The 144,179-nt window shown below is 32.8% G+C and overlaps 7 protein-coding genes across 7 annotated transcripts; 1 reads left to right on the forward strand and 6 right to left on the reverse strand.

The window, feature by feature from the left end:
• Positions 1-1,068: 1,068 nt before the first annotated feature.
• Mys45A (SDA1 domain containing protein Mys45A) lies at positions 1,069-3,217 on the reverse strand. The gene has a single exon (XM_067269432.1). It carries the CDS (start codon positions 3,169-3,171, stop codon positions 1,117-1,119), a length of 2,055 nt encoding a protein of 684 aa, XP_067125533.1. The 5' UTR covers positions 3,172-3,217; the 3' UTR covers positions 1,069-1,116.
• A 2,143-nt stretch (positions 3,218-5,360) lies between these two features.
• Aladin (aladin WD repeat nucleoporin) lies at positions 5,361-52,327 on the forward strand. The gene is made up of 16 exons (XM_067269433.1): positions 5,361-5,510; positions 10,300-10,421; positions 12,121-12,245; positions 12,435-12,499; positions 14,543-14,634; positions 15,276-15,322; positions 17,684-17,842; positions 20,978-21,061; positions 27,280-27,394; positions 30,655-30,779; positions 34,532-34,780; positions 36,807-36,874; positions 36,943-37,006; positions 40,735-40,819; positions 46,360-46,523; positions 52,111-52,327. The coding sequence occupies exons 2-16, from the start codon at positions 10,302-10,304 to the stop codon at positions 52,115-52,117; spliced, it is 1,569 nt and encodes a 522-aa protein (XP_067125534.1). The 5' UTR covers positions 5,361-5,510; positions 10,300-10,301; the 3' UTR covers positions 52,118-52,327.
• A 2,639-nt stretch (positions 52,328-54,966) lies between these two features.
• AQP (aquaporin) lies at positions 54,967-69,767 on the reverse strand. The gene is made up of 7 exons (XM_067269451.1): positions 69,609-69,767; positions 68,437-68,613; positions 68,163-68,364; positions 65,172-65,253; positions 64,322-64,460; positions 55,223-55,446; positions 54,967-55,116 (listed from the first exon to the last, which is right to left on the reverse strand). Exons 2-6 carry the CDS (start codon positions 68,606-68,608, stop codon positions 55,265-55,267), a joined length of 777 nt encoding a protein of 258 aa, XP_067125552.1. The 5' UTR covers positions 68,609-68,613; positions 69,609-69,767; the 3' UTR covers positions 54,967-55,116; positions 55,223-55,264.
• Positions 69,768-73,257: 3,490 nt separating this feature from the next.
• Positions 73,258-82,929, reverse strand: LOC136974547 (bestrophin-2a-like). The gene is made up of 10 exons (XM_067269452.1): positions 82,558-82,929; positions 81,603-81,737; positions 80,941-81,107; positions 79,162-79,319; positions 79,010-79,087; positions 78,784-78,939; positions 78,634-78,714; positions 75,804-75,955; positions 75,456-75,728; positions 73,258-74,294 (listed from the first exon to the last, which is right to left on the reverse strand). Exons 1-10 carry the CDS (start codon positions 82,734-82,736, stop codon positions 73,403-73,405), a joined length of 2,271 nt encoding a protein of 756 aa, XP_067125553.1. The 5' UTR covers positions 82,737-82,929; the 3' UTR covers positions 73,258-73,402.
• A 189-nt stretch (positions 82,930-83,118) lies between these two features.
• On the reverse strand, positions 83,119-87,620 carry LOC136974564 (uncharacterized). Its single transcript, XM_067269478.1, has 4 exons — positions 87,496-87,620; positions 83,587-83,778; positions 83,397-83,513; positions 83,119-83,325 (listed from the first exon to the last, which is right to left on the reverse strand). The coding sequence occupies exons 1-4, from the start codon at positions 87,550-87,552 to the stop codon at positions 83,206-83,208; spliced, it is 486 nt and encodes a 161-aa protein (XP_067125579.1). The 5' UTR covers positions 87,553-87,620; the 3' UTR covers positions 83,119-83,205.
• A 14,156-nt stretch (positions 87,621-101,776) lies between these two features.
• Positions 101,777-106,213, reverse strand: LOC136974571 (uncharacterized). The gene is made up of 4 exons (XM_067269485.1): positions 105,817-106,213; positions 105,525-105,656; positions 105,326-105,463; positions 101,777-101,835 (listed from the first exon to the last, which is right to left on the reverse strand). Exons 1-4 carry the CDS (start codon positions 106,211-106,213, stop codon positions 101,777-101,779), a joined length of 726 nt encoding a protein of 241 aa, XP_067125586.1.
• Positions 106,214-128,078: 21,865 nt separating this feature from the next.
• Positions 128,079-129,368, reverse strand: LOC136974572 (uncharacterized). Its single transcript, XM_067269486.1, has one exon. The coding sequence runs from the start codon at positions 129,366-129,368 to the stop codon at positions 128,079-128,081; it is 1,290 nt and encodes a 429-aa protein (XP_067125587.1).
• Positions 129,369-144,179: the final 14,811 nt, after the last annotated feature.

A 144,179-nucleotide genomic window follows, 5' to 3' on the forward strand; every position in this document is an offset into this window, starting at 1 on the left:
CTAAATGATTATATATTACCAGCCACATGCTGAAGCTCACAGCACAAAATTCCTATTTATCTGTAGATACTGATTGACAATAATGTTTTGTATTTTACATCGTGGGACATGGTAATTCTGATCATATTACAACTGATAGCAATAAATATCCATGGTTTACAATAAGCAGATTCTATTGTACTTCCAGAAAAATTTTATTCTATACAAATCATATAAAATTTAGAAAATATCTTAATGATTCAGTATTTACAGTTTCAGTCTAGTACAGGGGTGGCAAACCTGTGGCATGTAAGACAAATCATCTGGTGCACAATGTATCATATGATTTCTGTCTTTTTCAATCATCCTTTCTGTTTATCACCTGATCATCTTTTTTTCAATCAAATTTTTTTACATTTATTCGAATTAAAGCGCATTTGTTTAATTTCTTTAAATATCATTATTTGAAGTCTAATACATTGGCATGCATTAACATCTTTAAAGCTAAATATGCTTACAATATGGCACGTGGACTCAAAAAGGTTTGCCATCCCTGGTCTAGTGTAAAGGTAGATAAAAATTATGATCTGGAACTATAAATTTTTACAAAATTCAAGATTAAAGTAAATCCATAAACTATTTTTGCATATCAAATATTTCCATCACATATTTTAATGAAAATATTTCTTATTGAACTTTCACAAATCCAAATACTTTTGGGTTTTCAAATGCTAACCTACCAATATATCCTTCAACTGTAATTTGAAATAACTAAACATTTTCATGTATTAACATCATTTCTACTCTATACTTTCTTTGTAAATTGTTTTTAAGCTATTTACTTATTCTAATCCAGTTTACAATTCTGTTTGTCTACAGAAGTGGATATTGTGTGTTCTGTAGTTTGTACTGTAGCTTTATCATACCTTGAGTTTTAAAACATGATTTTATATACAACTTTTTATATTTTTGAATTTCACCTGAAAACATTTGGGACTTTTGTAATTTTAATATACTAAATTTCAAAATTTTATTTTTGTTACGGAATGCTATTGTTAATACTTTAAAAAGAAAATTATCATAAGTCAATTTATTATTATGCAATTTTATTCAAATGAATATTTACAATAATCTATATTATTTTAATTTTTGCCTTTTTAACAATGCTTTTCTTAATGCCATTTGTTTTTCTCTGAAAGAACGTTTAGATTTTTGTTTTGCTTTGTATTTTATCATCATGAAGGCCTTATTTTTCTTCACTTCTTTCTGTGTTTTACTACAGGAAGGACTTTTCTTCTTTTTCTTTGTAAATTTCTCTCTTCCCTCTCTTCCTGCTAATACTGTAGCTAATCTAGATTCTTTATCATGTTTTCTTCTTTTATAAATTTTCTCGATATTTTCTAATTTTACTAATTCTGTCGGTTTACTTTCATCAAATTTAAAGTCCGATTTTCTTTTCACTCCTTTATTTTTAGATTTTAATGGTTGCAAATGTTTAGCTATTTGCACTGCTTTTAGCTTTTGAAATTCTTCTTGACTTAAAATTCGAGATTGAGATATGCATGCTGCTTTTTGTATTGTTTCTTCTGGATTATTTTCTTCTATATCTACACAATTATCTTCCTCATTTTCATCAGATGAATGATGTACATCTACCCAACCTTCACTATCTTCACTTCCACTATCAACAACTTTTTCACCATCACCATCATCATCATCATCATCCTCTTCCTCCTCTTCTATATTTAAAGTTTCTGCACCATCCAAGTAGTCTTTTGCAACTAATTCACCATATTCTTTAGGTTTTAAATCTTTTGATGCTTCAGTAGGTTTTCCTCTATCTTTTCTTCCTAAAAGCTGAGGATTAATTGTCCTAAACAGCTGAATCAAAGAACGAGCTGCCATCATTACACTTTTATTCTTATATGATTTGTACTGAGCAAGATCCTGTAACAAATCTTCATTCATTGCTAAAGGACATCTTACACATATTTCTCTAATACCATTTAATCCAACAGCCATAACTTCACTACAATTCCGTTCAGTGACAAAGTTATTGGCTATTGTTTTCAGAATAGGTTCTATAATATCAGGTGGTATTAATTCATGAGCTGACTGAGCTGTATATACTAGAATTTTTGTTACATCTCTTTGATGCGGCTGAAGAAATTTTTGTAAGAACGGATAAAAATTAAAAAGAAATAACTGGTGTGTTCCAATAAGTCGAGATATCATATTAATGACCATCAACTTTACTTCATATTTCTCCATCATGCATTCTAGGTTTTTATATAATTTTTCTGCCATTCCTTGAGGATCATTTATTAAATGGACTGCAGAAAAATTAAATGTAGGTGGCTTCTTACTATTTTTATGCTTCTTTATAAGCTTTTTGGTATGTTCTAATAACTTTTTCCTTTTTCTGGTTTTTTTATTAACTTTGTTTGATGTTACAACATCTCTTACATTTATTTCTTCTTCTGAATTACTATCATCATCATCATCATCATCTTTTTCGTCTGATCCCAGAAAGAATTTCAATGCTGTAACTAAAATTTTTGTTACTTTTGAGAAACAAGCTGTGGCTATAACATTAACAGTTTTAGCATCGTTCCATATATTTTTACGATAAAGTTCTATCATTATATCCAGTGACATCTTAACAGCTACATTGTTTTTGTCCTTTAACATGCCATACATAAAATTTTGTAAGGTTATATTCAGCCTCATGTTTCGATGCTTTGCATTTAAATTTTTGATATCTTGAATGATGTGATTTTTCAAATACTTTCGTAGAAGTTTACTTTGACATTTTAGTAACTCAAAAAATAATTCCAATAAATCTGTGGGTGCTAATAAGTTTTTGTTTCTTATAAGTACGAGGGCTCGACAAAATATCAAGCGCATTTCGGGATTTAAAACCATAGAATATTTACGAAGAATCTCTATTAATTTTTGTGGATAATCAGATAAATCTACAGGATAACAATGGCAAATATGAGCTAAAAACATCACCTGATCTTCCAAATCCTTGTTATAATCAGCAGGTTTCAGTTGAAATACTTCCAATGACGATTGAAAGTATTTATACTGTCGCAAAAACTCATCTTTATAAGATGTAGGATCTCTTTTTACGAGATTTTGCAGCTGAAGAATGTTATTTGGAAGCCGATTGTTTTGTCTCTGCTTCATTTTTTAGCTTCAAAACAAAACTTCGTCACTTCGTTCACGTGTAAGACATATTTAAAGTACAGTGTTGCCATTTGAATGAATTTTTCGGTCGCGTTAATAGTCCAAAAATAAATATACCTTACAGAAACTATTAAATTTATAAAAATACCAAAATTTAATATTATAAAATAAAGGTATATATAATTGTAGGTTAAAATAAATAAATAAAAATTTGGAATAAATAAATAAATAGAAATTTTTTACATCAATAGAAATATTGATATAAAAAATTAAAACATTATGACAATTTAGAAGACAGCCTAAATTTTTTTCTTAGGATGTTTTTTTTTATTTTGATAAAGATAAGCTTGGCGTTTCAAAAGCGAGATGTAGGAAAGAATAATGAAAATCTTGTGGGTACCGCTTCGAAATCTCTACCAAAGAAAATCTCATAAGAAAAAAACATTTGACTAATCTAAATTATCATAACTATTTACTTTGCGCAATTTTTTTACATCTCCGATGATTTTGTTTGAATATGTTTGTTTGGTTTTTGGTTAATGATTGCTTTATTACACAAAGACCTTTTTTTTAACTTTTTCCGCCCTGTGGGCACTAAGAGGGCCTCTTTTTTAGAACGCCCAATATGGGTTCGGCCAGGCCCACAATGGGGCGACCGGGTGGTGAGGGACGGGGTCCGACATATCCGAACGGACCACCCCCGAAAAATTCCTGGGGATTATTCGACCCGTTCGGATTCGATCTCGGGTCCCCCAGAGCGGTAGGCTGCCACCTTGACCGCTCGGCCATCCGGCCTACTACACAAAGACCTAAGACGATGATGTATACAATTCGGTCTTCTTCTTCTTCTTAGCACTGGTTTCATATGGAGATACAGTTCGGTCGTCGGTCGGCGAACGCTTTAAATACGCCGTTAGTAAAATCGTTATAAAAAGTTTTAATTTGCATAAATTTGAGCTTTTGTTATTATGGAAACATTTTGAATGGAAATTATTTGTTTTCATGCAATTTTATTTTCTACAAGCGTAAAACTAAGCGATAAAAGTAAAAGAGCCTTGTGGGAAATCCCGTGAGCTTTGACTTATCGACAAGGATGTTTCGCCAGCAACCCACTGAAAACGAGGGAGGTTTAAGTTTAAAATTTGAGCTTTCTAGACTCAGTAGTTTTTCTCTACAAGCCTCTGCAGTGCCGGATGATGAAAAGAAGAAAATACAGTTTTTTTTTTCGAATTTTGCACGTTCTGATTGCTTATATTTAACCCTTTTTATAGAAAAACCCGAAATTTTGCACACTATTTAAGAAACAAATTTAAAGTACAGTGGATATGTTTGTTTGCTGTGCTGTGAAGTTTACTTTGACATTTTAGTAAAGGTATATATAATTGTAGGTTAAAGTAAAATTAAAAAAATATAAGTTAAAATGTAAAGTAAAATTCTTTGCATTTTACTTTGCATTATGGAATAAATTTCAACATCTTTCGAACGCAAAATTGGTCCCCGAAAATCGGAAACTTTGATTCTTGTATATATAGTCATTCATTAATCCTTTCGCTCTGTGGACAATAATAGGGCTTTTCTTCGGAAGCCCATGGGTTTGATCAGACCTACAATGGGACGGACGAGTAGTGAGGGACGCGGATACAACACATCCGAACGACCATCTCTGAAAAATTCCTGGGAATTTTCGACAGTCCAAATTCGATCCCGCGTCCTCCAGAGTGGTAAACTGCTTTCTTAATCACTCGGCCATTCGGTCGTCTATATATATTTTTATAATTAATTTTATTCTTATTCCATTTTTACAAAGTTTTTACTTTGAATCTAGTGCAATTTTTAATAGTAAATTCTCTTTTGAGTTACATGTAATCATAATGTGACGTTTCTGACAATTTATCAAATTTTCCTATGTTCTTTGTAACTTTCGGAAATTTATTGACTATGATTGCCCGCAATGGGATTGTAAAAATTACCTCTTTGTGCCCACAAAGCAGAAAGAGCAAAAATAATAAATAAAAAAAAAAGCTTGCCGTTCTAGAGTATCTGTATTTTACTTTACATTGTTGTATAAATTTAAATTTTTTAAAATAAAATCAACGAGGTTTAAAAAAATATATATATTTCAAATTTAAATCTGAACAATATTTCATATTTATGAAACCATTGTAAACGAAGTTGGCGCTGCTGTAGGAATAAAAATGGCGCTTTCTTTGAAGTTCCTCGTTGCAGTTATGAATTACTATTCTGTATAAACAGAAAAGGAAATTTAATTAATATTGCATTCGAGTAAATAATTTCGTGTTTATTTTTGTATCAGAATTGAATGAATTTGATATAACCAGGTATTAAAAGCTTGAAAAGTAAATCAAAATATTACATTTCACGGGCTGATTATAATTTAAAATTCTGATTTAAATGAATTAATTGGACTTTGCTATCGCTCAAGTTTATTATTATTACTACTGCTCAATCCTAAAATAATTGTCACATTTACCATGTTTTCCTTTGAATTTAGCAATATTTAATTATTCAAGATATTTATTATTGTAGCAACATCATATACTAACAAATAGAACCAAAACTATTGAATGTGTTTAATTACAGTTTTTGTTAAGGTTATGAATAAGTAATACGAGACATTTTCAGAAAATGCATCCACAGTTGTTCTACATTAGCACAAGAAATAGCAACAATGGCTGAAATTTTAAGGAAAAGAAATTTAAACTGGATGTGACTGCAATGCTCAAAGGGTACAAATGCAGCTCTGAATGAGGTGGTTGGGACCTTATCGGAGTTGTAGACCGTGCCCATAGGAGTAAAAGTCAAACAAACCGATGGTCGTTTGCAAGATATAAAATTTACCCCCCGGTTGCTTGTAAAAAACACGTAATAGACTTAGTAGAGTGCACAGTGTGACTCCAATCACACTCCAGAGGTAGTTGGGCAGTGGCATTTCTTGCGTTTTATGAGCTTTTAGTCATTTCTGATGAAGATAAAACCAGTTTGTTTTTAGCATTGTTTTGAGCAATAGTTCTAATTTTTTTTTTCACTTAAATTTTACCCTGTTTATCTTAATAATGACTTGTTTTATTCAACTGTAATATACATTTTCTATCCAAGGACAGTATTGTAATTGTCTCAAATTTTTACTTTGTTATTTTCCTGCCTGTCTTAATGTAACATGAGAATATGTACACATTTTTTGAGGATCTTCAAAATTCCACATAGGTTGATGTTGCAAAGGGTCACACATAGACCATTGGTTCCTTTGACTTTTTTACTCCTATGGGCATGGTCTTCAGCTGTAATAAGATCCAAACTTCCTCATTCAGAGCTTCATTTGTACTGCTTAGGTAGCAATCTGTAACTTTGCTACAATGTTCTGAAAATGAAGTGAAGTGACCATAATTGCAATGTCAAAACAATTTCAAGTTTATTCTCAAACAATTCCAATGAACGCTTAAATATTGACTAAATTATTTCATTGTTGTTGAAAATAATTGTTTATTTTATTATGAATAAAAGTAACTTATTTTCTTTGAGTTTATGTTTTATTTGGCATAAAGTAAGAAATGTGACAGCTATTTTGGGACAGAGGGAGTGTTATTATTAAGTTCAAATTTTTGACAGAAATAATATATCTAGGAATTTTGCCAATTATATTTTTTTAAACTAATATACACCCACAACTACCATAAATGATCGGGCTAAATTTAGATATAATGATTATAAATTAGAAATGAATTTGGCACTGGAGTGTGGTGATAGGTGCCATCTCATATTAAAATTAATTATTATATTTAATTGATTAATTTTTGATTGAACTGGAAGAAAAGAATAGGCCCGAAGCGGGACTCGAACCCACAACTCCCGCTTACCATGCAGACGTGTTGCCAGTTTTTTTAAACTATATAAGTATTATAGTACAAACACTGTAAGACTGAAATAAAGTATGTCATAAAAATGCAAACCTATCAACCTTATAAATGAAATTCCAGCATAGTTTAATGCAGATAAAATACAAATGCTTTTGATCTACATAGGATATCTTCAGAAAATCTTTTATTTATTTGAGCATTTTCAAATAATTTTAAAATGTTCCTTTCCTTACATTCCATTTTGGAACACATTTAATCTTCTTTGGTTGCCACATTTATGAGGGTTTTGAATGAAAACCCGGTTATCAACTGCCATAAATGATCATGTGACTACACTGGTTGACTACTGGCATAGTACAATCAGTGATCAACTACTAATGCACTCCAGTTTTCCAGTGTCTGTTATTCCAGGGTATTTAATATTTAAATGTCAAGCCAATCAAAATCATTCATAAAATTAGAAAATAACAAAATTATAATTCATGGTTTTAAAATTATTGCATATGTCAAAGCATAAAAATGTCACCAGCATAAAGCCGAGTCCAAAACGCCAAATACATAAGTGTATGGACAAAGCACTCTCTGATACTCTTTCTGATATTAGAGTCCAAAAAATGTCTGTCAGAGCTGCATGCAAACAATATAATGTACCAAAAACAATGGTGATAGACCATCTGAAAGACCATAGACCATATTCCAGAAGACAGACCTAGACAAATGGGAGTCCCAATAGTTTTGACTACTGCAGAAGAAAAAAAGATGGTTGAGTGGATAATCAAGTTAGCGAGAGCTTAATTTGTGATCAAAAAATCAGACTTGTTGAATACAGTGGCAGCAATTGTAAAAGCTGAGAAGAGGGTTTAAGGACTCCATTTAAGGACTGCTGTCCTGGTAAAAAAAATAGTATAAGTCATTTATGAAATGCCACCCAGAATTGACAGAGAAGACAGCAGAAAGCATGAATGTTGCAAGACTGGTAATCACTAAAAGAGCCTAAGAAAATGGTTTGCTTATCATCTACAATTTTTAACAGAAGAAAATGAACTGGACATTCTGACAGATCCAGCGAGAATCATGAATGGAAATGAGACTAGCTTTAGCCTTTACCCCAAAATAGGAAGGGTTATCGCTCCTCGGGGATAGAAGAATGCATATGATGTAAAGACGGAATGAGAAGCAATTAATTACTGTGCTGGTTTTCTCAGCTGATGGTTGTGTCATCACTCCATGGTGGTTTTTCCATACATCACACCACCAAAAGAAGTTGTCATGAGCATGCCAAAAGATTGTTCCTTGGTCGATTCAAAACTGGTTGGATGAAAAGTGAGAATTCTATGAATATATTGTTAATGGTGTAGACAAGTGGTAAACTGCTCAGAAAACAAAATGGCTGGTGCTGCTTTTAATTGATGGATATTGTAGCCATTTAACATTTGAGTTTGGTGAAGAATGTCAGAAGAAAAGGATCATTCTTTATGCTCTGCCCGAAATACTATCTGTATCATACAACTGCAGATGTGAGTGTCTTTAAGCCACTGAAGACAGGATGGATGCAGACATTGTGGAACTGGCAGCAGAAACTAGAATATGTACAAAAGCTTGTACAAAGGCAACATTTTGCCCTCTATTAGCTGATGCTCTAAAGACTGTAACTCCTCTTATTATTTGCAGTGGTTTTAGAAAGTGTGGGTTATTTGTTTCAAAAATGTATCCAAAATACTTGAGAAAATCTTGAACATTTAAACAAAATTGCTGACAAGTGTAGTAGACCTACCAGCCATATAACTATTTCTTTCACAAAATAAGATTGTGAACTGGTTGAAAAAATCTTAACAACACTTCAGCCATCTCTGGAGATTCATAGCATCAACATGAATGCTTTAATGCAAACAGTATGAAATGCTGCAAGACAATTTGAAAAACCAACAGAATTTAGAACCTGATCAAGTATATATTCCTCAAATAGTGACAATGTCTATGAGAATACATTTGACATGGGCCCACTTTCCAATGATGACTGTGTTCTTAATATTTATACTGTCAACTTGGAATCCTAGAACTTGAAAATACCAATCATACTACTGTTACTCATGACACTACATATGTGTTCTCCAAATCAAACACTCTTTACAACAGGCTTTCTTTGCAGCATATATCAACAACTGACAACTCATCACTGTATCTCAATTCATCGGCTGTAGGTGGTGATTACACAAGTGACAACCCACAGGCTTCTGAAATGTAGACACAGGTTTAATCCAGCCCAAATCTTAAGAAACATCTACACTAGTATTTAGTAATCAAACTTCTCCAAATCCTGCAATTCCATCAAGTTCTGAAAATTCTGAAACAAATCAATCTGATTCAAATCTATCTCCAGCAATTCCATATAAATTATTGCATGAAAACATGTCTCCTGGTTTTCTTTATTATTCCTTTTGGCCACAACCAATTGTTACAAAAATGAAACATAAATGGAAAGAACCAAGTGCTATTGTTTCAAAGTCATGGAGAGAGTTCATATTAGAAAAGGAGAGTAAAAACAAGCAAAATAAGAGAGAACAAAAGGAGGAAAATGGAAAGACTGAAGAAAAAAGCTGCAAAATCTTTTAGGAAATGTAGTAGCGGAGGAGGAAATGTAGAAAAGTTCTGAGAAACAAAAGTGTGCAAGTTGTGCTGAGGATTTAGATAGTGACACAGAAGTGGATGAACTAAAAAATGTCTAATTATTACAGCAGGTAGTACCATTTGAAATGTTCACCAGTAGTGGGAATCTCTTATAATGTTGCTGAAATGATGCAGCTCATATGATGATTGTATAACAAATAAATCATAATTCGCATAAGTGTTCAAGTGAATTATCTTTATTATCCAATTGAATGTATACAGATAAACACTGCAGTTTACTTATGTGGTCAACAATTGGATCATCGTTGGTTGGACTTGGGAATTTCCTGGTCAACGACTGGGTGAAAAGCCCATGTCATTAATTTATTTCGTTTTATATTAATGTAAACAAAAGTGAAATAAAAAATGCTTTTTCATAATAGCATAGAACAAACTTTATTTTCACATATAAATTTTGCTTTTCGTGTTACTAAACATTGTAATAAAAAATATCAAAGTCCAAAACAGTGTTAAACAATCGACTACTGATACCATTATTGTATATAATTAACTATTCTTTATTCTTTATTTTCTTTCTATAATTAAATATCAAAACTATATTAATGCAATGTTTTTTTATTTATAGAAATGTGTACTTTATCAAATTTTCCTATACCACCATTGTCTGGGGAAATAACATTAGGTGAATTTGAAGGTCAGTTAATATCAGGATCTTCTTCCTTAGATATTAGATGTTTCAAGAATGTGGTAAGTGATTAATATTAAGATTGTAAATAATTCACAAAGAAATAAACTTTTACTATACGTTTTATTTTATAAAAATAATTGAATTTATTTTTAAATTAAATTTTATTCTAAGATGTAACAAAATATTAGATAAATGCTATTTCAAATTAAAACTATCATGAATTTGGTACAATTGAATCTCTATGAGGCAGTTAATCAAAACTCTTATCAAAACTGTAGACTATGGTTATAGGAGTAAAGAGTCAAAGGAATATTCTAGTTTTTTTTCAGCTTTCACTAAAAGTTAAAGTACAGAATAGTCATTGTATGCTAATTTTACTATTTGTGTTATATGTGTTTGTTGTTGTTATGTCTGAAACTTTTAGATATTTTAATATTTTGAGTTTATTATTTATACTTGTTTGTAATTTTACAGGGTGTTCACTTTAACATTTATCCAAGTACAAAAGAGACTTTTCCTGCATTGCATGATAATATGTATAGCCTATGGTATTAGTTTCACTGTGATGTTTACAGTGAAATAAATAATTTATTTAAAAAGAAATATGTAAATCATGCAGAAGTTCCACTGCACTATGTAAATTTTCTAAAATGCAGACTAAAAGTGCAATTTTCACAAAGCATGTGACAATAAAATAAAGTTTACACATTAAAATTAGTATCAACAAGAATTTCTAATTAAACAAAAACATTTTTGACTTAAGTTTATAGGTCTTCATCTGTTATGCAATTGAAAAAGGAATATTTTGAATGAGTGGAATATTTGAAAACAAATACTTATAAAATTTAAATACAATGTAATATTAATAACAAAATATAGAAAATAATAAGTAATTACAAACAATTATAGAAAATAATAAGTAATTACAAACAATTATATATACAATTATTAATAAATAACTAAAATAAGAAATTAATGAATGTAAATGAAAGAGCAAGGGCATTTTAGATTTCATAGAAAGACTTCCATACAGTAGACATTAAGCCTAGCCTGTATCATGATAATTGATAGAAATTTTTTGCTTGCTTTATAAATCTTCAAAGTCTCCAAATGACCAAGTGGATGTAGGACTTCAGCTGGTCTGATGATTCTAGCATAGGTCAATGATGTTATTGATGACTGATGCTTTAATGTAAGCATGTATGTAGGCACTACCAAATGCAACTTGCCATATAGAATTAAGGAACATCAATATACTATCAACAGGAATCCTGGAATCTGATTATTATAATCATGGATAATGTTATCAATTGGCTATTGTTTTCATAATCAGTCATTCCCAACACACACTGTATAAAATTAGTTAAAAATAATTCTCTTATTATAATCAAACTCTGGCTATTGTTATCGTTGTGATAATTACCTTTAGGGAGAAATGATAAGAATTCTTAGAAAATTCATACTAAATGGATCTTTTGTTTGAAACTTACTTTTAACTGAAATATATCTTTTATCTTTAAAAATAGCTCATAGCCATTACTTATAAAAGGTAATGGGTATGAGCTATAGCTAATGGCTATGAAATATACATTTTATCTTTATATCAACAATCAGAAAGCTCATTTATGCATATCAAAACTGATTAAAGTCTAATCTAACTAACAGTTATACTTTTGAAACACCACAGCTGTTAATCATAATTACATATTTATTAGTTTGGTTTAACTAAAATTATGCTTTTTTAAATTTTATTTTTAGATTGCATCTTATCCAAATATTGATGTAAGTTCTGATATACTCCGTCCACATGTAAGCAGAGAAAGTGCTAGGAATGCTTTTATAGAAGTATCAAGTACTACTTATAAAAAAATAATAAATTCATGGTAAACTTACAAATATTTTTACATTGTTATAACATAATATCTATTAAAAGCATAAGTTCATATACATGTATGATATGTAAGTATGATGTTAATTCTGTTCCAAAAGCTTTTATCAAAATGTATATTATTAACAGTTAAAATATTAATATTAAGATATATATTATAATATATAATTATTTTTTCTTCTAGGAATGAAAGTGGAGTTTTAGGTGTTTTAAAAGAACTTTCTAGGAATGAAGTAAAAGAAAATTTTGGTTTGTTTAGTTTCAAACAGTTTTACTTTGAAATTATTTTGATTAAAATTTTTTCTTTTCTCGAATAGTCGGTTTTAGAATTGTTGAAGCACTTCATTTACATTTATTAATTTTACTTTCTTGGATGTTATGTATATAACATGGGAAAGTATTGTAATCATGTTAAATTTGATCCTTCAGGTTTTTTGCAAATCTTGATGTTTTGAGATTCCAAACCCAAGAAAGTAAAATAAAAAAAGAGAAAAAATTTCCAGAATTTATGTATTTGTTGGCATTTATTTCACTAGAGAGGTTGCAGCCGAAGTTTTCAACATGAAAACATGTATGTTAGACATTCAGTGCTGCCATCCTGAAAGCCTAGAAGTTTGACAAACATCAAGCATGATTCCAGTGACATTCCAAATGCCGTTGTCAAACTTCTAGGCCTACAGGATGGCAGTGCTGAACGTCTGATATACATGTTTTTGCATTGAAAATGCCGACCACAGCGTCTCTATTATCTCTGGATGGGTTAAAGATTAAGAAACAAAATTTGACTATGTAACTTGTGTATAAGAAGCATTGATACTATGAAATTTTGGTGATTAAAGGTTTAGGGAATGGGGTGGTAGAGGGGGGTCATCTGTCATATCTTAGTAGGACTGAGCTGAATGAAAATTTTATTCATTATTTGTTATCATATAATTTGGTGATATAATATATTAATGTAAATTATAAAAATGTTATAAATTATAATAAATGTAAAATAAAAAAATTGAACCGAAGGGAGGGTATAGTGGTAAATTAATTAATATTGTTGCTAACTCATTATTTTTACTGTATAATGTGACTTGTTAAGTTTATATTTAATAATTAAATTGTTAAACTTTATAATTGCTTGTTTATTTGATACTTTTTCACAACATTATTGGCATTTATAATTTTAAATACTCAACTCTACCCTCCAAATTAAGCCTTTTGTCTTTTTATAATAATTAAGAACAAGACTCAATATAACTGGACAGACCATCTCTGAAAAATTCCTGGAGTTTTTCAACCCACCTAGATTTGTTTCTTGATCCCAGGTGACTGAGGCAGTTAAGGCTGATGCCTTAACTGCCTCAGTCACCTGGGATCAAGAAACACTGTTTAATAATAATTATTGCCTGTAATTATTGCCATCTGACTGGCAATAATTATTATTAAACACTTTTAGTCATTCAAGAATTTCATTGTTTATATAATTTGTTTTATCATGTTTTTTAAATTTTTACAAACTAATATACAGGGTCTTTCAAAAAGAATGCTACCATTTTAAATTAATGTAATTATGTTATTATCCAAGAACATTGTAATACACATTAAAACTTTGGAAAACTGTCCAAGTTTTATATTTGTCCATTACAATTTCTCAATGCATGCAACCTTCTCTCATGTGGCATGCATCCTAGTGATATTGAAATTCTTCCTACACTCACTACAGCATATTTGTTGTCACTCCTCTTACAGCAGCCACAATTCTATAGCTCCTGCAGATTACACATGTTGAATGATGAGTGATTCTGACTGCAGACTGCAGGACACAAAACACCTTCTCTGTTGCAGAGTCATCATTTTCATTTATGGCACTTTCTAGTGGTAGGAGATGACAAGATGTTTGAATGCAGACAGGAGACGAAACTTGGACAGTTATGGTATTGATTGGTGTACATTGCCTAATTCTCAGATAATATTTAACATAATTACAGCAATTTAAAATGGTAGCATTTATTTTGGAAGACTTTGTATTATTGCAGAGTTGTATATCAAATACTATTATTATGTCATGTGAAGTACATATCTGTGATATTAAATTTAGCATTTCCTTTCCTTGCAAACATTTTATTAATATACATGGTTTACTTTATAGATATTTAAAAAAAAAAACCTTTTAGTACAATGCTTATATGTAGTCAATTGTATTTTATTTATATTTTTAAATATTTAGTGTTAATTTTAAACTGAATATTTGAAAAAAATAGTTAAAATTTTGCCAATGAAAAAAGTTTTTTTTATTTATTTTAGTGTATCATTGGATTGGGAAGGCTGCAAATTCTTTACTTACAACATATAACTGGTTCCAAATATTGAAGGCTTCTATTTTTCCTCATCTCAGGGTAATTAAACATTTTATTATTAAGGCCAGGCTGACACTTAATTTTTAACTGAGAATAAAATGTCCACTGATAATCTTAGTAGTAATATTTCTATGATATCATTTAAAGTAACCTGAGTTTGATGTGTAAAGCAAGATGCAAAGATCTGTTTTGTGTAAATGCTTCAGTGTTAAGGTGTTGCTGCTGTTATTACTAAGATATTAGGAATTATGAAAATAAATATTGGTTTTTGTTTTCATTTATTGTTTGTTATGGCCAAAAATGACTATTTTTTAAATATTGGTTAGTTTTAGATTTTGTTTTGTAAATATGTATCTCAAAATAACTGCTACATGTTATGACTATTTCTTCAGCACAATATAAACAGATTGAAAAAAGTTTGTCTGAAGTAATTTACAATGCATCTGGAAGGAGCATGTGGAGTTACTGGCACAAAATCTGCTAAGAGATGCAAAACTAGTTAAAATACATGTAAAAATTTTAAATGCATATTCTAATTCTAATATATATTGAAATTTTTCAATGAAAATTTGTAGAAGCCTGAAAGATATTTATATTTATTTACTTTTTGCAATGATTAGTAGTTTACTGTAAAGCTAAGTTTAATCTTTTTAAAAATAATATATAATTTTCTTTTTAAGTTATCCAGTGAAGATATGAATGCTGAATATTCAGAAGCTAATGATTGGTTAGTTATTGTTTTTATTTGTAAATAATATTAAACAAGATTAAATTTTAAAATAAAGTACTAAAACACTATAATATGAAGACTGCTTTTGTAATTTAATCACAATTAAATATTTTTTGAGACCTTTTTATTTGTCATTTGATTGCAATACCAAAAATTGTAATGGTGCTATTTGAACATTTGAAGTAGAGTTTGTTACTGAAACTTGTATTTTAAGCCATAAAATGTCTCAAAATATAATCTGTAATTTAAAAAAAACTTTGATATATATAATATAGAAATACAAACAGACAGGACTCCTTAATATTATAGTGTATTCAGTATTAGTATTTCCTTTAATGGAGTTGTATAGATCTGAACAGATTAAATTTTATTTGATATAATTAATACAAGGATGGATCAATAAATAACCAGTCATGCTGTTGCTTTTAGCTGCTTATTTATTCATCTACCCTTATATTTTTGAAATATTGATGTCTAAAATTAAAATTTTTAAATATTATTTTTTAAACCTAAATACAGAATAACAAAGAAGTTACTATACACTTAAATTATATATATTTTTAATATAAGTGGAAGAGTTTTGATTACTTTATAAAATACACTTAATAAAGTTTATTTAAAGTTTGTATATATTTATACAAATCATATAGCTAAGGAACATCATATTTTAATATTATTACTTAATACAGTGAGTGATTTGTTAACAAACAATTCAGACTGCAAACAAATTGGATAACGAACACTTTATGATTTTTATGTTTGGACAACAAACACCTCACAGAACAAACACAAGAAGAAGTGACATAAAACAGTGAATACTGATTGGTCTTCCCTTGTCTCTAGGTGACAATTCAAAACCTTCCGGAGCTTGGGAGATGTCGCCATCAATGCTCAATTCAATATCGATCGGATAGCATTCCTCCGAACTTTGAAATTCTCCCTTATAATTTGAGTCTTTTGTTTACCTTTCTGACAAAGAATAGTTTTTATAGTCTTCTTGAGTCTGTTGGGCAGGCACTTGTTAAGTTTTGTGTCAGTTTTTAATTTTGAAAGGTGCAAGTTTAATTGTGTCATCAGATATTCATTAATGGTTTAACACCAATTTTAAATTTCATCCGGGCCTCACATTTACATAATTTTTTTTGTGCGCTAGTTGATTTCTGTTCTCTGAATTTTTGAAAGTGCTTTTTTGAACTTTTTATTTAAAAAAGAAACTAATAATATGGAACCTAAAAAGAGTGGAGTTTCAAGAACTGTGCTCACCACAGAAACCAAGAAAGAGATAATAGACAAGGTAGATAGTGGGCAGATGTCTGATGTTGCCAGGCAGTGTGGCTTGAACAGGTCTACTGTAGGCACAATCTTAGCTAAGAAAGATATAATCAAGAAGACTCAAGCAGCTAAAGGAGTAATAAAATTACATCTGGGAAATAAAGAACATTGAAGAGCTCATAATGGAACCTGAAACTGATCTGACAACAGAAGAACTCTGAGAACTCTTAAATGAATAAGATCAAGAAACTCCGCAAGATATGATTTCTTCAGAAAAAGAGGAAGACGAAAGAGGATCAATGCCGACATCTACTATTGAAGATCTTTTCAATAAGTGAGAGGATGTCAGAACAACAGTCATCCAAATAGCATCCAAACCAGATTAATGTTAATAGGCTTGGGGATCTCTATGACAACAGTGCTATTATTTAGTTCCAAAAAGTCCTGAAGAAGAGAGAAAAGCAGTCGACATTGGACAGATTCTTTAACTCCCACAAATGGAAAAAACATGACTAATAAAAATGCAAGACTGTGTACATATGTATTTTTATTATTACATATAAATAAATGTAGTAAGAAAGTATATAATTTTTTTTATTTTTTGGTGTCTCCAGAACAAATTAATCAAATTCCCATAAAAACCTTATGGTAAATCAATAATTGATTAATGAACAATTTGGGTAGCGAACACGGTCTTGGAATGGATTATGTTCATTAACCAATCGCCCACTCACTGTAATATTAAGCTAGGTTCACACTGTCATACAAATCACTACAAATGAAAACTAACAAAGAGAAATGCTGATTGCTTTACACTACATAATATTGAGTTACAATGTGATTAGTCGAAATGATTTTGTTTACAATTACCAGTTTTAAGAAAAAAGTTAGTTGAACAAATTGAAGTTCAGTAAAGGTTAAGATACTTTCCACTTTTAACAAACTGAATGAACTGGTTGAACAGTTACTAAAAGGGCACAAACTAGCAGTTTGTATGTCAATATTAAACTTATTATTATTACAATATGAATATTGTTATTTTAGAATAAAACATACATGATAATTTTAATATGTATTTTTAAATAGGAATACTGGTATTGTGAGAGTGTTAGTTTGGCATCCTCAAACTATGAAATGTGCAGTTGCTCTTAGAGATGATTCAATTAGAATATTTACTTCAAATAATAAAATGATTCCAGTTTTAAAACATAGATTGCAAAAAGAAGTTACTTCAATGGCATGGAAGTAAGTATAATTTTTTATTTCTAATAATAAATTTTTATTCAAAATTTATTGTAGGAAATGATAGATTACACTGTTCTGCAAAAAATATTCTGCTCCCATCAAACATTTTCACTTATTTTTATAGTTTCAATGGTGCTGAATCCAAATCTGACATCAGAATTGGCCTAATATCTACCACTTTTGAGAGAAATGAGGTTTTGAAGGAAACATTTTTTGTTCAAAATATATTTATTGGCTGCACACATTGCTGATTGGCTTATTAGATATAAATAAATTTATGTTAATTAATCCTTTTTCATAATTCTATACATTTAAAAACTGAAACAACTAATGATATGTTTTTCCTTTTATATTCTTCTGAAGTCTCTCGCTTTAGAGTCCAGCAGTAATCCACTAACATGTTCTCATTCCATCTTCCACTATACACTTTTCCCATTTGAGAGTCTGATGGAACCTTTCTCCATGTTCATCAGAAACAGCTCCTAGGTTGGCAAGAAAAAATCTAAATGGGAATGCAGGAAAGGTTGACCCATTGCAACCCAGTGTTTAGTAGTACATTACCAACTCCTCCACAATTTCCTCATAGTTGTTAGCTCATACATTCCCAAAAAAATTCTTGCACACATTTTGGAATGTTTTTCACACTGTTCTTTCTGTGTGAAACACATTGAACTGACACATTCAAAAATGTGTTAAGTTTATTCTTGAAACTAGGATCCTTTAAAAGCTATTTTACTTGGGAACCAATAAAAATTTGCTCTTTTACTTTTGCATCATTCAGATGACAAAACTTTTGCTTCAGGTCAACAAAGCCTTCTTCTCTGTCCTTATCTTTCACAAAGATTTTCATCAAACTGAGTTTGATGTGAAGAGGAGGTACGAGGATTTTAGTTTTCTCCACCAGAGCAGGAAAAGCAATATTCTTCTGACCTTGTATGTTTGCTGTGCAATCAGGCCACATTTTTAACAAGTAGTGACTGGTTGTTGCTTGACTGTTTCATTCACATAAAAAAACATCAGAATTCAGTTTATCTTCCTTGAAGACCTGTTAACACATTATATAGTTTTCTAGTTTTATATTTTATTCAAATAATAGTAACGGAAAGTTTGTCTAAGAGGCATTTTTCTGCAAAAAGTGGTACTTTTTTAAAAAACTGTAATAGAAGATTTTGGACTTCAGATTCATATCACATTAACTGCCACCTGTAATATGATATTTTGCATTTTATCAGGCTAACTGTAATATGATATTTTCCATATTTTCAGGCCACAATGAGAATGATATTTGATATTTAATATTTTATTATGATATAAATAGAAGGGTCATTATATAACAGTCGGTAGAGTGAAGATAGAAAAAATATATCAACAATGACCGGCTGTCGTATGGCCTCAAACCAGAGACTATAAGACCACGGGATATTTAAAATTAATTACTTTATATGTAACAAAAGAGAATTATTAAACTAGTTTTCGACATTTTTTCCTTTTTTTAACTATTCACTATTAAAAAAACACTATCAGATATAAAATAGCTTTTTATTAAAAAAAAAACTATGACCGCCGGCCATTAGACCACTTCATGAGGTCATACGACGGCCAGCGGTCGGACCAACTTTATAGATATTATTTATTGAATTTTCTAATGACAGCTGTATAATTTGATGAACTAGTATAAGTCTCTTTAATCCGAAATAATCTTTAACGGTAGACTATCCCACAGCCTTTACAAGTTATGAACTCCTTTATTGTTTTTCTACAGATACAAAAACAATAAAGGAGTTCATAACCTGTAAAGGCTGTGGGATAGTCTACCGTTAAAGATTATTTCGGATTAAAGAGACTTATACTAGTTCATCAGATATTATTTACTTTATTTCTAATAAAAGAGAATAATTAAAGTAGTTTTCAATATTTTTTTCCTTGTTTTAACTATTCACTATTAAAAAAAAACACTATTAGATGAATTGGTTCGACAGTCGGCAGTCAGAAACCAACTTCATAGATGTCCGCGAGAGGCCACCACTAGGATGTAAAATGTCTTATGAAGCCAGGATATTTAACCTTGAGTGAAACTACATTGGTTATATGACGACAGGCCATCGGTTGGCTCTGTGCAGCCCTGACTAGTACGACAGCCGGCGTGTCAGATGGCAGTTAACGTAATATTCATCACACTAAAATACATTTAAAAAATTACATTTTCATTCATGGAAAGATTTTGATGCAGAACAGTGTTATTTTCTGATAAGAAAACTTGTTTAAAAAATTCTTTTCATGATGTAAATAGTTTTTAATTTCTGAAATAATTATAAAAGAAACACATTTTAGTTTAAATCAAAAATATGAAATTGAGATTGGAAATATTTTGAAATTTAGTTTTTCTTTTTATAATAATAATAATATTATTATTTTAATAACAATAATAAATATATTATTATTATTATTGTTATTAAAAAAAGTAGAATATGAAAAGAATTACTTAGAGTCAGTTGTTACAAGTCTTGTTAGAGTGATTGCACTTATTGTTCTATAAATAAAGATACAATGTGAATGAAACAATGAGACAAATAAAATGGAAATTGGGACCTATGGCCATCTAATTGGAGTATTTTCTTACTTTTTTTTTTTTTAAACTTTTTTTGCCTTGTAGGCACTAAGAAGGCCTTTTTAACAAGCCAATTATGAGTTTGGCCAAATCCACAGTGAGAGTGACTGGGTGGTGAGGGATGAGGCCTGATGTGTACAGACAGGCCACCTCTAAAAATTCCTGGGTTTCTCAATTTTTCTCAACCCTTCTGGCTTCAATTCTGGGTTCCACAGAATGGCGATCTGACACCTTAACTGTCAACCATTCAGCCAAATTGGAGTATGTAGGAATTTCAACCTTTTGTGATTATAATATTTTGTTTTCATAAATATCTATTAAGACTCACTGTATGGAATATTTTATTTTCTGAATGACAAAGAGATATAAAAGAAAACAGCTCATTGTATCAAAAATTCTTATAAAGTGAATACTTATAAATAATGATCACACTTTAAATTTTATCATTTTTTTCTTTTAAAAAAAAAATGTAAGTGATTATTTTAATATGTTTTAATAACTAATAATTTTATTTTGTAATTTTTAAGACCTTATTATTCTTCTATTCTTGCTGTTGCTTGTAATATGGGTGTTTTAGTATGGCAAATTGATCCAACTTCTTTAGTAACAAGGTAAATAATTTTTACTTTATTTTAATGAAATTATTTTAAATATGTTTATGAATTTTGAATAGTTGATTATTTATATATTTTGCTATTATTATATCATATACATTTCTTTAAATATTAAAAAAAAATGTACATAAGCTAGAATATGGCATGTTTTCAGCAATATATTTTCATTAAATTAGGTATTTCAAATCAATATCTTTCATTTTTTTCCAGTGATAGGTTTATTCAAAATATGAACAAACAAATGTTTTCAGTTTGTTTTATAAACCTGTTTCAGGTTTAGCTTTTGAAACATACAAAGTTTTGAAATTATACAAAGGAATGTTTATATGCACTTTATGATGTTTTAATGTTTAAAATTTGAAATATTCCAACTCTACAATTCTGTGTCTTTTTAAAAATTAAAGAATATGTATATTTTAAATTCTTGTAGGCAGGCCTGGCCCACAAGTTGATTGTGATTGACCGGTTCACCACTGCATCATTTTTGGTCAATCACTGATAATATGGCTTGTTAAGATGCAAAAAACACTTGTAATTTTAATAGGAATAGTAAATCATATTTTTCACAGAGAAATTTTTAACTATTTGCTATGGGTTGGTAATACTGTGTTCTATGAGATGGGTGGCAAGAAGTGTCCTTTGTGTCAATGTCATTGCTAGCCAGGTATGTTGTTTCTTTAAAAAATGTTTTATTATACCAAAAATAGTTTAGTTCACTGCAAAATGACTGTGCTGAAGAGAAGCAGAATGTATAATTTGTATGACAGAAAGAAATGTGATTTTTTTTGTTGTGAAAAATACTTGGTATTATTTAAATTATGTTTTAGTGTCTTTACCAAAATGATATAACCTGGAACATTAATTACTGTATAATACATAAATACAACTATGTTTTGCAGAATAATTTTATTAGGATGGCTTATTAAGCTTTTATGAAACAAAAATGTGGAGATCATTGGTGCTTTTGACTCTTGAAAGTTGATCAAACCCTACTATGAAGTTGGCTAGTCATGCCACAGGGAAAAGTCATACTTAACACTGGATCATGCACCTGTATGAAATAACATAAAAATATATAAAATCAATCACAGATTATTAAGGTGTCCTACATTTAATATTATGATATTTTAATAATTTGAATGTTTTCTATGTATAAAACTGGCCCTTGCTTGTTGAGGGTTCTCTAAGAATGACCTTCAAGAATTAGAAAGGGAATCAGTCTTTATAATTGATGTATTTATTTTTTAATGTTGCTTTGTAGATTTCTCATGTTTCAAGAATTCTAAAATGTTGATCATCCAATACTGGTGTCGTTAAATTAGCTTTGTTTAGCACCATGGACACCCTAGGTTTCATGGTACTAAACAATATTTATAAAATAAACCAAAAACATTTGTTCATATTCTGAATAAACCAATCACTGGAAAAGTGTAAGAGATATTGATTTGAAGTTCTTTGTTTCAGCTTTATTTTTTGTATGTTAAATAAGTTATCTGAATTAGAGTTTTAACATTCCTTCTATTGAATGTAATATGATTAACTTTAACTGAATATTTGATTAAACATATTGGATTAAAAATACTTTACAAAATTGTTGTAAACTTTATTTGAAAATAAAGCTAAAATATAAGACTAGCTTTAATATGTGGTGATAATCTGGAGCACACTAAAACCTTTGATGGCAATGACCTTTAATTTGAAGCTTCTAAAAAAAGTCAGTGTTAAAATGTCCCAAACACAATACTTGAAAATATTTGCATATTAAGAAAGTGATAAATGTTGATTTTTGTGAAACCGTGTTGTATTATTCTTCGAAGTATCAAACACAAATCCGTGTTAATAACAACCACTTGGCTTTTTTCCACCTTTATTTAGTTGATACGGTACACGTTTCGGGCCTTATGCCCCTCATCAGTCAACAGTTCCTCCCCCAGTATGGCACTTGTACACGGTAAGTTTGGACATTACAAACTCGAGGATAAAAGTTATAAAATTCTTTTACATTTTGTTGTTCTCTTGTACTTCTTAGTAGATGGTTAATACACAGTACATTTTCAAAGGTCGTTCGAGCACTTTTGGCTCGTTTATGTTGAGACAGAAATTTTCCTGGATTCTGTCTCAACATAAACGAGCCAAAAGTGCTCGAACGACCTTTGAAAATGTACTGTGTATTAACCATCTACTAAGAAGTACAAGAGAACAACAAAATGTAAAAGAATTTTATAACTTTTATCCTCGAGTTTGTAATGTCCAAACTTACCGTGTACAAGTGCCATACTGGGGGAGGAACTGTTGACTGATGAGGGGCATAAGGCCCGAAACGTGTACCATATCAACTAAATAAAGGTGGAAAAAAGCCAAGTGGTTGTTATTAACACGGATTTGTGTTTGATACTTCAAAGTGATAAATATAAAGGTTGCCTTAATAGTTCTAACTGAGACCAGGCACAAAACAAGATCAAGGGTTGTTTTTTGAACATTTTAACACTGACTTTTATTTTTCCAGCTACTTTGTATATAACACAGAAAAATATTGTAATTATGTTGTATTTTACTCTGGAGGTTTTGTGTGAGATACATGATTTTTAGGGATATTAAAATCCATTTTTTAGAAAATGTTTAAATAATATCTGTCGCGATCATTAGAAAAAACATCACATCAGATACAGATGAATGACATTCTCTGTAAACAAATGGATGGGAATTTTAACAGTCACTTGCAAAATGATAACAACTTATCGTGAAAGGAGAGCAAAGTAAGCAACTCCGTTACGTCAACGCAAGTCATCACTGAACTCACACCTGCAAAAGCAACCTTCGTATTCTAAACAACTGATGATCACATGACCAGGTTTCCACACAAATAACATGAAAGGACGAGATGCTGGGAGTTCAGGGCATTTGTCATAAAGAAGAGAGGCCACTATGAAAAGTTATACTTTTCACAGTGGCCACTCTAGTCTCCCGGACTTCCATCGAACAGACCCGATCTAGTCTCAGGAGAAGACACCAGTTGGAAGACATTCGTCGGCTACGAATTTTCCATATAAGAGAACGAACGTCACATTGACCAACAACTAATATTTGAGGTATTAGTAGATATTTGTAAACTCTCCACAATCGAGAAATTGGGCATGTCCCACGTGGCATAGGAACTAGATTAGTTGCCGCCTTGTGAGATTTTATATTTAATCGCATTTAATCGCCTACCGTATCATCTTTATGTATATCATAGATTTAGAATATATTAAACTGTTTTGTTATTTGTTAAACTATCTACCTGTCTCAATCAAGCTAAGGACACCTATCAACTTACCCACCATGCTTCCCATTCGATTTAAAGACCCTCCTATGTTAAAGCCATCCACAGACCCCGTGAGCAGACTGTTGCCAAATAAGTGGCATACAGGGACCCCCCCTATAGCCCCTGGTTTTTCACATTTGCAAATCTTGACATTTTGTGACCCTCTGAACCTGGAAAAGTCAAAAAGTGAGAGAAAAAATTGTGTGTGTGTGTGTGTGTGTGCAGGATGGATAAAGATTAAGAAACAAAGTTTGGCACAATAACTTGTATATATGGGGCATTGATGCTATTAAATTTTGGTGGTTAAAGATTGAGGAAGTGTGGAGATAGAGGAGGTCATGTGTCATTATTTTGAGTGGGATCAGACAAAAATTTTAGTTGTTAGTATTTACAAGTTTTTTAAAATAACTTGTGTCTACTCTCAAAATTAAGTTTTTGTCGTTTTATAATTATTAATTATATAAAAGTTATGTTTTAATAACATTTCATAACAGATGATACCACAGACAACTTTTTAACTTTGAGCTAGTGTCATAGCATTTTTTTACCAGCAATGCAACTCATTGCTGATTTTTTAAATAATGCTGAATAGCCTCAAATGAAAGGTTAACACTGTCAAAGATTTAGTATGTTCCTGATTTTCAGCTTCATTATGACTAGTCTTGTGTTTTGAAATTTTATTTTCAAATAAATTTTAAAAGATTTGTTTTTGCCTATTGGAAAGTTTTAGTGTTTAAAAATAAAATATTAGTTAATGGGTATTAAAATGTTAATGTTATACTTGTTAACTAAATGAAATAAAAGCAAACTTTCAGAAGAAATTATAGAAAACATTTTGATAACTACAGGACTTAGGGAAGGAGATGCTCTCTCTCCACCAAGTTGTTTAATCTAATGCTTGAAAAAGTTATTTGTAAATTGCAGCAAAATGACAAAGGAGTGGAACTGAATGATCTCCATCAAGCATTGGCATATGTGGATGATGTTTGCCTGATAAGTGCAACTGACAAAAACCTAATTGAAAATGCATCACTATTAATCTTAGAAGCAGCAAGGGTGGGCCTGAAAGTTAATGAATTAAAAAGTATCTGCTACTGTCAAGAGGACATCAAAGTGAGGTTGCTTACAACTTTCTGGTTGGGAAGTACACATTCAAGAGGGTCAGTGACTTCACTTATCCAGGATCCATTGTGGACTATAACAACTCCATTACAGCAGAAATTTACTCAAGGCTCCATAAGGCTTAACGCATCTTACTATAGCTTGCCAAAAGTACTACAATCTAAACAAGTTTCCAGAAAGATAAAGTTAAGATTGCATAAAACTATTATCTGATCAGTGCTGTTCTACAGCTGTGAAACATGGCCTGTACATAGTCACCAAACACAAATTGCAAATGTTTGAAAACAAAGTTCTCAAGATCTTTGGACTCGTGTGGGATAGTAGAACTGGAACTTTGAGAAAGATGTACAGTGAGGAACTACATTGCAAAGTTGATGACTATGACATCATACAAACTATAGCCAAGAGAAGCACCAGATGGGCAGGACATGTAGCCTGCACTGACACGAATTGACATGTATACAAAGTGCTGACCTGGGAGCCTTGGTAAACGATCTGTTGGACGCCCTTCAGTGCAATTGAAAGATGGATTGGAAAGGGATCTACAAAGAATGGGTGTATTGCCTGGGTGGATGCAAGAAGCACAAGATGGAAAAATGGAAGGAGATTGTCATGGCAGTTAATGGCCCAAGAGGCTTAAATAACCATTGAATGAATGATAGTGGCTGAATGAATAGGCAAATGCTGCTATTCATATGTTATGCAATTTATAATGTATCTTTATTATAGTTTAAATATATAAATAAATTATAAATACTAAGAAGGCATATGATAAGAATTTCTAAATATTATCAAATTAAATAGTTTTCAGAATGTGAAGGATTTTCATAAAGATTTTAAGAAGGTTTTTCAGTGGAAACTGCATCTTCATGCTTTGATTTAAAATTTTATTAAAAATAAAATTTTTAATCAAATATAGTAAATTTTCTTACAACTTTTTTAAGATCATAGTAAATATTGTATTATTAATTAACTTTGATTCGATACTTCTCACTTTTTGATCAGTATCTGATTGCAGTATAAGTCAAGTTATTACAGTAGATATACTGCTACAGGGTGTCCAAAAAATTACTGTGCAATGGAAAAGGTTTAAGTAAAGTTTTAATAAAATATGAGTTTTATATACAATATTGCTGTTTTTCCTACAGCAAAATGCTGGAAATGTATCCCAATGATCCCAAAATCCAAAGGAATGAGGTCCAGAGACCTAGAAGGCTGGACTCCACTAGAGATTATGTGATCAGCTAAGAAATCTTCCAAAAACTGGAATGTTTGAGAACAGGCAGTAATGACGTCTGTTACAAAGTGGAAACTCAGGTCATACAACTTATGGGTTTCTGGGTCTATTATTCAATTTCATACATGTAACATTAATGTCATTACAAATTTTTCATTGTACAGTACAGTAATTTTTCAGACAGTATGTAGTATTAACTTTATACAATTAGTTATATAGTAAAATCCATTTTCTATATAAAACTTTTAAGATATAAATGCAAGAACAGAACTAAACAATTTTATATATCAACTCAGAAAAATGTGTTCCTAATTTGAAGTCATTAGTGTAAATTATTTAATTATTAAACTGTTAATAAACAGCAATTCTGCCAACATTAGAGAGAAATTTTTCTAATCATCGGTGCTTTTTTAATTAAGTATAGGCAAATAAAAGTCTTTATTTTCTTATATTTTAACTTTTATAATTTTCTACTATTTTATGTACTATTATAGTTTGAATTTTATCAAGAAAATTATTGATTTAATATCTATTTCTTTTATTTTCATAAAGGCCATCATCTAGCTGTGTTACATTTCTAAAACAAAAGGGTCCGGTAACCTGTGTATCTTGGCATCCTGATGGTTCTTTTCTTGTCTCGTCGTCCGCTGCTGATAGCAAACTGCATGTATGAAAAAATATTCAAATATATCTACCCTTAATTTTTTAAATTCTATTAAATATTATATTGTTAAATGATAGAAATAGCATCTACTAGAAGATGGAATTAAGTAGCAATGCTTTCTGTTACATAATAGTTCCAACACTGCAAAAAGTTATACTCTGTTGAAGTATAATTAGAGTAACCAAAATAATGATTTTTACTAACTGTGAGGAACACATTAATTATAGAGAAAATATGTTATATATAGAAAATACAGGGTTTTCTAAAGTGATTGCTACCATTTTAAATTACTGTAATTATGTTAATTATTACTCAAGAAGTATGTGATATACAGCAATCAATAGAGTAACTGTCCAATTTCATCTCCCATCTGCATTCAAATGTCTTGTTGTCTACTACCTCTAAGAGATGCGGTAAATGAAAATGGTAATTCCACAACAGAGATGGGATTTTGTGGGGTGCAAACTCTGAATTGTTTTGTGTTCTCCTGGAACTGTTGATATCACCAAAGAACACTTGTCTACATGGTGAATCACTTTTAAAGTGTCTGCAAAATTTGTGTTTCACAATGTTAAGTGATTCCAACTTTGTAACTGCATACTATTCTTACTACATACTATTCATTCTTCAATTATTTCCAAAATGTTTTTTAAAAAGTTATATAAATATATAATTATTTCTGCTTTTAATTTAAATTATAAAATTTTATATTAGCAAAATATATGTACAGTGTAATAATCATTAATCCAACCATTTGCTAGTTCAACACATCCAGTAAGTAGATACTAGTCAATTCTTGATTATTAGCAGCACTGTTGCCAAGTCACAGACAAGCTTTCCACCAGTTCAAACTCCAGTTTTCAATAAAGTTAAACATTTTCTCATTAAATGTGGCATGATATTGAGCCTGAGCTTGAACACTTGAGCTTGTGCATGATGTTAAAGATTGTTAACTTGTCTTAGCCTGCTTGCAAAAGGTGAAGTATCTTATAACATAACACTGTATCAATATAAAAATCAATTATTCAATATTTTCCACCAAAAATACTGTACTTTTCACTAAAATTTCTCATGATTGCTTCAATTTCTCCTTAAATTTAGTGGGAATCCACCAACTTGGCAACATTGATTACCAGTGATGGTAATAAAGTTGAATGACAAATGACAGAAATGATTGACGATTAATTTGAAAACTCTAAAATACAGTAAAATATTGTTTTCCTTTCATATTTTCTTGCTATTCTCTATATGTTTTCTATTAATACAGTGTAGTAATATTATATAAATAAACAAATATTTTTCTTTCTGAAAAATTAAACCATTGAATTCACCTTACTTTCAATAATCCAGCATTCTCCATAATCTGACACTGGTCCCATTCTGTTAAATTACTGAGATTATACAGTGTGTTTCTACTAGGGCTGGAAAGTTTGCATTCTTTTTTTGCTAACTTCAACACCAATAACAACTGCTTAGTATTTATATATATTATCTACCATTTCATTGCTGACATTAATCCATTAGGCTAATTTGCTATTTAGCAATACACTGGTTGTCTAATAATAATTAAAGAATTGTGGCTATGGGTTTTTACTTAATTCTAAGAACAAAAATTTACAATGATCCATATATAGAAATAACCCTGCCAAATTTCAAAAGTTTAGATTCATCCAGTCCTGCTGAGATATAATGCAAAATAGGTGACAACAAGCACACATACAGAATTAAATTTATAAAATTTATCTGTTCTATATATATACAGTAGACCCCCCCTATAACATGGTAGATATGTTCTGTGTTATATGAATCCGTGTTGTACGAGTCCCTTAAATATATGAGCCAATCACAGCCCGGCATGTGTGCAGTTTAGGGGCTATGGCTGTTTGAAAGGTTTTCTTCCATAAAAATAATCGATTTTAGAATAATTTGACTCAACATTTCCAAATCACGAATAATTTTTTTGGGAATAATCCATATAAATTATGCTATAAACAAAAAATTGTTGGATTACTTACCGAGTGTGCACTGTTCGACGATGCCATTGCCTAAGCTTGTTTTCGTCGTGGAGCGACTCATCGAATGGCGGATGCGTTTCCTGATAAGTTATTCTTTCTGCGAAGAATTCGCTGAACTTTGGAGACATCATTAATAGAAATATAATTTTTATGGCCATTTGAATAATACTGTAAATGTTTTTTTTCACAAGAACTGTATAAAAATTTATCAATACTTTCCCGCCTAAACTCTCCATATATACGCCTGCGCTGGACAGCAGCAAGTAGTTCGGCTGCTTGTCCATTATTGGTCCAGAATCGACCAATCCTGTCTCGACACGAGTCGGTGATGACGTTTTACCATGTTATATGAGTCTCTTTTAGCGTGTTATACGAACCCGATTGCAATTTTTTCGCCGTGTTATAGGAAACCGTGTTATATGAACCCGTGTTATAGGAGGGTCTACTGTATATAATATTTAAAATTATCAGAACACATTTTTTTGTCACAAAAGAAAAATAAAGAAATAGCAGCATGAGGAATTGATGAATCATCACAAAATTTTTTGATAAGTGAGTGAATCCTTTGGATGAGTGAGCAAAGTTTCCTAGCAACATTATAATTTTTTAATTTGTTTGATAATTTGAAAATACTAGAACTTATTTTAGAATAAAGATAGTTTATGAATATCTTAAAGTTAGTGATGGCATCATATCAAAAGCAGTGGTGGATGGAGACATTGTTCCCCCTTTCACCCCTGCCCACCAATCATGACGTGATTCTGCACTACTGATTGCCATTTTCTCAGTTGGTCTCTTTTTATATATGCAGTATACTCTTGCTAATCCAATTCTTAATAATTCGGCCTCTCAATAATCCAGCATATTCCAGTGTAATCACCTATGCACTTTGTTTCCATGAAAGTGTTAGTCACGTCAAGCATCCTGTTTCTCTGTTTAGTCTGGTTTCATTTCTGTCTATAATATTGCATGTTGATGTACCATATTATTTTTCTCAAATGCCTTAATAAAGAATCAGTATTGAAGGGTGACAGGTCACATTGTTCATTGCTTTTCTAGGCAGACTTTAAGCCTATAAACACTTAGTAGTCTGGTGCACTCACTATTCTGACACTCTTCTGTGCAAGGAATGGTCATATTAGTAAGATGCATTAATTCATGATATAAATTTTTTCATCATGATAAAATTATGATGAAAAATTTTTTGAATGTAAATTTATGTTTTATTAAAAATATTTATGATAATAGGTATGGAATGTAGCCATGGAAACTAAAACTTCTGTTCAGCGAATGGGTGGTGGAGGTGTTACGCTTTTAAAGTGGTCTATGGATGGTAAAAGACTGTTTACAGCAACTCCATCTTCATTATTTAGGTAAATAATAATAATTTATTTACATTGTTATTAAACATTTTAATCAGAAGGTATATTGTAACTGAATATCTTTGAAAGACTTTTTTGTCAGTGATTACAGTCAAACCTGTTTTTATGCGGGGGATAGGGACCATATAAAAGAAAATGCATTAAAAAAAATCATGCAAAACTTCACGAGTGGCTATAAAAAATAGTTTTCGCAACACAATTAAAAAAATATTTTTTTTTATGCGGTGAATAGGGATCGCATAAAAAAAGTCTCACGTAGAAAATAACTCGAAACCTGTACGAAATAACTAGGAATTGCTTTTTTAACTCCTTGGGCCTTTTTCTGCAACACCTAATGGGGAAAAAAATCCTCTAAGAATTTTAATTTTTATATTAATAAATTATTTCCACTTAAATACGAATCTAACATTAAAAAGTTAAAAATAATCGTTAAATAATGATTTTATTTGATAAATATAGCTGCAGGAAGTGTTATTTCATTTAACAAAGCATGAAATTTCACACCTGCAGTCTAAAGCTGGAGGGGAGCTAACTTACCGCATCTGTTCAAATATAACATAATATTTATGGTTTTTATGCTATTAAAATAAGAGGGGACCGAAATAAACGTATGAGAAAAAAATTTTACTGAATAAAAAATGAAAAAACCTGCTGATGTCATAGAAAACAACCAATAGAGTTTTTAAAAATTTTACAGAAGTCAATTATGTTCCAATTTGATTGAAATTTTCATATACTGCACAAAAAAAAAATCGCACAAAACAAATCGCACAAATAAAAATTGCACAGAAAGAGACTGCACAAAAACAGGTTTGATTGTATATCATATGAAATGATAAACATGTAAGATTTAAATACAGTATTGTATATAAGATGAAATTAGATCTTGCTTGCTATTTAAATTTTATATACAGGTTTAATTTAATATATGGTATTTTAGCTCACCTGTATCACGTTTTTCTTGAAAACCATTTGTTATAGAAGGTTGGGAAAAATTTTTTTTTTATAGTCGAAACACATATGAAGAATTGATTAGTTACTACAGTGTACACAATATAAATTTTACCCCTGTGTCCCCTGTGTACATGCTCTAACGTTTCTTGTGTACACGGAGCAGGGGACGTTACTACTAACAGTCACAAGCAAGGGGGTGGTAATCCAAAAAGTTTGAGAAGCACTGATCTACATCAACAAATATACTTTTACATTATATTGTTATTAACTTTCTGCTGTTTGTTACTAATTTCCAATCTTGTAATTTAATTTCTTAAGTGTTTGTATATTTTTGAAAAAATATTTGTTCATATTAAATTGTCTATTATATTTGCTGTTTTCATTGTAACAGAATTGCCTTGTTTAAATGTGCACTGTAACACATCAAAACTAAATGCACATCAAAACAGTGCTTATATGCTTAATTTAAATAGTGTTTTGGACACATATACATGTACTGTACATTATATGTGTATGTAAAGGCCTATATTTGGTGTATATTTCCAAGCCAAAGTTTGTTGCCAGTCCAATGCTGAATAAGGAAATTCTGGGCTGTGAAAAACAAAATCCAAGAAAGGAAGAAAGAGTAAGACAAACATTATGGATTCATGAAAAAATAATTCTAAAAGTGAAAGGTTGTTGATGGAGGTTATTAGTATCATTGGAGGTATGGTACAAGAGCATTGAGCTTGATAGGGATTAGAAAGAAGGCTGACACTTCATTGAACGTTAGAGCAGGTGGAAACAGTTCTTGAATATTAGTCATCTGTTATTGGAAAGTGACAACAGGTATTTTTGGCACATTCTAGTCAAGAAACAGATTGATGGCATTCTCCAAAAGTTATCATCCCTGCAGTTAGTCAACACCAATTCCTCTTACCTCTCAGACATGCATTTTCTTTATGAGCTCTCCTAAGAAGGAACAGTCCTGTCTGCTTGTATAAAGTAGTCATGAGAAACCTGCAGCCACAAGATCCTAATATGCAACCCTGGAACTTTGGCTACATAATTTTATTTTATTTTCTTGTTTCTGTCTTTTACATTATGAAACCTTTATTATGCTGATATTTGTCACTTAGAACATTCAAAGTAAACTTGAGTAGGAAAAGATAAGACTAAGCCATATTACTAGTTTGTTTATCATTAGCATTTATTTTAGTGGTTATGGACATTTTTTTCTTATGTGTATTAGTGGTTATGAAGTTGCAGGCTTAAAGTCTGCAACTTCATAACCACTAATACACGTAAGAAAAAATGTGTGGAGGCCACCAGAAAGCCTATGAAATTCCTTTGCAGCTCTCTTCCAAAGAAGAATGCACTGCTGTAGAGAGTACTCCTATATTGTGAATATTTTGTATAAATATTTAAAAATAAACTCATAAGTGTCTTAAACTTAACTTTTCTGTAGAGTCATTGTGTTATCATTATCAGGTGATGGATCAATATACTTTGAAAACACATCACTATATAAAGAATGTGTTATCACAATGTGATAAAGTGACTTTTTAAAAATTCAGTTATAAAACATAAGACTAGTGAGACCTTGCATCATTTTTCTTCTAACATACCAGTCATGCAACTTATTTTCCAGGGAAAAATAAGTTGCATGACTGGTGTGTTGGAAGTCTGAGGACAGATTAAGAAAATTTAATCCAAAATGCTTTGCTGTTTATAATTGAAAAGAATAAAATAGCTGTGTTTTTTTGAAAAATCTCGGTTTCTGATTTAATATGGATATTGGAAGAAAAAAGACATGAGGTCTCATTAGTCTTATGTTTTATAACAGAAGTTTTAATTAAATTTTATTTGTTTTTATTTATTTTAAGTTTTTATTAATTTTTTAAAAATGTTTTTTAAATAAACAAAGTAACTTTTTGTTTAAATGTATGTTTGAGATTTGGAAAAATTGTTTTATTCTTTTGTTTGTTTGTTTTACTTAGTGCAATAAAATGCTAAGTTCCAAATTTTAGCCTTCTTTTTGTCCTGTGAGATCTTTAATAAAATCAAAATGTTTTCTTCACTGAGGGCTGTATTTATTTACAAACTACTTAAAGCTTGAGAAGCAAACATTTACAAAACAGCTCAGCATTACAAGGAAGCCAAACTTACATAATCCCTCAAATTTTCAAGCACATATGGCAACCATCTTTATCATCTTTATCCCTTTTTAATTGAACAGAATGTGGAATGTACTCATTTTGAGTCTGCTCTACAACTTTACAATTGGAACTATAATTCTATCTATACAATAGGAGCTGAGATAATTTTAGTCCCTTTTTTTTGGGGGGGTAGCAAGAAATTCACTGATGCAATGAGTAAATTTCTTGCTATCTCAAATCAATGAATAGCTCATGCTTGATAACATAGGAAAGCAAGCAACATTTACATGAGTTCTTTCTGAGCCATCAGTCTGGGTTGCTGTTTAGGAGACACCCTGTATACATGTAGATTACATATATATAAATTATCTACATATTTCTTTATATAAACATATATATTATATGCATGCATATAAAGATATATATTCATTATTTATAAATTTACATTTTTGTACATTGAAAAATTTTGTTTAATATAAATAAAACATCATACCATTTATCAAAACATCACATATTTTTACCAAATGTATCTGTAAATGCTTTGAATTAAAAGTTTTATCATCCATTTATATGTTTAAAAATATATTTATCTAGGTACTGTACATATTTTTTTAATTTTGTGAAATATTTTGTATTTTGGTTTATTATTAGAGTTTGGGAAACAGCACAGAACTGGACTTGTGAGAAATGGACTAATTTGGTTGGGCACTGTAAAGCAGCTTGTTGGAGTCCAGATGGAAGTATTTTATTATTTGCTACCCTAGATGAACCAGTAATATATTTTTTGAATTTTCCTTCATCAAAATCACTTGAAAAATATGATGATTTAAGTTCAAAATCTGCCATTCCTGTCATTGATTTAACACAAATTTTAGTTAATACTGGTAATGATGAAATCAGGTAATTTAATTTTTTGTTTGATTTTTATATTTTAATAAGAGATATTTTTAAATAAAATTATTTTTACATTTTATGTATTTGTATATATTGGGAATGTAGCCACAAGAGGCAGTGTTTTTTCACTAATGCTCTTCCATTTCTTGCTCACTGTCATTCTCCACTGCCACTCTTACTGCTTGAGATTTATTTAAAAGTAAACAGCATTAAATAAGTCTCAAGCAATTGACCACTGGCTGAAACAGAAAACAGGCACATTAGACTCAAATACTAGGCTAAATCCCATCAGCCATATTGGTTACCCACACACAAAAATTTTTGGTCATATCCCTGATATATATGAAAATATTGTATCAATTTATTAAAACAAAATAAATTTAATTACAAGAGTGTCCAAAAAGTTACTTTGCAGTGAGAAATCAGACATTCTGTTTTTGGGCTACAGGTTTTGGAAGACTTCTTTGCCAATTGCATAATCTCCCATAGAATCTGCCCTGCTAGGTCTCTCTCCAGAATTCCCAATTTTAGATTTTGAGGACAATTCCAGCATTTGCTATAGGTGAAACTGTAATGTTCTATGTAAAACTTTACTTTTATTAAAACTTTACTGTACCCCAAAAATGTACACCAATTGATAGTGTAACTGTCCAAGTCTTATCTCCCATCAGCATTTAAACATCTTTTTGTTTACTGCCTCTAGGAAGCATTGTAAACAAAATGGTGATTCCTCAGCAGGGAAGATATTTTGTGTCCTGCAGTTTGCAAAGTGAGAATCATTTATCATTTTGTAACATGAATAATCTGCAGGAGCTGTAGAATATGGCTGCTATGGGAGGAGTAACAACAGATACGCTGTAGAAGACAAGAGGAATTTGAGTATTGGTTGGATGTGTGCTGTATGACACAAAGTGTATGTTTTGAGAAATTGTAATGGGTAAATGAAACTTGGATGGTTTTCCAATGTTTTAATGTACATTACAACATTCTTAGATAATATCTAAGAATGTATATGTATATATATGTTATGGACAAAGTGATTAATTGGGCATTTTTCATAATGCCCGGTCATTATGAATAATGATCAAAAAGGGTGCGCAGTGTGATAAATATTGATTAATTTATTAAATTGACCGGTCATTATGAATACCGCTATCACCTAGTCGGGCAAAGTGATAATAATACATTGAGGAGTGATCATCCAACATACACTAGCCAATTGGCACTCTGAGTTGCGTGTGCGTATCGCGTTTAGTACCAAATTTTAAATTGTGCGACATTTTAATTTGATTAAAAAAACTCCACTTATTTCATTTAGAAATGTTTATTTTTTGTGAATTATTTCAAAGTATTTTAAAAAGAACGTGTAATCTTTTAAAACTAAGTATGATTAACTATATTAATTAAATGGTAAAATTTTACCTATGTTTACCATCATGGTGGTGGTTGCGACTATTTGTGCTCCTGACAGATTCCTCCGGAGGGGAGCCACCAATTGTTTAATGTCACTAGATACATACTAGATATTGATACGTGTGTTCAAGAACTACTGTGAATAAATAACTAGTGATGTTAAACAATCAGCAGCAGGCTGGCAGCTCCCCTCCGGGAGGAATCCATCGAGAGCACAAACAGTTGCGACCACCGCCAAATTTGGTACTAAATGCAATACGCACATGCAACTCAGATTCGAGTGCTGACTAGCTAGCGTATGTCAGATGATCACTCCTTAATATATTATGATCACTTTGCCCGACTAGATGATAGCAGTATTCATAATGACTGGTCATTTCAATAAATTACTGAAATTTATTACAATGCCCGATTTTGTTGGTCATTATTCATAATGCTCATATTAATCACTTTGTCCATAACATATACACATGTATATGTATATATACATATACATATATAATGTATATATGTATATATATACTTGTATATGCCAAACTAATTTTGATTGTTAAAATTATATTAAAACATTTTTAATTATTCCAACTTCCAATATTTGTTTACAATTTTTTTGTAATAGGATTGGAGGTCGCATTCAAAATATGATATGGGACAAGACAGGTGAAAGACTAGCTGTTTCTTTCAAAGGTAAATACTGTATATTAAATATACTTTATATAATATGCCAATTTTTCTTCATTAATTATACATTTCAGATAATTCTGAACTGATTGCAATATTCAGAACAAAGGTTAAGCCGATATTGGAAATTCATCCACTGTAAGTACAATGGAAAACTTATTTTTATTATTATTTAAGACAGTTACATGTAAATTGTATTCATAGTTTCAAACAAGCATTTTTTAAAAAAAGAATTTTATAAATTTTTAAAATTTAAATTCAAAATTCATTTAAATAAACTTGATGATATGAATAAATCTGATGAAATTTTTTCCCTACTATCATTAGCAGATATTACTGAAACTAGTTCACCTTATTGAGAACTGATTATATTATTTGTAGATTTTTCATATTTTAATTGTTTGTAGATTTATTTAAATTTTGAGTGCATTGGATAGCTTCTGGACATTGTATACTAAACTGTGCTTGAAAAATCACATTTTATAGTTAAACAATTTTGGACCAGTGAGAAGGGAGGCTGGAGGTACAAGGCAACTACACTTGTGAATAGCATACTGTTTTGAAAACATGCTGCTTTTTTCAAAATTGATGTGGTTTTTTTGCATTCTTCAGTGCCACAATTTGAAGCAGTTAAGCTTGAAAATGCCCTGCTGATTGAGAATGATTGTTCCATACCAATTATTATTTATTCAACAAAATTACAAGCACTTCCTTGTGACAATAATGGCCATCCCCATATAACAAATGTATAACAATCCTCACTAAAATACAACAAGCATAAAAAATGATATACAAATGATAAAAATAAATAAATCATATAAAAATACAAAATTATCCCCGAAAGTATAAAATTTTTTTACAGTGTGATTTAAAGCTAGTAAAATTGAGATATAGTTTATCTTCTGTTGCTTTAGCAGAATTGTGATAATGGAAAAAAAAAAAAAAAAACTATTTTATTGTAACAATAAGGTGACAGAAGGAATTATAAATACATGAAAGCTGATGTGTGTTGACGGAAGATATATGATGGGGAGAAAGTAGACTCTTAAAATATTTATAATTAAAAATATAGTCAAAATAGTTTGATGCATTTGTGAGATCCTGTCGCATGTTTTTTTGTAAAATTTTAACAAAAATTTGTGTTGAAGGGGACCTTTGACGCAATGAGTCCCTTCCCCCCTCTCATCGATGTGAGAAAGTTTGAAATAATGGTATAACAACTGATTATTAACCTGAGAGGGTTGACGTTTAAACAAGTTCATGGGGAGAATTTACAAACAATCAAAGGAAAGAGTAAACTATCTGCCTGAGGTAGACTAATTACTTCTTATCATCCTAGCCCATCCTGTCGATAACATTCAGTGTGTCATCACTACAAACAAATGGTCACCTGATCAAATTGCCACCCCTGATGGAGATATAATGGCTGAGCTACTGATGTTTGAGGCAATCAGTACCTAAGGAGTATCTTTGACTAGTGCAAGTGACTCCCAGACTGTGTCCTTGGCTCCCCGGATATTCGCCTCCCAGAGGGTCTTTCTCCTGATTGTTGACATCGAATCCTCAAACCTGATCTACGAATGACCCAACAACTTTTTATAACCGGATCTAGAAATGTCAAGTTGGAATGATACAAGTTACCATATGTTGGGATTATATGTGTAAACTCTCTCTCTCTCAATTAGAAGTAGATAGAGTGGGAACAGTTTCCCTCAAACCTCGCAAGAGCCGTGTTTACACTTAGCAGGTAGTTATATATTGTAATCTAGGTTTTAGATATATATTAAACTTATTATTTAGTTAACATGTCAACCTGTCTTTCTCGGAGTAACAGACACCCTTTAGACTTATCTGCAACTTCCCCACTTGATTTATAGCCCTCCTATTCAAAACAGCTATCCAGTGACACTTGAGCGGTCTTTGCCAGACTGTTGCCAAGCAAAGAGGGGTGTAAATCAGTAAATCAATCCCCGGCTTTTCACACATTTAAAACAATCAGGTAAGCCTAAACAGAACTGTGTGTCTTTAGGAGAGTTAGTAAATGGTAAATGCAATAGCTTGTTAAGAAGAATGAAAATCTTACCATTTTCATTGTTGAGTTTAATTAAAAGAGAGTGTGAGGCAGATGCCCAAACTGGCAACACATAATCTATGATTGACTGGTGTGAATTATTTTTGTTTTAATGGTAACATTTATTTACGAAAGCAGGGAGTGCCCATGGGCTTACCTCTCTCAGTTATGTTAGCTGAATTAGTCATGATGATCATAGAGTTTAGAAGTCTTACATTCTCATTTACCATACAATCAGTATCTTCTCTATTTGTGGTATGTTGATGAAGTACTTCTGGCATTGGATGTTTCTGATGAAGAGTTGCTAAGCTTTATTCAATCATTGTCTGCCATTTTCCCAACTATTGCATTTACTGAGGGGGAGAAGGATGCAAGGATTGCTTTTATTTTAATCTGCCTGTACACTGATCTCCAGTGGGCTTTTTTCTGTATTTTGTAAATTTAATAACTGCCTTATATCATTCCTTCTACAGCTTTCCAATCTTTCCAGTAAAATTCAGTCATTATGGCACTCATATTCAGGGCTTTTTTATACACTCTTTCACCTAGTTGTTTGTGGACAAGGAGTTTTCCCTCATTAAATTAGTAGTCTGCAGGGCTGGATATTCCCCAGCCAAGTTTATCCATCTTGCTCAACAGTGTCAAAGGCATATTGTCTCCATAATCCATGTTATATCTTAAGAAGGAATTGGGTTTTGTGATATTGCTTTCTGTATCTGGATCCACTCTTATTCTGGGGCTGAGTTTCAAAAAAAACATGATTATATAATATATTGCCACTAGCACCCAGCCCACATTGTGCAGGAATCTTTGCAATGATAGAGACAGTGTCACAGTTCTTGAAAAACCTGGGGTTTATGCTGTTCCCTTACAAAATTCACTAACTGGGTCGAAGCTTCTGTCTATTGGGAAGACTACCAGACTGATTTGCCTTCATCTTGCAAAGCATTATGAGGATGTGGTGATTAATAGACAACAGAGTTGGCTAAAAAGTAATAGTGGGTAAGTTTTGATCCACTTTGGTTGCAAACTTTGTTTCTAAGATGTGGGGATTGAAGAATACTATTTATCTGGGAATCTCTTTTTATTGCATCAATATCACTCTGTAACTCCCTAAGCTTGACACCCAGAGTTGTGGACAGCACTATTTAAGCTTCTAAAATTTTATCTTGTATATTTTGTGATAAAAAGCAACTCATTTCATTAATGGCACTTATATGTTTTAATTTACTTTTATATTTCTTTGGTTCAGCATAATTTTATTGGATTTATTTCATTGTGTATCCTAGTCTTTCAAAATTTTGTAATTTTATGTGTTTCAATTACATTCCATGCTTGTGGGCAAGGAATAACTTTGAAAAATGTTCTTTATGTTTACTGTTAATGTTTTAATTTTCAAAACAGAATTTTGTTCTTTGTGTGAATTCTGCTGCCTGAAGAGGAAAGTTACTTTTATATACTGTTGAAAGTACTCATTTAAATTAATTTTTTCTGTAACACTGATAACAGTTGTGTTGTTAATTCTGTAAAGATCATTCCATAAGTAACAACCTGATGATAGCCTTTAAAAAGGGCTGGAAACATTGGTTAGAATTTAATTAAGGATTTTTGAAGTTATTAAGGTGTGTGCTGATTTTTAAAGTTATTGGACATGCTTATGTTAGAATTTATTCTAAATAGTTGTGTTCTGTTTTTCTTAAATTGTTACTTTCTAACATATTAATAAATTAAATTTATTAAATAATAAATTTTATTATTAAAAGTATTAATAAATTACTTGAAAAAATTTTTTTAGTGGTTTTGTACGTGGTTTGCCAACTGAATCTGTGCAATTAATGACTTTCCATGATCATTTTCATCAAGGTGCTCTCTTAACAGTTGTATGTATTAGAGTTATTTAAATTTATTTTATAGAATAATCAGTAATGAAATCTTTTATTTAGCTTATTAAATACAATTATTTCTAATTTAAATTACAGCATACACTTTTTAAATCTTAAAGTTACATATTTACATATTAAAAATTATATGGAACAGAAAAGTTTCTTCTTAATATAAATATTTTTATAGTTGAATTTTTCTAAACTTGTATTCTCATTAATGTTTGTAAATATTAATTGATGAATATACACTGGTGGAAATTGAAAGTGTTACTTACACCCAGATGGAATTGGTGGAAATTCGCGAAACTTGGTAAACATGTACAGGGGCATACCCAGGAGAAATGAACACAAAATGAAATGAATTACGCAAAGTTTTATTGCTGTTTGTTACATGTTTCAGTAAGTGGTATGCCCACCTTGAGCATGGATACACTCTTGGATCCTTGCAGGCATTGAATCAATAAGTGCTTGAATGTCTTGTTGGGGTATATCTCTCCATGCCTGCACAACTTGTGCAGTCAGTTGTTGTACAGTGCGCGCTGGATGGCTATGAGATGTAATCCGTCTACCCATGGCATCCCATACATGCTCTATAGGGGATAAGTCTGGAGACCGGGCGGGCCAATCCATGATTGTGACACTTTGCAAGGCCTGTCTTGTGATGGCAGCAGCATGAGGACGGGCATTATCTTGTTGGAAGATACCGTTTTGGATGGTGTTCATGAAAGGTATGACTACTGGATGGATCACCCTGTCCACATACTGGCAGGCGGTCATTGTGCCTTCAACAACCACCAACTTGGTCCTGCTGTCGTAACTGATTGCCCCCCAAACCATGACACCAGGAGTTGGACCTGAGTGGCACTCTGAAATCACAGCAGGGTGGGCTCTTTCTCCAGCATGCCGGCGGACATGTCGCCGACTATCACGTTGGCCTAAACAGAATCGGGATTCATCACTAAACACAACTATGCCATTCATGTGTCCAATTTCATCAGCCGTTGTTGGCGATGAAATCTGGTTAAGGGAACACATTGCATGGGGGACCGAGATCTCAGCTCAGCATCAAGCAATCAGTTTACAATTGTTTGTGGGGTGACTCTGGCAGTAACTACTGCTCGGATCTGTACTGCCGTCGCCCATCTGTCAGCAACTGCCATCCGCACAATATGGCGGTCTTCACATGACGTCGTCCTTCTGCGTGGACCTGTGCCAGATCTACAAGTACTGGACTTTTCCTGCATCCACCTTGTGACCACTTTTTGTACTGACATTGCACTGTGGCCAGTCCTTCGGGCGATTTCACGATATGATGCTCCATTTCCGACATGCCGATTATCCAACCTCTTTCAAAGTCAGACATTTGGGTGTACGGAGTTCTCACTCGTCGATATGGCATAACTGGTCACCAACAACCTGTGGACCAAAAAAAGTCATGTTCCATAACACAGTTCACAACTTTATAAACTAAACACTATAGCAATTTTGCATAACAAATGTCTCCATAATGTCCATACCACTGTATGTACTTCATTTAATTTTTGATCATTCAATAGCCTTTAAAAAGAGAGTCTTTTGCCCCAATTTCATATGTCTTCGACATTACTGGGTGGGTGTAACACTTTCAATTTCCGCCAGTGTAGTAAACTGTAATATTTGAGTAAAAATGTATAACAGTAACAAATATGGTTTGCTAGTCATAATTTTTTTTTCTTGGATTTCATGAACAAATAGAATTTGAACTAACTTATAAAAATTTATTATATAATAATTTTTATATATTTTTTACTGTAGTTTTGATTTTGTATTGTTTTGTCATTTTTGTTAATGTGTATACTTGCTGTGTTTCCAATTGCTTAGCTGTCTGTTTTGATATAGAACTTATTTGTCAGGAATTTTTGTCCTTTCCTTACTTGGGAACTATGGTTTTTTTCTCTTCCTTGATTTGTTGTAAACTAAACCAATTAGTGCTTTTTCACACACTGTGTTCCTCTCCTTTCTTATCTAACCAGCTCACCTCTGAGCTTCCTTTCTTTGTTTTGCTGTTAAAACTTTTGCAAATAAAAAGTGAACTGATTCTGTATGATTCTCAGTTTGATCAGATAGCTGAGTGTTAAAATGTCAGCTTACTACTACAGAAACAAATCTGGATAGGATGGAAAACCTCAAAAGTTTTTTGGAAGTGATCTGTCCTAGATGTGTTGGGTTCAGTACCTGCCTATCCCATTGTGGGCCTTGCTGAACTTGTAATGAGCTTGATTGAAAAGACCCTCTTTAGTGCCCTTATAATAAAGTGTAATTATATTGAGAGTCATATTGTTTCTTGAATAATAATGAAGTTACTGGATTTATTACATTAATAGTTGCACCTAATTCCCAAAGAATAGAAGTAATAATTGCCCCCTAATAGTAAGTGTTCTAATAAATGGTGCAGTTGCAAGCTTAAAAAAGTTGTAGACAGCATGTTGTTTATAATAATAAATACAGTATATATGGCAATATATTCTTTTCAGAATTTATTTATCAAAAATAAATATTAAAAAATTAAATATAACTTGTTTTAAAAGATATAACTTTGGCCAAATGGTTTGTGGTAAGATGTCAGTCTGTTATTGCAAAAGTTTGGATTTAAATTTGATTGAGACCCAAATAATTTATCACAGGTGGTATGTATTAGATGTTCTTCATCTCTTAATCATGCAGTTTGACTTTGTGTATGTTTCAATAATGGAAATGTGATTTTTGTCACAGCCCGATGTCAAAACATCCACTAAAAAGGTAGAAATTCCATTGAAGAGAAATTTTTATAGGCCAGAACAGTGCAATAGAATGGGATCACACATTGGTATATGTGTTTGGTATAGGCTCATTGCTCAATAAAACCAGTTATTGAGCAAAAGTGAAACTCTTACACAATCTTCAGGTTGTTGCCAAATTTGGTGAAAGTCCATGAATTAGGTATCCATGCTGAGAGAGTTCATCAGAAAGAGATGGAAAGTTCTGAATCCAAAGAATAGTAAATGATGGTCATTTCATTGAAGATAGGCACAACCACATACAGTTTGATGAGCAGGAGAGAAGTCAGTGGTGATGAGGAGTATGGCAATAGCACATGATTAATCCAAGGAGCATGGCGGGTTAGAAAGAAATGGATCAAAAGGGAATTCCCAATGTCCTTGGGACACAATTCTTTAAAAGATTTATTTCTCAATCATACATCTTGATTGGTCTTAGTCTGTTGTCCTCACTTCCTGACTGGTCCTCATCTTTTTTCAGTGGGGTAATTTCAGACTGATTCAGGCCATAGGTAAGATCAATGTCAATTTCCAATTCCAGTCAGAGATGTTTACTAATCTTGGTACTTATGTTGTTCAAATCAAGAATTGTGTATTTCTTTTTGATAGTTATTATTTCAAGATGTCAGTTATTTGAAATTCCAATGGCAAACGATATATTAAAAAATGCAGATTATTTTTATTTTAGATTATTTGTTTTGGGGAGAGATTTTTAGGATTTCATAATACACTATTTGGGGAGAGATTTTCAGTGAGGGTTGGGACCATGTCCCATGCCTCACTGAAAATCTCTCCCCAAATAGTGTATTATGGGATCCCAGACCACATCTCAGATCCCATAATACACTATATTCTTGCATTGACAAATCAGTTATGAAAGATAGAACTACAAACAAAACCTGACTATCAAAATATAAATAAATTATAAAAGTTTTTTTTTAATATAGGAATTTGTAAATTAAAAATAAAAATGATTTTTTTAATACTAATTTTTATGTTTTGAAATGATACTATTGAAACATGTATTTCAATAAGAAAATTCTGCATTCTTCTGGTTGAAACACAATGTAATAATTTCTCTTAGTATTTTGAGTACATGCAAAATGATATTAACAAAGAAGAAGAAAAGCAATACAAATCAATTCTTAACTCTAATTAGAAACTCTACAATTTTCTTGTATCTAAATTCTTTCTTATATTATCTGAATATTCAAAGAAAAATATAAATGCATTATAGATACTTCATAAAAATTAATGTGAGCAGCTGGGGGGCCAGGGGTTGATCTCAACTGACTGCTTACTCGGCATGGGTCATTAATCTGCTCTCAAAGTCAAAGGATGGCTTAATTTAATGTTGGAGACAAGAAAATCGTAAGATCTTCATCTCAGTCAGGACCTGACACCAGATAGGGATGAAATTCATGCCCTATCACATGTTTAAAATATTATTAAAAAGGAGGGCTTAAAATTTAGCGAGTGGGAGTGCATAGGTAAATTGATAGGAGTCCGTTGAGAAAACTAGAGTCAAGTCCAATTAACAACTAACAAATACTTTAATTAATAAACAACAAGAATACAAATGGACTAACTGATTAGAATCTAACTATGATTCAACCTTAAAGTTAAATCCCTAATTGTGAGATTGAGAGAGAGTTTACACAAAATACTGATTATAATACCTCCATATTATTGACTTGAAAACCTTCTGTCCCTTAGGCAGAAGTTACTTGTATGAGGAACTATGGCACTCAGTTCAAAATAGATGAGGATACTGGACGAGGGGCTGATGTGCCCAGAGTTTGGCACGTATCCTGTATTTATATTAATATTATTTTTCTCCTCCAATAGAGATTAAGAATTAAGCTCATCTGACTGGCTGTCATGATGAGTCTTTTTGGTTTAGTCAGCCCTTTAGTCATGGGAGATAAAGATCTCTCTCTCAGGAACCAACTGTCAACACAGGAAACATTTGTTCCTTGTTCTCTTTGATTTGTAGCTTTGATAAAAATTTCAAATTATTACATTTAATTTTAAAAGATTTTCTATTAATTCCTAGAATGTTTTATCTCAAAATATTCAGAATTTCACATTAATAAAACAATCATTTTCATTTTAAAAAGTATGTTTAATATTAGTTTTTGTTATATAGATTCTTATTATAAGAAATGTTAACATCAAAAAATTGGATGTCAAATCAAGATATGTTAAACTTAGGAGCCTGTAGCAGTTTCTACCCCTATAAAATTAATATTAATTAACTATTATTATTATTATTATTATTTAATAATAATAAATAATTAAATTATTACTAAATTATTATTTTTACTAACAGAAAATGAAATGTTTAAGACGAATTTTTAGCAATAAAGAAACATTTTACATATTTTATTTGATGAAACAAAGATAAATCACTGTCAAGAGGCAGAAGCTTACTCTGCTCTTACATAGACAGTAGTGGTTGAAGTTCTGCAATAAGATAACAAAGCTTGCATTAGATTTATGAAATTCATAAATGGGACAGTGACATTTATTTTTGTTCATACAGTGGATAGTAAACAAACAAACTTAAAGAATTTTGTAAAATAATTTATTTCTTTAATAAACAACAGAGTAAAATTATTTTGTCTGTGAATTAACTTTAATTGTATGTATTTTGAATTTTGATATAACAAACTTTCTTTGTACTTTTAATATTATTATTTATGTACATGAAACTTGCATAATTTATATTTGTATTTTCAGTGTTGGAGTAGTGGAAGAATAGTCAATATACCATTTCTCTATGTATCTGTTGATTTAGACTTAATAAACAAAGTTCCAGAATATGAGAAAAATCTTTCAACAAATGAAATTGGTTTAATGCAAAGAAAACATACACTTTACTCTTCTTCATCATTAGAAAATGAGTAAGTTTTATTTATTTATTTTTATTATAAACAGTTGTATATAAAATATTTACTCAATTAAGTGAAAGGATTTATAGTTACAGTTATTGATAGAAACAAATCATTAAGTTTTTTTAATTGATTATTATTAACAAATGAGTTTTCATTTTTTAAAGAATGTGTTATATTCAAAAACAAATATACAGGGTGTCCCTCAAACATCTGAGTTTTAAACTGTTTTGTGAAATCCTTTTGCTTAGATATGTGAAAAAAATATGTTGGAGAATGTTGATCAATACTTGAAATTTAACATGTGTACACTCAAAAGGGCCATTGCTGTCGCAATATGGTAATCTGGACCTTCACTGCCAAATGATCTAGATTGTTTGGGCTCTATTTCCTGGTCCACCTGATAACTCAACATCATCTCTTTAAACTACTTTTTTTTGTGGGCATGTCAAGGATTGCATGTATGCTATTGTGAGATACGTGGGGGCTATAGGGGGTACCCTATCAACTACTTAATTGGCACAGGTTAAAATCCGACCTTGGAGTAGTCAGATGGCTTTAGGAGAGCAAAAAGTGAGTGGGGAGGTCGTTCTTTTTGATGAATAAGACAGGTGGACAAATTTAACAATTAACAAAAGGAAGTTTATAACTAACCTTACAATAAATATAACTAAACTTAAGATTAGATGTGGTTAATTGAGGTTACATATACACTCCTATGGAGTGGATTGGCAAAAGTTTCTATCAGCTTGCGTGCTGAGTTTACAAGAATTTATAGCTACCTCAATATTTGTTGCTCAAATTAAATGACGTTCGTACAAGTGGAGAGAAAGGAATTCGGAGAGGATTGGCAATTGTATGGCGGGTCTTCTTTCTGTTGACTTGCATGGGCTGGGAAGTCTGTGGAGGTCTGCTGAAATTGGCACCCAGTCTTCGATTACTCTGAGCACTAATTAATTTATTCACCTTCCTTTGGACTTCATATGGGATGACTGTGCCCAGAACTTTGGTGTCTCCACCTTTTATGTCTGGTGCCTGGAAAAATGATCATGTGATCAACTATTGACATGTTGAAGGTTAATTCCCAGGTGCGAGCATAGGTTTCATCTGTTGACTTTGATGATGTTTGATTGCAGCTGTCTTTCTTTCACAATGAGATGTTTTCTTTTTGATATCTTGTTAAAATTCCTCTCCATTTGTTTATAGAGAACGTCATTCGATCTGTTCTAGTGCGATGTTTTTTTCTAACAATCGTGTTAAGAAATTAAATTACAAAATTGTAATTTTGTGCAAAATTCGCTCATTCCTCCACTCAGGCCCATAGATAGGCCCGCCAGCTCACATTATAAAAGTGCCAGACATTAGAGTCCTTGCATAGAAGAATTGCAGATGCAATGAACAGCGTGACTCCTAGCATGATGGCTTGGACATGGGCCAAAATCAAGTACAAACTGGATATTGTACATGCCACATCATGAGCATATTTGGAAATGTACTGATTTAATGTAATAACTAACTTTTTCAGATGAACTTTCTATTATCAAAGTCTATACTACTATATTTGCATTTCCTTTCCCAAAATTAATCCACAAAACTAGGAATGTTTGAGAGGAACACCCTGTATTTATATAGAATTTTTATCATCATAGAAATAATTAAATTGTATCAATAGATTACAATTATTAAATTGTAATCTATTGATACAATTTAATAATTGTATCAATAGATTAATCTATTACAATGCCACCCACTGAAATTGAAATTTGAGTTTAAGGTATGTTTATTTTTATACAAAAGGAAAATGAAAAATATGCCCGAATTAAATTACTGTGATAGCTTTAAAGGGAAAGAATAATTACTGTCTGCTTTTCAAATGCTAGACTGTTAAAAACAAAACTGCAAAAGTGTAAATTCTACAGTCTACTTAATATGTCTGCTATAGTTGCAGAATTAGTATTTATTTGTGCAATGTTGTTCATAATATTTTAATATACAGGGTGTCCAAAAAGTTGCTGCGCAGTGAGAAATTTGTAGTGATATTAAAGTTGTATGTATGACATTGCATGTGAGACCTATAAATTGTATAACCTGAGTTTCCACATTGTGGTAGATGTCATTACTGTTTGTTCTTAGATGTTCTGGTTTTGGGCTACAGTTTTTGGAAGACTTCTTTGACAATTGCATGTTCTTCTATGGAATTTGCCTCTAGGTGCAGATTCTGTGTGAGATTATGCAATTGGATTGGGACCTCTACAGAACAGTTCCAGCATTTGCTGTGGGAGAAACTACAATGTTCAAAGTTTAAAAGTTTTGAAGTTTTACATTTGAAACTCATTTTTCGAATGTAAAACTTCACTTTATTAAAACTTTACTTAAAACTTTTCCACTGCACAGTAACTTTTCAGACACTCTGTAGATAGCTAACATTTTTAAAAATAGTATTTACATATATTTACATAATAGTATTATTAAAAATAGTATTTACAGCATTTTCTATATAAACCAGTTAAAAGCATGAATTTTAATTAAAAAATGAAAACCTGAGAAATAATAATAATAATACCTTAAAATGACCTTTTGTCTTTTTCCAAAAACATGCCTTCTTTTATTTGTTAGTCTTTATCACACAACTAGGTGCACAGGTAGACACTAGGCTTCTTTTACATCACTCTTTATTCTGCAATATCTTAGATGCCGATATGCGTTTCAGACATATGCCCCTCATCTGTCAGCTACAGAATAGAATTTAAACATATATCAATCATATTACAAATTTACTATAATAGTTATTTAAAAACATACTTTTATCTTACAGACATTTAGCATAGTAGTGCAAACTATTATACATACTTTTAAAACATACATATATACATCATTAAAATTATCTTGACTTAGTTCACTAAATAGCACCCAACATTTGCCGTTACTACGGGATTTTTTCTTAATCAATAATAAGTTTGGACCACTATACTAAATGTCTGTAAGATAAAGGTACATTTGTAAATTATTATTATAGTAAATTTGTAATATGATTGTTATATGTTTAAATTCTAATCTGTAGCTGACAGATGAGGGGTGTATGCCCAAAACATGTATCAGTGTCTAAGATATTGCAGAATAAAAAGTGATGTAAAAAAAAGCCCAGTGTCTACCTGTGTGCCTAGTTGTGTGATAGACTAACCTTAAAATGACTTTTCTTTTCAATATAAATACAAATGTAGGATGAAGTTACCATCATCATTATTATTGGCAATCTATTTCTGAAAGCAAACTTTGAACTATTATATAATTCAAAATTTATTTTCAGAAAAAGTAACATAGTGACAACATATGGTACTTAAACATGGCATTCCTTAATAATCATAATAGACAATTGGATGGCCAAGATGGTTAAGGCTCTGGGGACCCAGGATCAAATCCATGCAAACAGCTTCCCAAAAAGTTTTCATGGGCAGTCTGTCCCAGATATGTTGGGCCTCATCTCTTGCCTTCTAATTGTCATGGTGTGGACCTGGCTAGACTCAAGCTAGGTAAGGTGTGGAAAAAAAAAGCTCTCTTAGTGCCCACAGGATGGAAACAGCCTAAAAATAAAAAATATGTATATATATATATACATTATAATTGTAATTATATACATTATATACATGTAATTATATACATTATAATTGTAACACAATTTACATAGATCTTAAAAAACAGTCTTCTATATATCTCTTTGTGTATTGTGTCCCAATGGATCCCTTTCTACTAGTGTCTCTTAAGTCCCAGTAGAGCCTTTGGGTAGTTTCTAAATTCAGCAGTGCTGCAGCAGTTGTAGAAAGCTTAAAGCAAAATTGTTGCTAATAAGATTGCTGCATCACACTGCGTGTAAAGCAAGCATCCAGTTTGAGAGTGTAATTTACTGCTGTCTTGAAAGGTGCTTTTTTTACTTCAAGATGGTTGTGCTCATGGATGGACTCAGGAAGATTGATAATTTTTGATTATTATGTTATTTGGTGGACTACGAACTCAAGATTGAGTTTTAAAGTAAACACTTGGCTTTATTTCCATCTCCATTTAGTTGATACGTGCCATTTGCACGTATCAACTAAATGGAGATGGAAATAAAGCCAAGTGTTTACTTTAAAACTCAATCTTGAGTTCATAGTCCAACAAATTCATCAAACAGGGTTTCAAAGACAACATATTATGTCATTTTTTAATCTGTTAAATAATAAAAAATAAATACATAAGAATTTAAATGCTTGTTTGATGACTACTCTTGTTGAGCTTAATCTAGCATTAAAATACTTTTGCATTCTAGTTAAATGTAATTATCTTTCATCAAAGAACACAGGCATAAGAGTACATTTACAACTATTAACATTAAATAATTCATCCAACAGTGAGATTATAGCAAACTGTACAGATACCATGTTGTTTCATCAATTGCTGTAGCATTTGGTGTTGTCAAATTACTACATGGATGTGTGCAACTTCCACTTCAGCACTGCTGAATTTAGCAACAGGCAGCTTGCTTGACCAGTTTTTCCAGTTTTACTGCAGGCAATGTTTAATTGTCATAAACAGAAGAATGTACAGTAGTGAACCGAAAATCGGAATCAATTGGGGACTGGGGTTGTTCAGATTAGGGATTTGTTCCGATTACGGTTTATGTACGAAAAAATATATTAACCTGTCCGATGTTCAAATTTTTCTCCGTTGTGTGTCGTTTCGTGTTGAATTTTCGTCGATTTTAAGCCTAACGAAAATTTTTATAATAATAATCGAGGCTATCGTATCGTTAAAAATTATTTCTGCATTTTGTACAAACAAAATAAATATATTGGAGAATATAAAAACATGAAAATTATACTTTAGAAGTAAATTTAGTATCAAAAACGTTCGATTCAGCACGACACAGTCCGACTGAAAATCGTGCCGATTACCGGCGATTCTGATTACCGGGGTGCCGATTTACGAGTCTCTACTGTATTTGCAATTTGAGCAGGGCATATTAAACAGTAGGGCATGTATAAATATAAATATATAAAATATAAACACCATTTTAAATATTTTAGTTAATTTTATGTTCAATGTATTAATGTAAAAATGAAGCAGAAATCAAAATACAAGCAGATGGCATCATACTAATTTCAAAGACCTTCCCTAACCACCACCAAGCATTTGAACTGAACTAAGTTTAAATACTAGTAGCTGAAATAACATATAAGCTTGAATTCTAGAAAATATGTCATGAAAGTAGTTTTTCCCTCTCAACTCTCAGTCGTAGAGGCATTAAGATGATCTTTTTAGCAAGCCTATTATGGGCTCAGCCAGTACCACAATAGGCAGCCGGCTGTGAGGGATAGAGACCTGGCATAACCATACAGACCATCCCCTGAAAAATTTCTTGGTTTATTTTGTGTGTCCAGATTCAAGCCTGGGCCCCCCACAGCAGTAGGCTGCCACCTTGACTGCTTGGCTGCCTAGCCATCCATGAAATTAGTTACCATTACTGCAAATATCTTAATAATACATTTTTTTTTTAAATTTATTAGATTTATATTAGCTTTTATTTATTGATGATATGTTTTTATAATATATTGTATTTTTAAAGTTACTGAAGTGTGTTAATGTTGCTACCAAACACTTAAAATGGATATCAATGGAACAGTTTAATTCAGAAGATTGAACAACAATTAGTACTACATAATGTATTAAGACTGAAAAATTTTTGAATTGGTCATAATGTATTTATAACTGTTTTACCAATAGTTTTATTAATTTTTTTAAAATTAAATACAATTTTAAATAAATCCTTCTATAAAATAAAATTTATCAATTTACTTGTAATTTTTTTTATTGTAATAAAGATTTATTAATTAATAATAAATTCTAGTATCTAAATTTATTAATAACAAAGATAATTTCATTGAAAATTACAGAAGAAATGAGTTTATAATTCAATTCTGTTAAATAGTTTTAAATAAATTCATATTAGTTTTCTGTTTGAAACATTTGAATTAAGTATTTTAAGTATATTAAGTGGTGGACACTAACAATTTTCAGCTTTGATTAAAATGATATAAGTAATTCACCACCGAACCTCCTTTGAAGTACCTTCTAAACAATTTTCCAGTAGCTTATTATTTTGATAACGACTAACGTTTTTCGATCCTCAGCTGGATATTCTTCAGGTTGAACATAAACGTTGTTTTAAAAAAATGTTTTGTTAATTGAAGGTGTTTGCAGGCTAAATTAGCTGTGTGTTGTCATTGTTACTGAAATATTTTGTATTAACATCATTTTATGCCATCTGTGAAAAGTAAATTTTGTGTAGATTGACAGTTTTTTTAATATTAAATGATTCTAGTAGAGAATACAAGGTACCCCTACAATGGGTTGATTATTTTAACACATTTAGCTAAGAACTGGAAAACTTTTTTTACATATATTGTATATGAAATTTTTGTTCTGTAGGAACAACAAGATATTTTTAGTATTTAAATGAACTTTTTGGTAGTATTTATACAGTAAAGTAGTAGTATTTTAATCTATAAGTAAAATTCTAAGTAAATAAATAATATAATGCTCTCAGAATACTAAAGAAAGAATTTGCTTTCAGATTTGCAGTCAGAATTCATGGTAGTTACGTTTGGAATTGATTGCATTCTTTTATCTTTTGGCCCATTTTTGCACATATCTACAGTTCCATAAATCAAGAATAATTAATTAGTAATCATTTTACTTTAAAAATTTCCTTTCTGATAAACTTCTGATTGACTTCATGTGAAATTTGAATACAGACATTAGTGTATATTCCAGAACTAATTACAAACTGGATCCAAATAAACGAATTTTGTTTATTTATAATGGAACTTTATATTATTGTAATGTTTTGCGTTATTTCCATGCTACAGGGTGGCCCACGTAAAAGGTTTGAAAGTTTGTGCCGAATACCCAGAAATTCACTTGTTCATGGAGAGTATCAAACTGCCCAATGTAACCTGACTCAGATTGCCCCCTCTTTTCAGTTACTGTGCTGTTGTCAAGGCCAGATTTAGATGAAAAGAGGCCCTAGGCTATTCCACTTATGAGGCCCTTTCACCTCCCATTTTTAAGTTTGTTTATTAGTCATATGCGTAGAATTTCTCCTTATTTTCGGTTCAGTGTTTTAGTGTTCACTGTTTTTAGAATAGTGTAATTTTAATTTTGCTAACAATTTGAATGTAAGCCCCTCTTGATCTTGAGGCCCTAGGCTGAAGCTTAGTTAGCCTATAGGAAAATCCGGCCCTGGCTGTTGTACACGGTAAAACAGTGGTCCCCAACCCTATGCCCGCGGGCACCATGGCGCCCACCAATCGTTTTACGTGTGCCCGCCACTGTGCGACCACGATAAAAATAAAAATATTTCGGTTTTTAATAAAATGCTATGTAAAAGTTTTTTCACTTTGAATGATTAACCATTCAAAAGTAGAAATGGCGTCCAACACAGATGAAAGCACAAAGCGAAATGCAACTGATCTCTTTTTCCCCTCCGCCAAATCTGCACCAATTCAATTTCCCATACGTGAAATGAAGTAAAACGGTCCGTTCTGAATACCGTAAAATCAAAGTAGGGAAACGTGTACGGCCCATAACTTCGAGTGACCTAGAAATTTCAGCAGTCGTTAACTAACTAGAAAAAAAAAAAAAAAAAGGTCGACAGCCATCTGTGTGTCAGAAGTAATCTCCGCCACGATATCTCTCGCACCATCTAGAAATATTCCTGGGTGACACCACGATATCCGCATCGGGTGTCACCCATGCTAATGTCACATTATATAAGATTTGTTTAGGAGCAACTTATTTAAATGGGGCCCCAATTTAAATTTTGTCTAGATGCCCGCTAGAGGCTTAATCCGGCGCTGTTAACTATGTCCAAATATAAATTCACCTTGAAAAAATACATGGTGCCCGTCGTCCAGCCGGTATTCTGGAATGTGCTCTTAGGTACAAAAAGGTTGGGGACCCCTGTGGTAAAACATCATGATAGAACAGCGGATGGAAAAAATTCAATAATGCAGGTAGTCATTCAGTTTTACATTGGTTCATTTGAGGAAATGCCTGATGAGTTCCATGAACAAGCAACTGACAACCCTATAATTCTTTGGCTTCCTGCCAAAAGAATTGTGGGGCCCTGGTATGTCGAGATTCTGACTGGATGGTGAAGGCCGTTATGGCACCAGTCTACCATTTTGGGAATCAGGAATCTAATCCATGTGGAGAACCCAGAACCCCAGGAATATTTTGTGGGCAGCCTCCCAGGCACATCAGATACCATCCCTAACCACCCGCCCCCCATTATGGGTTCGGCCAGGGTGTGGGGTGATGAAACGATGAGCCTGGAAGAAAAACCCCATTACTGCCCATGGTACAAAGATTCAAAAATAGAAACAAAAAATAACGAAATATAAAATTTTGATATTCTTAATTTAAAATTTTTATTAATACAGAAAATATTATTATTATACAATTTTATTACCAATGTTTTTCAGCATTTTATTGGTAGAAGGAAGACATTGAATTTTCAATAAATAAATGAAACAATATAGTTTTCAAAATACTGTTTCTTGAAGGCATACTGAAAAATTTAAAAAAAAATTAAATCAATATTTGTATTTAAAAAATGTAACATTTTATAAAATACAGTACAAATGAAAGATTTTTTTTTTGTTTTAATTACTAACCAACTTCTCGAATTTTTTAGTAATTTCTTTATTGTCCTTAAATTAATCGAACTTATATTTTCTTCTTCTTTCGAGAAAAGTGTGAATATATCTCCCAACACATCCTCCTAATAAAGCTCCTAACCAATAGACTATAAAATGTTCAAAGTGGGTATTACCAGAACATCCAAATGTTAATGCCGATGCTAAAATGGGATTGAAGAAGCCACCTGTAGTATTGAGAGCTGAAATAAAATATTTTATAATTAGCGTTTTCCTTACTGTACATTTCACGAAAATATCCATCAAAGAATTATAAATAATAATAATAATAGGCTAATCAAATGAATGTATAGGCCTAATTGCATCTCAGTTTCTAAGTTACCAGACTATTGTTTTGTTACTTCCTACGTCATTTAATGATTAAATGAAATATTTTAATAATTGATTTAATTATTTCATTGCAATTTCTTGTACTAAGCTCGGGGAGTAACATAACTCTCTTCGCCCCATAATTCAGTCAGGCCCACAATTTGCGTAAACTGAAATTTTGGAAAAATCGAAAGAAATACAGTACAGTACAGCAAGCTTTACTATTACTAATTGAATTTTGATCGTAATTATAAATGTAAATTTTTTTAAATATTATATAATCACATTGCACTAAATTTATACATTAAGAAAATACCGACAGTATAAAAAATGTAATGTAACTATTCCTATTATTTTACGTCTCTGCGTTTGTAGCGACGGGTATGAACATGCATGTATGACGTGTACATACATGAGCAATTTACAAGTTCCAACTTGATGTGTACGTGCTCTTTGTAATTTGATCTCCTTCTATAATATTCGTTGTGAGAGCATGTTTGAACATGCATGTGGATGCGTTTGAACAAGTCGTGTTGTCACTAGTATAAAAGAGGCGCACCACTTCAGTTACGTTTCGAATGCGAAGCGTACGTCTGTGCTTTTATTTTAGTGTGCAGAACAGGCTGTTTGCTAAACTATGCGATGAAATGGGCGAAAGTAAAAAAACTCTTCCATACAGAAGTTAGATGGTTATCGCGAGGGAAAATGTTAAATACGTTTTGGCTTGCTCGTCGACATGAATATGGAAATTTAGTCACAGAAGCATTGAAAATATCTCTTTCGCCACGTCTTACCTCTGTGAAAAGGGTTTTTCATCTATGGTTGAGCTAAAAACTAAATACAGGAATCGTCTTTTTATCAGTCGAAAACAATTTGCTTTTGTGTGTTTCTAACGTAGATTCACGTGTGGAGAAAATTTTAAATGAAAAACAAATGCAACCATCACATTAATTTCTTTTCTTTACATGTGTAAAATTACATTGTAAGTAAAATGTTTAGTTTATAATAAATAATTTTTTCTCATAAAATGATTTCATTATTGTTTCGCGACCCCTTTATTATCACCGCGACCCCCAGGTTGAGAAACGCTGATCTACAGGAAATCAAATATGGCTTACATAATAATAAGTCTAATTTTTTGCTAGTCATTGGCCGAGTGGCTAAAACCACTGGTTGCAAGTTCTAGCACTGAGCAACGAGTTGACCAAGTAGGGTTTCCCAGGTTTTTATGAAGTGTCTAAAAGTTTAATTTTGAAAATGACCCAGATGGAGGTAAAATCAATTCATCAATGCTCGTCATTTGCTAGAAAAAAGAAGAGAGAGCCAGTTTGGCTTTCTCTTCTCTTTTTCTACTCTGAAGAAATTGTGGGTGCCGGGAGGCGGCCGATTTCTCGTTCCTCCTTTTTGTCGGCTAACAGGTCCGTGAGACCTGCCCACGTCAAGATGGCGGTTCGGAGGAGTTACGCGTTACGCGAGTGGATGCGAGTGGAGGAAGTGAATGGGTTCGACGGTAGAGCGGCGGATGACGACATTCGAATAAAGGACATTACAACGGATAAAACAATAACATAGATTTATTAAAGCTACCAAATTCCACGCACGACGACACCATCCCAGCGATGAAACGGAACCAAAAAGGGAACAGGAGGAAGCAGAAGAGAAGGAGAGACGGAAATTACAAATCCGGAAAAGGGGAGCGGGGGGGGGGCAAGCCGCCACCTGGTTATGACTAGCCTTCATTCCCTGCGCTCAGGGGATGACGGTAGACTAGTCGTCGGTGAAACGAACCGAGGGATGCGACTACGATTTCGACTGGGCCGCGGCATCACCCATGGCTGTTCGGGGACCGGGCCGCGGCTACGTAGCGCGTATGGGGGCGTACTCTCTGGTTCCTCAGTTTCCGATTGTTCGCGTTCTGAGTCCTCGTGCTCGGTGTCCTCTTCACTTTCCCTTTCTACTATTTCTCCCGAAGGGGGTTGAGTAGGGATAGAGGTTAAGATAAATTCGTCCCACGGGTCGAGATACGGGGATGGATCAAGCTCAGTGGGTGCGGTCAAGGTTGTGAGCTGATCATTATTTTGCGTTTGCCGCAGGTGGACTTCCTCGCGGGCGGTTGTTGGTTTGATTCGATCCGCGTGGACATGCATCTTACGTTTGGTTTCTAAATGTTCAATTTTAAAGTTTACCGGACCGAGAGCTTCGATAATTCGATAGGGTCCAGACCATCGCGGTGCTAATTTCTGCTTTAACCCTCTTGGCGTAACGACTTCCTTTAATAGAACCCTGTCTCCCACCTTATAACAGGGAGGTTTATTTTGTCGCCGGTGTCGTTCTTGTCGAGCTTCGGCGGCCTGTTCGGCCACCTGTTGAGCTGTTTGATGTGCTAATTTCATCCGTTGTTGTAATTCTGAGGCAAAATTGTCATCTATATCATAACGCACTTCCACCGGCTTAGTAACTATATCAAACGGATAGGTAGGGTCTCTACCATACAAAAGGAAGAATGGGCTCTCATTCATAGAAGCGTGAACCGAGGTGTTGTACGCGAAGAGAGCGTAAGGTATCCACTCATCCCAATCGTGTTGATCTCTGGCTACATAATGTGCTAAAATATCAATTAATGTTTTGTTAAATCTTTCCACAACGCCATTACTGGCGGGATGATAGGCGGTGGTGAGGAGCCTGTTTATGTTCAGAAGCTTGCATACTTCGGTAAACATTTTCGAAATCAGATTCGGAGCTCGGTCCGTCAGTAAGTGCGTCGGCGTCGAGTGACGTAATATAATATTGGTAACGAAGGCTTTCGCGATCGTCTTACTACTAACATCCGGTAGTGGAATAGCCTCAGCATACCGGGTAAAGTGATCGACGAAGACTAAGATATATTTATTCCCCGTAGTGGTGCGCGGGAGTGGTCCAACAATATCCATAGCGGTACGTTCAAAGACGTGTGAAAGGGGAGCAAATAATTGTAATTCGGCTTGGGCTCTGCGTCCGCGCCGACGATGTTTCGCGCAGCTTAGACAGCTTTGACAATAATTTCGTATCTCCTTGGTCATTTCTGGCCAATAAAACGACTTAGCTATTTTAGAACGCATCTTAAGTTCTCCCAGATGTCCAGCGATGGGATTATCATGGAAGGTATATAGGAGATAATCCTTAAGAGCGGCTGGGACAACAATTTGTTCCCACCAGTCGGACTGTCCTTTATTGGTGCCTTTGTGGCATAGGGCGCCTTCTTCATTGAGATAGAATTCATCTAAGGTAAGGCCGTTCCAATTTCCTGAGATTGCTCCGCTTTGCAATTGTTGGATAAGGGGTTTCCACCGCGTATCTCCTTGTTGCGCCTTCGCGATTTGCGTCAGGGAAAATATAGGTTCTACCTCCTGGATTTGCCGAATAGGGATACGGCTAAGAGCATCTGCATTTTTATGCGACTCTCCAGCTTTGTGAACCACGTCAAAATCGAATTCTTGGAGGAAGATAATCCATCGTGATAGCCGCGAATTGGTAGTTGAGTCCTTACAGTCTAATAACCAACGCAGAGGTCGATGATCTGTGAGTATCGTAAATTTTCGTCCATATAAGTAAGGTTTGAAATATCTCACAGCCCAAACCGTAGCTAAACACTCCTTCTCAGTCGTGCTGTAATTAAGTTCGGGTTTTCTCAGTAATCGACTTGCATAAGCAATCGGTTTCTCGGTGCCATTTTCCTCTTGGGATAATATGGCTCCTAAGGCAACATTTGAAGCATCTGTAGCAAGGATAAAAGGCTTCGAAAAGTCCGGTGATTTTAATAATGGAGTGGAGGTTAGAATTTGCTTTAGCGTCTCGAAACTTTCTTGTTGAGCCGGGCCCCATTCGAAAGAGGCATCTTTCTTCAATAAATCCGTTAAGGGTTTTGCAATTTTTGCATACTTGTCCACATGTCGACGATAATAACCAGTTAATCCTAAAAAGGATCGAATTTCTCGCTCATTTTCGGGCCTAGGGAAGTCTAAGACGCACTTTACCTTATCGCTATCTGGTTTTATACCCTGTTCAGAAATTTCATGGCCTAAAAATTTTATTTGCCTCTGCAGGAAATGACATTTTTTTGGTTTTAGCTTAATTCCGGCTTCGCCTAATCGTTGGAATATTTGTTCCAAGCGTTTGAGGTGAGTAGGGAAGTCGGGACTGAAAGTCAAGATGTCGTCCATGTAGACGAGGCATGTCTTTCCCTTCAGACCATGCAGGACGAAGTCCATGGTTCTTTCAAAGGCTGCAGGTGAGTTACGGAGCCCCATGGGGCACCTGTTCCATTGATAGTGCCCATCAGGTGTGGAGAAGGCTGTTTTCTCCTTATCACATACACTCAATTGCCAAAATCCTGAGACTGTGTCCATGGTGGAGAAATATTTTGCTTGGCCCATCAAGCTAAGGGATTCCTGCACTAAGGGCAGTGGATATGGATCTACTTTAGTGATTTTGTTTAACTTGCGGTAATCTATTACTAATCTCAAACCGCCTAGTTTTTTCTTAACGAGAAGCGCTGCTGAACTCCAGGGTGATGTAGAATGTTCGATGATGTTATTCGCTAAAAGTCCATCGATTATTTCATTTAATTGCTGCCGTTGCGCATATGGAATTCGATAAGGGGGGGAGTACACGGGCGCCGCATCGCCGGTATCAATTTTATGTTGCACAATATCACAATACCCCAAATCGTAATCATTAACGGCAAAAACGTGTCGATATTTATATAATAAGGCTAAAAGCTCTTGGTGTTCATCTTCCGGGATATCGGTCCAATCAAATAATTGGTTAAATTCGGCCTCTGATAATTGTGCCGTTTCTCCTTCTCGGATAGTCCCGACCGGGTCTATTTCCTGGACCGCCTCGAAATACGTGCCTACTTTTTCTCCTTTCTTTAACGTTATCGTTTGGTGGGTCGAATTGCGGAGACGGATGGGTACTTGTCCCTTTTTGTTGGGCGTGACCAATACATCGGCTCCGAATATTCCTTCCTGGGCAAGGGGAAGTGTCTCAATTACTCCCATTTTATTACTTGTGCGACGTCCTCGGATGGTCGCGCTTACGATATTATCCGTCATGGGGGGGAGTCGGCACGGTTCTATTAAGACTACCTCCTTTCCTTCTTCTCCGTTTACCTGTCCTTGTGATCCCTTTTTAGATCTTATAGCCGCAGTTACCTGGGCCTTTTCCCTCGATTTATTCCGACTTCCCTGGACCTGTCGGTTACGCGTTGTCGTTTCGTCGGGTAGTTCCGTCCCCGACTCGTCTCCGGACATCGTGGAGTTTAATAACGTTACTACCGTAACAGGAGGTATAATCAATTCTCCTTTCTTTAAGTTGATAAGAAAGCCCTTATCAGCGATCATATCCCTTCCAATAATGCCGTCGCAAGGATATGTAACGTCTATATCCACTAGACAACACGCAAAGGGGAACTGCAGGTCGCCGATTTCGAAGGTAGGGTTCGCAATACCGTAAGTTTGAATGATATGACCGGTAGCGCTTCGTAAATCGGTCTCTTTATGGTGATCGATGTGTATCCTTTCCTTCATTGTTTTGGCAAAAGCTTTAGACAAGAGGGATACCTTAGCTCCAGTGTCTATCTGCACAATGGCCGGGCTTCCTCCTATATAACATTCAAAGGTAGCTTCGCTTCGAATATCGGGATAAGTAATAGCAGTGACCGCTTGAGCCTGTGGTTTCCCGGTGTGCGGTTTTCGCTTTTTGTCCTTTTCGGGAGTGTATTCGGCACGAGAGGGTCGTCGCCGGTTATTATACGGGGATCGCTGGCCCTGGACGCTTCGTACTTTTCCTCTCCACCTGTTGGGTTTCTCCTCTCTAGCACGACCCCGATAGCTCTCGCGCCTTCTTGGGGCCTCCGCATGCTCGACGTCGCTTTGCGTACGCATAGGAGCATCGCTAGGATTGTTCTCTCGGCGATCGGAGGGATTCCGGTTCCGATAGGGTTGATTATTCGGTCGATTGGACATACGACTAGTGTTACCGGCGCGGTAGCCTCCTCGTTGGGAAGGCGGATTATTCCGATTACCTCGATTATCTCCCCAATTATTTCGCCTCTCTGGAGGGATTCTAACATTACCGGTCGCGGAGGTTCGGGTTAACCCTTCCACTCTGGCTTGCAGTTCTTGCATAGCCGACGTCAATTGAGCTATCGGATCCTGTGAGGGGGGGTCGGTCACTCGCTCGCCGTCCCGGACTGTTCGTAATATTCCCCGCGGATGGGAGGTGAGCTGTTCGATCGTCTCCTCACTGATCGCGGCTTTGAGCGCCTCATCGAAGGTCTCAGCCTCGCGACTCATTACTCGTCTACGGATCCTTATATCTATTCCGTTAAGAAATTGCGCCTTTAACCGTTCATCTAACTCCTTTCTTTGAATGCGCTGAATAATAGCGGCTTCTGCGGCGTCGGCTCCGGGCTCCGGCGTGATCTCGATTTCCATCGCGAGCGCTTGAAGTCGGGCGGCGTACGTTTGTACGTCCTCGTCCCGTTTTTGGACGCAGGTATAAAATTTACTAAGCCTAAACGAATAAGGTTCCCTTTCGAACCGCGCGATCATTAAGCGCTTGAACTCGTCAAATTCGTCGACCTCTTTAATTCTTCTATCCTTCCGTACGAATTCCCGAGCTATCCCGGTGAGTTTGAGCTTGGCTACGGCCAGCATTTGGGCCTTTGACCATGCCGCGACTTTCGTTACGTCCGCTAACGAGTCAAAAAAATCCGTAACTCGGAGACCTCCCGTTTCTCCGGAAAATACGGGCAGGAGTGGAATGATTCCGCCCAACCCTCCTAGGGTGAGGGGGTTTGGATTCGGATTCGCTTGAGCTGGCCCTACCGCGGGTTGTGGATTGCCCTCCATTTTTTTTTGCGATAGGTTTAATTAGCTTAGGAAGACAGACTAGGAACAGTATCGGAAGTAGTTCTATGACTTAGGTCCCTACTTCGACTGGAATGGTCCCTTTTATTCGAATATGATCCTTTCCGCTCTATCGATATTTCGAAGGAGTCGAACCCCACTCCTGAAAAACCAATTTGTGGGTGCCGGGAGGCGGCCGATTTCTCGTTCCTCCTTTTTGTCGGCTAACAGGTCCGTGAGACCTGCCCACGTCAAGATGGCGGTTCGGAGGAGTTACGCGTTACGCGAGTGGATGCGAGTGGAGGAAGTGAATGGATTCGACGGTAGAGCGGCGGATGACGACATTCGAATAAAGGACATTACAACGGATAAAACAATAACATAGATTTATTAAAGCTAACTTGACAATTACAGATACGGCGAGCGTCGGTCGCCTGAGTTCGTATTCGCGGAGGGAGAGTTTACAAAACTTCGGGTCATACCTCGGGATCCGGGTCGATCTTCACAGCCGATACGATTTCGTGGATTTCCGGCGGTTCCCCTCGACTTTTTGGCCGCACGCGCACAGGCTAAGAGATAAACGTAACCGACCCCCCTTTTCTCCGTCGTCGCCCTTTTATTCTCTCGGTCACGAGTTCCAGGTTCGCCAACCCGCGTTTTTCGACTCTTGTTCCTCCTGATTCATTTTTTCTATCTTTTGACTCATATCCCTTTTCCTTCTACTCGCGCGGAAAGGGATGTATCATTACCGGCTAAATTCCGGTGGGTTCGAATTTTCACAAAATTGCTGTCGATTATTCCAAGCCATGTTGATCAAATGCTTGGAGAGTGACTACAATAACCATGTTTCAGAAAATGGCGATGAAGATGATTTCTAATCTTTGAAAACGTCTTCCAGCTAATATACGATACAAAAATGGCTGACCGAAAACAATATCTTGCTTTTTTGTTATTGTGTTTTCATTGTGACAAAACATATTGCCTTGACCATTTTACTGGTGAAAATCACCCAAATTTCATTTCTAAATCAAAACTATGGTTAAAAGAACAATCGTGAGACAAAATTATATAAACTGTGGTCCAGTCGCCCAAATGTTCATTCCTTGCTGATGGTCGCTTGGGGCGCGGCACTTGGCTGATCGAGAGCCCAAGTACTCATTAGCACTTGGTTCCCCAATCAGCAAAGGATGAGCGCCACACATTGCTCAAAGTCGGATTGCATGGGTATAAAGCTAAAAGGAAACCGCTGCTGTCGATAGTTCAGAGAAATGAATTTTAGTCTGTACTACAGATTACCGCCAAGGGTCTCCTCTAACAGTGGGAAAAAGTACTTTTTTAGTGACCGGTCGACGTTCCCAATTGCGGCTAATTCCACTTCTGTCTGTGTTAGAAGATACTCGGGAGAAGAGTTCAAGCCACAGTGTACAATACAGCCCATACAATAAGCACCCAACGCCAATAATAGTGCGGTCGTGTATGGCTGCAAACGGCGTTGGGAGGCTGCAGATCGTTCAAGAGATGATAAATGACCCGAAATACCGCGAAGTACTAAACAAGAATGCAATTGTGTTCAAGATTTGTTTCTCGTTGGGGACTTCATGGATTACAATGCTCCCTGCCATCGATCAAAATTTGTGAGGAAGTGGTTCCAGGAGGACAACTGGATTGGCCAACCCAGTCTCCGGATTTAAATCCTATTGAGAATTCGTGGCAAAAAGTGCCCACCAAAATGTTCGGAATACATCCCACCAACAAGAGGAACACGGTTTGGAACATTAATTAGCACTTACTATAACGTGATTTCGGTTGAACTACTCAAAGAATCATCATGATATAAGATTAAAGTAGCTACACTTACCCCACAGAACTAATGCTACGGTTGTTGTTGAATTGGCTACAGCTGACGTTAGTGGAGTCCAGTGAACAGATTCTAGGGCAACTACTCGACTAATGGCTGTGATATATCCTTCGATCCAAGCACCCCAAAGTAATGGTACCTAATGATAAAAATATTTATTAGATACGGTTCTTTAAAATTGTAAATCACTTTATTATTGTAGAGATATCCCTACATATCTCATAATAATATACAGTAAAACCTGAGTAAACCGGAATCGCGCGGTAACGAATATTTTTTCCGGTTTGGCAGGTTTCGCGTTTTGAACAGTTTTTAAATATAAAAAATCGGTCCATTTAGACAGGTTTCCTCTTCGTCTAGGTTCCGTTTTGGACAGGTTTTACTGTACAAAATTTTCTTAAATTTTTACGTTAATTAAGCTTATAAAATTCTATAAAATTTTAAGTGTCGTCTGCATTTTAGTACAGTACTGCATTTCTTTCGATTTTTCCAAAATTTCAGTTTATGCAAATTGTATTCGATTTCAAGTTCAAGATCTGTTGTATTGTATTTACGCATTTCTCTGGTAATAATCTATGTAATATATGATAAGTAAAATTTTAAATTAAAAACATCACTTGTAATGCAATTCGGAAAACAGTTTAAAAATTAAAAAAATTAATTATAATTTGCGTAAACTATTTTCAGAAACAACAAAGTTCTGGCTTGAGGCAGGCATATAGAACATAGACGATGGTGGAAGAACGTAGATAAGAAAGGTCCAGAGTTAACTGACAACTTTCCGTATTATTTTATGTACTGTACATAACTATGAATGTACATAAAAATATTTAGTAATTATTTTAATTACCTGTAGACCCGCCTGACACTTTGCAGTGTGAAGTACTTCATGTTCTGGTACCATATGAAAAGACCAAACATATTTTATGTATCTGAAAAAGAAATAATTTAAAATAGTTAACTAATATTAAATTTTATGAAATGAAATTAATTACCATTTCTAAGAATAAAGGATATTTATAACAAAAAATACTTTTTAAGTTCTATACAGCGAGTTACAATTACTTCAATTATGTATAGGCCCAACTCGCTAGAATAGATGTGAAAGATGGAAACATTTCGAACCTATAATAAATAGGGTTCGGGATCGATTTCAAATCCGTATCTTCCATAGCGATGGGCTGGCATCTTATCTCGCAACACCTGACCCACTAAAAGCGGAATAAAGCCAATTATTATCATAATTTACAAATGAGATTGCAATAGAACGTTCTTATCCTATTCTCATGGCGTCCTCCTTATAGGTGGGTTGTAGAAGACGAACCGAGAAACTCCATATCTTGAATTTTAATTTTGCGAATTTCACTTATAATTTGTCTTAGCATCATTCCATTTCACTCTTATCATTTTGAATTTTTTTTTATAAAGTTTATTACTTAGCCGAACTTTCTCGAATAACATCTCTAGCGAAAGCTGTCTTTCTTATTATATGATTAGGTCTTTTAAAATTCCTATTCTAGAAGAAACTTCCGCATTTTGTGATCTTTTCGGTCCCTCTACGAATGATCCTCTCGTGTGGCACTACAGAAAAATGGAAATAGAATTCTTAATGGTACAGTACGTCAGGCAGTCGGTAAGGTATACAGAGAATTGATAGCTCGTATTAAATATTCAAGCTTATTCGTATTTTTTATGGAATTTTTATTGAAGACCGATCGTCAGATTGAACGAAGACCGATTGTTTTCCTAATTCCTAGCTCACCAGTAGCCGATTGTATAAAACCACTAAACGCTAGCAGCCAGCTGCTAGCCTGTTGGTCAGATGCGAACCCGCGACCAGTTGGTTGTGAGTTCGCGCATGAACAACGGCCGGTCGTGTGGCATTTTCGGGTTTTCTTTACTGTCTCACAACTAAATAAGTGACAGTTTCCCATAGAAAGTCTTCCTGGGAGGTATCCCCTGGTAGATCAACGTGTTACGTTGTCATATTCTATTAATTAATTTAAACCAAATTAAACCAAAAATTCTATAAAAAATTTATGAAATTTACATTACCTGATTGCATTTTTTAATTTTTAATATTTTCATCAATTACACGTAAAGTATAAATAAATTGGCCTACAAACATTGGCCGTTGTTCTGAAGTTTGACTATATATATATATTTTAATGAAAAAGAAAATCCAGCAACGAGTTGCTTAACTTTCTCAACATTTAAAACTGCGTGTGTGGCGACATCTGTTATGATATTTTATTACTTTTATATTTTTAATTATTATAAAATGGCAAAAACGTTAATTTTGAGGGTTTTATAAAAAAATTTTAAATTCTAATAACGAGTAAAATCGTCATCAAGTCCGATCCTACTCGAGATACGACACACGACTCCCCTTTATCTCACCACCCCTCGACCTTTAACCACCAAAATTTAATAGCATAAATTCCTCTAATACACAAACCTCCCTGAAAAATTTCAGAAATTTTCGACAAGAAGCACAGGAGTTATTAAGCTTGAAAGTAGGTGAACAAAACCGCGTTCCCCACACACACTAACATCCATACATATAGAAAAAACCGCGAATTTTTTTTCATTTCAAAACATTTCAATGTCCTCTGAGTCTAAAACTAAAAATCTGGAGGGGGTCATTTTTTGACTGATTGTCATACTTTTCCTCTGTTATATATATATAACAGAGCCGGAAAAGTAATAAATGGTATTTTAATAATGGCGTTACTTAGTCTGCTCCATGTAAAATATGGAATAGCTTTTATGCAATATACAACGTAAAGTGTAAATCAAGATACAAGGAAGAGAAAACTTAGTAAATATAATTATTTATGTCGTGGTGATCGTAATAAAACTACCCCTTTTCAACGTCGTCCAGAAAGATATTCAGTAGTCCAAATTAAACCAAACATTTCGAGACATGCGGAAGACATTTCTTAAAAAATCATACCAAACTCGCCACTTGGGCATTTTTGGCTCTGCAAGCAACAAAAATTTTATTTGTACAAGATACTCGTGTTGTAAAGAGACCTTACCGATGCATAGAGAGATATTAAATCTTTTAAGATTAAAATTTTAATTTATAATGAGTTTAAATTTTAAAATTTTAGCAATACAGTATTTTATATATCTTTAATTAAACTGTAAAATTAAGTTTTTTTTAAATTATAACATGTACAAAACCTTAAAAAATAATTATTTATACTAAATCCAAAGTGAATTAGGTCAAGATATTTTTGTAATTTATTTTAATGAGATTAATTTGCATATTTTAAATTTCGAAACTAAACTGATATATGATATTATTTTTTTATTTAAAAAGTATAAAAACAGGACTGTACTAGAATATTTTTGAAATAAGTAAATATTTTAATATTGTCCACGGATCTTAATATATAATTCTATGAATTAATATTTTAGGGCCGAGTTTACTTGAAAGTTATAATATTTTATAGGTTAAGAGTTAAAATAGAAAGTGTTTTTTAAACATTTTTGAACCAAGTACCTACTGTTAAACGACTTTTGGCTTTTTGCCCTTGCCAATTGAGTCATAAGTTATTGCTTTATTATCGCATATCGTATTCACAAACCCTCATATATTTTGACGTTTTCCGCTCTCAATAAGAGGCCATTTTTTATATCAGTCGTGGATTTCTTCCAGCCCTGTAATGAGGGAAATCACGCGGTGAGAGACGAGGGCAACACTAAAAAATACCTGTAGTTGCTTGCTCGGATTTGACGTGAGGTCAACCTACCGCGGTGGAGTAGGTTGATTTTAATAAATATATCTTTATTTCATTTTGGTCTTGATGGTTCGTATATATAATATAATTACCCGGCAGTAGCAATGGCTCCTAATACTTGTCCGGTTATCTTTTTAAAAATATCTCCTTTAGTTGATTGTGCTGGAAAAATGAAATCTTCGATTGGACCGCAAGGACACGCTTCTGCATCATCGAATACTTGACTCCACCACATGCAAAGCATGAACAATGCCAGACCTAAACCGATCATTCCATGTATTTCGTATACGACTCCTATTAAATAACAATATTATTAATATATTTATTACTTTTTTATATTATTATATTAATACATAATAAACTTACCTAATTCTGCACAATCGCTGCATAATTCTAAAGTTGAAATAATTTCTGAAAACAGTAATTTCCACGAACAAGGCACGAAACGAAATGTAAGCAAGCGTAAACTCTTGAATAAAAGTGTATTACATAAGAGTACAGCGTAGGGAATTGCCACCTCCGGTAAAGGCAAATGCATTTTTTCTACATAAATAAAATAATTAATATAAATCGTCTAGAATTGCAAATATTATTTAAAACAAAATTATATTTGTAACTGTTCCGAATTGGAGGGGCCGAGATTTGATTATATAAATATAACTGTCGTGTTTTGACAGCCAAGTAGTGACGTCACAACCGTGATGTCATCATTGTGTGTCGAAATATTTTTAACACAATATGGATTTCTCTCATTAAACGAAGAAATTTGTTTGTTGGCCAAAACATTTTTTTTTTTGGCAATTTTCCTATATTTTGCGATTTATAATCGGGTAAAGTTTGTAAAATATATTTCAGAATAAATAAATAATTCTATTTAAATTAATTACATTTATGTATAATTAAATATAAATATTTTAAAAGTAAATATTATTATTTATTTAATTGGATTTATGCAGGGAGTCTCGACACAGAGATGCTCGTCGAAAAGATATTGAGGACGTTGCTAAACTTGGAAAATAAAAAAGTTTTCTAGCGCTTTGATTTTGTGCCAAGGGCACTCAGTCCAGATTTTAACATAAGATAAATCGATTTTATAAAATTATTTCGATAGTATTTTATATAATACGACCTCAATTATTGTTAAATGAGGTAATAAAAACGATTAATAAGGAAGTGGTAAAGGTTGCAAACGTTCAAATGTTAGTCGATTTATTAATCTTGTTGAAGTAACAATAGAAAAAAATATATTGTTTTTAAAATTTAAACCCGTTTGTACTCGAACCTGATTAATATAAACATTGCAGAGGTTTGTTTTATGAATTTTGGAGTTAAAAATATCCGGGATTTGTGATCTTCGGACCGAGACTACAAATCCAATTCATTGTATCTAACGTTTTATAAAAATATCAATCTCCATTTATAAATTTAATTAATAAATAATCTTATTTTTCTTTCATAGAATAATTAATATTTAATATTGTATTGTATAATATTGTAATTAATATTATATATATGAAATGAATCTGTTAGAAACTTACCTAGACCTGAAGAGTGTAGCTATTCTCCCTGTTTAACGTGTTGCTTCAACGAGTTGGTTATTTCCGGAATTAAAAAAAGAAATTTCGAATTATTTTTAGAGTCATCCAGGACCTAGAATGAAAAGTTTAAGCCCACTAGCAGCTGGTATAGTCTATTTATCTAGTTAAACTTTGAATCTTTTATCTAAATATAAATCATGATCCTTAACACTCGTTGTTATCTCGTTAAAATTTTATTTATCAATTCAAAGTTTATAATATAATATAAAGTACACTTATTGGATATATTCTAAAAAATTAAACGTCAATGAAATTATTATCTTTGGCTTAATCGTCATTCTATCAACCTACTAAAGACAATTAAGAGTACAAAATAATTATCATATTTGTTTCTTATCAACTTGCAACATTATATCAATATTTGGTGTATTCATGTTTAAAAGTATGCTTTAAAATTATTTAAACTATTTCCTATTATAAAAGTGGAAAGTAATGTAAAAAATTCCTTAATAATTCCTTAAAGAAATTAATATATTTAAAGTCGAATTTGCAAATAAGCTAAACAAGCTTCAGCTTAGAGCCTCGCGTTATGAGGGCCTTACATTTTCACGTGTATCATTATTTATGGAGGGGAAGAGCCTCTCACATATTACAGCTTAAGGACACAACAACTCTAAGTCAAGCCTTGATGTTATTATTATTATTATTTAATAAAGATTCCGTTTAGTCCTAAATAGGGTCCAATTTCCTACCTGGGAGGTCTAATCTATTCTTTATTCATATTCTTTATTTAATATCAGAGGACATCATTAAGGAGAAGATCGAGGTAACACTGAACTTCGTGTTCCATTAAAACTATATTATTATTATTATTTATGAAATTAAGAGTTTAAATGTTATTATCTTCTGTTATAAAATTTTCTTACACAGTTTATATCAGTGGTTTTTATGTTCTAAAAAGGGACATAGCACTCGGCCCTGAACAACATTCTTACTTCAGCGCGCAAAAACAGATTTATATTGAGCTTCCATGGATATTCAAATTTTTAAAAGAAGCATATTAAATGATCTTGACTTGTAAGTTAACATTTGTACGACTTGGTCTTGTATAAGTTTTAACGTTGCAGGCAATATTTTTGAAATTAGGGATTCTCTATACAATGTTTAGATATAATATTTGGGTTTCTGTCATTGCAAAGGTAACGAGTGAAGTTCAAAATGCAAATTACGTCTTGTCTGCGTTGTAAATTGCGAATTTACGATAAAGTTTGTCCAATCATAGTTTCAGCAAGTCCGTCTCTTTTATAATTTAGCGGAACACCGGTTAAGAACCACTGGTTTATATATAAACAGTAGTCATATGGGAAACTAGCCTGTGTATAGGTGTTAAACACGTGAAGAAAACCCGTAAACCATCTTGTGCCCAACTGTTGATGAGGTGCGAACCCACAACCAACTACCAGTGTTCAGTGGTTTTATCCATTTAGCCACTGGTGGGCGGGTCGGCAGAAAAAAAGACTGTTTTATTCCGAGATAGTTTCTTAAATCTCTGAACTTTGGGAGTTTTTCCTTTTATTTCGGATTTTCACTCTGTACAAAGCATCCCTCACTCATGCTGCCCTATTACTGTGGGCCTACTCGTAATGGGTATAATTTTGGACAGCTGTCAGGAGTTGACGGTTAGTATCAATAAGCTTGCTGACATAATTATGATTGGATTATTCTATGAAATTTGGTAAATAAATATTAAATCGTACTTACTTAACCTTATAATAATTTGTGCTGAATGAAGGCAACTCCAATCACGTGTACAGAGGGTTTATCTCTCTTAGAAAAAGAATGGCTGATAATAATAATAAGTAGTCTTATTATTATTATTATTATTAATAAATAAATAGTCTTATTCTTGATTTATCTTACAGTAAGACCCCGCTTAACGCGGGGGATACTTTCCTAGATGACAAAGCGCTAAACGAAACAGCGTTAACGAGGTCATTTTAACGTAGAGTAAATAGGGAAAGGTGAAAACGCGACCAAAAATAAACAAATTTTACTTTAATTTTAAGTTATTTTTATATTAATTTGCATAATAATATATGTTAAATAACACATAAACATATGCACACAGAAATGTAAAGTTCATTTTTCGTGATGAAAGTCCTGGCTCTTATGAAATTCTTGTTTTTTGCGATAAAGTCGTGTAGTTTCATTTGTCGCTTTTGTTTTCAGAATCTCTATTTTCCAGTTCTATATGAATTCCTTGTTCTGCCAGTTCTTGAAGGTCGTCGTTGGTAAGACTCTCACCAGAAACCTGCAGTAACTCCTCAAAATCCTGCTCGTTTACATCTAGTCCTTCTGTATCGATTAGGTTGACCAAATTGTCAACCTAACGATACAGCGATAGGCTCTTCTCGTTGAGAATTCTTGGATACCTTCAGCCATAACTTCTTCCATACTTCGTTGATGCAGTTACCAGTTAATTCTTGCCAAGCGAAGTCGATATTGCCTATTGCATCCATGATGTTATATTTTTTTTCCCAAAATTCCACCAAACAACATAGATTTAAGGGAAGTACGGCACTACAATGAATTGCCACCTTTTACTGATTGGTTTGTGTTCGGGAATAATCGTATTATATACGAATCGATGAAATGCCGCAACAATTTCAATCAGCGTAAATTTTGAGCTGTTATTTAGGCTTCGAGCAGGCCGCGTTATATCGAATCAGCGTTAATGGAGGCAGCGTTAAGCGGGGTCTTACTGTATTTTATTTGTAATATTGCCCACCAGTGATCAAGCGGATAAAATAAGCGAATATGATTGTTGGGCGTGGATTCGCGCTTCATCAACGGACTAGCCACGTGGGATTTTCCGAGTTTTCTTCGCCTAAATAGGAACCAATTTCTTATAGAAAATCTACCTTTTTGCAGATAGCGCACGTATTGAGTTGCTATATCCCATCAATCTAATTTAAAGCAATATTATTAAGAACGGAATATTTGCAATTTTTTAATATTGCGCGTCAACAAATCAATCGTTTAATATGATGTATTATTATACTTCTATTTCCATTTGAACCACTCAAAATGTGCTTTTATTTCAGCGTTAAATTAATCTGGTGTCAACATGAAGAGCTCGCTTGTCGCTATGAAGTATTCACTTTTGAATCCATGCCAGACCCTTATGTTTTATGGATAGTTTGACAGAAATTTTTTCTTATGCTAGCTGCGATCATGACTTACACTCGCCTCGAATCGGTGGTTAGGTCGATGCCCTATCGCTGTTATGCGCTGCCATTTTGAGGAAATCAATCTGAAATTCAATTCTTTGAAAAGTTGATAAATAAAAGAAATTTGATTTGGCATCGAAATTTTCCTTTCGTGAAAACAATGCTCTTTTGATGCTTCAAGACTTTAAGTTGAAGCATCCAGGTGAACAAATCAGTGAACAAATCCTTACTATTAGCAACCTGCTACTTAGATGAAGCCAATAGTTTGGATCATACCATTGCCAAGCATTGATGTTGCATGAAGGCATGCATACTCTTCCTACAAGAACGAATAAAGTAATTCTGTAAAATTTATTTTTTCAACACGAGAATATTTGCAAAAAATTGCAAAATTATCGAACAACCATCTATTCGTTTAATAAAAAATATTTTATTTTTAAACATTTTTAAAATAATTTACTTGAACTAAATAAATACATCATTCCCCACTGATGGAAAACTATCGAAAGTACTTATTTCTTTCGAAGCGGTAATTACAGAACTTTATCAAAAGATTTAATTGTCTCAAGATTTTGGATCGGGTTCTTTATCTTTAGTCGATTTTGCTTTTTCGGGACAAAGCGTTTCTGATGAATACGTCACTAAATCAATATCAGGTATGGATACACTTTCTCCACCTTTGAAACTATAATCCTGCATCTGCCCATCTCCCCAACCCTTAATTAAAGCTTCGTCTTCGGGATCCTCAAAAATGAACACTGAATCGGTAACATTTGGCATGCTCTGAGAGTACATCCACGTTTGTTCTGGAATATCTTCTGGTTTATATTGTTCACTGGGTTCAATTTCTTCGGCAGAGGTTTCATCATCATATTCTTTCAAAGTATCGTCGTCATTTTTCAGGGGGCTCTGTGTATGAATAAGGACATCTATATCCTGAGAACCGGATAAAGTGATGTTAGGATGAATTGGAGGTAGCATTTCGGATGGTAGCGATGGCCGTTGAGTGACGGATTGAATAGTGGGGATGTCGTCTAATCGAGACGCTCGACGGAAATTAAACAACGAAGCAGAGTCTTGTTGATAATGGTAATCTGGCATATCATCACACACCGAACCTCTTGGCAAATTGCATAAAGATATTCCCTCTTGAGTCGGCCTAGCTTCTGGACTGAACGCTGTCCATTTATATTTAGTCGGATGACTTTTTTGTGGAGCAGTACACGCTTTCTTTGCTCTTTGAAATAGCTTTGTCATTCTTCCTTGATTTGGCGTTGTTTTAGAAGGCTGAGCTAAGATTCTAGCACTTTTCGGTTTGCCAATTGCACTCGGATAAAGTGATTTTTCGAGAGCCGATCTCATATGTTTGTCAGCTAATGATCCATAAGAAATCATGGATTCTTTATCCATTTGATCAGGCGATGCCACAATTTCTGTAGGGCGTGAACCACCATAGCTGTAAAGTAATAAAATTTTATAAATGAATCAGGATTAATTATTATAAAATTCGTTTAAAATTTCATTTTATATTAGTTTAATAATTGAATCAACAAAAGGTGATGCTACAAAAACAATCTTTTTTACAGCAATATACGTGTAAGAAATGCAAAATTCATAAAATTACTTTTAAGTAAAAGAACAATATAAGTATATGATTTTATATAATCTATTTTTCTTATTGTAAATAATATCTTAAAAACCATATTTTAAAAAATCAGATAAGATTGGTTGAATATTTTATTTATTTTCATGTGTTTTAATACTAATCTCATACTAAGATGAAACTAATTAACAGGTAAAAAAAATTCAAATAACAGCGTAATTGGTCCAAAAAAATAATCGAATATCTTTGATATCCGATAAAAAAAACAGTAAAAGTTTATGAGTAATGAATGATTGCAATTAACTTTTTTAGATTACGTAACGATTTTTCGTTTGGTATCAGAATAAATTTTGTGTTTTTGGAATTATTTTTCGTAACAAAAAGTATTCTGGACCGCCGAGAGGAAAGTGAAGCGAGTACAAATTACTTGGGGCAGAAGGAATCCCATAAATGGTAACAATCTGTACAAATTCCCAACAGTGGTCGAATGGATAAAATCACTAAACACTGGTTAGTTATGGGTTCTCTCCTTACCAACTGGCTGGCCACGTAGGTTTTTCCGGGTTTCCTTCACCTGTCTAACAGTTAAATAGGGCCATTTTCCTATAGAAAGTCTTCCTGGGAGGTATTACCCGTTGGAGAAGGTGACCCATGTGTCGCGTTATTGTATTCCATCAAAGCAAACTAAACGTCACTTGATATTTCATAAATTCGAAAGTTTTAAATGAAATAAAAATGAATTTTAATACACTCATCTATTGTAATTTATTTGTATTATGTATTTTGTTAAAATTTCCGTTATAGGACTACATATTGAAAAAGACTATAAAATGATGAATCGAGGTGTCCAGTCTGTCTCTCGACACAAGAGCAAACTGTATTTAAAGTTATGAATATCGTCAATGATGCGTTGTTTTTTCACTGTAAGGGGGCAATATTACGTGAAATGGACAACAAAAAGGAAACAAACAACACGAGGGAGAGAAAATGTCGGGGGAGAATTATAAATCTTACCCCCTGATACCTGGTGTAGTCTTGTCAAGTTGTTTGGATCCAACCATTCTATTTATGGAATAATTAGAAGCTTTCCAGTTTTCGACACCACTTTCTAACGAATTACTGTCGATGTTTAATTGACTGGCACTCATTCGATTATGGAATTTTCCGCCAACAATTGTCCAAGTAGAAGCCCTGCGATTAGTCAGGCCAAATTGTTCTGCAAATTTATCTTCATCTTCTTCTTCTGGAATGTCCGGTAATACAAGATTCTGCTGTTCTTCTGGAACGCTGAAATACAAGTGAAGAAATTAATTATAAAATAATATTAATTATTATCTATTGTTGTTCTATACAAATACTAACTGCATTTTTGCCACAGAACCTCTATAAGTCTTCTTCTTATACGAAACTGATGCTGCTGTGTAAGGAAGTTTGATATCTAATTCATCAAAGTAATTGTCTTTGATTAAAGGGGGCGGAATTCCATTCAGCGTATCTATTCCAAGATATGACACCTATAAAATATTAAAAATTAAGCAAAACGTTACATAGAAATGGTCCTATCGATCTTATATGCACTCGTTAACGGTTCAAAATGTTGTAAAAAGTTGACTTTAATGATTGGTTTGGATTGTTAGAATAACACAACGCAAAACATGAGCAACGTGGGAGGCATCACCCTTGGCAGATCGCCAAGGAGAAGGTCTCCCGAGATCTTCTACGGGAAATTCTCCTATTTAGGTATTACACATGTGAAAGAAACTCGAAAAATTCCACTTAGCCAGCCCGTTGGTCAGGCGTGAACCCGCGATCAACTACTAATGGTTTTGTTCACTCTGCCATTGGTTAGCCTTAGTTCAGAATAATCTACAATACCTACTGCGGACAGACTTTTCGAGTACCCTGCATAACAATTCAAGCTTTGGTATAACAACACATCGTATACAATACTGTTTCACTTAGGCCTATATTTACATGATTGTTTAATGTAAAATTTTAATACAATCGATTTTGAAACAAATTTTATATTTTTAAATAATTTAAGAAGTTATTAAAGATAGGTCAAGACTAAATTCAAAACAGTGAAATAAAATTAAAAGTTGTAAAATAATCTCTTATTGAATTTTTACCTAAATCAACTGTCATATTTGACACTCACGACACTTTCGCGTGTAATTTCGATATGTTGCTGGAATATAACAATTGCTGGAAATGAACATTCCTTTACGTATCTGAATTTATAAATTTATGTGAAATTCTTTTCTGAATATAGGCCTATATATGTTATTGAGCAAACAACAAGCTGCAGCTTAGGACCTAGTGTTGAATCTATAACTTAGGGTGACACATTTTTGCATGTATCATTAATTGGTGCAGGAGAAAGCAAGGCCGGATTTACCAATCCAGGGGCCCTGGGCACAAATTCGGTGGGGTCCCCCCTTTAAGAGTAGGCAAATTTGATGATTTAGAAAATTTACACAAAATACTGTACTTTCAATTAGATTTGAACTAGGAAGTTGTAAATTTCATTTAAAAATAAGGTTATTGTAAACATACATATATTTTATTGTGTAAAACTAATTATTTTAATTTAACTGAAAAATACCTATGTGAAATTTTTTCCCGAAATTTTCCGATGTTTCATAGGTTTTTTCCCGGGTTTGGTTTTCTCTGCCTGTTGCCCTCATGATTAGGCCACACTAGGCTGTCGCGGTAATAGAAAAAAAACTTATGTTTAAACATAATTTTTTTTCAGTTTTGTGGGGGCCCTGGGCACAGGCCCCAAATGCCCTTATGTAAATCCGGCCCTGGGAGAAAGGCCTCTTATTGTATGGCTCTAAGCTATAATATATGAGTCCAGTTCTATGTACATTTCTGATATTTTTATTTATTTTTCTTGTTTTCTTACACACGCATTCTTGTTCGTCCGTAACGATTATATGAAAATAATAATCAATAAATTTAATATCGCTATATTAAATGTAACATATATTTTAAATTAAATTATACTTCATTTAATTATGTTTTTATATATATTGAAGCTATGAGATTTTATGAGATATATTTTATTTCAGAATTTCATCAACAACAAATGTTAGTTTTCGTTTTAAACCGAATTACAGCCAACCCCTTGAATAACGGCCTCTGACGGAACAGAAAAATGGTCATTGTATGGAGTTTATAATATATGCATTTTTGTTCAAAAAGAAAAAGAATAGTGGCCGTTATTGGTGGTTGGATTGTATTAAAATGTTTTCTTAGCCTAGCCAATGTGGAGTTTTCCCGGTTTTCTTTACGTTTCTAACACCTAAATAGAGGACAGATAAATAGGACAGGGCAAACAAAAGAAGAATATTTGCAGAAATTATTACATGCATGTAATTCATTATTTATAAAATCCTTTTATATTTATTTTTGAATTAAATGTTTAAAACTTGACTGTTATTAATCTTTAAGCTTTCTGATGTTGGAAGTATGCAGAACAACATATAAAAATTTCCATACTGATGATAACATAAAGAAAAGTTTTTATAAAGATATATTTTGCATGTAGAACATTATATACATTTGATATTTTGAGGAAGGTGGTAACTTTAAATTTTGTATAAAGTCATAGGCCCACTTACTTACTGGACATTTTATGTACTGTAAAGTACAAATGCATTTATACACAGGTTTTTTCAAACCTCTCAATATTTTTCTATACTAAAGAAGAGAAATATTGAATAAAACCTATGCCCGAAATGCATTTGTACTTTACAGTAAATAAAGTGTCCAGGAAGAATAGGATAGGATGGGATTGATGAAAGGCAACACAAAACAAGAATGGTCTGCCAAGGCGAGATGCCTCCCGGGAGGACTTTCTATAGGGAAACTTGTCCCTGTTTATTTAGGTATGTATCTAACACCTAAAACCAGAAAACTTCACGCGGTTAAACGCATGAAGTTTTCGGGCGTCGCGTGTTCGCGCTGGTCAAGCGCGAACTCGCGACCAACTATCAGTATTTAATGGTTTTATCCACTCGGTCACTAGTGTGCACTGTTTAAGAAGCAAGTGGCATTACATATAGGACGTATGTAGTAGAATAAGCAAAAATTGACTTTATGAAGTTTCGTAGAATATTGAATATTTGAAAATCAAAAAAAAAAAAAAATTAACTTAAGATTTATTAAAAACAAAAACAAGATTTACCTTGATGTGCCTGTCAATAATCCAATTCAATTCAAAATCTTCGTCGTCATCACCGAATGGATTTATCAGTTGTTCTGCAACCTAAACTAAGTCATTTTAAAATTATAGAAAGTTTTTGTAGTTATTATAAATTTGAAGTTTGAATTTTACCTTAAGTAGTCCCATATAAAAGAATAATTGAAGAATAGTGAATATAGGCAAATAATATTCGAAACGATGTCCAGGTGGGAAATCACTTGTGTTATCTACGTATTGACGTCCGAATATGCAAGCTACGTAAAAAGCGTAGGTAGCCAGAGTCACAACCTAATTATAATTGAAAGAAATATTTGTTTAATTTTATAATTTTTTAATTGTTTAATCGATAAATACTTACTTGAGTGTATACTAAGGGAACACTGATCCAATCGTAACTCCATAACATGCCACATTTACCTCTAAAATCGTTAAATTCCTATGAATGGTTATTAAAGTTTTACTTCATCTAACTAAGAAAATATGAAATTATTAATGAGGAAAAAATATTACCTCCATGATTAGTTTTAATCCATTAGAATCATTGACATGTCCTGATTGTTTTGCATCTCTCAACAAATTGATGAACCAAGTACATGGAATCCAAAAAGTGTTGAATTCTGTTGATGGAACGGATTGCAACATTTCTAATTCTAATTTTGTTAAAAATCCTAAAATATAATACGTGTAATTAATTCCAATTTTATTCATTTAGTTTTGTGAATATTTGAATGAAGTTAACAATACAACTTAGACCCATCAACGACCGAATGGATAAAACCATTGAACACTGGTAGTTAGTCGCTGGTTCGCACCTCACCAGCTGGGGCTGGTACCAGTTTCCCCCAAAACCTGTTTAACACCTAAATAGGGGTCAGTTTCCCTTAAAAAGTTTTCCCGGGAAATACTCACCTTTATGTTGCGTTGCCTTACCCCATTCAAATCCAATCTCTGGGTGATTTAAGAATTCTTTATTGTGTGTCGTTTAGTCAAGAAGAATCGACAATTACTTTACAAAAACATCAAAATAATAATTTTTCATACTTTTATATGGTTATTTTCGCGTTATAAATATTTATAACAATACAAAATATTGTTTTTACTTGCTTTATGCAAAATATAAAATTTTGCAGAAAGCAAGTAAAAACAGCGAAATTAATATTATTATTTAGAAAAATTAACAATTGCTGTACATACTAAAGTATATGTTAAGAGAGAGAACAAATAGCTACTTGAACAAAGAGAGCAAACAATTAAATACCGATCTTTTCTTATTTGCTGTATAAATAATTTTGATATATAAAAGTTGAATTGTTTTTACCAATGTTTAAATTATACATATTTATCAAAAGTTTTAAAGTGATTTATATAATTTACTCTATAGAACGCAAATATTTGTACTGTTTGTTCTATTGTTATCCTGAATAATAAATCGAAAATATGTTTATTATCTATAAAATACAAATATTTACTATCGTGAATTCTGCTTCCACATAAATCTAATTCCAATTTATTTAACTCAATGCTCTTGTTAAAATTCCCAAACTTTCCCAAATTTAAAATTTCCAAGACTTGCTCGGTTCTTCTTTTTTAAATATAAACTTTGGAAGTTAGGTGTATTATGTCGTATCTATTTAGTGTAATGAGTCTGTTGTTGGCTAGATTATCCCCTGTTGTTAGTTAGATAATTCCCTATTGCTGGCTAGGTTATTTCCTGCTGCTTCCTTTTATATTCATTCTGGCCAAATTATTAAAGCTCGAAGCTCGCTAGATTGTATGTGGTAAATGTATTTTTTATTTTGTTCATATACTTTTTAAGTTTTTAATGGTTTACTTCAATTTAATTATATATGCATTTACGAGTCTTCTCTTTATAACTACGTTACACACGGAAGGTATAATTTATCTTTGACTCTATAAATTGACGTTTCTTCTACACGAATTATAAAACCTTAATTTGTTTTTCAAAATTTTATAAACAATGTTAATGTTGAAGCTGTAGAGAAAAATTTCGCTATATTGCCAGTTCTCTACGTTAATTTATATTATATTTTTTCATAAATTAATGTGAAGTGAAAGATAATTAAATCTGAGTAATTTCCATTTATTTCGTTGATTTTATTTCTAATTTCTGTAATTTTTGTTATTTTACTAAATATAAATAAAAGAGTAACGAGAAAAATGGCACATGTTAATTAAAGACCGATTTGTAGTGTTAGGAAACAGAAATTATTTAAATTTACTTGTTAACAAAAAATGGCAGTTAAATATCGAATAAGTTATGGTACTGACCAGCTTCAACAAGATGGTCTTTGGTAGGAAATCTTCTTTTAACAGCCATACTGATCGATCGAAGGACCAAAACTAGAGTACAGTTCAAATATCTCATGAATGTTCTTCTCAGCATTCGACTTGTGTCATCCACCCCGTTGACGTACAGAGCCAAAATATTCATTAATCTAATCATTTTAAAAAGAAATATTCAATTCTTTTAGAACATTACCGATTTATTCTTTCGTGAATTCAGAATTAGTATCAAATAAAACCTCCAGTCGAACTTCCAATAAAGGCCACCTCTAAACGGCGTTACCTTTCGTAATGCGTACAAAATAACCTCCAAATAATGCATATTTTTTTATGTTCTAGTCAGTGGCCGTTATTCAGAGGTTTGACTGTATTACAAAATAATAAAATTATTATTTGTTATATTTTATTCAAGAAGAGACTATTATTAATAATCAAACACTTAACAAGCTCTTTAAATGTTTCTATTCAAAGTTAGAATAGGGAACGATAAATGTCAGTCCTGAATACTTTTGGCAAAGTGTCAACCACGTGTAGTTTAAACAAGTAACTCTTGATCAGGTTTTTAAAGTTTCTTTCTTTTTGTTTTTAATTTGTATTGAAAGAGAATTTCGGATCGTTTCGTTCGAGTTGTCTGAAAATTTACTTACTTGTCGGGCCAAGGTATGGCAACGTACTGATTCCACCATCTTGACGCTGTAAACGATACATAGAAACCGAGAACAAAGCTTAGAGGTATTAAATCCAGGAACGTTGAACAAAAGAAAACTATCCTTTCAAATACCCTGTAATTAAAAAAGATAGTTAATTTATAAATGAAAAAAATACTACGTAACATTTCTGTAACATTTTAATGTCTGAATTACTTCGTCTGCCAAACATTCCTTTGCTTTTTTTTTTCTTAATTGTCAGGCGAGAGTTGGCATTGTCAGTTTCAAGTACTACTATTGATAGTTGCATTGAATTTCTACCAGCTAACTTTTAATTTTCTCATTAATTATGCTCATACAGGCTAAAATTTTCTCGGTTAAAGTGTAACGGATTATTATATTTGTGTTTAAACGTCTAAAATTGATTCCAGTAGAGAAAATTTGCTAATTAAGAAGACAATCGAATCCTAAATTATTGTTGTCAGTATCCAAGAAAAAATTGGCAATGAAAAAGACTTACGATGCCAAGAACTTTGCTAAATCAACATCAACAAAGATATTATACAGATAAAATACAACAACATATTTACATGCATATGATGAACTTGTGAGGACCTAAATATTAAATGGATCATGCATAAACATAAATTAGGTTTTAAAATTATGCGAGCAAATACGAACTTAGTGAAGTTAAAATTAGAAAGAAACCTACTTTAATGATAAACTGGATGCTTTTCATGACATTAGTTTTAAATAAAATAAGAGTTATAAACTGTATTATCTTTAATAAATTCGTTTGTTATACAAAAGGTTAACTTTAAAAGCTAATTACTATTTTTTATTTCGCTAATTTCACACGCAAATCTCCTAAATTTTAGCGAATAAACGAAGCATTCTACTTTAAAATAAACGTATTTTAATAAAGTAGTTTATAAAATAAACATTTATGACTTACCTTTTTTGCATTTCCAATAGAAAATACCTATATAATATAGTTAAAAGTATATAAGCTGAGGTAAATATCAGCATCTCCCTGTAAACCAGCTTCCACACGCTACCCCTCCAACGGAATAAAAGTCGCATAAATCCACCGGAAGTGGAAGATGCCACATCATATTGATAACTTACTGTCATTTCCGGTTCGATTCTTTCTTGACTAATAAAAAAGTTATATAACACTCGCTAATAAATTCGTAAAGAGAATCACAACATTGTAAGAGCAGTCAATGACTCTTCGATAAAGAAAAGTTGAAATATCTTTAGCAATCGAGTAAAAGTCGAAGGTTTGTGCATCAACTAAATGAGAGACGAATATACGCAAATCTAAATACAGGATTTGGCAACTATATCCTTTCTCGGTTGCCAACTTTATCCTCTTTTCCGAATGCTTTCACTTTCAGACAATGCTGCAAAGGTGTTTCATATATATATTTTACATCTTATCCTGTTGGCTAATATTTATTTAACACGCGGACTTTAGATTAATAAATATTTATTTAGTAAAAGAAATATCGAAATTCAAATTTTATTTTAAACATAATTATTTATAGGTCGGGTATGAAAAATATTTATAACATTCTACTGAATTATGAATATATTTTAATTAATATCTTCGTCTTCCTCTTCTTAAAGCACGAGCCATTGTAAACAAATTTCCTCCTTGTTCATGGTACAAAGAGAGAAATCCTCCCGCAAATAGAACAAAGTTTATTAATGTCAACATCTGAAATGTATAATTAAAATAATTTATAAAATTACATTGATATATGTAACAATATTGTCGATTTTACTTACACCAGCTGTGTAATGGGCAAGGTTTAGAACAGAAACGTTTTCGCGTACTTCTGAATATACCTCCCACGACCCCATCACAAGACAAAGGCAGGCCGCTATTAAATGATGATGTAAATACTAAAAAAAGGTTTCAATCCGAATAATTTATCATTATTTTATTAAAAAATTAATAATTTTTATTATTACTTACAAATATCATTTTAGGAAAGTGTTTTGCTGTATCTGAAGAACAGAGAAATACAAAGAAGTGAAGTGTCGAAGATGCGAAACAATAGAATGAAACTGCATACAGAAATGCAGTTTCCCATTTTAAGTCTACATTTCTTTTCTGATACTTGTCTATTGGAAAAACTATGAAGAAAGTCGACAGCATACTCGCGAACTGAAAGAATTATACAACGAATTATTACTTTCTACAATTATTTTTTCATAGAAACTGGTAATAGCAGACGGATTTCTAACGCAACATGTGAGCGATGCCGCTCTTTCTATGCAAAACTGGTGCCTATTCAGGTGTTATACACGTGAAAGAAATCCTGAAAACTCCACCTGGCCAGCCCGATGGTCAGGCGCGAACACGCGACCGATCATAGTTTAGTGGTTGCAGAGTATTATTTCAACTTGTAATGCGTATATGGATGGCTGGGTACGCAGTTACCCAGCCATCCATATACGCGTTATGTAATTTAAGGACAGCTCCTTTAGACTTGTATAAAGTAACTTATATGAATATTGTGGGTCAAAAAAATTGTGAAGTGAGGAGTATATGAATGGAATAAAAGTGAACATTTTATATAACCAAGAATATTAATAAATTAATAATTTCTGAAAATTATAGGAAAGATGTGCTTTTCCTCAAAACAAAAAATAATGAAAAAGTTAATATACACCCATTTTCTCTTATAAAATCTTTTTTCTTTTTTTTCGATATGCACTGTATTATGGAAGTAAATTTTTCGTACATACTATTTAACAGTAACTTAACTGCACTAATCTTGTCTTATTCTTCTGAATTTAATTAAATGTTTCTTTAAAATTTTTATTTAATTTAGACTTATTCCACTACTATATGCAAATATAGTACTACTATATTGCAATATGCATATTGCATATTGCAATATTATATGCAATATGCAATATGCAATATTTCTTCATTTTAATGTTTTTTTTTAAATAAAAATAAATAAGCAAAGTAAATAGAAATTGTCCTTTTATATATGTAGGCCTATATAATTTATTTCTTTTATATATGTAACGAATATAACGTATTCAAATTTTAAAATAATATCGTATTTTATTTATAATATTGTCCACCTGTGACCGAGTGGATAAAACCACCAAATACTAGTAGATGGTCGCAGGTTCGCGCCTCATCAACCGACCGACTAGCCACGTCGATTTTCCAGATTTCTTCGTGTGTAACATCTAAATAGAGGCCAGTTTTCCTTAGAAGATCCTACCGGAAGGACTTCCCCTCCCCTAGAATTTGCCACTCCGTGTTAATGTTACCTGCTTTTTTCTAAAACAATTGATTAGTTGATGCAGTGGGTGTATTAAAGTTTCATTCGTGTATAATGGGTAGAAGTTTTCTGTGGCATCTAACTTCATCAAGCCAAAAAGTGCATTCGGAAAGGATCTTTATCAGAAACTGAATGCTTTCTAAACAGATTAGTTGGATTTGCTCGGTCCAACGCTTATCGAGATCTCAGAAAACGTCTGTTAAAATAATAATAATAATTTTTGGCTTATAGAGACAGTACTACCGTTAGATCTGGGCAAATGCCCGGGGCACCGCTTTTAAAAAGTTCAATTTTTTATTTTGTTTTCGGCATTCCGCTTTTTTTACGGTAATTAGGCGTAGTGCTCCATAAGAAATATGGGTAAACTAAACCGCAATAATTTTCTGTCCTGTATTTAGGCGTTTATTGTGTAGAAAACTGTAATAATTTAAAAGAACTATAATAATATTATTATCTGTGACGAAAAAATGGCCCGAAAATTATTTGTTGCTATAAAATTCAATAAAAAAATTGAAAAACTTACAATATTCGAAAATAATTTTGAATTTGTGCTATCAGCGGTTATTTGGTACGATCTTTAATTTGCAGTAAATAAAATACGGTAAGTAAAAGTGTGCAAAAATTGACACCGATTTAAGTTTAGTAATGTCACTATTAATGGGATGGACAGATTGTTTGGAAGATTTTAGAGAAAGAATTTCTTAAAATCAAAATGAATAGCAAATGAAATTTATACAAACTGCGAGATTCTTCTTAAACGTTTGTGAATAAACGAATACTCTTGAAAAAATTTCTCTAGGAACTATTTTTAGCAATGGTAGAGCAAGGAATAATCTCTACAGAAGAAAGATTTAAACAAATTGAAGTGCATTATGCTATTTTTTAGTTTTTTTTTTAATAATAATCCTATATTAAAGACGATGAATGAGGATGGCCTTAAGAAGCGTTACATGGATTTAGATTTAGCATTGAGGAGTGGTGACAATTTATACGACGAAATTACAATGTTTAAATATGGTATCTAAACTGCACGATTCCTTTCCGAGTAGAGGAGCCCTATGCAGGGAATACGTACCGTGTATTTTTGATGACTTATGCTGCTGTAGGTGGGTAAGCTCACACTGATGTGTAGATTTTATTGAGATTAAATAGAAATTAACGTTATGGACTTTCGGAATCCAAGTTTCTCTTTTCAGGATCTTTTCAGTTTTCCCGTTATCAGGATTATTTATCAGAACGTTATATATTTTCAGGACCAAAAATTTCTCCGAAAGTTATTGTGTACGAAATAAAACAAGTTTATTATTATAAATTTTTTATTTGAAAACGAATTGCGACCATACTTTTACGATGTTTTAAAATGTATTTCGAAGTTAATATATATTTTTTTATTTTTATAATAAATCTACGAAAAATATGAAAAATAAAGGAAAATAATGTTTAGTAAATGATGATAAAATTTTTGCTTAACAATTTAATCAATACAATTCAGAAAAAGTTTTTAAACTCGGTTTATTAATTTTCAAATTTCCCACCAAATTTCATCCATTAATTGTGTCGAAAAGAGTTTAATAAAAACCCTATATTTTGGAGAATTTCCCGTCCGAATTAATGTCCGCTACTCCACTTTATTGTAACGTTTTTTATACCACAAATTCCCCCGAATTTAGTTTGCGCCATTCGACATATTCTGCATCTCTGTTCGAAACAAATTCCTACTGTAAGTTAACGTTTACATTTAATTAATTTCATTTGGTTTAATGACATCATCATCACACCAATTTGGCCTGAGGTAGGGATTTATATTAGTGATCGACTGTATAAAGTATTTTATATTATTGTTATGTTGTAAACTCAATAATTCTTCCGTAAGTACAGGAAAAGCTTTAAATCTTAACAATATTAGAGCACTGGAAATTTTTTGATGAAATAATATGGAAATATCACGGAAATTTACAATATCAAACTGTTATGAACTCTGATAATACAGGGTGTCCGAGAAAGATCTTTATCATTCTAAACATTAATAACAAAAATACTAACAGGTGAAATGAAATGCAGTTTGCTGCAAAAGAATGAAGAAATCTAAGAGTTTATTTTTTCAGTACCTTCAATGTAGCTGTACGTGAGCTCCGTTAGTAGCACGAACAATGTCGAGTCTGTACTCGATTTCCCTCCAAATGTTTTTTAACATTTGCGGTGTAACAGTGAGGATTGCTAATTGTATCCTGTCAACATTTCCTGTCTCTTTAAACTTCTCCATCCATGCATAAATTGAAGGCACACTTGGTGGGTCTTTATGGTACACATCCGGCGAAAAGTTCTTTGCACGGTTATCGGTGATTTTGTTTCGGCTAACCACAATACATACTGCGCTTTCTCTTGTGCAGTCGCCATTTTCTTTCCTTATACCAGAAAAAACTCTTCGATTTCTTCATTCTTTTGCAGCAAACTGCATTTTATTTTATGTTAGTATTTCTGTTATTAATGTTTAGAACGATAAAGATCTTTCTCGAACACCCCGTATTATCACGATCTTCTTTCTTATCATATGAAAGACTATGAAACATCAGTCTTACCATTTCAGGTATTAGAAAAGCTCCATGAACAGTCTTAAAGAATTTATAATAAGGCATTTTAAAGAAAAAATAATTCGTTTTTAAACTATTCGAAAAGAACAAAAGTCAAATTTTCAAAAGATTTGTCTTTCAACTTTCAATTGAAAACAAAATTTCGAAATATTTAAAAGAACGTTAACAGAAATGAAATGAAGAGGCCTTAAAATTTCATTTTCAATTAAAATTTGTGTTATTACTTATAATCGAGATTTTCAACAAGAGAAATTATTTATTACAAAATGTGCTCAAAAGATTCAGGAATAAGTACGCAAATTAAAAAATATCAGAGATTAAAGCTTTATATGTAATTTAGACATAGTCCTTTTCATGTGTCCGTGTGGTAATAATCGATAAAAGAAAGAGTGAACTGAAAATTTACATTAAATTTTAAGTTAAATGAGGAACGTTTATTATAAATTGTTCAAAACAAATCGCTATAACCGATGATCGACATAATGGAGGATCAGTTATATTTATCTTAGCAAAGGAAATTGCCTAAAACGACATGAAAACTTGGATACTCAAACATGACAATGCCAGGCCACATACAGATTGTATTACTTGTTTGGAGAAACATAGAGCCGTTATTCTTTTACAGTCATTCTATTTCCCATAGCTTTTAATAACTCTTTTCTTTATCCAAAAAGTTAGAGCATGTTAAACGAATAGCCTAAATGAAAAGGGCTTATCACAACATTAGGAGTAGGAACCAGACTCACTTATTCAAATATAACTTTAATTAATATGGAGAATGCATTTCGGGTATACAGACTCTTCATTCCCTATATTAAATTAATTAAAGTTATACTTGAGTGATTGATTCTGGTTCCTTTTCCTTTTGATGTGACCTGATAGGCTATTCGTTTAATGTGCAATTAAATTTGGGCTAGAAACGTACTTAATTTAGTCAATTAAAGTGTGTGTTGTAAGAGTGAATGGATATAGAAGTTTATTGTGAATGCTATTATAATTGATACTTTTACAACTGGCAAAATGATGTCGATTTTCACTCCGTTGATGTCACCGACAACGCGGAGTGAATCAATTTATCAGTTGAGGTGTAAATTAGCAGAAAACAAAATTCGAGAATCGTTAAGGAGTTTGATTTCAGATTAACAATAAATAAATTGTGTTTTCGGTCTATGTAATTTTCATATTCGGACCTAGGACAGTTGGAATTTGAAGTTTGGGCAACTGATGAACATCATGCTGATGGGTGATGAAGAACGATCGGATAATCCGGACAATTTTTTCGTGTTTAACATTCATTGCACTGATTAACACTGATAACGATTGCTGGTTATCAGCCACATGTAACTTAAAAATGCTTATTTATATGAAGCTATCGGTAACTATAACCGAATTTTAATTAAAATTTTACAAGTGTATTATAACTTACATGTTTAACGAATTGATAATTTTGAAAATATTAGCCCAATAAGAACAATATCTGTGTTTACAGTAAGTAGTGTGTACTGTATATCATATTAATTATTATATGATATACATTGCAAACCGATAACGATAGTAGAGTACAGGAGAATGATATACAGTCAAACCTGTTTTTATGCGCTCTTTTTATGTGCGATTTTTATTTGTGCGATTTTTTAATGCGAATTTTTAATTTGTGCGGTATAGTTGGCGACTAGTCTCGTGCGATTCGTCATGTCTTACGTTGACTTATTATAGCTAAATAAACTTATTATAGCATAAATGCACTTATTATAGTAATATTATTGCATGAATATGCGAAAAATGAAATAATTTACTTTTTAAGTCAACAAAACACCACCTGGACAAAAATATGTAAAACAGACGATAGACCAGACGATGCAGTCAAGTACTGACATCTGTTGTCAATAAATTCTATTTCGTACGGTTTTGAGTTTTCTTCTGTGAGACTTTTTTTATGCGGTCCCTGTTGACCGCATAAAAAATATTTTTTAATTGTGTTGCGAAAACTATTATTTACAGCCATTCGTGAAGTTTCGTGAGATTTTTTTAATACGTTTTTTTTAATGCTGTCCCTATCCCCCGCATAAAAACAGGTTTGACTGTATTAGTAATGTATAGGTTGCATCATAATTAGTACAGTATATTATTGTGCATTAGTAAGTATTTTTCATTCTCAGTAAAATTCTAATTTTATCAGAACATAAAGTTCAGGATATCAAACAATACAAATAATCGTAGTTTGAATTCTTAATCATAAGATTGTATTTGCCAGCAAAAGTTTAGAGTCGAAGTGAACCAATCAGCATTCATTTTACTTTAAGTGCGTGAGTTCTGACCGGTTAAAGACGAGGATTTTTTTTCGGTTCATACTTTAGTGTATAAAAGTGAAATAGATATTTAAAAAAAGATGGCTATTGAAAAACGCCACTTTCTGTACAATCAACACAAACGTAAACAAACATCTATCACCTTTTCGGAGTTTCTCCGAAAAGGTGATAGATGTTTGTTTACGTTTGTGTCGATTGTATGCGCTTTACTTTTTCCGCCCGTAAACTGTATTATAATTCGATATCCTTGTATGTTTTTATGGCGCTACCATTAAATAAAATGTTAGAATACCTTAAATTAGAACAATTAGGCAGAATGTATTAATTAAAGAGTTATTACATTAGAAATAAATGTATCCATTATCAAGTTTAATAATACGTGATAATTTTAATAAATTGTATACATTCGGTACTTTTCTGTTAACGGGACGCTAGCCGATATGTATAGTAACGGGTAAGATTCAAGCTCTGAATGAAGGGTTTTTCACCACCCCAGAATTGTTGACTCGTCACAAGATATTCGACTGGTCATTTTTTAACACGTATCAGTATATCGCCTATTCTACATGCATCGCATGTAATCGTGCGCTTCGGTGCTTGCTATCGCTCGCACCTCAGCGCTCGGGTGGGAATGAGCTCCCACACCCCTAAAATTATATAGCCTCTAACATCAAGTACTCCACGAACATTCAAGTGGGCTACTTGAAGTCGGAATAGTCTCGTGGACTAAATAGTTAAACGCGATACTCTTAGCAGACGACAGTATTGCGCATCGGATTAAAGTTACAACTGAAGTCCCGTTAACAGAGAAGAACCAAAGAACCGTTTATAAATCTATTCCAATGAGGTAATTTCATACAGTAATTTCTGAACTAACGGGATCAAGCATCAAATGATTGAAGAGATTTGCAAGTATCGGGCAATTCAGAAGTAAACTTTCATGGTTATGAAATATTCAGATCCATGATCTCGCGTGTTAAATTGTTCACAGATGCGAAGCAAATACATATTTCATATTCGTTATGCGATAGTGATCGTGAAATGTACTAAATTACAATTTAATAAAGCTTTTAGAATTATGTTGTTTTTTATCTAGCAATAATAAAAAGATATAACAACTAGAAATGCTCCTCTACTTAAAATCATTCTACTTAAAATTGTTCTTGTCATGTGTTAATTTCCCAGCATATTGGCTAGAAATACTTTTTAATATATTAAAAAATAGTTTTTAATGATAGATACAAACATAAAAAGACTGTCATTTGATCTGTTTATAAATATTCATAATTATAAAAACATTCACATAACCAACATTACACAAATTTATATATCGTTACATAAATGACGACTAATTTTTTAATCACTCCAAATAGATGTAAAATTTACAATGCCTGCAACAGAAAACCAAAAAATTTACTACTTTTCCATATGAGTGGAGTTAGTCGTGGCTAACACCGCTTATACCCCGCTCGCACCGAGCATTTCTAGATTGTGACCAAGGTCGGCGACTATGCCTTGGTGCGACCTCCCTCGACCGTTTCAATCTCGACTGAAACGAGGTTCAATCGCGATCGAGTCAAGAGAGTTCTTGAAACTAGATCCAGTCATAAGAGAGATCCCACAATCCCACACGCGCGAGAAAATACAAGATGGCGGTGGAACCGTGTCGGGCTATCGATAGAGAAATAAAAAAGATACTGTATTTGGAGAGACGATGACATCTGTCTATTATTAGATAAATGGCAAGAAAAAGTACTGTATTTATTTCTAACCAAAACTTCCATTTTGTTTGTAGATGTTCGTGACTTACCGCGTAGTTATGTCAGTTTTATCATCGCGTGTAATAGCCGGGTTGTTCTCAAGCGGACTGCCTGTGCGAACAGCACGACTTTCGGACTAGCGACAGTCACAATCCAGATTGTAGGTAAATCGACATCGAAATGAGTCGTGGATTGTGTGCGAACGTAGTATTACAATCGAAACCTTTTGTTTTATCACCTTTTCAGGTTTCACTTGATTATCCACCAGATATCGGGTCGAGCTGTAGCCCTTATCAATAATTATGTATAAGATGTGAATAATATAATTTTAAATAAAAAAAAAAATTTAGAAATAAATGATAATGCCGTCATAGCAACTGACGACATACCAAATATCATTGTCGTTTGTATTTATTAATTTATTTTTAAAGTTTCGATATAAATATATTAATTTCATATATCATACTACCAAAAATGTAATTAAATAGATTATAAAAATATTCAGTTTTTTTACACCACAAACTTCTATTACATCCGGGAGTATAAATCGACTAAAGAATAACTAATTGGCAGCTTCATCACATATTTGTCGTTCCTATTATGCAGCCAACTTTTTAAGTTTTCTGTGCAGAATATCAAGCACTTAGTTGCATTAGCATCTACTTTATCATTACTTTTTTATTCGTTGAATTGAATTTTAAATTACTTTTATTACGTAAGTCTACTTCTGCAATCAACTAAATTCAATTGTGTTAAGCATACAATATCAAATTTAACATTTATTTTTAAGATTCGAGAAAATTTTTTTTGGAAATAAATACATATAAGTTATATGTATAAATTAATTTTTAAAATTTATTTATTTTAATTTTAAATTACAATGGTAAGGCTGGAAAACCCAAAGGGCTACCCCGTCCGCAAACAAAATATAAGAGTATACCAAGAATAATACATACAAATATATAGCACAGGTCTACAATACGACAGGTGAAGGATGGTACCCGACATATTCGGGAAGGACCACTCATGAAAAATTCCTGGGTCTTTTCGATTTACCTGGATTCTCGATTTCAAAATCAAGTTTTGCGGAGTGTAGACTGACGCTTTAACCACCTCGGTCATCCAGCCAGCGAAAAGAATGGATGAAGAAAATCATTATACCGTGCTATTTATAGTAGAGTACATTTATTGACATGCTCCACGAAGGAGGCGTTAGAATCGAAACTTTATTAGCGAAAACGTAATGGCCATGATAATAAGTCATTAATTAAACTATCATAGCAAAGGAACAATTTTCTCTGCAATACGATACTATTTAAAGCAACATTTAGTACCCTGTAGGGCCTTGGTATGTTCTTCAGTAATCAGACAATTTTATTTAGGTGCGGACCTGGTTTTGTTATTCAGTGTATTTGAATGTAATTATTTTTTGTAAAAATTCAGAATTAAAATATGACTAGCATTTATCGAAGTGTCAGTAAAGAGGAGTTTTGATAGTCTGTAGCAATAGAAAGGATTTATTCAGCTCGGATATTAGTTTCTCCATAGGGTCGATTTTGGTACCATAGCCCAAACTGAAATCGCTTAATCAATTATTGGCTGAAAGTTAGCAAAGAACAACGATCTGAGCATTGATTCAGATGATGATAATATGATTTTGCAATGACTCCGCAACGTAATAAAAGGCTAGCAATACTTAGTGGTAAAATTTTAAATATAATCGTTGAAAGGAGGCTTCTGATCAAATATTACCAAGATTGCAAAAAGTATCGAAGTACAGAATGGACTGTTTGGAAATAAAAAGTGCAGGATCGACAGGGTTTTTCAGTAAGGAACAATAAACCACAATAATTTTTTTTAATATTAACTGGAAGATTTAATTTTCTTAAATAAGTGGATACAAATTTAAGTCTCTTCTGTAATATTGTTTATTTGTTTGTATAAGGCGACAAAGCACGTGGCAATCTGCTGAGACGAATGCCTTCTAGGAGAACGTTTTTAAAATAGAAAACTGGCCTCTATTTAGGTGTTAGGCTGCGTCTTGCAAAAGAGAAAAATTCAAGAGTAGAGAGAAAACAGGAAGAGAACCAGACAAAACGTGGTCACGCGCCTACAAGAGTTATCTCCTTGTTTTCCCTCTAGTTGTGTTCATGCAAAAGCGGGAAAGAAAAGTCCGATGAATTTTACAATGAAGTAAAGTTAACGAAAAATAAATGAAACTATTCTATTAACATTTCCTTTTTTTTATTTATGACCTCCCTGTGTCTTTTGACCATTTTCTTCACGTTCGACAGATTGCCGGCGTTCTTCGTAGCCATTTTACTGTTGTCGTTGCTCGAAGATGAGGAAAATTCGTGCATTTTTCACGCGTCAAACGAGAGAACTCGTTTCTCTCTTCTGCATAAATGGCATCGCCAGTGCGAAGTCTGATTCCAAATGTCTTTGGCCTGTTTTTTCCTCTTTCGCGTCTGCATATACGCAATTTTTAAGGCACGCAAAGTAAACTCTGAAAAGTCCAAGTGGCCAGCCCGTAAGCGAGGCGTGAACCCGTAACATAACCTGAATAAAGCGGAAAATTAAGATTCCACTTGTAGACAAATAAGTGAAATCTTTCTCCATGTATGACAAACTGTATTCCCAGGAGGAATTTGAATCTCTTCAATAGTTTTATTCAATTTTCTCGCCACTGGCGAATGAGGAAATTGGTTGATGTTGTCATCACGGACAAGATAATTTGCTAATTAATAATGAAATAAATGTAAAACTGGAACGCAACAGCATATTTGTTAGTCGGTATCGAATAATCTAATAAACATCACAAATTTATGAACAATGTTCGGATGAGTATAGTAAGTTGTTTGATGACTATTCGTGGAAATAATATTCGTCTTTATTCCGAAACGAAGGCTTTTCAGACTTTTTATTTTTTGACTTTTTTCACTCTGTGGATACTAACAGAGCTCTTTTCTATACTCGTAATAGTGTGGCCGAGAGGTGAGAGACGGGACCCAACATATCAGGGAAAACTAATCCGAGAAATTCTTGGAGTTGTTCGCCCTGATTTGATTCCGGTTTTCCAGAACAGTAAGCCATTCTTAATCGACTTGGCCATCCTACTGTTATTGTTTTTTTAGGTTTTAAATACTTTTAATAATATAATTTAATAATTTATTTTATTTTCAGTTTTTAATCCTTTTAGATTGATTTCCTAACATATTTTATAAAACAGTTCTAGTTTAGACTGGATGTAATCTCATTAGCGATACTTGGCTTGCGAGACCGCTTTTGTTCTTGGTTGTTGACCTGTTGAATCGTGCAATTTGTTTACAACAACTAATTCCTCATATCCACATATTTTACTGTTAGTCTCTCTGCTTTTTTCAACCTTCTTTTATATATAAGATTTCACAATTGATTAAGTCTATGGCTCGAATTTCCTAGCGCAAGACGGAAAGATTTTTCAAAACATAAATAGTGAAATCTTATTGTTAAGTTAATGTTTTTAAAGAAGTTATGTTAAGTGAATTAATGCCACATTATAATAATAATTTTATAGTTCAATTAATATATTGAAGAATTTTATCTTTGAAATTCAAAACGGCATTGGAAATGTGAATAATTTCACACTATGATTCGTTAACATTAAATGTTCACTTTGTACAACATATTTAAATCGGCTTCGGTTAATTTCGTTACATTGGCTTGATTGGATACTGTAACTCAACACGTGGGCGATCTGCCAAGATGGGGATGTCTCCCGGAAATACTTTCTATGGGAAACTGAGCTCTATCTAGGTGTTAGACGTGTAGAGAACTCGAAAAATTCCACGTGGTAGCCCGTTGTCGAGATGCCAACCCGTGTCATGTGTTTAGTGGTTTTATCCACTCGGTTACTGGTGAGGTCGGAAAAAATTGGTAAGATGTATTTATAGGCTGCAATGACATTTAAATACTAGTAATAGAGTGTCAGGCAAAAGGCTCCATCTTCCTTCAGTAAAAATAAATAAAATCTTCTTTAAAATCAAACACATAATATAACATTTTTTCTTATAAATTCAGATTCTAACTGATCTTTCATTAATAAGTGAATGCTCAAAAATACGTTCGAGCATTCACTTATTAATTCGCTCTAATATTCATTTCGTATAAAATAAATTTTAATAAAAGATAACGAATGAACATAAAAGTTAAAAATATAAACTACTAAAAATCATCATCGCTATTTTAAATTCTGTTCAATTAAAAAATAATAAAAATGAATATAAAAACTCAAAGTCAAGAGATTAATTAATTAAACATTTTCATAATAAATTTATTCTGATTTTAATTATTCACAAGTCTTTTAATTTAATTCCTGAAAACTGTATAATTTGTTTTGTGAGAGAATAAAGTGGCTTAAAGTTAATTATTAACTAACTAAAGTTTACTTTAAAATATTGCAATTTAAATAATGTTTGATTGATTAAAAATTAAATATAATGAGTAAAATTATATTATAATTATCAATTTTAAAAGATTATGACGTCTTGGGTATTTAAAAATAATTATAATTACATTCAGTGTAGTCAGTTTTTCGATATAAATGATACAATTTCTGGAGATGTAGTGTAATAAAAAAAACAGCCCAAATGTTTATTTATTTTCGAAGAATGAAAAGCTCAATAATATTGTTTGCAAATGAAGTAAAACCTGTCTAAAACGAAAACCTGCCTAAACGGAAAACATTTTTCAGAATAGAGCGATTTTTTGATAAATTTTACTATAAGTCGGAAACGGAAGGTTTTTCTGTACGAAGAACGTAACCTAACCTGAAAATTAAGATTCCACTTGTAGACAAATAAGTGAAATCGTTCTCCATGTATAACTGTCACCGCAGAGCATGACAAACTGTATTCCAAGGAGGAATTGGAATCTCTTCAGAGACGGACACATGATAAGAGCACATGCGGACATTAAGTCTTTCTTAATACCCTGTATTGTATTATTCTTTGTTTGAATTAACCTGGAGCAAATTGAATGCTTTTCAAGAATCAGAATGAATTTCCGAGAATCGAGTTTTCAAAAAGAAGCAACGATTGTAAAACATCACTGTCGTTTAATATATCATGTCAAATAAATTACGTTCATTAAATTAAACGTCATAATTAATTAAATGAAATGCAAATATATTTGAATTGGATTTTTATTCTAATATTAATATATTCGTAATTTTCTAGTGTGATAATTATAAAGTTAATTGCTTCGTTGCCAATAATTAATAAAAAATAATCTCCGTTACGAATTCGAAGTAATTCGTAACGGAGATTTATTTAATATCTTATAAAAGAAATTTCTAAATAAGAATTTAACTTTTAAAATTCAAACGTTTATTGTCTATCTTCAAGAGAAAACTTCAAATTAAGACTAAAATGCACAAATCTATCATTGAAAATGATGTTCTGAATTTTCATCCTTCTTCAAACTGTAAATCAGAAATTAAAGATATTGTAGTTTAGAGTCTTCAGAATTTTCTATTAAGAATTCACTTCTACAAGGATAATAAATCACTGTTCTTCGTATCAACATTTATCAAATTTCTACTACTTCGGTTCTCGTTTTGATTTTAACTTTTAACGCTTTAACTTTTTTCTCTCCGTATTTAATTTTTGCATCTATAATGTTTCAGAACTCTGTGAAAATTGTAATGGGTGATATATATATATCGATTACCAAGACAAACGTTTTTCGTTTATAAATATAATACGACTGCAGACATTAATCTTCTATGCTAGAGGACATTGAACAAAGATATGGGTGAATCTTCTACATAAATGATTGGAAACGGGTATAAAAAACATGTTTTTTTAAAAAAGGTGTCAAAGTTGCGCTCAACAATCTTACACAAATGGCAGCGTCAATACATTGATTTTTGTTCACTTTCAGAGACTCCCGGCAATTCGCGAACAGTTGCGGCGGCGACAGACATTCTTATACGAGATCTTATTCTGAGTCCATCAGCGTCTCGTACATGAGGTTATGTTAAAAATTACGTGTTCGATTTACGAATGCAAGCGACAAACACAAGTTTATTCTCCGTTTCTACTTCGCCTCTCTATGCAATTCCAGTGTCGCCGAATAGCAACCGCTAGCATCGAAGACATAAACGAAAAATGTTTGTCTTCGTATTCTCCATCTCCCATTAAAATTGTACTGAGAATTTTGAAACACTCTGTATAGCTGACGCTCTCTATAACGACTTTGTATGAACTGTATATGGTTGTATAAGATCTTTCTTCTCAGAGATTGTTTTGACAACTTATTCTCCTATATATATAGTTCTTGTATACTCTTTTATCTAATCCAGAAAAGAGATATGTAAAAAGTTATTTTATTTCTCTGAAAAATAACGTACTTTATCGTTTCCATTAAAATTGTTTTCTATATTTTCTTTACAGTAGAAGTGTGAAAACACGCTGTTTCCTTTGTATTTCATATTCATTGCCTATTATTTCTTCCATGTTATTTAACTATATTTTTGAATTAGTTTCTTCCAGAATCATTGAACCTTTCTTATTGGGATTTTTTCCATTCCAATAGCAATCCAAATATTTTTACCAAAGACAAGAATGCCTTCACCTTACAGTTTCAACCTCAATAGTATCTAATCATCTCAACTTTAACATTTTCTCCTACAAATATAAAGCTTATTGCGGTTTTTCTTTCATGACTATCATCTGGAATATTGATACCTTAATCAGAAAGTAAAAGCTCAAAAAGAGATTTTCTGAACTGTTACTCTCATATGTCGTCATCAAAATAGTCTTACGTGTTCTGTGATATCGCGAACTGTGTTCACTTCAGGCTATCCGCAATATTTTAGCGACCCTTACAGGATCGAAAATATTGTTATTTCATTCTGACAATGTAATTTATTCTTCAAACGAAGCAAAATGATGCATAGGGGTGTAACGATAGAAATTCGTAAAATTCGAAAAATGTTAACTTTTTTAATTATCATTTATAATTCTGTCTAGTGCTACGGCAACAATTCAAATAGTTGGAATAAGAATTCCGTTATTAGTTTTATTAAAGTAACTGTGCTACTGCTTTAAATCGATATTTTCTTCTGTAGCGAGGGTAGGGCTTTAGTTCTATTGGACCCATATTTCTCAACCTGTTTGGATTAGCGACAAACTTTGAATTAATCACGTTCCTGCGACACGCCATAATTTTTTAAATCAAAATGTTAAACTTTTTTTCTAATTAAAAACGTCCGTTTTATTATCTGCTCAAAAGTTAAAGCTAATTACAGTTGATTTTAAAACATTTTGATAATACGGAATTTAAACTTATCAAGCTCACAATTTTACAAATATACCATAAAAATAAAAAGACTATTTGAATCAATGCGTAAGGAGCTAGTTCAGTCTTTAAGCTGGTAAGCCGCAATGTTTATAGAAGCTCCATGGAGTTGCTACAGGTAACATATGCCTAGATGCATGCAACTTTTGTGAGGGTGGTATGCTGATGCCACAAATTTTACAACAGTCAACATTTTAGTGAATACCTCCTTTTCTCTTTGATTGGCCGGTGGTAAAAAGATAAAAGATAAATAAAATTCTAAAAAGTGCTTATTCAAAATTCTTTCGCGACACACAAGGTGGGAAACACTGGTCTAGATCTTTACCAAACTAGAACAGTGGTTTTTAACCTGTGTTTCACGAACTTGTTACAGTAAATTATGAAAATTGCGGACTAGCTGAAACTGTGATTAGACAAACTTTAGCATAAATTCACAATTTACAACGCAGACATATTTTTATTATTATTCTATTGTCTTAGTGATTTCGCTGTTCCGCAAATTTTTCTGATATTCAAAAGTGTTCCGTAACTTCAAAAAAGTTAAGAACCACTGTTATAGACTCTACTCTTTCTTGTTAGTTTTTTTTTGGCAATGCTGCAACTAAAAACGAAAAAGTTATATATAGTGTCTCGAATTAGTCTTACATTGTCTATTATTTAGCTTCTCTTGTTATTTTAGTATCCAGTTTTTTTTTTGTTCTATTATTGGGCTTGAATCGTCTCTCTTGAAAACTATTTGCTTTAATAGGCTGTATATGCTTGGCATCTATTATATCTCTCTTTTTGTTTCCCATGTTTCATATTTCATTACACCTCTCGTTGTATCTATCAATATCTTCTTCGATTTCTTTCATTCGTCCTTCGTTCTCTTTTCTTTTTTAATGTTTTTATTATTTTTTTTTCCACTTATTTATATTTTTATTCTTTCTCATCACCTTTTACGCTGTATTTTAATTCTGAATTCTTTAATTTTTCTTTTCATTTCCTTTTTTCTAGTTTTGTTCATAATTTGTACAGATAATACTATCTAAGCCACTTATTCTCTTATCTTCATTTTTTTCAAAAGGCCCAGTTGGCTATCTTAATCTATAAGATGCTTACTATAAACTATGATCTGACTGTATTCGAAAATTACTATTGTATGTCATAAGGTTCTATCGCCGAATGAAGTTTTCTTTATATTTCTCTTAAAAATAGAAAAGTGCGTTTTAATTTCTCTACTCTACACAGACATTCGAATAGATAATATGCATCATCGAATTGGCAACAAATTTCAGCCAGGGAATATATACTAAATATAGGTTCACATGTATGCACAGTAAAGTCTGCTAATATGGAGCAAGCTGCTAATATGGACCACCAATGTTTCTCTGTACTAATTCACCCACCATCATTCGGATAACAATAGTCTGACACGTACTTTTATCTCTCTTGTCCCTTTATGCTGAAAATGACCGCCACTCAATGAGAACGTGAATGACAGGCTCGGACGTTTTGTGTCATTCAACTCTTGTTTGTCGTTGATACCTCAGCTCGTGTGACTGCTGAATGGATAAGTTGCCAAAGATTATATTTTTTTTGGTAATTTGCTGTGTTATTGTTCTTGATTTTCCATGCAGTCTCAAAGTTGCACCCGCTGTTTGATTGGTGCTAAGAATTGCTTATATGGTCACAAGCCAGTGCAGGTAGTATGGACTATGGTCCATATCATCAGCAGATTTTGCGCCGCTATAGTCCATATTACTAGTCATCCTTTAATTTTTTTTCAATTATTTCTTCCAAAACCAGAAGCAAAAGCGTAGTGCACTATTCTAGTTATTCTGCCACTACCAGGCTGGTGAGGAATGGATCCAATGTCAGAAGTGTCAACGTTGGGTACATCTTTGAAATATGTAGTGTGCAGAAAAAAAGACACATTTCTGTGTGAATTTTGTACAAAACAGTAACTCTCTGTTTTTAGAAGCATCCTTGTAATATGGATTACGTGCAGATAATATGGACCACAGTGGTCAATATTACTAGCGTGACTCCTATTACCTTCACTTTTAAGTTTTTTTTGACATTACGGCTTTTTATGCTGAAACTAATGTAGATTAATAAAGATTTTTTTGTAATATTATTGGATATCAGTTTTTGCACCTTGTATCATAATGTTAGTTCAATTGCAGTAATTACCTGGAAGTAACGGATCAAAGATAACACGGTGGTCCATATTAGCTGTTTACTCTATATGTGGCCAGTGTAGTGACGAGGTTGTTAAGATGTCAGCCTATTGCTCTGAGAATCCGGAATCAAATCATTGCGGACGATTGTAAGCATACTTGTAAAAAGATTGAATAAAATCCATAGATGTTCTGAACAGCTAAATGCCTTATTAAGTATAAAAGCAGTGACACTGCAAACGGACATCGAAAGATGTGCGTTTACAGTGTCAACAGAATTGCGGTTCTTATTTGTGCAACTCAATTATGCGGCGATGAAAACAGTAAATATTTTAGACGTTGCGGTTTCCCACTTTTGTTCTGACAAACCCTAGGACTGCACTGATAAAAATTTTGGGTCCCGCAATAAAACCAATTTTTGAATGTTAATTAATAGTTTATAATTTGTACAAAAAGTTTATTTAAATAATGTTTTAAAAATCATTAATATTCTATGAGGAAAGGGGACTACGCACAGACTATGCATGACTCACATTTGTGGAAATTAAAATCAATTGAGTCTAATAATGAGAAAATCGAATCGTGCAAGATTCTTTCCCGAGAGTTCGAATGCTAAAGTAGTAAATGTAAAGTGCACAATGGATAGTAATACTCGAATACTTTTGGGTTTTTTCGTTTAGCGATTCGCGGAAAAGGTTCAGATGCATTCCATTCTTCGATTACTTGTGCTTCCATCACATTTGCTGACGAAATCATCTGCAATAATTAATCGTTTACGTTAAATTATTAATTTAATCGGTTTTTAGTAAGTTTATTAAATTTTTTGTGACTTTTTATTTGTTGTTTTATATAGAATCAATAAAAAAGTTAGGTTTAAAAAATTTTTATTACGGTGAAAAAGATTTCGCGATATTTTTTCAAAATATATGAGTGGTTATAAGAAATTAAATTAGAACTTCGAAAATTACTATACTAATAAACAGTGACGAGTTAGTAACAATATAATGTAAAATAAGTGATGGCCATTAAGTACCGAAAATTAGTCTAATATGGGCACTATCATGGAGGCTTACAATCAAATTGTGACCAATTACTTTCAAATTAGAGTTAGAAAATGCACAACCTGGTGTAGGACGAATGTCATTTCACACGGCCATTCCACTGGTCTGAATTAGAATAAGACCCATCAGTGGCCAAGGGGATAAAACCACTAAACATTGGTAGTTGGTCGTGGACGGCTGGTCACGTGGAGTTTCCTGTGTTAGTAATCTCTAAATAGGGGCCAGTTTCCCATCAGAGAGGAGATTCCCAATTTCCCCATCGGCAGATCGTCCATATGTGGCGTTAACGTATAGACCTACGAATAAAACTAAATTAGAATAAGAATTTTTTAAAAATTTAATACAATAGACAGCGCTTGTATTTGCTTTATTAATTTATTTTTTTGCAATCAAATATAACTTATATTAAAATAAGGAAAGGCCACCGAGCTAACGTATCACCGGGAAATTCTCGATTTCCCAGTAGGTCAGTTCACCACTGATAATATATCGGAAATACGCTTACAAGTCAAATATCTCCAATAACGTAGAGTCCGTTACTGAGATTAGCGATTAGGAAATAAGTTTTTTTAGAAACTCGGACAAAATATCCAATTCATTCATTTCCCGTCTGTTGCATGATGGTCACTGAACTGCTTTCGATTGAGTAACAAGTAAACAGAATCGAGTCTCTACTTTCATCTTCGTTCTAGTTACTATTTTCTTCCTTTTTATCTCCAATTTATATAAACATGTGACGAAACCGAGTGTCTAATCGGGTTAGAGCAGCAACGCTTTCCTTCCGATTTGTCTCCTTCGTTACCTTCTTTATGGAGAAACGTAACATTAAGGTGGAAGACCTTAACCTTTACTCGCACTCTCTGAAATCTTTTGACTTTAACTTTTCAAAAATTAATTCTAAAGCATCGAAAATCTTATATGATAAGATTTCTTTATAATAAGTTATTTAAATATAAATTAACTTCGATCTATTTGAATTAATCTTGATTAATGCAAATCAATGTTTAAATATCTCTTGAACAAAGTTTTATTTTTTCATGGAAACATATAATTTATAATTAATTGCATAAGTTATATAATATTTTCACGAGGTAAACAATTGCCACATCACTTACTATAGTTACTATAAATTTCTGGAATTCTCACATTAAAAAAAACTTTATTTTTATAATTTAATATGCAAACATCCTCCGAATATCGTCTTTCCTGTTAACGTTTCACCGGTACAACGTCTGGTTTCTATACCCGAACTTCATAGACAGCGGCGGCCTTAACCATTGCGAGGCTCCGGGCGGCATATTTTCGCGAGGCCCTTATCCTTTGTGCAAAGTATGTGAATTGAAAGTAGGTATTTCTGATGATTGACGAGAATTGCAAAAGTTATAAATAAATAAATTTAGAGTTTTAAATATATTAGAAGATTTATAAATGTTAACAAACATAAAGACGACAAATTATTAATGATGATAAACTAAAGTACATAAATGCCTTAAAAGATACACGCAGGGATTTAAAAATGATATTTGCGGCTTTTCTTGAGACTAAAATCTTTAATTAAAGCACAATAATCTAACGAATGAGCTACGTCATTTTCAATTGAAAGAATAGCAAGGGCTGAAAGCCGATCTTGTGTCATCGTATTCCTCAAATATGTTTTAATAATTTTTAACCTCGAAAAACTCCTTTCCGCAGACGCAACTGTCACAGGTGTGGTGGCAATAATTCTCAGGACTACTTCGATAGTGGGGTACACTTCAGTTAAATTTTTTTCTATTATATATTTCAGCACCGAGATAATGTCGTCGTTTCCTTCATATACAAGGATAAACATATTCAGTTCTTCATACAATTCATGTCCATCAATATCAGATGTTTTTCCTACTGTTAGAGATATTTGCAAGTCGCTGCATTGCTTCAAAAGTTCACAATCACTAATTTCCTTTAATCTTTTTATGTTATACATGAAACCAAATATGCTCTCATGATGTTTAAGTGCCTCAAATCTAGGTTGGCAGCTTGCCCGCACATTGTCGACAATGACATAAAAATAGTTTATTTTGAAAATCTTTTCCGCAGGCAATTCGAGAGCTTCACCTCACCCGTCATAATTAAAATTCGTTCTTTTACGTCTTCCTCTCACGACTTTGAACTTTCTGTCAATATCATTTTCCTCGGCTATTTCTCTCGCTGTTACCAAGGATGATTGGAAACCATTTTCCCGATAATTATCAAGCCAATGTGTAAATGCGTCTAGGTGTTGTATAGCCGCATCTAGGTGCATTTTTTCGCTCTGCCACATTTTACTTATAACATTTATCTTTGTAAGAATGTCATACCATACGACGGGAGCAACTACAAATTCGTAGGTAGTTATTTCCTTTTCTATAGAATGGCATGCACTAACCAACTGACAATCTGTTGTATTTTCTGCTAAATCCTTCAAAGCATCACATATATCGCTTAGTTGGTATTTAACGGCCTTCACCGATTCTACCTTGCATTCCCATCTAGTTTCGGAAAGTGGTTTCAGCAATAAGGATTTTAAATGTGCTTTTAAAATAGCCCACCTCTGACCCGAGCCGGCAAACAGAGTGTACAGCCTTTGTAGCAAACCAAGAAAAGATTTTGCTTGAATTCAAGACGATGCTGCATCTCCTAGGATGAGATTCCAGCTGTGACTTCCACAAGGTAAAAAATAAGCATGTGGATTAATTTCAAGTATACGTTTCTGGACACCACTTTTTTCTCCACGCATATTGGCTCCATTATCATATCCTTGGCCTCTGCAGTTTTGCAATGATATACCCAACTATTCTAGCTCTGTGATTATATAATTAGTCAAACTCTCAGCTATGGTTTTTCGACTTCTAAGAAGCCAATAAAATGTTCTTCAATGTCAACTGTATTTGTATTAAAAAATCTTATAATAATTGACAGTTGCTCAACACGAGAAATGTCACGAGTACAATCAAAAATAATCGAGTAATAGTTATTCTTTACTATTTTGTCAACAATTTGAGCGTTCGCGTGACTTGCCATTAATTGTATAAGCTTATTTTGAATATTTTTTCCGAGATAGTGGTCATTGGTCATCTTGTCTGTTACTTGTTTTAGGTGAAGTCGCAACATTGGATCAAATCGGGCTATTAACTTTACTAAATCTGTAAAGTTGCCGCTAGTCTCACTTGAATCTGAATCAGATATTAATTTCTCTTTACGACCTCTAAAGGCCAAATTGTGAGATGCTAAAAAATTTACAATTGCAAGTAGTCTTTCTAAAATATCTCTCCAACGCTGCCTTTCTTGTTCAATTTGAGTCTGGGCTAGAGTCGATAGTGGTACAGCCTTTAAACCCGTTCTCTAAATTTAACCATTTCAACATACAATCTTTGTGCAGTCGGCTAGATTCGCGAGACTTTAGGTAATCACCCAAGTGTTTCCAATCACACACTCCTTCACTGAATCCAATTCGTATTTTGTAGTCCGAACATTCGACCGGAAAGTAGTAAAGGCATCCTTTGTGAATAAATCATTTAGCGCCTGTCAAATTTTTCTGAAATGATATTAGCTGAATCGCCATCCATTATCATTTAAGGGAAAAAAATCAACTTTAACCCGGATTGGACCTTTTAATACAATCTCAGTTCGGTCTACATCAGTAATTGTTAATGGTCACCTGGGCCATTTTGAGGATTCAGATTTCCAATTCCGCCAGTCATGGATGTAGACATAGACTCAGATACGTATTCTTGGCTGGATAGTGTTGACGGCGGCGGCGGCGGTGCATGAGACAATGATGTTGTTGACTCATTATCCTGGCTATTGTTACTAGGTGGCAGCGGCACCCATGACGATGTTGAAGGAATAATTTCGGCTGGGTTAGGGTTACAGTGCAATAATGTGTCACTTTCAGTCAATGACGGATTTTTAGAGGTTTCTTGACCATCACTGTTTATATATTTATATAAAGACCCACGTAGATTTTTTTCTACCTGCTTTCTTTTGATAGCTCGTTTCCTTTTTGAACTACCCGACTGAGATTTTCTACCTGCATCACGATCACGCGAACTCATTTCATAAATCTTGTTTCACACATAAAACTAATTCACAAAGAATTTACAAGCAGTTTTACACAGTTTTTTTTAAACAATTCACTCTTTACTATAAGTACTGTTAATACTGTAAGATTCACTAAAACTTAATATGATTTAATATTTATTTACCTACTGAAAGATATATACAAACTATTATGTAACGCATACAGATGCTAGCAAAATAAGCGTCAGGTGACAAGAGTTGACGAACGAAATGAAACACGGGGATTCCCCGAGCGTAAATCGTAAACACGATGAATCACGAAAGTAACAAAACCGCGCGTTCAAGTGAGTTATCTAATGCTCGAGGCGTACGATTCAAATAGTAATGAATTTTTCAAATGTGTTTTACAGTCAAATTACAAAAAACTGTTATTATTCACTGATAAATTAATTAATTTTGATATCGTTAATCTTACTTTTTATACGAACGTGAGATTGAATAAATCTAAATGAGAAATTTTATTCAGGCACTTATTAATATTAATATATACTGTACTATGAATTAATCAAATTTATTTTATTGTTGTAACTAATAGCTAAGGATAAAATAAAAAGTTTTAAATATCAACTTTTTTCTACTCGGATTGTTGCGCGCGGGCGACCATAGGGGGTACTGTACTGTATACGTACAGTAAATGTTATTGCATACGGAACAAGTATTTGATGATCAAAGAGCGGTGTTTTTAATAAGCCACGCCACAATATGATAGTAATTTATGTAAGTCTATAAGCGTTGTATTGGAAATTAGTTGGAGATTTTGGGTTGAAACTGCTGAATTTAGTAACGAACCGATATGCAAGAGCTGCTTAGCGGTATCAAATAACAATACTACTTTATAAATACGTTTAATTACAAAATAACATTTTTATTCAAGGTCATCTTTCCTAAATAAACATTCATGAATCTACGAGAGATCGCAACTTCACATATAACATGTAGAATAATTTTTTCATCCTTTTTAAAGGTAAAAGTTGCGTCTTATAAGCCATAAGGTACGGTATTTATCTCATAAACGGTTGAGTTTTCGACCTGTTTACTAAATTTGTTTTATTTACTATGGTACTGTACCTTATAAATGCCGAATACTTTAAAAAACTCCGTTTAAGTCTTTTTATTAAAATAAGTTACTTGTACATTTTTAGCAACAACACTACATACTTGATTTTTACAGTGGTACAAAGACATAACTTGAATTAAAACTTGAATACATAAAATTACACAAAAATCTATCCAACTGACTTCATTTTGTTTCTGTGAGTAAAATAAAAAACATTTTGTTCGAAAAACATTGTAAAAAGTGTTTATTAAGAGATATTTTTATTGATATTACACGATGCATACATACTTTGAAAACTTTATTTTATTTAAATACAGTAGAAAAACGTTTATTCGGACCCATGTTATCCGAATCGCCGGTTATCCGGTCGGACTGTGTCTTGCTGAATCGAACTTTTTTGATATTAGATTTACTTCTAAAGTATAATTTTTATGTTTTTATATTTTTTAATATATTTATTTTGTTTGTACAAAATAAAGAAATAATTTTTAACGATACAATAGCCTCGATTATTATTATAAAAATTTTCGTTAGGCTTAAAATCGACGAAAACACAACACGAGGCGACACGCAATGGAGAAAAATTTCAACATCGAACAGGTTAATATATTTTTGTACACAATCGGTTATCCGGAAAATCAGTTATCCGAACAACCCCAGTCCCCAATTGATTCGGATAAACGACTCTCTACTGTATAGATAATTTTGAGCTACTTGATCATTGGTCAAATGAAGCCTCTTCCTCTACGAGGAAAGCATTAAAACGATATATTTACATTAGTAGACAGCTGAATATCATTTTTTTATATTTAATATAATATTTTATTATTTAGTCTATATATATATATATAGATAGATATATTTACTATTTACTTGAATGTACTCTAAAGTTGTATAAGAAATTTCTTTAAAATATATATAAAAATATTCAAAAATCATCATTTCTATTCAATACTGAATAATATGAATACGAAAGTGATTTACTTTCAAGAAATAATTCTATTTTTCAATAAATAAGATTTGAAATATAAAATATATAAATATAAAATCTGTAAAAATCAATGCAATTGATATTAATTTTTTGACCTTTCGCCCTATGGGCACTAAGAAGATCTCTTTTCCATGCCGATCGTTGTTCGGCCAGGGCCACGATAGGATGTCCAGGTAGTGAGGGACAATGCTCGACGTGTCTCATTGGTTTGATGGGATGTGGCAACAATCTGCGAAAAGGATTACCTCCCGAGTTGACTTTCTATGAGAATGTGCCTTATTTAGGCGTTAGGACGTAATGAAAACACAAAAAAACTGCACGTGACTAGCTTGTGGGTCAGACGCGAACCATGACCAATGGTCAGTGGTTTTATTAACTTGGCCACTGGTAAACACTGAAATAAATGAATCGTGAATAAATAATGGCTGAATTGTCTGAACATGGCTGAATATTCTGAATACTAAATTGTCTGAATGATCATATTGAATTGAATTGTCTGAATAACTGAATATGGGATTTTAAATCTTAAAAGTCAGTTTTTTTTTCTTTCTTTTTAACTCTTTCCGCCCTGTGGGAACTAAGAGGGTCTCTTTTAGTAGGCCCATTATGGGTTCGGCCAGGCCCACAATGGGGCGATCGGGTGGTGAGGGACGGGGCCCGACTTATCCGAACGGACCACCCCCCGAAAAATTCCTGGGGATTTTTCGACCCGTTCGGATTCGAACCCGGGTCCCCCAGAGCGGTAGGCTGCCACCTTGACCGCTCGGCCATCCGGCCTACCTTAAAAGTCAGTTATCATTGAATAGCATTACTGTTTTATTTGTACAAAAATAACTTACGATCCCAAAAATCACCCTTTGAAATTATAGTGTATAGATTTTTTTTGGTCGTATTTTCACAATAAATAAGTTTGTCAAGAGGAATCGATTAATAAATAAAGTCTTCATTTTTATAAAATTAATTTGGGAAGACATAGTTTGAAGGGATGTGGGATGGGATATTATCAGTTTTAAAACGGTAAAAATTATTTATTTTAATCGTATACATTGAGGATTTTCTTAAACTCATTAGCTTGGTGAGCGCGGTAAATCGTGTGTGTTTCTTCTTTTTTCTCTTCTCCTCCTTGATACGTCACAGTCAAACTTGACACAGTCAAAAGTCACACGTCACAGTCAAATTTGTCATTTGCTGATCAATAATGCCTCACCACTATTGATCAGAAAGTGACATGCTTAGTTTATGAACGACATTTTGAGAACGGTGACGCAATGGTGAGTTTAGGAAAATCATTTATTTTTCTACGTATTCAATGTATAGAATGATGTATTTTAACAAATGTTTAATTTAATTTTGCATCTCGTGAATGAAAAAATTTTCTGGTTTTTCTTTGGTTTAGTTCAATATAGAAGCTTGAAATTTAGTATCAATTTGAAACACGCATGTTGAACTTTGCAATATAAATAAGATAATAATGGATAGAAACAAACATAATGGTGTTAGTGTGGATTGTAAGAAAAGTTTTTAAGTGTCTTCGTTGTTTTCTTACAGCAGTGCGGGGTCGCGCTATCATACTAAAATTTGGAAATTTCTGAAATACACGTACAGAATTTACTCTGAGAAAACGAACCCCTTTTTAGCGGTTACAAAAATAATTAATTTTATTTATACAAGATACTCGGTCTTGTACAGATAAAATGCTCACAGCGCCAAAAGTGCCATAGTGGCGAGGAGTTTGGTACTGTTTTTTTTTTTTTTCGGAAATGTCTTGTACATGTTCGTATATGTCACTATACCAAATTTGATCGAATTTGGATTGATAAATATTTATCCAGACAGCGTTGAATAGGGGTATCTGAATTACGATCACCCGATTTATCATACATAGGTTTACATATAAAGTTGTTGACATTCATCTCTCATATCAAATATATTTATATTTTACATTCAAATATTATATTACTCTTATGTAAAAATATTTATTTTGAGAAAAGTTTAGTGGAAACTTATTTTCTTAAAAATTTCATTTTTTAAAGCTCATTATACAGACGTACATAAAATTTTTATATAACTTATTCTATAACATTGCAATTGTTATTACAATAATAAAAAAAACATATTAGTTAGGGAATTAGGTATTTCTAACAGAAAATTGTTTTATAAAGTAAAGATTTTTCATTTTTATTCCAGAAAGTCTTCTTATTATTTTTAACTATAGATTTTTCCATGTTGATTTTTTATTTGCATTCATATAAGGATTTTTGTCATTTTTCGTTTTGAATTTAAATCGTGGAATATTAATCATATATTTTTATAAATTTTTAGTAGATTGATAAGACAATACTAGAAGCAATTTTAATAAAATATATAGAAAGGAAAAGGAAAGCTTCACGAGAGAACTTCCTATGGTAAAGTGGCCCCGAGTTAGGTGTTAGATACGTAAACAAAACTCGAAAAAATTCATATGCTACGCCGTTGGTCATGTGCGAATTCGTGATCAACCACCAGTGTTCAGTGGTTTTATCCACTCAGTCGCTTGGTTACTAACCTGTTGATAATATGAAGTTTAAGTTGTAATTTTAGTAACATTTTCAAAAGATCGGCAGTTTTTGCATCTATTACACCGATTAGCAGCTTTACACAGTTTCTACGTTTAAATTTGTACAAATCAAGATTGAATAAATATCTTTACTCTCAAAATTTGGAAAATTTCTGAAATACACGTACAGAATTTACACTGAAAAATTACACGAAATTATTGAAATTAATAAGATATTTCTATACGTGATAAATTTAGTTTACTCGTTATTTTTGTATGATTTACAATAGATTTAGCACATATTTGGAATGGCCACTTGGGGTTCTCCGGGTTTTATTCACATATCTAACATCTAAATAGGGACCAGTTTCCCATATAAAGTCCTAGCGGTAGGCATCTCTCCTTGACACATCACCAGTGGTTTGAGTTGCCTCATTCCACCAAGCCAAACCGAACGGAATTGTAAAACCTGAAGGGTCGCGGATTCGCCTCGGATGCAGAAGTGGAGGTAGGCTCTGAAGCAGAAGCCAAAGAACTTCTACGAGCATAGAATCACCAGGCTCATTAATTAATAGGACGAATGCCTCAATACTGATGGTCATTACTTTTAATTAATACGCAGGTAACATCTTGCAAATAAATCACGTTGGCTCCCTTTCAGTTCACTCGCCCTAATATTACAATTCCAACATTAGATTTTTTATTATATAAGTTTATAATTTTAAATTGGGAAATATATAGGTTGCAACAATCTTATCAGCGAAGTAACGTCTCAGTCGTAATAAAATTCACTGATGAATGTATGAGAAAATTGAACTTTGATGATCCCATCTCTATGAAATTTTCGAAGAATTTCCCTGTCTTTTATTGACATTTTCATGACGATTTATCTTATTTTATTTTAGAAAGCGAAAGAAAAAGATCAAAAATATTTTCAAAACTTTATACTTCGATCCATAATAACAATCGATCAACATGACAGTCGCAACGAAATGCAGTTTAATAACGTAATACAAATACTTAAATGCTCATCGATACGTCTTTAAAAAAGTTACAAAGAAAATAGAACTAAGCACTGTCAACAGCGAATCCAGAAATCTTTAAAGAGAAGTGCAGAAAGGAAACAATATGCCTTACAAAATTTTTTACTACCGGCTTTACTCGGAAAAAACCCCCAGAAAAGGGGTACAGGGAAATATTTTATTGTGTTTTTCTAATATAGTGAAACCTCTGAACAACGGCCACTGACGGGAACATAAAAAACGGTCGTTGTTGTGAGTTGTTGTAGTTTGGAGATAACTTTGTATGCATTTTTCCTTGATGTGCCTGAAAAAATAGCCGCTGTTAAGAAGTGGCCTTCATCAGAGGTTGCTAGGTTCCAATGAGAAGCCTAATGATGCTCCTGATTCTGAAACTATTTTATGTTATAATTAAAAATATTTACAATATATTACAAAAATATTATCAGTAATAATGAAATATAATATAGAATGAAAAATATTTTTATTAATTACATAATATTTTAAAATATATTTTACAATTAATTGTTAGAAAATAAATCAAAACAAAATTTTGTTATAAGAATAGACTAAATAATAAAATATTTTAAGTATTTTAATTTAATGATATAATTAATAATTATTAAATATTTTACATTTATTAATGTAATCAGTATTTGTAAATAAAAAAATATGAAAATTTTAAAAAATCCAGCAACTAGTTGCTTAACTTTCCCGGCAACATTTACAACTGCGTGTGGCGTCATTTTTTTAAATTAAAAACTTTTTATGTAATTAATTATTATAAAATGACAGAATCTTAATTTTGAGAAAAGAGATGAGTTTTATAAAACAAATTTTCTAAATGCTAATAATAAGTAAAATCGTCATTAAGTCCGACCCTACTGAAGATATACACTACTCCCTTTATCTCCCCACTCCCTCGACCTTTACCAAACTTTAATAGCAACAATTCCCCTAATACATAAACCTCCTTGAAAAATTTTGGAAATTTTCGGCAAAAAGACACAGGAGTTTTTAAGCTTCAAACAAGGTGAACAAAATCGTGTCTCCCACACATACTAACATCTATACATACAGAAAAAAAAACTCCAAAATTGTTTACATTTCTCGAAGTTTGAAGGTGTTCTGAATCTAAAAATGCAAAAATCCTGAGAGATCATTTTTTTGACTAATCGCCATACTTCCCCCTGTTATATAACAACAAGAAAAGTAATATTACTCTCAAGAGATTTTTCTGCCAGGAATGTTATTTATATCAATAATTAAATTCTTATAAATAAGAAAAATATTTATAACGGATTAATAAAGAAGAAAATATAACTAAATCGAAGAAATAATACCTGGAGCTAGATACAATCACTCTATTACTTTTCTGCCATCAAACAGCTAGAAGAAAAAAAAATAAATAAATAAACTAGGAGAAATAATAGGATTAATACTTTAATAGCTGTATACAAGATCGTTTTCCGTCTTATTAAATATAAATTAATAGTTTAAACTTTTTTAAATAACTTACTATAATTGTTATTAATTAAGTAGTAAATCATTTTATCAATTATAAATTAAGCGAGCAGTTTGCTAATAAAACTCAAATTTCAAATTTAATATATAAACTGCATTTATTTTTAGTGATTTAAATTCTTAATGAATTTTTAAAATACTTTATAAATATTATAGTACGGTTTACTTTACGTTAAAGTATAGCACGCTTTAAACTTTCAAATGACAATCTTATCATAACTATAAAAATTTGTTTCCACCTCTATTTTGTGAAGGATCATAGGACTATCAACGAGAATATAATCGTCTAAAAATTGTACTAAATCTAGACTTTTGAATCATTTGAATACTGTTAAGTACTCGTGTGTTCGCATCTAACTAACTGTCTCGATGCATGGAGTTTCCCGTGGTTTAATCATGTGTCTAACATGTAAATAAAAGCGGGGAGGTACCGTACATAAATTCACTTGAAAGATTACCCGTGTGTTGAGTTGCCTTAGCCCATCAATCCAATCCAAATAATTCGCACCATACGAATTGCTTCATTATAAAATTAAAAGGATTACGTACTTATTTCGAGTCGTGAATGTTATTATAGTAGCCTATAACATATAATTACGGATCTTTCTTTCTTTATTCGGATCGAACCTATTATCCACACATTTAAACTTTAATATTGTGTACTTATATAATTTTTACAACTCATTTTTTTCATTTTTAATTCTCATATGTAAATGGCATAATTACAATTATTTAATAAAGTTAACATAAGACATTTGTTTTTCACAAATCTTTTATTTGATCGGAAATTATTAATATCAATTTACCTCTTGAAATAAATACTTCATCTCCGGGGAGCTCGCATAATGGAAGATAAAAGGATCACTAATAGATGTGTCAAACTACTTCAAGCACCGTTAAAAGTAAAGTAAATATATTTCAAAAGCTGTTTATGATGTCTACACTTAAATTAAATTTCCAAGGATTTAAACAATTGTTTTAGTTTTTTTAAACAAAAGAAATATAATACTTTGCTACACCTCTTCGTAAAATGTGCAGCCATTACTTAATACTTCCTTGCATTTAAACATACTTGTACTTGATTACTTTAGCGCTAAAAAAAAGTTTTAATTTGAGAATTTTAATTATTAAATTTTTTTATTGTTTACTCCTTTCTGTATTTTTAAAATCATTAAAATTTGTTAATCATATAAAAGCATGGGAAGCATATTTTTTTAAATATATCATTAAAATGCTATTTAAAAGGATTAATATATGTTGTTAAAATAATTAATTTGATAGCAGAGCAAATTGATGCCGTGGATCATTTTTGTTAAGGATTTATCATGTTAACCTTTATGATTTTACTTATTCATTATTAATAGGAAATTTATTAGATACACGAAAATATTAATTAAAATCTTTTGAAAGAATATTAATTTTCAATTAATTATTTTCAAATTTCAAAAGATTTTAAAGATTACATTATAAAATCTCAAATATTTATATAAATAAATTATAAATTAAAAAATCCAGCAACGAGTTGCTTAACTTTCCCGGCAACATTTAAAACTGCGTGTGTGGCATCTTCTGTTATGATATTTTATTTTAAAAACTTTTTATATTTTTAATTATTATAAGATGGCAAAAAGCTTAATTCCGAGGATAAAGATAGGTTTTATAAAAATAAATAATTGTAAATCTTAATAACGAGTAAAATCGTCATTAAGTCAGAACTTATTTAAGATATGAAACACGACCCTTCTTTATCTCCCTACTCCGTCGACCTTTAACCACCAAAACTTTAATAATATCAATTCCCCTAATACACAATTTTCCCTGCACAATTTCAGAAATTTTCGACAAAAAGCACTGGCATTATTAAGTCTCAAAGAGAGTGAACAAAATCGTGTCCCCCACACACTAACATCCATACTTATAGGAAAAAAACCGAATTTTTTCGTATTTCTCGATGTTTCAAAGTGTTCTGAGTCCAAAAATGTAAAAATCTTGGGGAGGGGTCATTTTTTGATCGATTGCCATACTTTCCCTCTGTTATATATAAGAATGAGGAAAGTAAAATTTGTTAAATTTATTTTAGAAAAATACAATATTTTAGAAAATACTTAGAAAATATTTTCTAAAATATTACCACAATTTACTATAAATCATTTTCTATATGATTTATAGTGACTGATGGTGTGTTCCCTTATTCTAGATTTTATACAACCCCTTACAAAAAGTATTCGAACATTAATATTTACATTTTCGCTTAAACAGTGGACCCAATCAAAAAATTTATTAATGATGTGAGAAAACAAATTATGAAGCTGAGACAAGACGAAGAAACTAAAAAGAAGTAACCCTGTGTATTGGTGGGTTTTTAGGAACTGTAAATTACACTTGGCAGAAGTTTAAAGACACAAAAAAACGTGAAACCAGCAAGAATCGAGATCACCTATTGAAACAATATGTTTAAAAAAATCAATAAGTCTTTCAAAACAATCAAATGCGGAATAGAAAAAAAAATAAAACAATTGTTTATGATAGAACAGTAAGAAATAGAATAGATGATACGGGATTGTCATTTACGAAGTCAAAACAAAACACTTTCTGACCAAGGAACAAAAACACAATCGTTTAAAATGGGCAAGACAACACAAAACTTGGACTGTAGACGACTGGAAAAACGTTATTTTCTCACATGAAGGTCGTATATGCATTGGGTGTAGTGATGATGCAGGAAAATTCGATTGGAGAAATGCAGATGAGAAATTTAAGGAAGACTGCCTGAATAGGAACACTAAGTTTCCAATAAGTTTAATGATTTTAGGCTGTCAACTATTGGATCTGAAAATATAAATATTTTTAAGGAGGCTGTAACAGCAGAAGTGTATGAGAGAATTTTAGAATCTTTTTGATTCCAACAATCAAAAGATCACTCTGATATTGTTTGCAGGATGTAATGCTACAAGCCATCAAGTCAAACGAAATAAAGAATTTTTAAAGTCTAAGGGCCTGCAAATAGCCCAGATTTAAACTCTATCGAAAGTTATGGGCAAAATTGAAAATGCCGATTGATAAAAGGCTGTCAACTAAAAAAATGACCATAAAAAAGCCATTAAAATTATCTGGAGTAAAATAACTTCAGAAACCTTCAATGAATTAATTTTGACAATGCCAAGATGCATAAAAGATGTAATAAGACCAAGAGGAAGACAAACCAAATATTAACTTCTATTATTTATGCATGTGATCCTTTTATTATTATTGTTTTTCAAATACGTTTTTTTAACTTCCTGTGCGTTCACAAACTTTTTCCAATACTGCTTTATGTAAAAATTCTTCTTTTGGGAAAATGGTTTGGTTTATTCATTCGAAATTAAAGTGATTAACACTCAATAACGCAATGAACAAAATGTGTATTTCTGTTTTGAACATTCCCTTTTATTTTCTTGTAAAATAAGCTCAAACTAAACGATTTTATTTTCTTACATCATGTTCAAATACTTTTTGCCAGGGATGGTATTTTCTCATGCTTCTAGATATAAAGCTTCTTTTTTCCATATTCATTTAGAATAAAATAGTCTACAGTCAACAGAAATCTATAGAGGGGGTGCAGAAAGGAAACAATATGCCTTACAAAATATTTTACTACCTGAGATACTCGGTTTTACTAGGAAAAACCCCGAGAAGTGGGTGCAGTTTCCCTGAGCACCTCAAAAATCTGCCCCGTCTACAACAGAATTTTTCTCTTCCTTGTGGATAGAGTTCATTTACAGCAATGACTGAATTTAGCGCTTCCATACCCAACTTACTACTATAGTTTAAGTCAAGACCGCATTTGCACGTAAGTTGAAAAATTTGCTGCTAGGGTCTCGCGTTATGAGTCTGTTAGTTTAGGGCCTCACACTTTTACATATATCATTATTTGGTAGAAGTGAAGGGTGTTGTATATTACAGCTGAGAGCCACAAGTTTATGTTAAGCTCTGATCTAAGTTATGACATTTTATACGAACAACAATAAATAAAAACAGTTAACTACTTCCCAAAGGCGAAGATATGGAGTGTGATCTAAACCAAGATTTATGATCGGTTCTTTGTATTATGGTTTATATAAATTTATGGACAAATATCTATAAAGTTATATATAACATATTTGTCTAACTTAAAATTATAATATCCAGAAACGTATATATCGTTAACATATTATAGTGTAATCTTATGTTTGTGATGGTATTAAAAAATTTATATTATAAACATTCTATTATTAGAAAACCAATGAAACTTTCTTCTCTCTTGTCTCTTGACGATGATTACAGATAATGAGTTTTAATTTTATTTTTTAATCATTATTTTTAATTGCATATTAGAAAAACATGTTTATTAGTTTTTACTTTGCTATTTTTCTAATTACTTTCCAATTAAGCTTGAATATTTTATATAGGCCTACGTGTACAGGCGTACAGTATGTAAAAGGGTATGTATGCAGGTATTGGAGGCGATGCAAGATGAAATAAAAGAGTTTATAACATTTAGAGACAATTTTTAAGCATATTTTCTTCGTATTCTTGATAAATAGAATCAAGCAAGAACATTATAAAGTTTGCTCGATATTTATCGATACAGAGTAAAGATTAATTCTTTACTCTAATTTCCTGTAAGATATAATTAATGAAACCGTTTTCCACTTTATCTCTAAATTAAATTTAAGATAACTTTTAATTACAAAAGAAGTAACTTAATTAGATAACAATTTTGAAAATAAGTTTGAAATCACGTGAGAAAACAATTGTATAACTTAAAATTATAATATCCGGTATACCTGAACCTCTATTCGAAAATTCATATCTAATAAATTTTATGCGTTATTTAAACGTTCTACTTATCAAAGTTTAAGAATAATTAATACAAGATTATTCCATGCATTTGTTAAAGACGACAAAAAAATTGAAAAATTAGCGTTATCTTCATTTTTCATGTTACCAGAAATCAAAAAATTTTAAATTAACTGTAGAAGAATTTAGAGTATACAGACGATTGATTAAATTATCGTATTTGTTTTATAAATTTATCAGAAATTTTTGCTCTTTAATTTCAATGAAAGAAAATAAAGCTTAGAATTTCTTACTCCCACCAATGGCTGAGTGGATAAAATCACTGAACATTTATAATTGGTAATTTAAACCGAAAAAAATAGCTATTCACGTGGAATTTTCTGTTTTTTGTTGTTGTTTTTTAAGTTTGTAATCTCAATACGGGCCAATTTCCCCATAGAAAAGTCCTTCCTTGGCAGACTGCTCGTGTTGCGTTGCCTTACCCTATCAAACAAAACCAAATCAAATTTAAAAAAAAATATTTTTCTGTAGTTTAAAGTAGAATTATAGCTTAAACAAGAAAATAAATAACTGAGAAATCTATATTTTTCTATTATAAAAAGTTTCTAGTGGTTTAGTAGTAGAAATTCTATGAACTAGAAGTAAGCAGTACAGTACTTAAAGCGGTAGTTTAAAGTGGTTATTGGGGATTTTAGTATGTGATTTTATTCTATTCAATAAATAATCTATATAAATTATATAGCACACTTCAAATCTCATAAGTTATAGGTATTTCCTGTTTACGGAGTAACGAAAACTTCCTTCATAACTTTTCTAAATGAAACGAATCGAAATTAGGCCCATTTATTAGTGATATGTTAAATAATTTGTCTACCAAATACATCAAATTCTTACTTCAGAAATTTCACGTTAACTTTACTATTAAATAATTAATTTTGTAAATATACTTAGCGTAAGAATTATGTAAATAATTATTATGGAAACGGATGTATACGGTAAACTATTTTTATTTTTGGTTGATAAAATCAACTAGAGACTATTAACAATTTTATCAAGTCTCTTTTGTTATATCCGTCTTAAAAACAAGACTACCTAATCAACTCTTAATACAAGTTTAGAAGTCACTACTTGTAAACTTGAATTGTGGTGGTTTTTTTTATGAAAGTTACTTAAGAGATGGTTTTCCTTATTGTGAGAAAACAGTTGCCCGAAAAGGATGGTTTACCATCCGAAATGCATTGCAATAAAAAGTATTTATAGGAGTTGATTAAGTGGTCTTAGTTTTTCTTAATTAAATATAACAAAAAAGACGTGACAAAATAGTCTCTCGCTGGTTTTATTAGCCGAAAATACGAAAAGAATTAATGTAATAAAGATTAATTTTATTTGATCAAATAATATTAATCAATAATAATTGCTACAATTATAAGAACTATATATTGAATGTTATTATAATTAAGTAGTTCAATTACCAAAACATAGAGCCTACCAGTATCCGAATTGATAAAAACCATTGAACACCGGGAGATGCTATTGGGTTCACGTCTCAGCAACAGGGTGGCCACGGGATTTTTCAAGTTTTTTTCACTTGTGTAACACCTAAACGGAACCAGTTTCCTACAGAAAGTCCTTCCGGAAGGATTCTCCTTGGCACCTGGACGCCCATGTCTTCTGGCCTTATCCAATCCATTCTACAAAACATTTTATTTTGTTTAAAACAATTGAAAATGTAATTAACTAACATATGAAATTTCATAATACCAATTTTAAAAGTCAGGAAACGATGCTGCATAAACATAAAAAGTGATAATTAACTAACTTTTAAGTTTTCTTTTTGGTGGAAGAATGAAAGCCTAATCAGTTAATAAAAAAAATAATAATAAAAAAACTCCAGAGTTGCCTAACTTTCCGGCTGTTATGAGATTTTATTATAAAAAATTTATATTATTAATTATTATAAAATGACAAAGAGCTTAATTTTGAAGCTAGAAATGAGCAATTTTTTAAAAATTGTAAATGCTAATGATGAGTAAAATCTTTATTAAATCCGGCCAGTCTCGACACATGTCACGCGATTCCCTCTATCTTCCACCCCTCGACCTTTAACAGCCAAAATTTAATAGCATCAATGTCCTTTATACACAAGCTACCGTGTCAAATTTCGTTTCTTAATCTTTATCTCGTCCTGAGATATTAAACGAAAGAGACACCAACACTAACACCAACACACACATCCACGGAATTTTTTTCACCGTTTTTTGACTTTTTTGGGTTCAAGTGTCTCCAAAAGTGGGGATTAGCAAAAAAGAAGAAGAAAAAAATCGGAAGGTCAAATGTCACACGATTCCAATACTTTTCCTTGTTATATATAAATAACAGCCAAGAAAGTAAAATCATCATGAAAGTTGATAATGTAATAAACTCACTCTGTCCAGCATCTGGAATGAATATTCCTTATTGAGATGAAAAGCTGAATTTACAAATAAGGTATATAAGCTACAGCTTAAAGCATTTTGCCATGAAAGGCCTCTGTTTCTATCTTCAAAAATGAATTAATATTTATTATGCAATATTATTTGATAGAGAATGTATGGCCTCCTGTATATCACAGCATAGGGCCACAGCATGCTTAAATGCGATAAACTCATCAAACTTGAAATTAATTTATATAATAACCATAAAAACTGTTTCTTAATTTAGTTATTAAAGTACTTAATCCATTATTTAATATCTTTAGATGTTAAAAACTAAACTATGAGCTAAGAAATTAATATAGGACTATTAATTTCGTAATTCTTAATTTTATATTAAATTGATTTTATAGCGAATCTATATTCGAAAGACCTTACATATTTCTGAGTAAGGTCTTTTTAAGTATATACAAACAAACCGATATAAAAGAAATTTATTTATTATTTCATATAAAAATGATAATCATATTTTTTACATGAAATAAATCTTCCATTAGTACTTCGACAGCTTCAAATTTACTTTGTTTTAAAGCAGAGGCGGGATGAAAGAATAATTTTATAGATAAAATAAGTCATAAGAAATAATCAGATCCTTTAAAATAATTCCAAATGACAATATTCTAAGTGTAATAATAAAATATTCTCTGTTACATAACGAAATATTGATATAATAAAATATTATATCAATATTTCGTTATGTGACAGATTTATTGAATGAATTTCGTTCAATAAATTTCAATAAATCGTTACATAACAGATTTCGTTATGTAACAGTTTCTTTTTTAATACTAAGTAAGTTTCAGTAAGTTTCTTTTTTAATACTTTCAAGTTTTATTGAATTATTTTAATTCAATAAAACTTGAAAGTATTAAAAAAGAAACTTACTTCATGGACGATGCCTCCAAGAGCACTTTCTATGGAAAAACTGGCATCTACTTAGGTGTTAGATACGTAAAGAAAACACGGAAAAGTTCACGTGGTCAGTCGTTGGCAAGGCGTGAACTCGTGAGTACCACTGTTTAGTAGTTTTTATCCATTCGGCCAGAACCGCAGAGAGCTCGGAGGTAGAGAGAGCTTCTCTTGCCATTTTTATTTTGTTCAAACCAAACGATCGTGTAAAATGTTTCTTTATTAATGAAAGCAATCTTATAGAATTTTTTGTTAGTAAAAATAACAAAAATCTATAAGACTCCTAAGACTTTTTGGCCCTGGAAATCCCTAGCTTTCCCTCTCGACGTTAACTTCCGAGGAATGTTTCACGGGCTGTCAGACTTGGAAACGTCGGGTCGGTCCCATCTCTCACCACCTGGACGACCCCGTTGTGGACCTAGCCAAAGCCACGATGGCAATAGAAAAACATTCAGCAACGAGTTGTGTAACTTTCCTAACAAAATAGTTTAAATTGTGTGTGGCGCCGCACAATGTAAGATTTTGTGAATCTAGCAGGACGAAACCATAAAAATGACACACAACGTATTTATGTATGGCCTTTTAGAGACTAATTCGATACATCAAACAAGCCCTTCACAAAAAAAACGGCAACGTGATACGACTCGCTTGTATTGTTAATCGCTGTTCAGACACGAGTTTTAAGTTGTTAGTTGAAAAAAGTGTTCGAATGGTGACAGTGACTTTCTAATGTTCGGTTGTGAAATTAAATGTTTTGTTGGTATCGCCTTGAAACCTTTACGTCAGGGTATGTAGTTTACATTTAATTTTTGAAATGGTTTCTCGAACTTTTAGATACAAGTATCTAACAAAATACACCTCTCTATATCAGCTTTTTATTCGTTTTAAGGCAACGCGACACATGGGCGATTTGCCGAGGGGAATGATTCCCGGAAGGTTTTTTATAGGAAACTTGCACGTATTTAGGTGTTACGAATGTGAAGAAAACCCGATATACTCCACATAGCTAGTCCGTTGGCGACGGGCGCACCAACGACCTACTACCAGTGTTCATTGGTTTTATCCACTCGGCCACTGGTAGGCCTCTATATTGGCAGGTAAATCGGAAATTAATTACAATTCACGATTGTAACAGTCTGCCAAAAATTTTGTACAACTTCAAGATATTGTGTTTTTTATAATCTTAAAGATGTATAGATCTCACACAATGAAAGTTTGAATGCAGTAAAATGCATTTTTACAAAATAATGCATTATTATTATTATCATCAACTCGTCTCGATTATATATATAGATTATAACAAAGTTACGGCTAATAGATATATTATATCTAAATTAGTAGATGTTATTGAAGCAAGAATCGGCATTTAGAGGGCATAGGGAATCAATTGAATCTAATATAACAGAGGTAATTATATTGAACTTGCTTATTTATTAAGTGCGTTAGATAATCTATTAATTAAAAATAAATTTAGAGAAGTCTACGGTTTTTACTGGCTTATCGAACAAACGAATACGAATGGACCTTAGACCATCACCGACTGATTGCCCCTGGAAATCGGCTTCTTACAGAAACACAGCTTCCCTATCATCAAATGTCACGGCACGCCACTGATTTACAATTATTTTTAACTCGTCTCTACCCTAAAAATTAAACTTCTTGCCATTTTATAATAATTATTATTTATTGTGACATCGTCATAATGTCGGGCTGCAACTTTTAATCATATTTTTAATTTATATTATTTAAAATATATTCTCTCCACCTCAAATTAGTAGTGTCTTGTTCCTGTACATCATACTGTTCTTTTAACAATAAAGTCGTGCCGGTCATCTATGAACATTCAGAGGAAAAGTTTTGAATTGAAATAACGTGACTCCGGTTTGCATCGGAAATTCGTGTACAGTTAATCGGAGTCTCCTGTCCCGAAGAATTCCATATCTGGTCTCGGATTTTATCTATATAACTCCGTTCTCCCGATAAGGAAGACAGAAACGGACGGACGACAGTGGGAATTTATAGGTCTACAATATTTTAAAATTGCAGCCCAATAACGAGTACAATCTTCATTAAGTCTGTCTCCACTCGAGATACAACAGATGACTTCCTCTATCTCCCCACCCGCTCGACCTTTAATCACCAACATTTAATAGCAACAAACCTCCTAATAGACAAACTTCTCTGCAAAATTTAAGAAATTTTCGACAAAGAGCACAGGAGTTATTAAGTTTCAAAGTGGACAAAAACGAGCCTCTCCACACACAATAACATCCACGCATACACTTTTTTCACTTTTGAAACGTGTAAGGGCCGCACTCATTGGTATAGCCCTAGAACAAGAAGATGAAAGAAGAAGTAAAAGTTTAGGGAAGAGTTTCAGATGAAGGTGAAAAGAAAGTGATATAGGAAAGTAAAAAGGGAAGGTAGGTTCGTGGGATCCAACGGGCGCCCGCATTGCATTTATTAAAAGACAAAACATTTACAAATACAAAAGAATACAAAATAAATACATCGATTACTAAGCTACAGTGGATGAGGTAAGATACAATGCGTGAATATATACAGTACAAAATTAATTTAGACATAGCAATAATACAATGAATTACAAAACATGAATAAAACAAAATGGTGAGATTACAGTCAAAAATTTTTAGGATTACAAAAATAAAATTTTTAAGAATACAAAATTAAAATATAGGAATACAGACCCAAATAATTATTATTGATAATATGATACAATGCATCAGAGAATAAATGATACAGTACATTACAAGAGAAAGGGACATACAATCGGAAAACCTTTGTAGATAACGACGGCTGTAGGCTGAGCCCGACACAACACTGGAGAACCCTAGCCCAACACCTTGATGGTTAAGGCGAAGTTACAGAAGGCTTTGTATAACTTTTTATTTTTTACAAAGGTCTTTAGGTGGCACGGCCAAAGTTCGTTGGCTTCGCGTACAGAGTCAATTAACTTTTTTCTTTGTGGAGCGAAGTTCGGGCAGCGAAAAATCACATGTTCGGGGTCCTCAGCTTCGTTTGGGTTGCATGTACATTTCCCGTCCGATTTTTGAAGAAACCGGTTGAGATAGCTTCTAAAGTTTCCATGCCCGGTCAGAAGTTGGGTCGTCTGGAATGTTGGAGTCAAGAAGCTGTTAGCACTGCGAAGCTGTACGTCGGGAAAGAAGTGGTAGGTGAGTCTACCCGTGGTACTTTTATCCCACCTCTCCTGCCAAAATCTCCAGGTGTATGACCTAATTTCCTTTTTGAGCCAGGTGAGCGGGGTGTTCTCGAAAGAGCAGTTTGAGGCTCTAGCACAAGCAGTCTGGGCTAGCTGGTCGGCCTTCTCGTTCCCCATTATGTTTGAGTGGCCTTTCACCCAAATAAATCTGAAGAAAATGTTGTCTTTATGGGTCATGATAAGACTTGTGCTGTCGAGTATGATTCTGAGCTTGATGTCTAAATTTTTTAGTTGAAGTAGGGCCACCCTACTGTCACTATAAATGTTTACCTTGGTGATGCTGTGAACTTCTTTATTGTCAACCACCCATTTGATGGCTCTAAAGATGGCGTAGGATTCAGCTTGGTTGACAGTACAGTGGTTAGCCAACCTGTATTGGGCCTGGTAAATTGTTCTATCGTGGTTGTAAACTACCAGAGCGCAGCCCACCCCCTGTTCAGACTTGGAGCCATCAGTAAAAATAGTAAGGCCCGTATTAGCACCAGTCCCATCCAAGGAGAACAGTTCGTCTATGGAGAAGCTTGGGTGAAAGACATAGTGCTGAGGGTTGTGGTCGAGATTATGGTCTGTTAAGTTGTTCGAAATTTGGCTGGCAGGACTTTGAACCTCCAGCTGCTTGATGATGTCAGTAAACTTTTGGTTGGAAATTTTCCGGTGAGATAGTTTAATTTGGTAATATTGCCACACATTTTCTTTAACAATGAGATCTATTGGTATCAGGTTTGCTATAGTAAGGATGGCATCTGTGGAAACAGTCTTGTATGCTCTGCAGATGTTTATTGCTGAAAGTCTTTGGGCTGAGAGGAGTTTCCTCTTAATGTGCACTTTGGTTATCGCCGTACCCCAGATCTCTGATCCATATGTCAGGATCGGGCTTATAACAGCAGTATATAGGAGCCGGCGAGTCTTGCTATTGTATCCCCAGTTGTTTTTGGCTATAGAGGTGAGAGCGTGCAGAGTTTTGACGGCTTTTCCGTAGGCATAGAAGACGTGACTTTTCCAGGTTAGCCTATTATCTAAAATCACCCCGAGATATTTAATTTCACTGTGGTTTTTAATCCTTTTTCCATCCAGCCTAACGGTTGGCCCTTTTTGTAGAGGAGTAGTTTTTGGGAATACTATACACATACATTTTTCGTGGTTGATGTTTAATTTCATTCTTTTACTCCAACGGGAGATATTTAGGAGGATGTCATTCATTCTTTTTTGGAGCACCTCTTGGTTTTTGTGAGTAATGGCGACGATAGTATCGTCTGCGTACCCCTGTATTAAACAATTATAATCGTCCGGAATAGAAGCGTTGATTTCTAAAAGGCTGTTGTAAATCACATTCCAGAGGAAGGGCCCTGCCCTCGAGCCCTGTGGGCAACCTCTGTTTATGGCTCTATTTAGGTAGGTATTATTGTTGCTTTTGACTGTGATTGTCCTGCTGCTTAAGTAGCTTTTAAGCAGATTGAACAGATTTGAGGGACAACCTGTGTCGTTAATGGCCGTGAGGATGGCGGGCCACCATGCGTGGTCAAAGGCTCCCCTGAAGTCGATGGTGACCACCATGGTGTGTTCTCCCCTACTTTTTGCCTCGCGGATGTGCGTCACTATTTTGTCGAGTGCCGTAATAGTGCTTCTACCCTTCCGGAAACCGTATTGGTTATTGTTGATCCTCTGATTGGCCTCGCAGTGAAATTGGAGTCTGTTCGCCATCAGGCCGTCCAAAATTTTCCCAATCACGGGGAGAAGCGAGATGGGTCTGTAGTCCGTAGGGTTGTTAGGGATGCGGCACTTAGGGATGAGTTTTATAGAGGCTACTTTCCACATGCTGGGAAAGAACCCCAGGTGGAGGCACCTATTCATGATGATGTGGAAAGTGGTAGGAATTGCTTCGTAGGCGAGCTTGGCCATTTTCGGGGTGATGCAATCTGGTCCGGGGGCTTTTCTGAGTTTCAGGCTGGTGAATTCTTTATGGATCTCCTGAGTGGTGAAGGGGACGTCCTCTGTTGTGTTTTGGCTGTTAGTGCAGTTCTGCCTGATGGCAGAATGTGTGTGGTCGTCCGTGTTAGGGTCGTCCATTGGAAAAAGTACGCTGATAATCCTGTTATAGGTATCATGGATCGAAGTATCAATGTTGACGTTGTTTTGGTTATTATTAGGGATACGGGTGTTCTTTATTTTACCCCTGGCTATATAATACGGGGTGGTCCATGGCTTATTACCGATTTCCGTACAAAATTTTCGCCAGGACTCAGTGCGGGCTTTGTTGATTTGACTTTTATAGTCCCTGAAGAGGACCAAGTAGCTCTGACGCAGATTTTCCCTTCTCCCTGGGTCCTGCGCGTTCCGGAACTTTCTCCTAGCTTTCCTGAGTGTTTTCCTTTGACGGGAGATTTCCCTCGTCCACCAGGGAGCCGACTGCCTCTCAGCCCTGACCGTAGTTGCCGATTGATAGGCTGCATGGATGATATTATGTAGTTTGTTTATTGTCTGGTCTAGATCGGTGGTATTATTCATTTCCATGAGGGGCCCGCTGTTCCAATGAGCCTTTATATAGTTTTGGTAGAGAGTCCAGTTTGTTTTATGTCTGATATGAATATCTTTGTTCGCACTGTGATTGTTTAATACAATCTTAATGTAGCTGTGGTCACTTGCGGAATGTTCGTCAAGTGTGCTACAAAAGACGTTGTTCTTTAAGAGGGTCTTGTTCGCAATGGTTATGTCTATCCAGCTTTCACCGGTAGAAGAAGAGTAGGTAGGAAGGGTGCTGGAATTTAACGATTGAAGGCTTAAGCTGTTAAGGAGTTCAACCACCTTGTAGCCCCTTGGGTCTTGTGTGGGGCTATGCCACAGTTGCGATTTTGCGTTGAAGTCCCCGGCGATGATGATCGGATAACTGTTTAGCAGGTTTATGGTGTGATGGAGGTCTTCTAGGGGGGAGGAAATGTCCTCTGAAGGAGAACAATAAAAAGAAATAATGATAATCGTTGTGTCTTGATGCTTGATAAGAATGGTCGTATAATAGCTATTTGAGTGCTGTCCTAACATCTGTGCGTCCAACTTTTTGTTAATAATGACGAACCCAGTATGTGGAATTTCCAGTGGGTCAGTATAATAAAGTGTGTTAAGATTACCAAAGAGGGCAATTTTTCTGTTGAAACAATATGGCTCCTGGATTATAAGAATGTCTGCCTGGTGGTTGTTGGCGACTTGCATGGCTTCTGTTGTGGCTGCTTTTGCACGCTGAAGATTGATTTGTATCAGTGTCAATTTATCAGTAGGAGGACTAGAACCCATAATTCGTTTGCTTTATGGTTTGTTCCTTTACTTTCATAGTGTTGGGACACTGCTGGTCGAATGCATTATGATTAGTTGGATGCTTGCTGTCAGGAGGAAGATCTTTATTATAACTTTTGCAATTTATACAGCAGGCTGGTTGTTCTCTTCTAGTGCAATCAGTAAATTTGTGACCTTTTGAACAATGGCTACAGCTCTGTCTAGAGGTGCAGTTATTTGCAATATGATTGTAGCCGCAACATTTATAGCACCTGGTAATGTGCACATAGTCGTCAATTTGTATGTTTGCCCAAGAGATGCTAATGTATTTTTCTTTTATTAATTGGTTTCTGATCAGCGGGGAGGTAGACAGCACTATGTGCCGACAGTTTTCGCGTAGGTTACCTCTTGTAATCACTGTGCTAAGTCTGGTCTGAGCCATGAATTCCTCTTCACTTATGCCCTTTAATTGCTCATTTTGAGCGTATATTGTGGTAATCACATTGTCATCCTTTACTGATTTCGGCACATTTTTGAGTATTATTCTTGGCCTCCGGCCTTCCGAAATTTTTGTTTTGATTTCCTCCTTTAGTTCGGAAAGCTCAGTTACAGCTTTTTCCAGTGTTATAGCATCTTTACTGTTAGCGGTGCGAAAGCAGATGCCGTCGCCTTTAACCTGTTTAACTGAAGTCACTTTAATTTTTAACTGGTCGGGTTTTATATTATTTGTAATCTTCTTGTAGATTTTCTCCATGTTTATTGTTTTCTTCTCAGGACCTTCGGCTTCCTTCGGGTAAACTATTAAAGCGTAACTACTCGAGCTCCCTTCGTGCTTTATTTTGTTGTTGAGCGATCTATTTATCGCTTTGGTAGTGGAGCTTTGTATTATATTCGATTTAACTATGTCCGAGTAGGTGGGTGGCTTTAATATTTCAGGTTCGTTGTAGGAAAGAGTAGTGGCCGGGGCCGCCTGTGACTCCCGGAGTTGCGTTAGCATGCCGTACATTTGATTTATTGCAGCAAACATACGGGCTGCTCTTTCTTTTATTTCTTTTTTGTCTCTGACAGTGGTTCCAGATCTGTAATGGGCCGGGAGGAGATCCAAAATTCTCCTTAGATGACGGCCCGCTGATTGGAGCAAAGCTCCTTCCGCCGTTGCAGTCGAGGGTCCGTCCGTACAGCTCGCCGCAGGAGTGCTAGGGGTGCTAGAGGTAGGAGAACTTGGTGCAGTTGCTTGTGGGACCTCTTCATCCAGTGGCCCGATGACCACGCGTAAATTAGGTTGTGTGGCGTTGTCCATAGTGCTTATTAACAAGGACACAAGGTAATTGACAAAGGTTGAGTCTCTTAAAATGATAGTAGCGAGAGTTGATCTTCACAGAAGCCGTTCGGCTCTAAGCCGCCGTACGGCTAAAGACGTATAAAAGTACGCTGGGTGAAGAAAAAGTCTTGATAGTGCACAGAGCGCTTGTACTACAGAGTGCCAAAGACCGTACAAATGATATAAAGTCGCGAGACAGCTATAATCCGGGACGAACTCCGATGCGCTGAACGGCTACAATGGCGCCGATCGGTTACCGAACCGGCCGAAAAACCGCTCGCCCGAAACGAAGATAAAAACCGTAGACAGAAAGGGGGGAGCTATAATAATGCTGCCCCGAAAACCAGGTGCCAACAGCGCGAATAATGAGAGCACCATAAGAACGACGCCGAACGGCGAACCCCGCGCCAGCCGGCTAAAGCGACTGTTAGACAAAGGAGAGCCGAACGTTGGGCCAGGACAATGACTTAATACCTCTTTGTTACGAGCGAAAAAGAAAATCGCCCGTAAAAATAAAACTAAGAGAGACAACAGGAGAAAAATCCGGACACAGGAATACAATACCACGCTCTACGTGGAGCCCAAAGATAAACCGTCGCGGTGGCCCGATAGGCCCGCAAAACGGCCCGATGTGCGAAAAGTTACGGTCGAAATAACATGAGAACGGATAGGCGCAGTAAAGCGTGAAATATACCGATCGATAGAGAGTACAATCCCGGATAAAAGCGTAAAAAATAAGCCTCTTACCGGTAAAAAACACCTAGTAGCAACCGCCGAAAGTCCGGAGTGTTCCGAAGCTCGTAACTTTTTTTGGAATAATCCGATTACGATAAAAAAGACTCCATTCGAGAGCTCGCGATGAGACGATTCCGATGATATATAATGATCCACGGATTGACGGAAAAGGACAACGATGCTGCGATGAAAAGCAAAAGCCCACACACACACAACATATAGCTTCGACCCGTCCGGTCTATCCGAAAAATCCATCCACGCATACAGAAAGAAAACCCCGATAGTTTTTTCTTTTTGCATTTCTTGACGTTTCAAGGTCCCCTGAGTTGAAAAGTGTAAAATCTTCGAGAGTTGGGGGTAAATTTTTGTTCGATCGCCATACTTTCCCTTTGTTATGGCCCAAGGGAGAGTAAAAGGTTTTGTTAGGACCTATGAAACGGGAAAAGCCAAAAATGAATATATAAATAAAGTAATTATTTTAATATTTAATATTTATGTGATATTCAGTAATAAAATACTTAAGGAAATACAATAAAAAATCCTTTATAAATATTGAATAATTATGATAAATAATTTTTGTAACTTATAACATTTCAAATTTCGTTGAGTTAATGCTTACTTTAATATTCAATTAAGTACTAATTTTATTTCCTAATTACCAAATTTTTCTATTTAGATTTTAATTTTTATTACTTAAATGGTAATTAGTTTAGATGTTTTTTATTTAAGCGTTATTTCATTGTTTAGATGTAAAAGATATCTTTTCAAATAAGAAATAATTTAATTTTAAAAACATAAAAACAAAAATCGAATGATTTAATTAAAATAAATAAAAAGTTGAACTAATCATGTTTTCAAAATTTAAATTAATTTATAAAAAAATATCGTGTTTATTTAAATTAAAATTTTAAAAATAAAAAATGAAGTGAAACTTCTGGCAACTAATACTGACGGGTACATTAAAACATGTCCGTTATTGGAGGAGGTTTGACTGTATTTACGAGATAAAAGTTTAAGTTTTAAATATGCAAAATAATTTCCTAAGAGAATATCGTTAAAAATGCTTGTTTTTATTTAAAAAAAAATTATTAAAGTTAAACTGATTAATAAATTCCAATATTTATTTACTCTATAAAATTCAATCACCGTCTTAAAATTCATAAAAATTTGGTTATTAATATCTAAAGTAAAAGTCTTATTATTCAAAAATTTTAATTGAATTAAGTTACATATGAATGTGATGAAAATTATCATATGAATTGGGTCAATTATTAAATATTCCAATTATTTAAAATAATTTAATTAAATAATAGTACTGTATAATTAAATTTTATAAGAATTTTTATTTTATAACCAATCATTGGAATGTTTTGTTTCATAATTTTAAGATAATATTTTAGTTATTTATATTTCATACAATGTAATTTCACTTCAGTTATATTGAATGAATTGATGGAAGAAGAAAGTAATGCAACACTTGGACGATATGTCATTGGGAAATTCCTCCAAAGAGGATTTTATATGGGAAACTTCCTCCTATTTAGGTATAGGCACATGCAGAAAACTCGGAAAGCCTCACGTGATGAAGCGCGAACTCACGACCAACCTAGTTCAGTTTGGTTTTGATGACGTATTTGATAGGAGGAAGATGTGGAATGAGAGTTGATAAAAATTCCGCTATATCTGTTTCGGAAGTAAATTGATTTCTGATGGTTTCAAATTTTGATTTTGATTTTCATTTAACTAGGAATGTGTTTTATACACGCGTGTTTTGCTATCGTCCTTTTGTTGTATGCTATGTCCTTTCATATCAAGCGGGCAGTGTTTACTGCTCACTTTCCTACTGGATAAAACCACTGAACTGGTAATTAGATCTTGACTTGCAACTGATGAACAGACCGACAGCATAATATTTTCCGGGTTTTTGCGGATGAAGAAACCCTGAAAAATTCCACGTGTATAACACCTAGAGGCCGGTTTTACGTAGAAAAGTCTTTCCGAAAGGATTTTTCTATGTAAAATCCTTAGTAGATCGTCTTTGTGTTGCGTTTTCTTACGCTACAAAACTAACTCGTATATAAACTTTATTTTAAATAAGTAATACGTAATACATACAGTAAATTTAAGTACAACACTCAAGTTTAGAAGTGTATTTCAGGAAATCAACATCACACTGCAGTTAGACCATATTACTCAAACTCTTCAAACGTATAATAAAAAGAAAAACCAAACCTGGAAGATTTATCTCTAATTTTCATCTTGTATCTTTTAATTCCTATTTTACATTTTTTCATTAAAGTATAAATAAAGAACTAACAATGGCACCCTAATGGAGATTTTCAAATGACATCGCACACTTGATTTATCTTTTAAGTTAACGTTAGTAGATGCTATAAGTTTTTACCAATGATTGTATATATTTTTTTAAACTAGTTTATAGGATAATATTTAAAAAATCTATAATATACACTATTAATAGACGGCCGGATGGCCGGACTGTTAATGTGGCAGTGGTTCTAGGGACCCGAAATCGAATCTGAACGAATCGAAGAAATCCTAGGAATTTTTCCGAAGGTGCTCTTTCCGGATTTGTCGGGCTCTATTCCTCACCACCTGGCCACTCCATTATAGGCCTGGCCAAACTGAAATAAGTTTGCTAAAAAAAGACCTTCTTACTTGTTAGCGCAGTCAAATCTCTAGGGTTTATCCATAGACCACGTCAGGCATTATTCTTAGATTTTTTTCCCTACTGTCAAATATTAGTTTTGTTTTCGCAAGCCGATAAATCCTAGCTTTAATAAGCTGTTCTAAAAGACATAAGTCATAAGCAGTGCGCACTGTGCGCTTGCATACGATATCATTTACTATACGATAAGTGCGCTGAGGTTGTGAATTATAGTTTAAATGATAATATTGACATTGAGGCTGCATAAAAAATATCTAATGTATATATTCGATAAAAATGGTAAACCCTATCAACATTCCTTTTGTAACTTTTTTTTTTTGTGGGACGAATAATATACACACTGCATAATTTTGGTAGATATTTAACTTTAACATAACCAGGAGAAAGGAATACTTATAAAATTGAAATTAGACAATTAATTACTACATAAATATGGGATCTTGTGTCCAGTTACAGATAAGAAAATGCGCTGGATTACCTTTCGAGAAAGGAGAAGTATGAGAAAAGACAACAAAAAACCACATAGGAGGTATGAGTAAGGTAAAAAAAACAAGTTGTTATAATTATTTTAATAAAATAAATAAATTTAGAAAGATTAATACCGCATAATACTGCATTTAATAATATATCGATACTTTTACAATTAGTCAATTAAATTAGCCGATTACCATGCAAATCAGTGTGTGATCTTTGTTAAATGAAAGCACTATTTGCGATACTTTTCATCTTTTTTATCTAGCACGCGGGATGTTCAGAGACGCAAAGTCTTTTAAAGAATTCGATAAAGCATCAATGAAGACATCAGCGTATTGAAATAAAATAATTGCTTCTTCTATTTGAAAAATTGAAAAGTTGTACTTCTCTCTTTGCTCCTCCGTTCTTTTAATGTACCTCAAAAATAAATTTTGCCTAGATTTCACAAACCTTAGGGCTGCCTCTGCTAGAAAATAATATTGCAAATTTGAATATAATATTAATTATACTTAAGGTCATAAAAATATTTTAATTTGGGAGGAGTGGGAGAAAGAGATGGCAATGGTTTGGGCTTTCTGGAAGATTTAAAGAAAATTAATTAAAACGGAACAACTATAGTTCGAATTGAAGACAAATTGGACAATATAGGAAAAGGTATAATGGGCATGAAAAGGAGGGTGGTTTAAATCACAACTAAAATAACATATGTGGTTTATGAACGAACTCCGAACGACGTCCATTGACAGGAACATAGAAATGGCCGTTGTTCGGAAGTTACTATGTGTGCATTTCAAAAAACGTTCTTGAGAATATGACCGCCGTTTAGAGGTGGCCGTTATTGGAGGTTTAATTGTATTTATAATTCCATATTTTGAAACTGTAAACATTGGAATAATATTTTTTTTCTCAATATCAGATGTAGTAGCTGTTATATACGTAATGTGAATGTATGTCTCTTTAATCCGAATAGGTAATTAATTCGGTAGATTTTCTCACAGCTATCAGGTTAGGTACTCCTTAGGTTTGTAAAATAACTAAGTGTGTTCCTTTTAATTTTTATAGCATTACACTGAGGAGGGGCTTAGATGTTGCATAAGCCCGAAATGCATTTGTGAATACCAATAAAGGAGTAGTACCTAACCTGATAGCTGTGAGAAAGTCTACCGAAATTAATTACCTATTCGCAGTGGTGATATTCGAAATATTTAACAAAGGGTTCGCTAGCAGAAAATTTTTCCCTGACAATCACCGACAAACGAAATGGAAGTTTTGGCTAGAAATAAATACAATACCTTTTCTTGCGATATATCTAATAATCAGTGAGGTATTTGGAACGTAACGAGCCCTGGGCCAGGACCAGGTAAAAATAGCATATTAGTGCTGTCGACCTTGTTGTTTTTTTTCTTTTCAGGCACAGAAATTTTTCACCCCGAATCGCACTACTCATAGTAGACAGATGTCATCATCTCTTGTAATACAATATCCCAATATCCTTTTTATTTCGCTGTCCATAGCGCGACACGTGTTCCACAGCCATCTTGTATTATCTCGCGCGCGTGAGATTGTGGGATCTCTCTTATGACTGGATCTAGTTTCAAGAACTCTCTTGAATCGATCGCGATTAAACCTCGTTTCGGTCGAGATTGAAACGGTCGAGAGAGATCGCACCAAGACATAGTCCCGACCTTGCTCACAATCTAGATTGAAATGCTCGGTGCGAACGGGGTATAAGGCTTTAGTTTAGTAGTATTACAGAGTATAATACGTATATTTTAATATATTTTTTTTAAAAAAACAAAACCACTGAGAAATGTTCCGCGTGTTTAACAAGGTTCGGGAAACTGAAAATTTTAACAACGGGTTCGGGCGAACCTGTGCGAACCCGCTGAATATCACCACTGCCTATTCGGATTAAAGAGACGTACATTCACATAATATTTTTTATATATTCTACTCTAAAACTTTTTTAGATATTTTTCTTTATTTTTATGGAATGAATGATGAAAATATCAATAAAATTCAGAGTGCTTACAATTTTTACGGTAGCTTTAAACATCAATTAAATCAAGCATTAAAAAATAGAGAATATATTTTAAAATTAGAATAATTATATTTTTCTAAGTAATAAATAATTTTATAAATTATAAAATAATAATTTATACGGTTTTATTCTCACACAAAGATTCTTTTACGAGAAAGCAATAGTGAAATATTGAAACATTTAAACAAAAATAAGTGAATGGCATTGCCGTTGTTTAATCATTGATTCTTGCTTTTTGTTTGTCCGCTCGAGGAAGGCACTCGAAAGTAATTTAATGACGTCGTTAGACACAACTCATTTTCACAAATAAGAGGATTTGAGACACAAAGACATTTTTATATAAATTATATATAATACATAAAAATTGAATAGTATCAAAAATATAATAATAATGTTATCACTAACACGTTGGTTAGTCACGCAAACCCGTGACTAATCTACCAGTTTTCGGTAGTGTTATCTACTCTACCAGTGGTAAGCGAAACAAAATGAATTCAAACAGAGCAATTTATTTATCGTTTATAAAATTGAGCAGAGAGAAAAAAAATCTATCCCTATCTTTATAATGTTTTAATATTAATAACAAAAGATATTTTTTTAAATGTATATAATTTTATAATATTTATCTTTCACTTTTGCAATTTCCTGTTTAAAAGTTTAAATGAACTTTTTGTAAATCCAGAATAATAACTAAAGTGAAATATTTTATTAAAGCTCAAATTAAAAAGAATTCATCGCAGCTGTTTCGTGGATATTTTATACTTGAAAATTACTATTTTTAAACAGTAGTTAGAATAATCTCCCTTAACATTTAACTAGATGTAACGTTTTTATTTCAATATTTTTATATTGAAAGTTAACAGAGTATATTAATTGTTTAATCTTAAAATTAAAAGTAGAATTTTTAAAAATTTTATACAGTAAATATTTTAAGCCATTCTGTATATAGTATACTTTTATATTCTCACATAAACTTTTACAAATTTATAATTTGTACTGATACTTTACTAATCGAATAATCTGTTCGATTTTTTTTATTTTAAGAATAAGAAAATGATTATTGATGTTACTCCTATTTTAATGAATTAAGATAAAAAGTTTAGTAATGTTAATAGTGTTAAAGGTCAAAGGGTAGGAGAAGGAGAAGCTCATGGGTCATATCTCGAATGGAACCAGACTTAATGAAAATTTTAATCGTTATTAACATTTACAGTATTTTTTAAAAACTCTTCTCTGCCCTCAAAATTAAGCCATTTTGCCTTTTTGTTATAATGAAATCGCTTAGTATCCGAGAAGTTACATAACTCGTCGCTGGATTTTTTTTAAATTTCCGTTTGAAATTTAAATTATGCAGGCTAGCGTAAAATCAATATACTGCCTACGCTTTCAATTTATAAATTATTTTATCATTTTACTTAGATAATCATTTTTCTTTTGAACATTTACAGTTTTTGCTAAGTAGAAACGAAAGGAAGTAAGTAATAAGTTACTAAAGTTGTCTGTATAAATTTATATACTTACATAAATGCTGATAATTTTTATTGAATTTTTGTTTAATGTATTGCCTACGTCCTGAGTAATGTCATCCTGAGTTTTTAAGTTTTATTAATCAACTGATTTATGATCTTTTTTATCTAGGAATGATTTAAACAAGATTTAATATTTAAAAATATATTTATGATGTTTAAAATACTTATTTGCAAGGTTAGAAATTGTATATATAATCTTACAAATAAGCTTATAAAAGGTTATTTGTAAGGTTGCATTTATTTTACTATATTTTAATATACAAATATCAAATTTTGTTATATACATATGTAATATATAGACAATAATACATATAATACTAATAATAATAATATAGTTTAACTTACTTTCAAAAATGATTTCATATCTCATAAATGAGAAGACAAAAATATTAATTTCGTGTGAATATTTACAAAATTGATTAAATTCTATTTGAGATAAATCTTTAGTTTGCTAATATTTTTTTGCTTTTCTCATTCATTTTTATTTATTCTATCTTTATAACAAGTAAAGACTGTATTCACTATTATTAGATTTTAAATTTATTGGGCTGCAATTTGAAAAATCGTAGATCTATAGATTCCTACTGCCTTTCCTTAATCTCGAGAACGGCGTTAGATAGATGAGTGTCGAGACTCGATATGGAGAGCTTAGGGGAGGAAGGAGAGTCCCTATTAACTATATACGAAATTCGAATGAAAACCAGAAGTCACTTTTTTTTTTTTAAATCTAAGGAGTTAGATGACAGGCACGACTCTGTCGCTAGCAGGAAAGTATGATTTACAGGGGCAAAACACTAATTATAAATGTAAATAAATTTTAATTTACAGATGTGCAAAATTATAAATGAAATCATTAAAATCAAATTATGTAAGATGATATTCGCAATCTCTCTTAATTCATTGTTAGATATAACCATAATTATGCTACTATTATAATTATTATGTTTCTTGTCCTGTATTGCAACTTATTATATTGAATAACAATATAGTATGTAAATGTATAATAGTTATTATATATATATAATATATATTCTTACAATGATTAATTAATTAGACTAGTATTATGCTAACTTGACTACCATAAACTGATAATGGATATGAGAAAATTCATATTTTTTAATGTTGAATCTTGTATCGTTTCATGTTATAAATACTATTTTATAGAATTAAATTATATGAAATCTGGAATTAAAGAAAGAGAACAGAATGATAAGCTCGTTAAAATATGATTGAAGGTCGACTTTTCTATAATAAAACAATAAGGTATATCAAAAAAAAATAAATATTTTTGTGTTATTTCTGCTTGATAATTTGATATTAGCGAAACAAAATAGTTTACATTACTTTAAATGCTTATTTTAAAAAATACTGTGTAACCGAATCTACTGTGATTACGCAGTTCGTATTTTATTGATTGCTTTTACTTTCCCGGCTGTTTATAACACGAGAACGTAATGAAATCGTGTCAAACTTGACCATCTCGACATTTTGATCTTGAACTTAAAGTATAAAAAAAATGCGGGGTAAATTACTTTTGTGTGTGTGTGTTTGTGTTGTGTCGCTGTTTCATTTAATATTTCAGAATGGGATGAAGATTAAGAAACGAAATTTGGCATGGTAACTTGTATATAAGGGACATTGATGCTATTAAAGTTTGGAGTGAGGAACTCGAGAGGGTAGAGAGATAGAGTGGGTCACATGTTATATTAATATCTCGAATGGGGTCGGACTTAATGGAAATTTTACTCGTTATCGATATTTACAATATTTCTAAAAACTCATCTCTACGATAAGTTTTTAAAAACCTTCAAAATTAAACCTTTTAATAATAATTAATAATATAAAAATTAATAACATCGCGTTACAGACGGAGCCTCACACAATTTTAACTTTGAGTTAATGCCACAGCGTTTTTTAATCTGGAATATTTTTGTAAATGGAGTTTTTAAAATCACAATTCAACAAAATTAATCCTTTTAAGTTTATATTGTGACTTAAAGTTTATATCCTAGTATAATTGAAAATAATTGGACTTCCTAATGGTCCTCTGAACCTTTTGTTCTAGTGCTGGGAAAATCGAGCAAAAGTTCTTGTCCGCATTTTTAAAAAATCTTTTATCATATTTTTACTTTTTTTATAAATATTAATTTTATTTATTTATTTCCGGTAATTAAGCTTACAAATATAAGTATTAATATTATAAAATATAAAAATATAAAGTATAAAAATATAAGTATTAATTTAAGCAATTTTACGAAAGAAAAATATTAAAATAATCATAAAATGCAAGAATTTAAATCAACGTCTATTTTAAAAGATTTGCGACGAAAAATTTGGAAAGAAAAATGGTTCTTCCTCTATTTTTCTGTTGTTTTACAGTCTAATTTTTAAATTTTACTGCATTGTTATTTCTTTCCATCAGTTTTTATTTCAATAAATTTCAAATTACAACGCCTACAACCCCTAGAACTTTCGATCGAAGTAAACAGTAATGCAATGTTCTGTTTAATTTGACTGAATTTACTTATTTAAGTGTGTGTTTAACAGAATAATTCCACTCTGACATTTAGATCCTCTTTTTTGTCTGAAATCATGCTTTGAAGCGATTTCTTTAATTAAAGTTAAAAAATCTGGCAATGGGTCTTACTGGACTCGAACGGGAGATTAAGGGGACTATTATGAAGTCCAATAATTTTCACTTATACTTTAAAATTTAATTAATAACAAAAGCTTAAGGAAGTAATTTTATTGAATTATGATAAAAAAACTCTCTATTTAAAAAATATTTAAGGTTAAAGAACTCTATGGCATTAGCTCAAAGTTAAAATTGTATGTGGCGCCGTATGTTATTAAAAAGTAACTTTTATATTATTAATTATTATAAACAGGCAAAAATGGTTTAATTTTGAGAGTAGAGACGAATTTTTAAAATTATTTTAAAGGCCAATAACGAGTAAAATTTTCATTAAATCCCACCCCACTCGAGACATGACTCCCATCTCCCCTCACCTTCAGTTTCGTACTCCAAACTTTAATAGCCCTTATATACACGTTACTATGCAAAATTTTGTTTCTTAATCCTTACCCCATCCTGAAATATCAAATGAAATCTGACACCAAATCTGAAATGAAATGACACCAAAACACACACATCCCTTTTTTTTCTCTTTTCTTTGAACTTTTTTGAGTTCAGGAGGTCTCAAAAGTCGAGATTTTTAAAAAACCAGGATGATCAAATTTGATACGATTGCAATACTTTCTCGAGTTATAACAATCAGAAAAACAAAGATCACAATTTAGATTAACCTTTATTATGACTTATTAAAAAAGCTAACTTTTCTTCTCTAAATCAAACTAGAAAAGCATCGTTAATTTTACATAAAGACAGTTTTAATTTTAACATATATAAAACAATTCCATCGTTTATTCATTTTTAAAATTTCTATATGCCACGCTTTGTAATTGCCATACAAATCAACTCTATAAATTTCATTTACTTTGTCTGCAATTCAATTTAAAGAAATTTAAATTATTTAAATATAAAAATAATCTGTTTAGATCTAACAGCAAGAAGCAATTAAATCAAATGAAAAATCGATATTGAGACTGATTTCACAGGTTTTCGTGTTCTGGCACTAAAAATCTAAGTGTCAACCGAAGTAATTTATCTTCTTTAGTTTCTAGTAAATAAAAGGGTACTTAATAATGTAAGTAAATAATATTTGTATTAGTATTTATGAGAAGTATTTGGTAAACTTTATAATAAAAATTGTAAATAATCATAATTATCAATTAATTCCTGCTTCGAGCGCACGTATAAAAAGAATCCAGTTCACGTTTAGGACTACGGATTTTTCACCAAAATGAAGATTTTTCAATTAGAAAAACTGGTGAAGAAGTATAACTAAGGAAATTTTGTGGATGATTCTATTAGGTTGTAAAAGTGAAATTTAGACATTTCGATTTTTTCTGAGAACGACTAGAAAACATCGAAATGTTCTATAACATTCGATGTGAGTATATAACTAGAGTAACCAAAAAGCGTTTTATTGCATATTTCATTGGAAATAGACGCATCAGCAATGTCTGACAATATGAAACTTTCGAAAGAACACATTCGTGTGCTGTTGCTCTATCATTTGAAAGTGACCACAACGCAACGAAGGCTCACGATATCATCTGCAAAGTATTTGGCAAGGACACAATCAACAGACAGACTTGCTAGAATTGATTCAAGAAATTTAAGAATAGAGATTTCTCGCTTTAAGATGAACTCCATCCGGGTGTCTAGTATCGAGTAATGAGAGTAACAACACGAACGTGTTGAGAATATCACGTTGTACTTACTAGTTCTTTGACACCATTCACTAAGAGTTCATGACACAGGGTACTGTACATTCGTATTGTTACTTATATAAATTGAGACTAGGCATACAGGCAACAATTCTACCGTTGATAACGACGTTCTATAAGCAACATAAAACACCAGAATTAGCACAACAACTTGAGTGTTCCTATATAACCAACGCCAATTCTCACGCTCTTGGCAAGGTGAACAAACTAGGAAAGTAGTTGCCCCATGAATTGACTGCTGCGAACAAACTTTGCCATCTGCAATTCATGTGAATTGCAGATGGCAATTCATTGCTCGCCAAGCATCACACATTCAACGACTCAAATCAATTGGAAAGACTGGAGATGAGAAATGGATCGTACACTACAACGTGACACGCGAACGTTCATGGACTGACAAAGGTCAACCAGCTATTGGAAATGTCAAAGGATCGATAGCTCAGAAGGTGGTGATCTGCTTTTAGTGGGATGTGCCTACGTGGCGTCATCACGACGGAGCTGCTTCCAATCAACACCATTTATATAGAAGAATTCAAACGTGAACAATTGGATCATTTGAACACCAAGATCAAAGAACTTCGCCCAAAAATTGACAAATTCCGATACCACCAGGACAACAAGCTAGCACATAGAACAAAGATGACCTTAGAGCAGTGGTCCCCAACCCTATGCCCGCGGGCACCATGGCGCCCGCCAATCGTTTTACGTGTGCCCGCCACTGTGCGACCACGATAAAAATAAAAATATTTCGGTTTTCGATAAAATGCTATGTAAAAGTTTTTTCACTTTGAATGGTTAACCATTCAAAAGTAGAAGTGGCGTCCAACACAGATGAAAGCACAAAGCGAAATGCGACCGATCTCTTTTTCCCCTCCGCTAAATCTGCACCAATTGAATTTCCCATACCTGAAATGAAGTAAATCGGTCCGTTCTGAATACCATAAAATCAAAGTAGGGAAACGTGTAGGGCCCGTAACTTGGAGTGACCTAGAAATTTCAGCAGTCGTTAACTAAAAAAAAAAAAAAAAAGGTCAACAGCCATCCGTGTGTCAGAAGTAATCTCCGCCACGATATCTCTCGCACCATCTAGAAATATTCCTGGGTGACACCACGATATCCGCACCGGGTGTCACCCATGCTAATGTCACATTATATAAGATTTGTTTAGAAGCAACTTATTTAAATGGGGCCCCAATTTAAATTTTGTCTAGGGCCCGCTAGAGGCTTAATCCGGCGCTGTTAACTATGTCCAAATATAAATTCACCTTGAAAAAATAAATGGTGCCCGTCGTCCAGCCGGTATTCTAGAATGTGCTCTTAGGTACAAAAAGCTTGGGGACCCCTGCCTTAGAGAAACTGGCCAATCTTGTCTGGGAGGTTCTTCCTCATCCACCTTACAGTTCGGACTTGGCGCCAACTGACTACCATTTATTTCGCGCTCTATTGTCAATATACACTGTAACTCACCGTTTTCGGAAACAACAATAGGTTACATAATAATGAGGCAAGTACCAGACCAGGACTTTATTTAAAACTAATAATTTCCACAAACCACAGACAATATCAAAATCTTGTACAGCTTTCTCATAATAAAGAAAACGTTTTATCTCCTCCTCAAGCTATAAATAGTGTACAGCCAAACACAATTTCCTCGAACTTATCACTGACGTTTACCACCTTGGTCACCTGAAGCTCTCTCTCCTTTTGGTCCTGGCTGTTCCGCTTTTAATTGTTCATCCAGTGTAGCTCCGCACTGTCTAATTTACATAGGATGATGTTCCAGGATCGGGCAACGATGCAAACTAAGTTAAAAATTTTCGTTTTTTTTGTTCTTTTGGTCATTGGTGCTTGGGAGTTTGTCCGTAACAACAAAAAAAAAGGAACCAAGAAAAAGAAAAGAACAAAATAAAAATAACGCCCCAAAACAAGAATTAATGATCGGACATTGACTCCTTTACACCCCTCCCCTCTTAAAAAAAAAGAAATACTGGATATTTCTTTTATAGGGTTTGAAAAATATTATATACCAGTAAGGGTGCCCGTCCTGGTGCCGTAATATTGGTAATAAAGCTGTTGTTGTAGATATTTGTCGATGAGGAGGAGATTTACAGTTTCCTAACATCGATGATTGACAATAAATTGTAACCATTATCGGTGCTATTGTTTTCTTTATTCATTTCTTAGACCTCCGTTTGGCAGTCTGTCGGTAGTCTATTTTCTTTCGGGGCCGGAGTCGTCGGGGTGCTGGTGACGTCTGATCAAGAGGAACTGGTGATACGGTTGGAAATAAGTTGTATTTCTTAAGGTTTGATATATGATGTCGTCCATGTTTGGCTCCTGTAGCGGGGTCCTGTAGTTCGTAGACTAATGGCGATATCACCTTGGAAATTTCATAAGGTCCAGACCATTTCGGGGCAAATTTTGCACTAAAACGTTTGGGAGAACAAGAAATTGGATGAGTTTTTAATAATACAGGTGTACCCACCTTATATGAGAGTGGCTGCCGTCTTAGATTATACGTTCTTTCTTGTTGGCGTTGAGCCTTTCTTATGTTTCTCTGTGCTTGTTCTAGAATCTTTTGAAGTTCGTCATATTTTTCTTCTACACTTTGAGGTTGGTTAGGCAGATTTATGAGACGATCCCAAGGAAGTGTTATGTCTCTGCCGAGGTGTAATTTCGAGGGTGTAAATTTCGTAGAATCTTGTACACTGGTACGTACAGCAAGAGCTAACTTCTGGAGGTGTAGATCCCAATCCCTATGGTTTTTCTTTACGTATGCTGCGATCATTCTGCCTAAGGTTCTATTCACTCGCTCCGTGAAGTTCGACTGTGGGTGATAAGGAGTAGTTAATATGTGGTTTATAGCTAGTTTCTCACATACCTCACTCATAAGTCTTGAGATGAATTGGGGTCCGTTGTCGGATACTAGATTTTTCGGCATGCCGTATCGGCAACAAAATTCATTAACAAAA

The sequence above is a fragment of the Centruroides vittatus genome, unplaced genomic scaffold (assembly GCF_030686945.1).
Source record: "Centruroides vittatus isolate TY-2023 unplaced genomic scaffold, ASM3068694v2 contig_350, whole genome shotgun sequence".
In the NCBI taxonomy this organism is placed as follows: Eukaryota; Metazoa; Arthropoda; class Arachnida; order Scorpiones; family Buthidae; genus Centruroides; species Centruroides vittatus.

What these genes read in the sequence shown, in the direction of transcription:
- Mys45A (XM_067269432.1), bottom strand. Translation starts at nt 3,171, where the DNA reads ATGAAGCAGAGACAAAACAATCGGCTTCCAAATAACATTCTTCAGCTG.
- Aladin (XM_067269433.1), top strand. Translation starts at nt 10,302, where the DNA reads ATGTGTACTTTATCAAATTTTCCTATACCACCATTGTCTGGGGAAATA. An exon ending in TGAAGTAAAAGAAAATTTTG is followed by an intron (nt 12,500 to 14,542) that starts GTTTGTTTAGTT and finishes TATTTATTTTAG; the next exon opens with TGTATCATTGGATTGGGAAG. An exon ending in GTTACTTCAATGGCATGGAA is followed by an intron (nt 17,843 to 20,977) that starts GTAAGTATAATT and finishes GTAATTTTTAAG; the next exon opens with ACCTTATTATTCTTCTATTC.
- AQP (XM_067269451.1), bottom strand. Translation starts at nt 68,608, where the DNA reads ATGCATTTGCCTTTACCGGAGGTGGCAATTCCCTACGCTGTACTCTTA. An exon ending in CAGCGATTGTGCAGAATTAG is followed by an intron (nt 68,365 to 68,436) that starts GTAAGTTTATTA and finishes GTTATTTAATAG; the next exon opens with GAGTCGTATACGAAATACAT. An exon ending in CGTAGCATTAGTTCTGTGGG is followed by an intron (nt 55,447 to 64,321) that starts GTAAGTGTAGCT and finishes ATTTTATTTCAG; the next exon opens with CTCTCAATACTACAGGTGGC.
- LOC136974547 (XM_067269452.1), bottom strand. Translation starts at nt 82,736, where the DNA reads ATGACAGTAAGTTATCAATATGATGTGGCATCTTCCACTTCCGGTGGA. An exon ending in GGTTCTGTGGCAAAAATGCA is followed by an intron (nt 75,729 to 75,803) that starts GTTAGTATTTGT and finishes CTTGTATTTCAG; the next exon opens with CGTTCCAGAAGAACAGCAGA. An exon ending in ACTACACCAGGTATCAGGGG is followed by an intron (nt 74,295 to 75,455) that starts GTAAGATTTATA and finishes ATTACTTTACAG; the next exon opens with CTATGGTGGTTCACGCCCTA.
- LOC136974564 (XM_067269478.1), bottom strand. Translation starts at nt 87,552, where the DNA reads ATGCCTTATTATAAATTCTTTAAGACTGTTCATGGAGCTTTTCTAATA. An exon ending in CTTTTCTAATACCTGAAATG is followed by an intron (nt 83,779 to 87,495) that starts GTAAGACTGATG and finishes TAATTCTTTCAG; the next exon opens with TTCGCGAGTATGCTGTCGAC. An exon ending in TTGCCCATTACACAGCTGGT is followed by an intron (nt 83,326 to 83,396) that starts GTAAGTAAAATC and finishes TATACATTTCAG; the next exon opens with ATGTTGACATTAATAAACTT.
- LOC136974571 (XM_067269485.1), bottom strand. Translation starts at nt 106,213, where the DNA reads ATGAGTTCGCGTGATCGTGATGCAGGTAGAAAATCTCAGTCGGGTAGT. An exon ending in GAATCCTCAAAATGGCCCAG is followed by an intron (nt 105,657 to 105,816) that starts GTGACCATTAAC and finishes TTATTCACAAAG; the next exon opens with GATGCCTTTACTACTTTCCG. An exon ending in TAGCCGACTGCACAAAGATT is followed by an intron (nt 105,464 to 105,524) that starts GTATGTTGAAAT and finishes TATCGACTCTAG; the next exon opens with CCCAGACTCAAATTGAACAA.
- LOC136974572 (XM_067269486.1), bottom strand. Translation starts at nt 129,368, where the DNA reads ATGGACAACGCCACACAACCTAATTTACGCGTGGTCATCGGGCCACTG.